This window comes from Lissotriton helveticus, chromosome 1_1, assembly GCF_964261635.1.
Source record: "Lissotriton helveticus chromosome 1_1, aLisHel1.1, whole genome shotgun sequence".
In the NCBI taxonomy this organism is placed as follows: Eukaryota; Metazoa; Chordata; class Amphibia; order Caudata; family Salamandridae; genus Lissotriton; species Lissotriton helveticus.
The window spans coordinates 1,805,056,795-1,805,200,973 of NC_136057.1; positions in this window are offsets into that span (position 1 = coordinate 1,805,056,795).

The following is a 144,179-nucleotide window of genomic DNA, read 5'->3' on the forward strand; positions in this document are numbered from 1 at the left end:
ACACTCGCGATAATTGCGCATTGTCAGTCCTGACTCAAGAACATGGCACGACCAGAAGGCCTGTGGCCTATTTCTCTGCCACTTTGGACCCAGTAGCTGCTGGGTTACCAGGCTGTCTGAAAGCAGTAGCTGCTACCTGTGCAAGTTTGGAACAGAGTGAGTCCATTGTCATGGGACATCCTGTGACCGTGTATGTTTCACATGGAGTGGTAATTCTATTGACCAGAACTAAAACACAGTATCTCACCCCTAGTCGGCTGACTAAATACGAGAGGATTCTTGTGGGTGCAGCAAATGTAAGCATTGTTAGGTGCGGTATTCTGAACCCTGCCACCTTACTCCCCGACCCCTTGGAAATAGAAGGTGGGGATGATGATGAACATGATTGTATTGACCTGACAGAGTTCAGTACTAAACCACGCCCAGACATAAAAGAAACGCCATTGCCTGAACATGATAAAGAACTATTTGTGGATGGTTCCTGTCTAAGACATGAACTAGGAGGCTTGAGTGCTGCTTACGCAGTAGTCTCTTTCACAAAAATTGAAGAAGCAGGTTACTTATATAACATCAAGTCTGCACAAGTAGCCGAATTGATAGCTATGATAAAAGCTTGCAAAATTGGGAAGGACTTACGCATAACAGTGTATACTGACAGTCAGTACTGTTATGGAGTTGTGCATGACTTTGGCCAATTGTGGCTGCAGAGAGAATTCATGACTTCCTCAGGTACTCCCATTCGGAATGCAAAGGTTGTTCATGACCTTTTAGAGGCCATCCAGTTGCCCAAAGAACTGGCAGTGGTAAAATGTGCTGCTCATCAAAGGAGCATGGACAAAGTATCACTGGGAAACGATTATGCTGATCGAGTGGCCCAATGGTGTGCCAAAGATCGGTATATTGTAAATCCAAAACGAGGGGGGCCAGGAACCAGCTGCCAGCTTCAAGTGTTTGAGGAAGTGCCTACGTGGGATGAAGTGAGAGAGTGGCAGGAATCGGCTCCTTGGCAAGAAAGAGAGAAATGGAAGGAGGATGGGTGTAGACCGAGACGTGTGGATGGTGTGATTTTGGGCCCAACTGGTATGCCTGTGTTACCCCGACACTTGCTTGGCACAATGGCAAGATTAATACATGAAGGATCACACATTGGTAGGGATGCCATGATTCTGGTATTTCAACAGACTTGGTACAGTAAGAAGTTCAGGAAGGTAGCAGAGTCCCTCTGCCAGAGGTGCCTGTCATGTCAACAGATGAACCCAGGCAAGAGGACAATGGTTGAACTGAGCAAAATTGGGAGATCAGGGGGTCCCTTCGTAAGGATACAGATTGATTTCATCACCATGCCCCGTTGTGAAGGGAAGCGATATGTCCTTGTCATTGTTTGCATATTTTCAAAATGGGTAGAAGCTTACCCTACTTCCCAAAGTGACGCACTGACAGTAGCGAAGTGTTTACTAAAAGAACTGATACCTAGATTCGGGGTGCCATTCATTATTGAATCAGATAAGGGTGGACATTTCCAGAATGACATACTGGCTGAACTCTGTAAGGCCTTTGGAATAAGGCAGAAACTTCATTGTGCATACCACCCAGAGGCTTCTGGAATAGTGGAACAAGTAAATGGAACTATCAAAAACAGACTAGCAAAGCTGACAGATGCTACTGGCATGACCTGGGTGAAGGCCCTGCCCCTGGTCCTGATGGGACTGAGAAGTGTTCCTGACCGCAAGACAGGCCTAAGTCCCCATGAAATCATTATGGGAAGAGTGATGAGACAAGCATGGGTGCCAGGAAGCAAACTGTTGAGTATTACTGATGATTTGGTGCTTGAATACTGCAGAAGATTGGGTGACCAAGTGCGTTCTATCTCTCGCCAGATTGGAGACGACGGCATCCTCAATCCAACGACTCCTCTCCACAGCTTGGTTCCAGGAGACTGGGTCAAAATAAAGAAGCACACTCGATCTAATTGTCTGGCACCAAGGTGGGGAAAGAAACGCCAAGTAATCCTGGTAACAACAACTGCAGTGAAGGTCGCAGGTGTTCCCCAGTGGATCCACGCTGGACACACCCAGAAGGTATTACCAGACAAAGAATTTGCAGAAGAAGGGCAACCAGCAGAGGACCCTGCAGGAGCCGGTCCAGAAGCAGCTGACAACGAGCAGCCCAGCACCAGTCAGGTTGCAGGAACAGCAGACGTTGGCCCAGGAGTAGTTGACTACGAACTGCCAAGAATCCAGCCTGCTGAAGAGGTCCAGGAAACTGAGCCAGGAGTAGCTGAAGACGAGCTGCCAAGCATATGGCCAGAAGAATGGATACCGATGATTGATCTGACCGAAGATCCTATCAGAACAAGAGAGCGACTTAGTGAAGGTAGAGAGTGGACTAGTCAGGAAAAGCAAGGCACAGGCGAAGAACCTCAGCCGCTTGAGATTCACATCAAAACTGAGGAAGGAGAAGGTCAGACAGGGACAGAGCAGGTGTTCGATACACCACCGCTAACACCTGATGCAGATAAGGGAGAGACTAGAAATAGAGTGATAGTTCGAGCAGAAGAAAATCAAGAGATCGAAGTGCTTGAACAGGATCAGAGAGGGTTAAAAGAACGGGTTCAGGAAACAGAAACAGAAACAGAGACAATCGAAAGCCAAAAACAAATTATTCCTGAACAAGGCCAGATTAGCAACCAGGCAGAAGAATTTGATGCTAGCCCTGGAACTAGCCAGATAGGGGAAGTAGGAGAAGAAAGTGGAGAAGAATTACCACAAGATAAAGAGAACAAGAGAATAAGAAAAGAAAGTGAAGTCCAAGTACCGACTAAGAGACTAAAGAAAAGAAACAACCTTGAGCCTAGGTTTGTAAAAAGATTGAGACTAAGGATAAAGACAGTGGAAGAAAAACGTGCAGAAGCAAGAAGAAGTGCTCGGATAGCAGAGCAAGAAGAAGACTCTTCCAAAAGAAGGAGTGAACGAATAAAAAGACAAAACAAAAAGTACAAGTCTCCTGAATGGACACTGGTTTTGGAAGAACTTGAAGATCTTGATATAACTGACGTGAGCGACGGAGAACCCGTCCCAGAGTACTCAGCTGAAGAAGAAGACGAACCACCGTGAATTTGCACAAAGTAAGCTAATTGTGTAAAGCCAAAAAGAGGGGTTCGAGAAACTCCTTCTGAGCCAAAATGTCTGATTCAACAGTGAATGGTAGACCTAGTTGCAGCCGTTTTAAGACGTGTTGCAAGGTGTGTATATGTAGTGTAGTAGTACTGATAGTTATCTGGATAGGATTAACAATTTTCATTCCCTTTGCTGTAAGTAAAGATACTAACATTGTCCCTACTGAAGTTGTAAATACTGACAATGAGGAGCTAACAACACAGAGTGTAGCACGACATGAAAGAGCTTTGAGACAAACAAAACAGAACTTAGAAGCATCAGATGAGGGAGGACTACATTATCATGGAGTTAAGAACAAGACACACTTAAATGTTTTCGCAAACTTATTAATACACTATGTAGAGACTATGGAAATTGAAGATTGCTATGTCTGCATGAAGCTACCTACTTCTGTGGCTGAAGGCGTGACATACCATCACCTGCCATTGACATATGGAATCTCCTGTAGCATTTTAGCTAGTTTATTTTACAAAAGGGGACCGTTACAGTATTATTATTCTAACAATGACGTGATCTTTTCTGAACTTCCTATACGTGGGAACTTGAATCCTGTACATACCAAAACTGACACCATAAGATATATGGGAGACTACATTCTGACTATAGGTAACATTGACATAGCAGACGCACACAGAGATAACTTGACTTGTTCTTTGCGTGAGCAGGAAAAGATGTTCCTGAACATGGCAGAGAAAAGAAGAATTAAAATTCAAAAGAAGGCTAATGACGAAAGTCAGAAAAAGCCAAAGTGGGCAGAGAACATGGAAGGCACCTCATCTGGTGGAGCGGGTCCTGCTCTGTTGCTGGATTTTGAAAAGAAAGGCAAGCTATGTCTTCACCGCGAGAAGACTAGCTATTATAATAATGTTTTCATTGGTTCCAGTGAATGCGAACATAATTACAAGGTAATTGGAGGTTGGGGTTTCAAAAATGGGTCAGAGCCTGTGTTTCCTGGAATTTATTATATTTGTGGGGACAAGGCTTATTTCAAATTGCCGGATCACTGGTATGGAAGCTGCTACTTTGGCATTGTCTTCCCGAAAATATACCATGTGAATGGGAAAGCTGGAAGCAATGAAGATACTAATGGCTTAGTGCGTAGTAAAAGAGAAAGTATAGGTGAAATTATGGGTAGTATTTTCAGTGCACTGATACCTGGAGTGGGAGTGGTTCTGAACACTCACAGAATTTGCAAATTGTCTACTATAGTAGATGTGCTGTCTACTGAAACAGCTCATGGATTTCTGCTGGTCAACACTGAAATGGTTGCGATCAGATCAATGGTTTTGCAGAATCGACTTGCTCTTGACACCTTATTAGCGAAAGAGGGCGGAGTCTGCCGGATGTTGAAGGCGCAACATTGTTGCACTTATATTCCGGATAAAAGTGTACAGATCAAAAGATATGTGAAAAACATTACTAATTTGGCAAAGGAACTCAAACCACTCGAGGTTGATAGTGCCTGGAAGAGACTGGTAGATGGTCTCTCAAATGTAGGTCATTGGCTTGCTAGCATAGGTAAAAGCTTATTGTTCAAAATTCTGATGCCAATTGGTATTATAGGTCTTATTATACTTTCCATTTTCTTATGCTGTAAATGCCGCAAGCGCACCAAAAAGCACGAGGTAAATGCAAGAGGAGTGAAACGAAGTGTGGATGAGATTGAATTAGAGGAAGTGAATGATCAGATATATAAAAAGGTGAAGACTTCTCACCCTGCTAAAACTGAGAGAGAAAAGTTAGAACGGTTGCTGGAAGAAATAGAACTTTATAAAGTGTGAAAGAAAGTTGGCATCTGGTTCCATTATAATTTGTGATGATAGTAAATATCATCAAAGAGGGGATTGATGAAGCAAAGCTTCGCATATTTTGCGGCTTGCCAAAGTCAAGAACCTCGTTTATGTGTAATAAGGTAACGAACGTATGTTTTACTAACATTTATTTTTGTTTAGGCAAAGTTCCCGAAGCTTGCCTATGTGTATTTCTAATGAATTTAATCCGTGTCCTTTAATATGGCCGCCGCTTGTATTTTAGTTACTGCGCATGCGTCAGCCACACTCACGTGTCCTGACGCGTCTGCAGAAGTGGAGGGAAAGTTATGCGCATGCGTAATTCATAGCTGTGCTTATCATGTGGTACTGCTCGTGCCACTGCTCTTGTGACTGTGTCAATGTAGCTAACATTTAATGCAATAGTTTTATTTCTTGATGATGAGTCAAAAGTACAAATCCTGTGATGTATTTTCATAATGACATTATTTTGTATTAATTTGTTTTCGCTTACTTTTCATGTACCGCGGGGAATGGGGGTCCAAACTGATTGGGAGCCATATTGACGGTCTCTTCTGCGCATGACCAGGGAGCATTGAAAGGTGGCCACTTTGGACAGTGGAACTCAGCCAGCTGGCAGCCACAGTCAAGATGCGCCTGGGAAAGCCACCTCTGCGCTACGAGAACGGCGAATGTTGCTCCTCATGTGTTACAATGTTAATTTTCACTCGTATTTCTGCACAGTTCTCATGAGAACCCCAAACCTGCTAGGCGGTACCCAAGTATGCTAATGAAGGCTTAAAATCTTGTATTGTGATTGGTGTGTTACCCAAATCCTACCTTAGGACCAATCGAAATTGAGGGATTCTGACACTTTGCAACATTGGGGGGTGGTACACTGTCCCCAAACTGTATATCTACCCTGGGTTCACCTAGTGAACCGTCCGACTTGTCTGGTTTAGCTGACCTGTCACTGACCCAACGCACTCAATAGGTGACTGAAGATACAGAGCGCTGCGAAGCACTCTGTCCGAATTTGACCATAGACTGAGGTTCTACTGAGCCTTAAAGTGCTGGCAAGCACTTAGCTGGGAGTTCGCTGACCCAATCGGGGTCTTGATCGATAGCTGCAGAGCGGGTGGAGCGCAGGCGTTGCTTCCGAACTGTGGGTCCCGGTCCTGTCCTGAAGAGGGTCCTGTCCTGAGGGTTTGCTGTCCTGTCCTGAGGGTCCTGTCTTGATTCCTATTCCGAGGGTATCCTGTCCTGTCCTGGGTGTCCATTCTGCACCTGCTGTCCTTTGAGGGGTATCCTTCCTTGAGGGTTTCCTGTCCTTAAACTGACCCGTGGCCAGGGTTTGGTTTCCACACCTTTCTAGGTAAATATTGCTCTGAAAACTCTTTAAATCTTGCACCTTCTAAATTTCTGACTTTTGCTTTAATAAAGTTCATCATTGCATATGTTATATTTTCCATGCCTTTCCGCAACTATTGAAAGTTAATTACATATTTTCCCGTGAGGTTTTGTTCCTATGTCTTCTCACTGGTTAGAAATTATATTTTGCATTGCAGTCTGTAATTTTATGATATGGTCTAGAACTTCATTGCCTAGATTGTTCAAAGGCCCATTCACCTTAAGTGAAGCGTGTTACTCTTTATAGGCCCTCCCATAGTTATTCATGCATAAAATGTCCATGCTTAAACATTTCTGAGATTTTATAGTATTTTCCATCTGCATTTCATATTACATTTGAATGATTACCCTGTCATTATTTCTTTATGCCTATATGATTTACGTTATCTTGGTTATTGATTGCCTTATTTTACTGTACCTCATGCAAGAAAATATTGAATTTAGATAAACATTTTAAAACTTCCAGTTGTCCGTGGTCATTTAAACAGTATTTGAATGTTATTGGTTGGGTTTGTATTTTGCTGCCTTTTCTTTACAGCTAGCTCCCTGATTCATTGTGGTCATTAGGTACCCGCATCGGTGGATGGTAAGTCGGGTGCACTGAAAATTATTAGCAGGGAACACACACACACAACTTGGTGGAGCTCGTGAAGTCACCTGATCGATGTATATGGTGATTTGAAAAGTATATGGGCCCTGAAGCCGGAAACGGCGAAAACTATTGGTCGGGTGGCCTCGCGCGCTCTACCAGTACCATAGGGGTCAAGTTGATAATAGTCATTTGTGCATAATTTTTCATTTTTTGTACCACTGTCCCCTGCCCTTCCTCTTCTGTTGTCCTCCATTGCCTTGCCCTTGTCCTTGTCCTCTTCCTCCTCCTGCTGGTGTAATTTTTGTGTTTTCGTTGTAATTTTTCTTGTCCCTGGTCGTAAGGTCTGACGACGTTCCTGGCATAAAAAACTTATTTCATCTCCTGGAGACGTTTTTTTGTTGGTACGCATTGCGTCGACCCCTCTTAGTTCAGACTCTGATTCGCTTCTTGGTCCAGAACTAAAATCCGAAGCTGTTCAGTCCAATGTTGTTGATTGTGCCTGATTGCGATTTCTTCGGCCATAAGTGCGAGTTTGCGTACCTCAGCCTCCAGCTACTTTGTGCATGCCATCATATTTTCTTGAGAACGTGAATATCTGACCGAGTTCGTAATCAGTCCGGTCTCTTTGGAATTTGTATGCCTCGCGATCAATAATTTTCTCCTCCTCTTTCTTTAATCTGGAATGCATTTCATTCATCAGTTTGGTTTTTTCCTCCGTGGAGCCAATGGATTCTAACTCCTCCTGTAACATGGCTATTTCTTCCAGGAGTTTGGCGTGATCAATCTCAGCGCACTTAATCAAAACTAGTACTTGGCGCCTAGATGCCTCCAGATTAATGTCCGCCCATTCCCGCATCAGGTCTGGGTTCGGATCCTTGTAGCTTGGTGAGGTTAAGATTCGTAGTCCCCTCGGGATCCTATTTACATCGATATACTTTTGAAGGGACTTAGCGTCCCACCATTTACTTTGCTCTTGCCTTAACTTTTTCTCCAGGATTTTTAGTTTATTTTTTAATGTGTCTTTGTTAGTGCCAGTTTGGATGTCTGGTCTCTCTTTTGAGGTGATATTAGATGCCGGGAGGTCATCGGAAAATATAGTGCTTGCCCGAGTCTCCCTCTCCCTCACGCTGTCGGCCGACATGATAATTAAGCAAACAATCACAGTGGAATATAACAGATGCTTGTCATGTCTTCACAAACACACTGATGTCCACAATACCTTTCATCTGTCCGCCTTAGGACACTGGTGTAGCCGGTACTCGGATTCATGAAACTCATCCCGGGTCTCCGCGTAAACTTGCAGACGCGGAGTCCCCGGGGGTTCAACTCCTTTCGTTTCACTTCTCCAGGGCCAAAGGGGTCAATCGCTCATCTTCCTCCCAGAAGTCCAAAACGCCCAGGAAAACCCGGGTAGGATTCCACTTGTTCAGCGCTGACCTGTTGAAAAGTCTGTTGTGGAGAGGGTCCCGTGTTTAGCCGCGTAGAATCAAACGGCCAGATATGTGCCTTAACCTCAGTTCTCAACTCGCAGCAGTTGCATTAGCAGACGCGATGAAAAGCAAAGCACGGACCAAAATTCGGTTCTTCTTTAGGTATTTATTTTGCTTGTCGGCTTCATAACGTTTCGGCTCCCTTGAGCCTTGCTGACATGACAGCGAGATTGTGTGGGGGTGAAAATGTAAAGTGCCGGTGCTACAATCCAATTGGGCCACAATAAATTAACATGGTAAACAGACTGTCAGTACATTCAATTTAAAATACACAGAATCTGTACAATAAAAATAAGCAGTAAAACACTAAAAATAATACTGGTAAAATACCTAGCAATTCATTAATAGTGTTAAAATAATGTCTATATTCACATATAATCAAGGACAAGATTACATAAAATATATCATGATATGTAAAGGTCACTAGCTATAGATATTACCTACTGGCGATAGCCAGTAGGTATATATAGTTAGGACCTAGCTACCATAGGAAATCCGCAACATTCTATTGGGAATAACTTTGGCGCCGGTTGAGGAATTTGCGTGTAATTTCCCAAAAGTTTGGCCAGCTCCGCTGCGCTCCTTCCCTGAAAGTTTTGGGGAGATTCATGAAGAGGGGGCTGAGAAAAAAGGGGGGTCACAAAACGTGTTTTCCCCATGTTAATTTCCCTAGGACGTTCTGACAAGGCTACAGCCCGAACCGCTGAACGGAATTACACCAAACTTGGCAAAATTGTAGGGACTGGTACGCAGAAGTGCCTTTGCTATATTTGGTGAAAATTGTTCCAGTGGTTTTTATGAAAATTAACTTCAAAAACACATATATATCTGGGTGGAGCCTAACCACACATCTCATCGTGAGATCTGATTGGCTGTCAGCACTTCATCCAAGAAGTGTTGGCAGCCATCTTGGGACCAATATACATGATAGCACCTCATTAAAAATCATTGTAATTAATAGAGGGTTTTAGGACTTTAGTTACATTATAAATCATTTGTTGATGGTACCATACTCGTTTTAAGATTTGTGGTGTGTTCTAAGGTGATTTTACCATGTGAAAAAGCCTTCTGCTGGGATATCATGAATCATGTTTGAAAGAAAACTATTATCTCATGCTTTTCCCACAGTGGTTTGGAAGGGGATCTATAAGCTAAACTGAAAGCATATTTTCTGTAAATTCACATTATCTTTCTCAGTCATGTGAGAATGAAGTCTGACATTCTCAGTTAAACATGTACATCCAACAAGGACAGAGACTGTCAGTTGATTCCTTTGTGTTCTACTGCAGCCTCCTAGAGTGTTCTAAAGAACAACTAGAGCGCTAACAGTCCTACTTATTACAAAGGTATGGCACACCTGAAGCCATCTTGATTGGAATAAAGTGGTAACTCTTAAAATATTTAATTTAAAAAGGAACAAAATGAGGGGGTATATTTTGCCATAGAAAGTATGATTAGTGCTGCAGAAAGAAAAATTAGGGCACATTTTGAGTGACTTCCCAAATCCTCTTCTATTTCATTAGAAAATTCTGACATGCAGTCTCCCAAGATGGCCACCAGAGAAAAAAGAGCCCAAATGTAGCCCAAATGTAGCCCAAATATCACGCAGATGTAGCCCAAGTATAGCCCAATGACAGAATGTCCCAGAGTGTTCTAAAGAACAACTAGAGTGCTAACAGTCTTACATATGACAAAAGTATGGCACACCAGAAGCCATCTTGATTGGAATGAAGTGGTAAATCTGAAAACATTTAATTTAAAAAGGAACACAATGAGGGGGTTCATTTTGCCATAGAAAGTATGATTAGCAGCAGAGTTCCCCGGTGAGCAGTAGCTTTACTACAGTGATCTAATGAGCAACTAGAGTGCTAACATTCAGAATTTATGGCAAATGTGTGACACATCTGAATGCCTTCTTGATGGAACCAAAGTAAACAAGCATTGAAAATGCAATAGATCTCGCCCTCGTTTAAGTTAAACCCATTCTGTTAGTAATGAGGTGGCTTTTTAGCTTTGCTTTTATTAGTGTTTTTAAACCTTTCATGTAAATAACATGCATATGTATGCATATATGTATATGTATGCATACATTTATATTTGTATTTATATAGATATGCAGATTATATATGTTTATATATGTATGTATATATATATACAGACATACATAAATGCATATGTATATATGCATATATATATGTGCGTGTAGAGAGAGGTAGTGAGGTAGAGAGGTAGAGGTAGAGAGGTAGAGGTAGAGAGGTAGAGACTAGTAGAGAAAGAAGTAGAGAGAGGTAGAGAGGTAGAGAGAAGAGAGTGAGTAATAGAGTAGAGAGTGCGTAGTAGAGAGTAGTAGAGAGCAGTAGAGAGAGTAGCAGAGAGCGAGTAGTAGAGAGTAGTAGAGTGAATAGTAGAGTGAGTAGTAGAGAATAGTAGAGAGTGAGTAGTAGAGAGTAGTAGAGAGTAAGTAATAGAGTGAGTAGTAGAGAGTGAGTAGAAGAGAGTAGTAAAGAGTAGTAGAGAGTAGTAGAGAGTGAGTAGCAGAGAGAGAGGATAGTAGAGAGTAGTAGAGAGTGAGTAGTAGAGAGTAGTAGAGAGAGAGAGTAGTAGAGAGTAGTAGAGAGTGAGAAGTATAGAATGAATAGTAGAGAGTAGTAAAGAGTGAGTAGTAGAGAGAGAGTAGTAGAGAGTGAGTAGTAGAGAGTAGAGAGTAGTAGAGAGTGAGTAGTACAGAGTAGTAGATAGTGAGTAGTAGGGAGTGAGTAGTAGAGAGAGAGTAGTAGAGAGTAGTAGAGTAGTAGAGAATGAGTAGTAGAGATGGAGTATTAGAGAGTAGTGGAGTAGTAGAGAGTAAGTAGTAGAGAGTAGTGGAGAATATTCCAAAGTTTGGCACAGCACCACTTGCACAATAAGTCCAATAAAAATCATATCACTTAGAGTCCTTATTGAAACGCTGAATATTGGTGTATATTCAAATTCTTTTATTTTCCTTAAGTTTATGTACCAGAGCCAGCTGACGCGTTTCGTTCTGTACAACAGAACTTCTTCAGGGCGTTCTTATTTCCTTCAAGTTATGTCGGTATCCTGTTGTCATAAAACTAGATATTTCTTCCAAATTTTAGACGAGACGTAAGTACATTCTTATTCAAAGTGACTAGGTATCAATTTTAGCCACACAATTCGGGCAGACTTGAGTAATTTATAGCATCCTCAAAGTCAGTCTTTCAAAAATTCCAAAGTATAGGACATGATAATCCAAATCCAAATGTTTCTCAAGAAAAGTAATTTTCAATTTTAATTCACTGAAAAAAACATTGGTTTCAGGCCTTATATAGTTAGGAATTAGCATTTAAAAAACCTTTGAAATTCACTGAAAAAAACCATAGGTTACAGGCCTTATATAGTTAGAAATTAGCATTTAAAAAACCTTTAAAATTCACTCAAAAAACTATAAGTTATAGGGGTGTTATAGTTAGCTGTACATTTCACTCATACAAAACCATTGAAATTGCTCCTATATAGTTAGTTGTACTAACTATATTTTGCGCACCCGCAATCCACTGCTGATGATGTCACATATTACATTTCATGACATGGTCAGTGACATCACTGATGACATCTCAAATGACATCACTGATGACATCACTGATAACATCATCAACGTGACAATCACATACACCTTTTCATACACTAGTAAAAACTTTCATCACTCTTTGTAAAATACAGAGTATCATATTTGAATCCATTGTTACAGCAATACAAGTATCTAAAAACCCACTCAGTGATTCATAGATGTATACACACATCTAATCACTTACCTGTAGATTCACTCATACATGCTGTCAATGAACAATAGAACACTATCAAAAATACTTATACACCTAAATCGACATTACACACCAGCACACATCCTATTCACATATGAAGTCATCCTACTCACTTATGCAAACAATGGATCAAACTTACATATTTACTTAGCTACACACTTATACAAACACAACTTCATCTATTCATTTAGATAGTAAGTCATACTTAGTGAATTATAAAATCATTATTACAAGTATAAAGTTATCCACACAGTCACTCACGCAATCATTGTGTCTTATGTATACTTATTAATATACAACAACTGACACATACACTGCCTTTTATTTTTCTAGTTTGTTCGACATGTACCATTGAGAAATATATTTGCTCATCACCACACCCATAAAGATATTCACTCACCCAAACAACTGTTAGACCATGTAGTTTTAACTTCATATATCTAGTGAATCAACTATTCACACATCTTTGGGCAGACACCCCCCCCCACCGATCCACACACACATTCACTCTCCCATACAAATACTCAGTTAACTAATCAATAACTAATACAGACTTTCACATAGCTAGTAACCAACTGGAGAACCAGTTTACACAACAACTGACAAAGTGATACAGATATTCAAACAGTTTAGTCACTATCCACTATATTTAGTGAGACACTATAAATTGGTCAAGTAAACAGTCAATTACACTGCTACTAAATCCTCCATCCAAATATTTATTTTTATATATCCACTCTTTCTTCAATGCAAATTTCTATATATATAATGCATATTTAAATAACGAAGCAAACCACATTCACTCGCTGATGTCATCAGTGATGTCATTTGAGATGTCATCAGTGATGTCACTGACCATGTCATGAATGATGTAATATGTGACATCATCAGCAGTGGATTGCGGGTGCGCGAAATATAGTTAGTACAACTAACTATATAGGAGCAATTTCAATGGTTTTGTATGAGTGAAATGCACAGCTAACTATAACACCCCTAAAACTTTTAGTTTTTTTGGTGAATTTTAAAGGTTTTTCAAATGCTAATTCCTAACTATATAAGGCCTGAAACCTATGGTTTTTTCAGTGAATTATATATATATATATATATATAATTATTTTGTTATTATTTTTTTCACTAAAAAAACATAGGTTTTAGGGAAAGATAGTTAGTTGGACATTTTACTCATAGAAAACCAGAGATATTCCCCCGTTATTGTTAGTTCAGCTAACTATAACATGCACCCCTGCAATGCACTGATAATTCCCCAACTTAAAATGCACCAGGGTGCACATTTGCAAAGAGGTGAAGGGAGGGGGTGGGGCCTGAGTTGACATGTGTGCATACACGCCCTGTGGTGCATTTTAAGTTGGGGAATTAATTCCTCTTCAATCCTGGGGGCCAACTAGCCCACCAGGTACCACCAGTAAGCGCCACTGCGCTACGTTGCAGTGAGGTGGCCTAGGCCATGCCCCTTTTTACACCACTCTGCCACGCATCTCTGTGGCTCTTACTGGAGGTACATGGTGGGCTAGTTGGACACTAGGGACATGGTGCCTAATGACTAATTTTATTGCGGCGGTCACAATGGTGACAAGGTTAAAAGCAGAGTGTGGATGGTTAAGAACAAATATTACCATCCATTGATGGATCATTTGGTCGACATGTTTCAGCCAAAAATGGCTTTCTTCAGGACTTATTATTATAACACTACTGCAACAGTGAAAAATAGTGAAAATTACGTACCATGCAGAAACAATAAACCTACCATTTGTGGATATACTTAGTGGTAGGATGTGAAGTCATGGTTTATGAAAAACTCCGCTCCTGAAACACAAGTAGTAAATACAGACACACATATCAAATATGAAAACAACATATATGTAATGAGACATATAGCAGCCAAAGAGACATTGCTCAATTTGTGTTAGTTGTGTAATCACTCACCCAAAATTTGCTTCGGAGTGGCCTCACCTCGCCAGGCACTCGCTCACGTAATGAGGCCCCGCTCTAAAGAAATTGGAAAAAAGGAGGAAAATACCATAACATCACATTATGTATGGTATGAATCCATTTCATTATTGAATCTCCTAGTGTTCCAAAATGGGCAGAAAAAACAGAAAAATAGCAGTCCTCGCTAGCCTAGCCAGCCAATGATCAACGATGTTAAAACATTCAACAGTTCAAGTTGTCAACATCAGATATGAACGACATATTCGCACAAGAAATTGACGCCTGGCGTCATAATATTGCAGGTCCATAGGTGTCTACAGTTGATCAGAAAATGACCATAATGTGCGTGACACCTGCTAAGTTTAAACAGAACAGAGTTCTGTAAAAGAAAGAAAAAACTTCAAATAAAGTTACAGGTTTTAGTCACTAACAGTTGAGAAAAAGTTCTCAAGTTGAAGTGTATAGCTGTTGCAATATAAAGTTTAGTTGCTATTCAACATCAAAAGACAAAGGTATAAGCCTCCTCTATGCTGACCTCTACCACACTCACCTGTCCGTCGGTACCTCACACCCCTACTGAGCCGAGGGGAAGGTAACATGATGGACATGGAGGCCAGCATAAATACAGCTCCAGCGGACCCAAGAGGAAACATTAATTAAGTAATAACAACCTACACTTCAACTTGAGAACTTGTAGTACCAAGATGACTTATGAACAAGAAAAAATGACTATGTGTCAAAGGTAACAAAAAACAAAAGTGGATAGACTGCTGCGAAATTGCTCGAGTGCTGTGCTGAAACGCACTCACCTTGGGGAGACTGCTGCTGCTGGGCGCTGGGCTGCTGACGCCGTTTGTGAACCCTGTTGACGGCGCCATCCACCATCTCAGCTGCCAAGGGGAGGAACTACGGTTCCCAGCGTCCCTAGCGGCCGTACACCACCACTTCCTGTCCCGCGCACCAGGAGGTGCTTAAAATCGCGGAGCTCCCTCGGTGGAGCGGGGACTGCTGCGAAATTGCTCGAGTGCTGTGCTGAAACGCACTCACCTTGGGGAGACTGCTGCTGCTGGGCGCTGGGCTGCTGACGCCGTTTGTGAACCCTGTTGACGGCGCCATCCACCATCTCAGCTGCCATGGGGAGGAACTACGGTTCCCAGCGTCCCTAGCGGCCGTACACCACCACTTCCTGTCCCGCGCACCAGGAGGTGCTTAAAATCGCGGAGCTTCCTCCGCGTCGCGGACGGCGCCGGGCGGAGCCCGGGCAGAGGGCGGGCCGTCTGTGGCCGTCAGTGGACTGCAGTGGTCGGGCGGGCCACCCCCCTAACATCTCCCCTCAAAGGTGAGCACTTCACCTCTTTAGGATAACAAAATGGGCGATTGTACGGCTATCGGCAATAATATTGATGTTTCGTCCCAGGGTGTTGATACCTCCGTCTCCCTTATTACATCCTTTGAGACATTGATAGAAACAGCTTTCAATGAGATCGTGGAGACTGAGAGGAGGTTCTCCATGGGTTCACTTACCACCAACAATAAATCGAGTGTAACAAGTAGTACAAGCTGTAAAAATGGAAATATACATATAACTCCTGCAGTTATTGTGGTTAAGCCATCACATCCCTCTGTTAATGTGCCCATTGTTTTGGATGACGAAAATACCGTCACTTACATAGCACCAGACCCTGCCTCTTCAATGCCGGCTGTTGTCATCCCAAAGCCGGTACTGATATCAACACCCCCTGTATCTCCGCTGACTGAAATTGTTCCTACTATTACAATAGCTTCCCAGGATGACGTTATTACCCTGGACAGTATGGAATCTAGTAGCAATAAACAGGGAGGGGAAAAACGCAAAAGAGGCATTACTAGGCAAAGTGCTAATAAAAGGAAACAACCCCGAATCCACAAGAATCAGCCTACACCTCAAAGTTTGTGGAGTAAACAAAAATCTTCGGGGGCACAAACTGTTCTTTCGGAGGATAAAGATTTAGCGGACACGGACAGTATCTCTGCCGCATCCACCATTCACTCGAGTGGGAACTCTAATACTGTATGGACCCAAACAACATTAATGGGAGATAATTATAATCTCTCAAGACAAAATGTGAACCTCATAGAAACCTTAGCGGATACTATTTTTAACCGACTAGAAAAGCAAATGATCAGCCAGTTTAATAATGTTTTTAAAAGACTTAATAGATTAGACAAACTGGTCAAAAATGGGGAAATAAAAAAGAAGGGGTCTGTTATTCTGGACCAGATTAGAGCTGACCGTCTTTTAAAGGAATTGGAATCTGTAAATAGCACATTGTCATTAAAGAAACAGGATACTACTACCTTTTTGGGTGGGGCTATGAGTAACCCTGGAACATTACCCCCGCCTACTGCACCATCTTCAATTCAACCTCGATCCACTAATGGAGGGTCAAATTTGACAAAATCCAATTTACCCACTAAACCTACCTCCACACCTGCCCCTAGAAAACCTACTACCCCCCTTATTAGCAACAACACTGCCTCCAACCGCAATAATGGTCCTATTCAACCTACAACAGCATCAAGACCAACTGTTGCTAATAATGGTGAGGGTATTGGACAACAAGGGAAAAGCAAACCTTTTAAACATCAAGGGCCTGCCTTACATTTGCCTCCGGATGCTTGCCCTTTTGTTTTGGTCCTTGCAGGTGTACCGCCGTTGAGGGAGGACCAGGGGGAATCATGGGTGCAACTGCGAAATAAAAGCATAGACTGGCTGACCAAGCACAAAGGCGTTGGATATGATATCTCAAGAGAGATTCTATCGGCCCGCAGGGTGTCGTGGGTCGGGCCCTTAGCCAAAGACAAGGAAGGTGACTGCATAGTTCTTAATTTTCAAAACCCAGGGACTGTGAGAAACCTCCTCAATAGAAATAGTAACTGTTCTGCCATTTCTACTGTTGTAACTATGTTACCCTTGAGTTATTTTTACAGACAAATGGCAATACAACCTCGGCCTCCTTTCATGCAATTTCAACCATTATCATTGCATTTCCAACCATCACCCATGTATTTTCGGCCACCGCCTATGCAATTCCAACCTGCCCCATTCCCACTTAAGATGTTCAATAGATTTGCACCTTTGTCAGACCTGGAAATGCAAGATTGACCATCTCTGACTAACTCTGTTGCATCATCTTTGTCACCAGTTACCGAACCCCAGGTTGCTCCACAACCCTTGCCTCGGACTGTTGTGAGTCAAAAACCTCTGACTCACAGACAATCGTCCATGGATTCCGAACTATCTCTTGTCAGCTGGAATATAGCAGGACTAAAATCCAAATTGAAAATTAAAGAATGGTTAAATTGGGTTGACAATAACTGTGACATATTGATGTTACAAGAAACTTGGTGTACAACGACACCAACAATGGAGGGTTTTTGTTGTTATAACTTAAAGGCTTCCCCCTCTCATATGGGTCGGCCCAGTGGGGGTTTATCCATCTGGTCCAAAATAAAATCTGGGGTGCAGACCAAATTGATCCCTACACCGGGTAATTGTTTTATGGCTATAAGGTACATTAACAGAATGAAATTGTGTATTATTAATTTTTATAATAATGATTTTGTAACTCGTCCTAATGTTAATTTTACTTCATTGTTTATTTTTATTGATGATATTATGGAAGGGCATAAGTATGGGCCCTTTGATGGCATCTGCATTGGAGGGGATTTTAATGCCCATATGTATCGCAACAGCCCACTATGTAAAAACGGTGAGGAGCTGAAAAACCATCTAGCCTCCCGCGACCTAGTAAATGTAATGGAAAATGCAGGTTCTAAAGTAAATAATATAACAACACCTACTTTTATAGGTCATGGCTGTGCCTCTACGATAGATTACATATTTACATGCCCAACATTAAGCGACATAACTTCAAAAGCAGAAGTCATCTGTTCCGCTTATAGCGACCACTATCCGCTTAGAATATATTTACACAATCCACAGACCATGAAGGTTGCAGCAAAGTTAGAGCTTGGGCCACATAATCTGGCATTATCTACCGATAGATTAAGACTAGTATGGAAAGGGGTGGACAATAGGGACATTCTAGCCAGAGTAATTAAAAAATATCCTGAGACAGTAGAGACTTGCCTGTCACACATGAGTCCTGGTAGTGATGTGGTTGATGCCTTTGGCAACTTATGTGGGGCCATTAAAAGAGAATCCTCCAAACCAGTTAGGCAGAATACAGCTCCTGGTCCCCGTTGGTTTGATTATTCCTGCTCTAAGGCCAATAGGGACCTGAGGGCTGCTTTAAAAATTATCCCAAGGGATGCTCTACTCGTGAGAGAATTAAGATTAAAATACAAAATTGCCCTACGCACTAGATCCGAGGCTATAGTGATTAACCACTGGGAATCTCTCATGCGCACTGCCACACTAAAGGACACAACAGGTTTCTGGAGAGAAGTTAAGTCCCTAAGATCTTTTGGTTCTAGCATTAACCCAATTAACTGTAATATAACAGGTGAGGCGTGGGTAGAGCATTTTTCTCAAATGTATGCCTTATCAGCCACTCCTCTAGACACTGTCCCCCTATCCAATAGCGCTGAACCTCTGACCTTTTCATTAATGGAGGTCGAGGATGCTATAATTGATAGCGCCAGCAATAAAGCCCCCGGCCCGGACGGTCTTTCTATTGACCAGATTAAATCAGAAATACATTTTTGGGCCCCTCTACTATGCAACTTATTTAATAACCTGAGTGACAGCTCAATTCCCGAATCCTGGTCGAACAGTGTCATCGTACCGATTTTTTAAAAAGGTGACAGGTCGGACCCCGCCTGCTACCGCCCGATCTCACTGATCGATAATACGTTAAAGGTCCTTGGAAGGGTAATCTTTAAACGGATAAGGAATTGGGCTGAGGACAACAACGTTCTTCACTGTAGTCAACTGGGATTTAGAAGCCAAGTAGGCACTGTTGAACAATATCTAAATTTAAATTTGATCATGGCCAAATACATCATTGTTAAAAAAATCCCCTCTTTATTTAGGTTTCATGGATCTGAGTTCCGCTTTTGATTTTGTTAATCGTTCTAGGTTGTGGTTAAGCATGGGCGTAAAATCCGCTCCGCTCGCGGATTTTTCGGATTTTCGGCAAATCCGCAATCCGCGAACGCTCGCGAATTTGTCGAAAATCCGTGAATCCGCTCGCGGCGGATTTTTTGCTTGGTTGCGGCGCGCGGCGTGGTGCACGGCGTTCACTTTCCGTCATTTTAGCGTTTGCCGAGTTGTTTTTCTTTGCGAGTGACGCGCCATTTTAGATCTTGCTGCGTGTTCCCGCGGGAGTTTGTCGCCCGCGAATACGTACTCGCGGCTTGCCACCTTGCACAGCACACCTCGCGAGAGTTCGCAATTGCGAACATGTAGTTGCGGCGGAAAGGAACAATCTCGCACTTGCGAAATAGAGATTTTGCAATTTCGCACAAGAAAATCACCAGCAAACAGGATAAACCTTCAGAAAATTATGATTTTTATCAGAATCACTCCTCAGGTTGACATTTGCATGGCCTTTTTTTTTGCAAGGAGTCCATTTTGGGGGGGGGGGGGAGGAAGGAAGTGCCCCACAGTCTCCAACTTCCTGTTCCTGTCCAGCAGGCTCCTCCCAGTGCTTTGTCCATCTCCTGGTCACTTTCATTTGGATCTGGAGCTGGAAGGATTACTTTTTGTGGGTGCTGCTGGATATTTGGATTTGAGGCCTTTTTGACTGTCTTTGGATCACTTTTGGATTAGAAATCAACTTTCACAAGTAAGTTTGTTTGGGGCATTACAGTTGCTGCAAGTACAATTTTGGAACTTTTTCAGAAAATTAAATAAATTATATTGTGGGTAGCCACAGTATCCAGTAGGACCAGGGTTGGTTATGGGTGCATGATACAACTGTTTTGTTGAATTTAAACACCATTGAGGCCATGGATGGGCTGGGATTGTGCAGATTTTATTGTTTTTTGTCGTTTTTTTGGGCCTGCTGGTGTGGCCCTTTGCCCAGGGGTGGTGAGTGTTGCATGGGCCTAGTCTTTCTGTGGGGTGTCTTCTTGAATTTAAACATAATTGAGGCCATGGATGGGCTGGGATTGTGCTTATTTTATTGTTTTTTGTCGTTTTTGGGGGGCTGCTGGTGTGGCCTTTTGCTTGCCCAGGGGTGGTGGTGGTGCATGGACTGAGTGTGCCTGTGGTGTTGTCTCACTCTCTTTGATGTAAACATCATGGATGGCATTGGATTGTGGTGATTTCTGGCTGTTTTTCTGTTTTTTGGGGGTGTACTGTTGATGTGGTCTGGCCATGTGGGTGGTGGTGGTGGCCATCTTGAGTGCTGGCTGGTACAGGCAACATGTGCTTGGGGTGTAAGGGGGCCATTTTGAGGAGAGGCAGTGTCTGAGGCCTGCACTTATTTTGCCTACTTTTCATCCCTTATGCCCAGGGGTAGTGAGTGTTGCATGGGCCTAGTGTTTCTGTGGGGTGTCTTCTTGAATTTAAACATAATTGAGGCCATGGATGGGCTGGGATTGTGCTTATTTTATTGTTTTTTGTCGTTTTTGGGGGGCTGCTGGTGTGGCCTTTTGCTTGCCCAGGGGTGGTGGTGGTGCATGGACTGAGTGTGCCTGTGGTGTTGTCTCACTCTCTTTGATGTAAACATCATGGATGGCATTGGATTGTGGTGATTTCTGGCTGTTTTTCTGTTTTTTGGGGGTGTACTGTTGATGTGGTCTGGCCATGTGGGTGGTGGTGGTGGCCATCTTGAGTGCTGGCTGGTACAGGCAACATGTGCTTGGGGTGTAAGGGGGCCATTTTGAGGAGAGGCAGTGTCTGAGGCCTGCACTTATTTTGCCTACTTTTCATCCCTTATGCCCAGGGGTAGTGAGTGTTGCATGGGCCTAGTGTTTCTGAGGGGTGTCTTCTTGAATTTAAACACCATTGAGGCCATGGATGGGCTGGGATTGTGCAGATTTTATTGTTTTTTGTCGTTTTTTTGGGCCTGCTGGTGTGGCCCTTTGCCCAGGGGTGGTGAGTGTTGCATGGGCCTAGTCTTTCTGTGGGGTGTCTTCTTGAATTTAAACACCATTGAGGCCATGGATGGGCTGGGATTGTGCAGATTTTATTGTTTTTTGTCGTTTTTTTGGGCCTGCTGGTGTGGCCCTTTGCCCAGGGGTGGTGAGTGTTGCATGGGCCTAGTCTTTCTGTGGGGTGTCTTCTTGAATTTAAACACCATTGAGGCCATGGATGGGCTGGGATTGTGCAGATTTTATTGTTTTTTGTCGTTTTTTTGGGCCTGCTGGTGTGGCCCTTTGCCCAGGGGTGGTGAGTGTTGCATGGACTGAGTGTGCCTGTGGTGTTGTCTCACTCTTTTTGATGTAAACATCATGGATGGCATTGGATTGTGGTGATTTCTGGCTGTTTTTCTGTTTTTTGGGGGTGTACTGTTGATGTGGACTGGCCATGTGGGTGGTGGTGGTGGCCATCTTGAGTGCTGGCTGGTACAGGCAACATGTGCTTGGGGTGTAAGGGGGCCATTTTGAGGAGAGGCAGTGTCTGAGGCCTGCACTTATTTTGCCTACTTTTCATCCCTTATGCCCAGGGGTAGTGAGTGTTGCATGGGCCTAGTGTTTCTGTGGGGTGTCTTCTTGAATTTAAACATAATTGAGGCCATGGATGGGCTGGAATTGTGCTTATTTTATTGTTTTTTGTCGTTTTTGGGGGGCTGCTGGTGTGGCCTTTTGCTTGCCCAGGGGTGGTGGTGGTGCATGGACTGAGTGTGCCTGTGGTGTTGTCTCACTCTCTTTGATGTAAACATCATGGATGGCATTGGATTGTGGTGATTTCTGGCTGTTTTTCTGTTTTTTGGGGGTGTACTGTTGATGTGGTCTGGCCATGTGGGTGGTGGTGGTGGCCATCTTGAGTGCTGGCTGGTACAGGCAACATGTGCTTGGGGTGTAAGGGGGCCATTTTGAGGAGAGGCAGTGTCTGAGGCCTGCACCTATTTTGCCTACTTTTCATCCCTTATGCCCAGGGGTAGTGAGTGTTGCATGGGCCTAGTGTTTCTGAGGGGTGTCTTCTTGAATTTAAACACCATTGAGGCCATGGATGGGCTGGGATTGTGCAGATTTTATTGTTTTTTGTCGTTTTTTTGGGCCTGCTGGTGTGGCCCTTTGCCCAGGGGTGGTGAGTGTTGCATGGGCCTAGTCTTTCTGTGGGGTGTCTTCTTGAATTTAAACACCATTGAGGCCATGGATGGGCTGGGATTGTGCAGATTTTATTGTTTTTTGTCGTTTTTGGGGGGCTGCTGGTGTGGCCTTTTGCTTGCCCAGGGGTGGTGGTGGTGCATGGACTGAGTGTGCCTGTGGTGTTGTCTCACTCTCTTTGATGTAAACATCATGGATGGCATTGGATTGTGGTGATTTCTGGCTGTTTTTCTGTTTTTTGGGGGTGTACTGTTGATGTGGACGGGCCATGTGGGTGGTGGTGGTGGCCATCTTGAGTGCTGGCTGGTACAGGCAGCAACATGTGCTTGGGGTGTAAGGGGGCCATTTTGAGGAGAGGCAGTGTCTGAGGCCTGCACTTATTTTGCCTACTTTTCATCCCTTATGCCCAGGGGTAGTGAGTGTTGCATGGGCCTAGTGTTTCTGAGGGGTGTCTTCTTGAATTTAAACACCATTGAGGCCATGGATGGGCTGGGATTGTGCAGATTTTATTGTTTTTTGTCGTTTTTTTGGGCCTGCTGGTGTGGCCCTTTGCCCAGGGGTGGTGAGTGTTGCATGGGCCTAGTCTTTCTGTGGGGTGTCTTCTTGAATTTAAACATAATTGAGGCCATGGATGGGCTGGGATTGTGCTTATTTTATTGTTTTTTGTCGTTTTTGGGGGGCTGCTGGTGTGGCCTTTTGCTTGCCCAGGGGTGGTGGTGGTGCATGGACTGAGTGTGCCTGTGGTGTTGTCTCACTCTCTTTGATGTAAACATCATGGATGGCATTGGATTGTGGTGATTTCTGGCTGTTTTTCTGTTTTTTGGGGGTGTACTGTTGATGTGGACTGGCCATGTGGGTGGTGGTGGTGGCCATCTTGAGTGCTGGCTGGTACAGGCAGCAACATGTGCTTGGGGTGTAAGGGGGCCATTTTGAGGAGAGGCAGTGTCTGAGGCCTGCACTTATTTTGCCTACTTTTCATCCCTTATGCCCAGGGGTAGTGAGTGTTGCATACTTGCATGTCCCTAGTCTTTCTGTGGGGTGTCTTCAATGTAAACATCATGGATGGCATGGGATTGTGCTCATTTTTCTGTGTTTTGTCGATTTTTTGGGGTGTATAACTGAACTGATGTTCCTCTGTCTTCCATTGCTTTTAGGTGCACAAGAAGACTCAATAGAACCACCAGTGCCAGGAAGAAGTCCTGCAGCGGTGTGTGCAGCATAACGTCACGCGACGTCACGTCTGGACACAGAACCCTCTGCAACTCGTGCAACTGCTGCCTGCTGACCTGCTCTGAAGAAGATGGCCCCAAAAAAAGTAACCCGTAGCTCCTCTAGCAAGAAAGGTGCCAGTAAGGAGCAGAAGAAGCAAGTTACCAAGGACACTGGTGTGCCGCCCGCCCCTTTTTTTGTGAGTAAAAAAAAAAGTATGCCTGCAGCAGCTGCAGCGGGATCTGCTGGGGACCAAGCTGGCAGCAGCACCCCCGCTCCATTGGGCTCAGTGCCACCACCACCACCACGCCAACTTTAGTCCAAGCCCTTGAGTGCTGCAGAGGCAGCCAGTATACTTCTTCAATCACCATCGACCAGTGATGTTGGCTCATCGCAAGAAAGCAGCAGCAATGTCCCTCAATCAACACAGGTTGTTGTAGCTCATCTGACGAGTGTTGAACAACCACAGCGGCAACAACAATCACATGTGCAAGTACAAGCCCAAGTACATGTGGAAGGAGAGGCAGCGCAAGGAGATGCGCATGCAGAGGTGCATGGAGGGTCACAACAAGTGCCCACAATAGTTGTTCCTCCCGAAGTAGGGGCACATCAGGAAATCGACAATCAAGGCGAGGTATCATTTGAGGAAGCCACTCCTCCTGATGATCCTTCATTGTCTTCCACAACCCTAGCAAGGAAGAGATCAAGGGTGGTGTCTACATCCTCTTCAAGCACACCTCCTTCTGATGATACGGATCAAACTTGGGAACCAGCACCACAGCCGTCTGAGAGTGAGGCACACCATGATCCAACAAAGGTACTTAAGCGTAAAAGGAAGCTCGTCCAAAGTCTCAGACTTATGGAGTGTGATGAGGCTCAACAAGAAGTGGCGGATACTGCTGCTGATGAAGACTCTGCCAACGACGACCCAGTCATCATAAAGGTCACTGCAGCCCCAGCGGGCATGCAGCAAACAGACATTTTGACCCTAGCCCGAAGAGCTGCTGCGCGTGATGATGATGATGATGATGTTGTCGATGAGGAGGCAGTGGAAACACCACAATCATTGGAGTTAAGTAGTACACCAACTCGTCCCGCTTCCATATTTCTTTCTGGCAAGAAGAGACCTGCGTCAACCTCGACCTTAATTAGTGGCGGTGAAAGTGGAAAACGTACAAAAGTTGGCCAATCCAGATCCTCCACTTCATCTGGCATTAGCTTCATGACCACCACCACCACCAGTATCGCCGCCTCCTCCAGGTCCCACAGACACTTCAAGTCCCCAGTTTGGGACTTCTTTACTGTTTGTCCCAAAAATCCAAGGTTTGCCATTTGTACCCTTTGTAAGCTTGCAGTTAGTCGTGGTAAGCCAGGTAGCAACTATGGTACCGGCGCCCAGAGTGGTCATCTTGACAGAAAGCACGGTGTCCAATGGTTTGCGCACCTAGCTGCGATCAAGAAAGGCCAAAATCAAGGAAACGTTGATGTTTCATCTGATGTTGACGAGCAGGAAGAAGACGTGTCAAACACTTCCCTTACACCCAGTACCCCTCTCAGCAGCACACCCAATGTGAGGCACACTAAGAGTGTTGGAGCGAGTGAGACACCAACGCACAAAAGTTCACCAGCGAGCAAAATTGGGTCAACGAAGTCATTATCAGCCCGTAAATGCTTGGTCCAGGCCAACATTAGAACAATGCTTACTTCAGACGTGCCATATGAACGCAACCACCCACTGACGCGTCTGTATAACACTAAGCTGGCTAAAATGCTAGCTGTGGACCTTCTACCTTTTTCTTTTGTAGAAGCGGTAGGCTTTCTTGAATTAGTTGCAACGCTCTGCCCTAAATGGAAGGTTCCGAGCCGGTTCTATTTTGCCAGAGTTGCGGTTCCAGCACTACATGAAGATGTGCTGCAGGCGATTGGGGCAGCTTTGCAGAAGAGTGCTGTTCACACAATACATCTGACAACAGACATGTGGACCAGTGGCCCAGGCGATGATTACATGTGCATCACTGCACACTGGGTCTCTTTTTCAGGTGTTATAGCAAAGCTAAACGCAGGTGTTGACCCGGACCAAGTTTTCAAAGCTGCTCGGAAACATGCAACACTAGCCATGTTTGCCTTGGAGAAAAGTCACACAGCAGAAAACCTTTTGGAAGAGTTTGACAAAAAGGTGTTGTCAATGCAATCCCCCCTAAAACGCAAGATTGGTTATGTTTCCACGGATAATGGCGCCAATGTAGTTAAGGCCATGTCACAGGGTCACCATGTTAGAGTGCCGTGTTTGGCGCACTGTATCAACCTGGTAGTTCAAAAATTCTTGAGTGATAAAGAGAGTCCAGCGTTCGAGGTAATGGCCACCTGCCGCAAAATGTGCAACCATTTCAGCCATTCTTTTAAGGCCCGGAAGCATCTGCGGAGACTGCTACTTCAACGTGGAATGCCAGTGAAAGCACTCATCCAGGAGGTGGCAACACGTTGGAACTCAACCTTCTACATGCTTGAGCGTCTGCATGAGCAGTATACGGTACTCGATCACTATTTCTTGACAGAGGCTACATCTCAGAAGGAGGACCTGCGGATGAGTAAGGCGCAATGGGCCATAGTTAAAAGCCTGACAGACATGCTTCGTCCTTTTGAGTTCTTCACGCGTGCAGTCAGCCAGGAGGACTGTAATTTGGGAAAAGCTATCCCATTGTTGTGCATACTGGAGCACCAACTGATGGCGGTTTCTTCTGAGTTTGAAAAAGATGAAAAAAAAAAAAACCATTTCATTTTGTCTGAGAAATTATTACATCGCCTACGTGGTGATGAACGTCTTAAAAACATCAACTCAGATCAGCATTACATTTGTGCTACTATTCTGGATCCACGCTACAAAAAGGCGCTGGCAGACAACGCATTCTTTCCTTTCGCTGATGCAGATGTTCAAAAGTACAAACATTGGTTAGCCTGGTCAGCCAAGAGGTTTGAAAAAGAACGGCAGGTTATTGAAGGAGAAGCCAGTACATCAGCATCAGCATCAGCAGGCCATCCGCAGTCACAAGAATCCACTTCTGCACCTGTGGCTGGGGCACAAGTGACCTCTCAGCCGTTAAAGACACCGGCAACTGGATCATCTGCACCACACACAATGACAACACTAACAGTGGCTGGGGAGGAGGATTGGCTAAGTTTGATGGGGTATGGTTCTCTAAAAAATGTCACAGGCACAGCAAAAAGTAAGCAAAGTGGAGGAACAGTTGATGACCTTGAGTCGATGGTGCAGGACTATCTGAATGACTCAACAGTGGTCTTTCTTAATGAGGAGCCATTGCAGTATTGGCATGGCAAAAAACAATTGTGGCCACAGCTCTACAACCTGGCTATAAACTATTTGTCTTGCCCACTCGCAAGTGTGTCTTCTGAACGTGTTTTCAGTGCTGCTGGTGGCATTGTAACTGCCAAACGGAGCCGCCTATCGCCCAAAAATGTGGAGCGGCTGACAATGATCAAGATGAATCAGCACCTCATACCACCAGATTACAAAGTGCGAGAAAGCACGCCACATGAAGACGATGAGGACAGCAACGTAGATGAGGGGATTTTTTCTCTGTTCGGTGCCACTGACCTCATCCAGCCTGAATTCGCAGAGTATGATGACGAAATCTTGTTCTTATTCCCTGACACCGAGCCCTGAAAATGAGACAATCAATCAAGAACTTTCTTTTTCGTCCTTATTCACTTTTATTCCTGTGTGCTTTGTGTCTCTCTTTCTTTGTTTTGCACAGTTAATTTAATTCAAACTTTAATCACCTAATCCCAAAAAGAAGACCATCATCAGAACTGTCTTCACTTGTTTGCTTATTGATTTGAAGGTGCCGCAGTCTACATTCCTCAGGTTCACAAGTTCTGAAGAACATGCTCCTCTATCCTCCTCCTCCAGACTGCGATTTCCCTCCAAGCAGAGTGCTGGATTACGCACAATGAAGAAAGACTCAGCACTTGTGGGGGTGTTGTACTTCTTTGCGGGTGAGTTGACGGTTTTGGGCCCATTGCTGTGAAGCTCTAATAATGGACAAAAGTGTTTTGGACCAAATATGAGGTGAAAATTTCTTGCCGTTTTTGCTGACTTGCTTGCCTTTGAGGTGCTCTTTGGCGGGGTTCCGGGGGTTTGTGTGTAATTTTTGGTGTCTGTCGAAGCACTGCTGCGACAGTCTAATCTTGATTGCATTTGCTTTTCAGGAAATCCGTGGTGGAAAACAGGAGTTATGATGATTGATGATGACCTAGCTGCACAGCGCGTTACTTTGGACCGAAGGCCGAGAGATATTGTAAGTATGAGATTTAGCTTTTTCGCTGTTTGGGGGTGTTGTCGGGTGTTTTTTTGCGGGTGGGTTGGCGCCGGCGGGTCTTGCCTGGGGCATTCCTGGGAAGGTCTAATACCGGATACAAGTGTTTTGGACAAAATCCATAAGGAACAGCCTTTTTTTTGCCATTTCTTCAGACATCTTGCTCAATGTAGCTTTTGGGGGGCTTCCTGCTGTTCGTGGGTGGGTTGCGGCCGGGGTCTCTGTCGAAGCACTGCTGCGACAGTCTAATCTTGATTGCATTTGCTTTTCAGGAAATCCGTGGTGGAAAACAGGAGTTATGATGATTGATGATGACCTAGCTGCACAGCGCGTTACTTTGGACCGAAGGCCGAGAGATATTGTAAGTATGAGATTTAGCTTTTTCGCTGTTTGGGGGTGTTGTCGGGTGTTTTTTTGCGGGTGGGTTGGCGCCGGCGGGTCTTGCCTGGGGCATTCCTGGGAAGGTCTAATACCGGATACAAGTGTTTTGGACAAAATCCATAAGGAACAGCCTTTTTTTTGCCATTTCTTCAGACATCTTGCTCAATGTAGCTTTTGGGGGGCTTCCTGCTAATCGTGGGTGGGTTGCGGCCGGGGTCTCTGTCGAAGCACTGCTGCGACAGTCTAATCTTGATTGCATTTGCTTTTCAGGAAATCCGTGGTGGAAAACAGGAGTTATGATGATTGATGATGATGATGACGACCTAGCTGCACAGCGCCGCGTTTGGACCGAAGGCCGAGAGACATTGTAAGTATGAGATTTAGCTTTTTCGCTGTTTGGTGGTGTTGTGTCGGGTGTTTTTTTGCGGGTGGGTTGGCGGGTCTTGCCTGGGGCATTCCTGGGAAGGTCTAATACCGGCTAGAAGTTAGTTGGACAAAATCCATAAGGAAACACCAGTTTTGGCACTTTGTAAGTTAGGGTTCGTTAGGGTTAGCCCTAGCAGCAGGATTGCATGTGTTTAGGGGGGTTCTATTGCAACGCGGTTCTGTTGTTGTAGAGCACTGTTGGAGCGATGCTGGCTATGGATACTTTTGCTTGCAGGCAAGTGGTTTGAATACAATCCACGGTCTGTATTTGGGTCTACTGTTACTTTCAAAGTACGTTTTGTAACCATTTTTCTGCTAGGCATCATCAAAGTGTGACTTTTTGAACCACACAGCGTACATACCTTTTATTTATTTATCAGTGGTATTGTAATAGCACTTCCTGTTTTCCGTTCAATAATTACAGGCCGGGTTTCAGTCAACATCCGCCAGGCAGGCAGTGGACAGGGTGTCTCTTCTGTCAGTGGTCACCACCACATTGATGGACGAAGCGTCAGCTGGAATGGAGGAGTGCCGCCAATAAGAGGAATTGTTTGCTGCATGCAACTTACTTACCAATTTCAACAGGACAACTCCAACAACATACGCAATACAGATACAGTATCCATTGTTGTCTTTTATTCTATGAGTGTGACTGCATGTGCTTACCTTTACTTTGTAACCAAAGATTGTCTGTAAACTCTGTATCTTCAATTATTGTTTGTCCATGCTCTGCTTTTTTTTTCTTCTCTCAACAAAACCTACCCAAAAAGAAACCCCCATTCCCATCCATTTTACAAACCCTAACCCTCTTCCCCCGGGCTGTGTTGTTTTGCTTGATGTCTGACTAAAATGACATCAATAATTCCACACACTTGCTGGGGAGGATAAGGTGATAGCAGCAACAGGCTGGTGAAGGAATACGAGGATATCTTCTAGACTTACTCAGCTTCAGTACTATATCTTCTAGTAGTAGTAGCCAATGTCAAATAAATTCAACGCAAGTACTAGTTATACTTGCAATACTTTACCATTTGTTAGGCTACATTATGGCACTGTTCTAGTGTACTGTCACCTGCTATTTTCTCGATCGTACCGTAACCGTTGTAATGCTACAGTAAGGAGTACAAACAAGGTTTCGTTTTCTTTTTTTCCATAGGCATGCAACTGCCACTGTGTCACACCACTAGTAACACCGCAATGAGGAAATGTCACCCGCCCAGGAATGACAACGTTAATCCCCATTTCACCTGGAGCCAGCCCTGGGCCTAGCCCTAATTTCTAACACAAATTACAGGTAAGATAAGCGTTTGGTGGGAGGTAGTATAATGGAGTATTATTTCGGAGTAGACAAGAGTTTGACGGTTGTACTACTAAAGTCCTACGACTGTTCAGGAAAACAAAGTTACTGTTACACCCCCGCCCCCCACCCACCAGACTGAAAAGCAGTAAAAAACAGGTATGGTCAGATAAAGTAGTTGAAAAATATATTTATTTATCCCTAACAAAATAATCTCCCTCACCCACCCTAACCCCAACGATTGTCTCTGAAACGTCCCAAAACGATCCCAACTCCCAAATCCCACCCCCCAAAAGTCTATAAAAAAAGGGCAAGGGACACTCCACTACTGGAGGGTGCTGGTGCTGGTGCATGATGCGGCATGGGCATCATACTCCTTGCGGAGGGTGGCAAGCTCGGAGCGGAGGCCCTTAACCAAGGTCTTATACCTCAGGACCTCCTGCTCCAGGTTGGACATGCGGACTCGTAGGCGGTGTTGGCGTTCCTTGCAGCTCCTGTGGGGGGCAGCTGGTGTTTCGGGTGCTTGGCGGTGGCGGTCGGCTTTCTTAGCCCGGCTCGGTCCCGCTGGTTTAGTCACGGAGGAGGATGCAGTCGAAGATGTTGCCCCGCTCGACTGCGTGTCCTCCTCCTCCTCCAGGGCCACCAGCCGCCGATACTCGGCGACTGTGGCCTCCAGCCTCCGTTGCCGGGCCAATCTAGCCTGCTCCCTCCTTGTTGTTGATTTGGAAGAAGGAGCAACTATATGAAGAAAGAAAGACATAGTCTGTAACCAATGCTCCTTATTAATAACACAAAGTGATTGAGCCGAAAGTTGGGTCACAGAGTACAAGTAGCAAATTGAAAGCACAGTACATAACTATTGAGGACAGTATCTATGTAACCCTCCCACTTCTGCATCCTTGCTCTAACAGTAGTGGTAGTTTAATGAACTAATTCTACGACCACTATGGACTTCCATTACAGTCGACTATGACAGTACACCAGTCTTATTCTTCTTCTTCTCTCTTGTTTAGGGAAATGGGTACGTTATCTTATGCAAGCCGGCAGAATGACATGGACACAGCACAGTGAAGTTGCACCCGAGAAAAAAAGTTGCACACCATGATGATGGAGACAGACTTGCGTTACTGTACCGGTCCAGTACATGCAGGTGGTGAAGCTATTACTTTTCTATTACGGGTGGCACTGAGAATACTCTGTTACAAGGGCTACTGCTTAATTAATTTACCTTTCACCCTACAGTGCAAATGAGTACTAGAAAAGGAAACTGAAGAAGCTAACTAATTTGATTATCTATCACTTCACATGGGACGTATTTAATGACAGATGAGATGACTTTAGGTGCTTTGCTTAATATTGAGTGAACACAGTGATACACCCACACATGAATGACGTACTACAAGTAAACTAAAGTTATTAAGAGAGGTACGGAGTGTCCACCGTAATAACCAGATATATGCTGTGAATGCAAACGCAATACAAAGTACTGCTACTATTCATGGAAGTATTGGACACATTTACAATTTCTTTTCCTTGCCTTCCCTGCACTGGGACGGACGTGCGGGTGCGGTGGTACATGCTCTTCAAGGTAACACTTACTTCACCTGGCGACCATCTACTCTCTCTAGATACACATTTGCTATGTAAGAGTCAGAGAATACCATGCTCCAGGCATCCATTCATTCAAAGTATACGCACACATACAGTTTCTGTTTCACCCACCCAGGCTGCTGTCCTTCCACCCATCCTTGCTTCATCATTGACCCAGCCATGCACCATACCATATTCTTTCCTTCCCAGCCACCTCTGGGTCCAAGCAAACACATATCGTTCTTCTTTGCCAGCCATCATACAAGTTCGCGTCCCACTTACTTACACCCTTCTTTCGCTTTTCGTTCATCCCATCCATCACGTTCGTCTAAGAACTTATTGGGATTCTTCTCACCAAAAACTTCACAGCTAAGTCGAAGTACATTTCGAGGAGGCTACTACCTGGTTGATTTGTAATTGTAATACACCCGTGCAGAAAGCACACTATGCAGTCTTCAATCTCAATAAGTAAGGAATATATAGCTTACCTGTTTCCACCACCACCGTTTGATCCCCCACAGGAACGGCCACCAGCTCTTCTACCGCCGCATCCTCCCCAGAGGCCTCCGAGTCCAAGTCCAACACATCAGCCACCTCCGCGCTGGCCCCGTCACCAGATGTTACACCTACAAAGTACATTTAAGAAAGTTAGAATACACCACTCACTACTATATAATATTTGGTCTAGGAGAAATGTTAAAAAAACAGAATACAATGTAATAATTTGTGACTGTCTACTCCATAGTAAAAATGTCCCATTTTCCAGGGAAGGCTGTTGTCTTGCTGCACTTTTATGCACAACTGATGAATGCTTGCTTTTGATTTTTAACACGCACCACTTTTTCTCCTAACAGACAGAAGCTTGACTCCTGAGTCCTAAGAACACGACCAGGATCAAGTTCAAAGTAGGTGAGAGTTCGGCTCGACCACAAGAAATGTGTCCAATTAATCGTCAGCACTAACCACTTTTCCGTTTACAGTTAAATAGTTTTATGACAAAGTAGATTTCAATAAATGTGTTTACTTTTAATAAAGCTTTTACACTTAAATAGACTCTGTGGTTTTTGTTCCTCTAGACTAGAGTGGATGAGCTAAAGGTTTTGGAATTTTTGCAAGCATGAGTGCCTCTGACACTTCTTGACTGTGCTGTGACTCCGTACTACTCTCTTGTCCTGCGTACGATAATCTAGAGATCATTGGGGATCTATAATCGGTGACTTCGGGAGCTGAATGACTCTGCCACACTATCTAGTCAGTAAGGAGACAGTGCATAGAGGTATTGCTGAATATAATGGGAGTCCAATGGAATTGCCAAATGTCCAATCTTAGTTAGCTACACAGACAGACTAATAAGAATAGTCTAGTAATACCACAGGGAGTCATCATATTCGAGGCAGGATAAGAATTTATATCCAGTCTACAAGAAGATCAAAGACGATTTAGAAAAAATCGAATGAGGAACGCTAGGAAAAAATAGGTACTGTTTAGTAAAATGTAAACTTACTGGGGCCAGCAAAGGAGCCCTCGCCTGCCCGATCCTGGCCTGCATCCTCAGCACCCTCCTCCTGTGTCCTCTTGCCCTTGGGGGGAGCTGATGTACAACATGAAAGAAAGAAAAACCATAAAACATGGATGAGATTTTTCAACCAAATCAAACATTTCAAAAGAACAATAACAACATATTTTGGAAAAATAGCAAATAGATAGACAACTATTCCACGGGATCTATCTCATGTGGTATACTACGTTATTCGTATTGCCTGATTTGCGGAACGTTGACTTAGAAAGTTCCTATGTAACTCAATAAACAGACTACTAAAGAGGTTTGCCTAGGCCTGGCACTGCAGGCAGTAGTGCACAACACGTGACAGACAAAGTCCATCCTGCTTGCAGATCAGTGAATACTCAAACTATCAATCCACCCGCCACCACCGCCACTATTTCTTCTGATAGCCATGTGACTGTCTAAAGGAAGGACACTGGACTTCAGTCTGTTGGGGCTGATTTATAAGTCCCTTGCGGAAGTTGCGGCTGATTTTCCTCCATTGTTGCGTGCCTTTTCTGACGCAGCGGCAGAACAAAAGACTCGCCATGGTGTTGGTGCGGCGTATATATTAAAAAAAAAACCACATATGGGCATATGGGCGATGCATCACGTTGTAAAGCCCTGCGCCATCAGGGGGCGTTCCGGCGCAAGGGAGGGCGTACCTGCGCAGGAACGAATCCTAAAAGTGGCTGAGGGAAATCTACAAGATGTCAATCAGTCATTTTTATGACAATGATGCATGACTCAAACCCTGCGCGCTTGAAGCCGACGTACGGCTTGATGCAGCATTGGGGAGATAGGGTACCCCAGAGCATTGCTGGAGCTGCGCCATCGTTGGCACGCAACTCCAGCAATGCGCTGCCTTTACGGCACAGATGCGTAAGGCTTCTGTGACGTTTTGGGCCAATGGGTGGTGGTGGCATGGCACACAATTACTGCCGCATCCCTGCTACTTTGCAGGGATGCGCCGGTAATTGAAAATATGACCCTTACTGTCTAGCATTACGCAGTTCTTTTCTTTACAGTACACTGATACATAATTTCTCAGGCCAATGAAATGCTTCTGAACACAACATACAAAACAAAGAAGCATAGTAGCAAGCAAGGCTACTGAGAAGGAGAGCAGTGCACCTGAAAATGAAATGCATAGAAGATTTTGAAATATAATTTACCTCAATGTAATCGGCAGCATTATTGCTCTTGGTAAAGAACAAAGATTTGCAAATAACAGAGCAGGATAAAACAGAGTAGTAAATGTACTACTACTACTACTCACCAAGCCCGGGGACCTCTACGCCGAGCGCGTCCAGCAAGTCCCGCTCCCGGTCCATGACATCGGTCCAGCGGTGGGTGGCCTGGTTATATGTGCGCCGGACCCCAGAGATCTTGTACATGGCCCGGCACACCTTCTCCCACCGCTGGCGGCGCTCCCGGATGCCATAGCCGGTCGCGATCTTGCCGCCTCCCAGGATCGTCTTGGGGAGGCGGCGCTGGACATGGAAGATCAGTGCCGCCACTTCCTCCGCGCTAAAGATCTCCCTCGGGACCACTTGCTCCCCCCTTAAACGCCCGCACGGGAGCCGGGCACGGGGTGCGGGACCCTTCCCCTTCTCAGGGTGCTTCCCGGCTCCCTTTACCATGGTCTGGGCAGAAATAAACTTAAATGATAAAGAAGAAATAGAATAGTGAAGAAGAAAATAAAAGAGTTTAAAAAAGTAGTTTAAAAGTAACTAAAAGCTGCAGAAAACACAAAAATATAGAGCTAGAAAAATAGAGGGTTAGATAATAAGTAAAATTAGATCAAAAAAACTTCAAACAAGCAAAGGATGGCAGAGATTGAGAGAGGATAGAGAAAGCATGCCCAGAACCATAGCAATGAATGAGAAACAAGATGGCCGCGCCCGTTCACGACCGCGTGGGTAAGTTCGCGCGAGATTTTCCTTGCGAGTACGCGCGAACTTGTACTCGCGAGCAGCACACTTTGCGAGATTACACATAGCGGGCGGAAACGGAATTACGTCACGCCAACAAGATGGCCGCGCCCGTGTACGACCGATAGGGTAACTTGGCAAACGAATAGCTAGAAGCGCCTCGCGAACACGCGCAAGATCACGCGAACATACACGTCGCAACAAAAACAATTTTGTATTCGCACGTATTCGCGGCTTCCGAAATCGATCTCGCACGGATTCGCGCCCCAAATAACGCGCGAAATTGCAAAAAAAACGATTTTAGCTAAAATGAAAGCAATGAGCAGGTGCAAAAGTTCAAACTTAACATTAGTAACATTCAAGGTAGTGCTTCCTGATGGGCCCCTCCAGAGTTTGCAACAATTCTATGACCCTGCTATGACCCAAACAGCAGGCTCATAGAATAGCACCATAACGGTCCTGTAAAAAAAAAATTTCACTGCAACAAAAAGCAAATTACAGATAAGGAAGGAAGCAGGTGCCAGCCAGACTGGAACTTTCAAAATTACTGACACATTAATGAAACACAAATTAATTGATGGCAGTTGAAGAAGGGCAGGTGTGCTAGCTTTTTTCAACCACCATAATCTACAGTAATAAATAAACCTAATAGGTGCCTGTGAGGATGTACTAGAGGGTGGCATGGGTGTCCCAGAGGGTGGCAGTGGTGAAACAGAGGGTGCTGTGAACCTGTGATGATAAACCAGACGTAGAAACAACATAGTCGCGGCCGTTGCAAGCCGAAAAGTAAGTTCGCAATTGCGAACTTGTCCCAAAATCGGCGCGAACACGCGCCAACACAAAAAACGGAAAAATCCGCAAGTCCGCTAGAGTTCGCGGATCTTCGCGGATTGCGAATCCGTAAATACGCAAGTTCGCGGATTGCCAATCCGCAAAATCCGCCCATGCTTAGTTGTGGTCACTTTTGCTTGATTATGGTTTGGGTGACTCACTGGTGTATTTTCTTTCTGATTTACATAGGGACTTAAAAGCGAGAGTACGAATCAATAATGATGGCGATCTATCCAATGATGTTTTTATTAGCAGAGGAGTTAGACAGGGCTGCGTACTCGCCCCACTGCTTTTTATTTTATACATCAACGGGTTGAGTAGCACTTTCAGTAAGATTACTAAGGACGTCCCAATTATAAATGGCTCCCCCATTACTACCTTACTTTATGCGGACGACGCAGTATTAATGGGGCGTACCCCGAATGCTTTACGCATTTTAATTTCTGGGTTTGTTGCCTTTATGTCCGATCTTGGTTTAAATACCAATTTTAAAAAATCTTTTATCATGAATTGCGGACCAAAAAAGTACAATATTACATCAATTAAATCCGGTAACAATATTTTAAAATGCACTAGCACTTTCCCCTACTTAGGGTTGTTATTCTCCAATTCAGGCTCATGGCAGCCACATGTTGCCTATGCGAGAAATAAAATTGGCAAGTCAATCAATTCAATTTTATCTCTCCGACAACCCAAACTGGCTGATGTCGTTACACCCCTGCTCAACATTTATCGTACTCAATGCCAGCCAACTGGGACATATGGAGCGGAGGTGTGGGGTTACTGTAACAGCACGGCTCTCCAGTCGGAGGAAAATAGATTTTGTAGGAGGGTGTTGGGGGGAGTTCCCTGTGCCCCTACATTTATTTGTCACAATGAACTGAGGCTGCCATATATTGCTGATTTTATTAGGTCTAGGCCTGCTCTTTTTTGGATTAAAACATGGCTAAACCCAGCAGCATCCTTAACGCGCAGTATACTATCTGACTGTTTGTTAAGTGATAGATTCTATCACATACCTTGGTTAAATGCAGTCAAGAATAGCCTGCAGGGCGTGGGTCAAGGTACTTTATTTAGTTCCCCAAATTCTATTGTACCCGCTCATAAGCATAGTATTAAACGGGCATTGCTTGACTCATATAAAGAGGAACGAATGAGATTTGAATCTATTAAACCTGGTGTTATTAGATATCTGCGCATTATTGACTCAGACAGTGATAATCTGAATAATTTTTACAGATACTTGACAATACCAATAGGAAAGTGGAATCGGTGCCTTTTATTCAGGTTTCGGGATGGAAGCATAGTTAACTTGCTTAGCTTCCCCCTTGGCTACAACAAAAAACTAGAAGAATTGGATTGTCCCTGCCCTCATGGCGGAAAACAACGTTTATTGCACTATCTATTCTTCTGTGGCCATTACAAATTGTATACTTGTAAATATTTAAGGCCAATTCTTCGCAAATATAATCTTAAAGACTCCAATCTCGCATTAAAATTTTTGCAAATGCTGCACACAGATGAAGTTATTTATATTGTAAGCTGTTTTATAAAAGTCTGTGTGAGATCGAGGGCAAGCATGGAACATGGATAATGGATAACAGTACTAAGTTATTTGATGCATTTTTTGCACTTTATCATTCCGTTGCAAATTGATTACAGATGTAATTGTATACGTGTCTCGATACAAACGATCACTTCGGGAGTATATAAATTGAAATCTGTGATTAAGTACCTTAAAAGATTAATGTTTCTCCCTTTATTATGTATTTTGTACTTTATACTATGTACATCGCACTTTATGATATATATGCTGCCTAAACCCAATTGGATAATCATTTTAAATTTTTTTTTAACATGTTTTTAATCTGTTTTAAATGTATTTTGATTCTGTTTGTACTTTTATGGATATACTAAAAATCCGAATAAAGATCATTTGAATTGAATTGAATACAGTTTCTCTTAGCACCCAGCAGCTCCCCATAAGAGATGCTGTGCACCAAATTTCCTGGATGAGTGCTACTTGCATTGAGGATGCTGTTCCATGCAATACTCTTACGAAACAATGTCATTGTTAATTTGTCATCCTTGACTTCTTGGAGGACATCAAGAAATTCCATAGACTGTTTACTGATATGTTCAGTGAACTGTAAATTCAAACTGTTCACATTCAATTTCTCGACAAGGGCTCTAGCAGAATATATATATACATTTTTTACTTTTTCTACTTTTTTACTTTTTAGAAACACGCACAGTCACTGGATGATGTCATCACTGAAATCATTTGAATTTGAGATCTTATCAGTGATATCATGAGTGATGTCACTGACCATGTTATGAGTGATGTAATATGTGACATTATCAGCAGTACATTGCGGAGGCGCAAGTTATAGTTAGCTTAGCTAACTATAACGGTTGAATTTCACAGGTTTTGTGCAAGTGAAATGTCAGCCTAACTATAATACTTCTGTAACCGGTGACTTTTATTTACCCTGGGCATAATGCTATGCTACGCTAACGGAGCATGCAAAGTTTGTACTAATTCGCACTTCGCACATAGGACAGTTGCAAAACTGCTTAATCACATAGCGTAGCTGCGAAATCAACATCATCCTTAGATGCTATGAAAAAGCAATTTATATGCTGAAAAGCATATAACCAATTCACAAGATTGAACTTTTACAATAAAAAAATTAGGTAATGAGAGAGCTGATGATTTTGGGGTCCCCCCTAACCTAGGGGGAGGACCAAGCAGATGCCTTGAACGGAAAGAGCATAAACAAAAAGCACATTTTGTTGAATTTCAGTGGTGGTCCCATCCTCTTAGGACCAACCCAAGCACAGTTATTGGCAAAAAAACAATCCCAACCAAAGGCCCTGCAAAGCATTATGGGACGAGATTAGCAGTGGGCAGTGAATATTATAGTATCCAATATCAAAATATTTCTACAAAGAGCTGCAGTTCACCTAGTCGTTACTAGATGTCCCTGACGAGTCAAATGCAAAGCATTGAAATTATTCTTACATCAAGCTACAGTTCCACTAGTCGTTACTAGATGTCCCTCACGAGTCAAATGCAAAACCACTGAAACCCTTTCATCAAACATTTTAGAATTATTTTGATATTGGATACTATATACACTGCCACTGCTAATCGCATCCCATAATGCTTTGCAGGGCCTTTGGTTGGAAATGGGTTTTTTCCCAATTACTGTGATTGGGGTGGTCCTAAGAGAATGGGACCACCACTGAAATTCAACAAAATGTGCGTTTTGTTTATGCTCTTTCTGTTCAAGGCATCTGCTTGGGACCACCACCAAATTGTTCAATAAGATGTGCTTTTTTGTTTTCAAGGCATCTGTTTGGTACTCCCCCTAGGTTAGGGAGGATCCCAAAATCATCACCTCTCTCACTACTTGCTAATTCTTCAGTTTCACTTTTGTGAAAGTACTATGTGCACTTCAGCATTTAAAGATAAAGATACTTATTTTGTCATACCTGGCACTGTGCAGGATCCAATGTGCCATTATTTTGCAATTTTTTCACAGTGCAGACAAGTACACAGTGTCATCAGCTACCCTACGCAGACTACATGTACTACGTGAAGTTCACAGTATACTACCTGAAGCTACGTGTAGTGCTGCTACGTAAACTACTCCCAGGCTTAGTTTTTATCTGAATTTCTAATGTTTTTTAAATTATAATTCCTAACTATGTGGTGCCTGAAACCAATGTTTTTTTGCAGTAAATATATATATATATATATATATATATATATTTTTTTTTTTCACTGAAAAAACATATGTTTCAGGCAGGTTATAGTTAGGTAATTATCATTTAAAATACCTTATAAATTCACTGAAAAAAACATAGGTTTCATGCAGGTTATTGTTAGGAATTATCATTTAAAAAACCTTAGAAATTCATTGATAAAAACATAGGTTTCAGGGGTGTTATAGTTAGCTGGACATTTCACTCATACAAACCATTGAAATCCCTCCATTAAAGTTAGTTGTACTATCATTTTTCAAATGATAATTCCTAACTATAACCTGCCTGAAACCTATGGTATAAGGTATACGTTTATTTGCATAGTTAATTAAAACCGTTGCCAAAATGCGAACATTATCAAAAGATAAAAAACACAATTTATATACATTTACAACCCATTCCTTCATAATTATTAATTTTAAAAACTTCTTAAAAATAAAACAGAATGAAATTTCCAATATGCAGCAGCTTTACCAGCAAAATTTATTATTTCAGTCCAGTTGCCGCCTCCGCATTCCACTCTATCCAGCCAAACTTTTTGCCGACCATTAACAAGCACTTCTGACCTTGGCGAACCAATCTTTCTTTTCCGTATACCATGCCCTCAGGTACTGTACTGTCCAATCTCCGCATACTGCAGATGTAGATGTTGATTTCTTTGAGTGGAATTTTCTTGTGTACGCCTCAGAACATTTGCCCATGTCTTCCCCTACAAAAATTCCATAGGTCTCTATTTCAGGCATTTTACTATCGCACAATTTCAGATACTTCACCAGGCTGCAATTCAGTTGTGGATCGTTCGGTGCAAAGCATACCAGTAGAGCTTGCCTCCTGGTACAAATCTCCCACTGATTAAAGTGTCGCCTCAACAGTTGTTTACGTTCTTTAAGCAGTTTTTTACAGGAGCACAGTAAATGCAGCAGATCTTCCAATGCAGAACCGCATAAGCGGCACACAGTGCCCGCTTTCTCTCGTAACCAGGGAGGAAGATGTTGACTGCAGGGTAACAGCCCCAGTCTGTACTTCATGAAAGCAATTTTTATATTCTTCTCATACCCCAGATTGAAATAGGCTTGGGCGGCCGAGTCCGCATATGTCTTTAATGTCATCCAGCATGGGCCCTTTTTGTCAATGTGGCCTTGTCCTCCAATAAGGAAAGATGTTTCACTGTTTTCCACACTAGTTTTTTGAAAATAGTGGTAGTTGTTGATGTTTCCCAGAGTTGACCAAGGCCCAACCCATTTAAACTGCTTTAAAGATATTCCGTAGTAGGTGATTTGGAATGTTGTTTTATCTCCTTCCATAGCTGTTCGTTTAGTGTACCATGTGGAGCTTTTCGCACTTTGTCCCTTGAAATGATAAATGCTCCTTGCCTTGCAACTGTTTGTTTTTGAACACTGAATTCCAGCCAAATTTGTTGCAGGTGAGGTATGTTTGGTCAGCCCAAAGATAATCCTGTATACAGTTGTTACTACGGCGTCAAGTATTTTAGCGTCTCTGCCTTTCTGAGCTTCACTGCCTTAGGTGATTGTTGGCAGCAGTTTTGCCCGAAATACCTCAATGAAATGGAGGATCGATGGCCCCATCAACCTTGAATTTAGTGTTTTTAAAGTGGAAGCCAGTATTAGGCCTTTGCGCCTAATGCTGTTTTTCTGTGATGCGAAGCGACCCCCACTGTCCAACTTCACGCCCAGATATTTATTTATGTATTTATTTGAATGGTTTATAGAGCGCGAACAAGACCTTTGCGGGTATCACAGTGCTTTACAGTAAAAAAAGTGTATAGGCAAAACAGACAGTAAAAATTAGCAGGACCATAAGTATAACATCAGAAGGCTTAATAAAAAGCAAAAGGACATATCTGACATTTAAGGAGGAGCAGGGCCAGAAAGGAGTGCAGCAAGGATAATCAACAGATAGAAGGGAATGTCAGATAAGGTGCAAAACAATATCGGTTGGTTTTGAAGGATGATGGTAATACATTGATGGTAAAAACGACAACAATAAATGGAACAAAGCTGTACAAATAAGAGCCAAGCAATAAATGGGTGGAAAGGAAGAATGGAATAAGGGTTCTCAACAGTCATGTGAGGCAATGTTTATGTAAATTTAGCCATAAGGATGCCTTTTACTTCCAGTTTGAAAGAAGACGAGGAGGGGTTCAGTCTTATTTCTGGTGGTAAGGCCAGTGATGAGTCTTGCTGCCGCGTTGGTGGAGGCTTTTAGAGGAGCTGTAGCGGCTTTGGGGAGACCGCATAAGAAGACGCTTCCATAGTCCAGCCGAGGTAAAACTAGGGCTTGAACCGCTAACTTGAAGTCATTGGGAGGTAGGAAGGGCTTCAGTTTCCTTAGTGTATTGATCTGAAAATGTGCTCCCTTCGTTGCATTACTAATATGCTTCTGCATATTGAGGTTACTGTCCAAAGTTATACCAAGTGATTTTGCCGAATCAACGATGGTTGGTTGAACATCAAGTGCGGTGAGGTGTTTTATCTGGTTGTGCATAGTGTGGACTTTGGAGGGTGGAGCAATAAGGAGGAATTCAGTTTTTAAAGCATTCAGTTTGAGGTGATTCATTGCCAGCCACGTTTTGGTGGTCTTAAGAGTATTTTTGAGTAAACTAATGTCGTCCAAGGTGTTGATTTTGAGGTGGAGTTGAGTGTCGTCTGCATACATGTGGAATTGCACGTTGGATGTTTGTAACAGATCGGTGAGTGGTTCCATGAAGAGGTTGAAGAGTGTAGGAGATAATGAGGAACCTTGTGGGACACCTAGCGTAACAGGAACTGATTTGGACAGTGTCTTGTTGACCTTGAATTTTTGAGTCCGGTTATACAGAAAAGAGGTAAACAAGTCTAGCACTGGTTCTGAAAGACCCATTCTGTGTTTCAACAGATCTGTCAAATGATCGTGTTTGACCATGTCGAATGCTGAGGAAAGGTCTAGTAGGATCAGGAGACATGCTTCGTTATGATCGAGAAGTTGAAGTGCATCATCAATGATGTGTGTCATGGCTGTTTCCGTGCTGTGATTTGCCCGGAAGCCAGATTGGTGTTTATTTAGGAGGTTGAAGTGGTCGATATGTTTTGTTAGTTGGTGATGAACACATTTTTCCAGCAGTTTTGCTAGGGTGGGAATATTGGAGATTGGGCTGTAGTTGTTGAGGTCCGTGGGGTCAGCTGTGGGTTTCTTAAGGATGGGAGACACTTGCCCTACCTTTAGTGAGTCCGGGATGCAGCCTTGTTGAAGTGAACTGTTGATGATCTTGGTCCATATGGGTGGTAGCAAAGGAGTGAGGTCTTTGACCGCATTTGCGGGAAGAGGGTCCGTGAGGTGATTGGAATCCTTCAGGGCACTGAGAAATTTTCCTATAGCTTCTTCAGAGTAGGAGTAAAAGTGTGACCAAGTTGCGTTGTTTTTCAATGTAAGCTTTGATGGGATTTGTTGAGAGGCGTTTGAGGGTAGGTGGGGGGATTTGGTGAGGGGGCCAGAGTGAGAGATTATGTCCTTGAGGAGATCTTTCTTGATGTTCTCCGTCTTTAGGTAAAAGTGGTTAGAGAAGTCATCACAGGATGGTTGTGGGTGAGTTAGTTCAAGTGTCCTTTGTGGTTGCTCCTTAGATTGTGTTTTGATTAATTCAAAATGTTTTTTGGGGTGATTGTTTGCCTGGTCAAGTTGTTGTCTAAAAAAGTCTGCTTTAGTGCATTTGACCTTACGAAAATAAGCATTTCTATTTCTTTTTAGCGTCAGGAGGAGATTGGCGGATGGTACTGATCTCCAGTTGCGTTTGGCAGTTCTGAGAGAACGTCTGTCCTCGTTAAGGAGACCGTTGAACCAGGGTTTAGAGTATTTCGTGGGGACTCTCTTTAGTTGCAGGGGAGCAAATTCGTTAATTATCGAAGTCATCGAGTTTAGGTAGTGGTTGGTGAGGTCAGTTACGTTGGAAGGTGATGATGTGATGGTCAGATAAGTCACAGGGGAGGATCGATTCCAATTGGGAGGCATCAGTCTTAGCAATTATTAAGTCCAAGATGGCGCCCTTAATGTGTGTCGGACTGTTGCACAATTGGATGAGGTCTAAGACGTTGAGGACGTTTTTGAGGCTGTTGACTACTGAGTCCTTAAGGTCGTTCCAGTGGAGGGTAAAGTCACCCAGGAAAATGTGTGTGTTTTGTCGACCGGTGAGCGATGTGATCAGGTCCATGAGGTGTTCTGTGAATAGGAGGCTATCGCCCGGTGGGTGATAGATGATGTTGAGCGTACAGACCGGTTTACCATTGCTGTTGATGTCGAGACTGATGTATTCACAAGAGGAGAGTAACGAGGGTATGGCTGTTTATGGTGATGTTGCTACGGTGTATGCACACAATGCCACCTACAATCTTGCCTCCTAACCTATGTAATCTGATGATGTCATAGTTAGGGGGCACCAAAATGTCGATTAGGGGCGAGGAAGAGTCTGTAAGCCATGTTTCAGTGAGTATGATGTGGTCAAGGTTAGTCGAGATAATGAGGTCGGCTATGTCAGTGGCGTGTTTCGATGCCGATCTACAATTCAGCAGCGAGCATTTGAGAGGGGGGAGACGGAGGAGGAGGTGAGTTCCTGGATGAGTGGGACTTTACAGAGATTATTGGATGAGTCCTCTGTTGTTGTGAGACGAGGGCCTGTGAGGGTTTGCGAGGATAGCGGGTATGGGCATGTGTGTAATAGGAATAGTGGTAATAGAGGGCGGTTAATAGGAGAGCAGGAGAGAGAGGAGATCTGTCTCGGAGAGATGGTTGTTGGTACGCGAAGGGCGGGAGGGTAGGTTACGGGAGGGTACTGATATCCACCTGGGAGCAATGTGTTTAGTGCAGTGTGTGTGTATGGGGGGGCTTGTTAAGAGTGTTGGTTCTTGGTAGCCATGGATGATTCGATAGCATGATTTTAAAAGCGTGAAGGTCTTCTTTGATTAGATGAAGTGTGGACGTAATCTCATCCAGTCTAGTGTCTGCTGGGGTTGTGGCGGGGTGGGGAGATGCGCTTAATATGTGTTCCTGGGATGTCAGTTTGTTAGGTGAGTGTGCTAGTGTGCGTGTGTTCGATTGTGCAGCTGTGTGCGTGTGTGGCAGAGAAAGTGATGTAGATGGTTGGATAGAGGGTTTGCCTTTTCGGTGGGCATGAGTGGGGGGAGAGGAGGGGGGCAAATGTTGTTTAAAGGGTGAACTGGTGTTAGGGAAGTCGAGGGATGGACTGTGTTATGCAGGAGACTGAGCTGTGGTGGATTGGTTGTCATGAGTCAAGTACATGAAAGGTGTGATATTGTGAGTGGGGGAAGGAGGGTGAACAATGATGGTTCCCGTAGTGGGTTCCGCTGTTAATTTAGGTACGTGAGTAGATTGGGATGAGTTGGAGGGGGATAGGTTGAGTTGTATGGAATCAGTGTTTGCCTCTCTGTTAGCTGTATAGGTAGGGGTAGCTGGGGTAGCTGAGGTAGCGGAAGCAGATGAATCAAAGGAATCAGAAGGGGGGAATAGAGAGGGAGAAGGGGTGAAGAGCTAAGGTCCAGTCTATAGTGGTATCCGTGGGATTGTGAGGGGCGGGAGTGGTCTGGGCCATGATGGGTAGGGGGAGCATGAGCTGTGCCGGAGTGGTGCTGCTAGTAGTATAGGTAGGGTTGCACGTCCGGGTAACTGGGGTCAAGGAAGCAGAAGAAACAGGAGAATCAGGAGCCAGAGATGGAGGGGAGGGAGGGAGAGGAGGGTTGGATAGGGCTATATCATCCCTGCTAGTGTTGGAGTGTGTGTAGGTGGGTAGAGGAGCCATTTGCAGTTTGTCCAATTGTTCTTTAATAATATGGCAGATGTTGTCTAGGAGGTTTAAACTACGGTCATTTGCTTGTAAGAGGATGGTGCCGTTGTTATAGATAGTGATTGTTGCTGTACCTTGGAAGAGTTGGGAAGGGTCAATATAAATAGCTAGACCGTGTGCCGATTTTCTAGTGGAGGAGATAGGAAAAGTGGCTAGGAATACTTTCCTCCATTGTGCTCTCCGTTTAATGTGGAAGATGATGTCCATGGTTGAATGTCCGTTGTGTGGTGAGAAGTAGGGATCAGTGAAGAGGGTTTCAGGGTGTGATTTGATGAGGTTGTGTTTGAACCGTTTGGCTGATTTTTTTGAAAGGCCAGTGGGGTAGATGATATTGTGTGTGTTAGAGCCTGTGAGTTCCATGTTAGATGTTGGCGGGTAGGCGAAGGTGAGGAAGCACCAAAGAGACTCGGGGATGCTGGGGGCAGGGGGGTCCTGAGAGAGAGAGAGGGGGAGGAGGAAGGATGGAAGCATAAAGGTCAGAGGCTCATGAGTATGGGGCTCTTAAAAGCAACTGTGATGTGTGGTGTGATGGGTTTGGTCAGGCAGGTGGGTATGGGAGGGGGTAGTAGCAGCTTTGAGGGAGGTAATAGAATTGGAAGTGGTTGGAATTTGGTCTGGGGGTGGGAGACGGTTAGAGCTGGAATCCTACTGGCCTTATGGTGTCTATGTAGTCTATGTAGTCCTATGTCTATTTCCTTGAAGGTCTAGACAACCCCCTGAGGGGAGTGGTGGGAGGAGTGGTCCTATTACAATGTTTAGTAGTTGAAGATAGTAGTCCTTTTACCCTAAACAGTGGTGCAGACCCACGAAGTCCAGGACAAAAGAGGCAAAGACATCGAATAAAAAGGAAATCTGACCTGAAATAGAGAGGTAGAGAGGTAGGTGGTCGATTTTTATGTGAAATGCCCTTGTGTAGTGATCACTCCAATGTGGCCGCTTCCTTTGTAGAGAACCTTCTAGGCATTTTTTTTGTAGTCCTATGCCTATTTTCATGAAAGTTAAAAAAAACATACAACTGAGAGGAATGGTGGAAGGGGTCAGGGTAGTCCTATTACACTGTTTAGTAGCTGCAGGCTATAGTCCTTTTTCCCTTACAGTGGTGCAGATCCCCGATGTTCAGGCACTAAAACAAACAGCCATTTTGCACTAGGTAAATAGGTAAACGTGCCACTAGTCCGGGTGTACACAAACAGTAAGCCATTTTGCCAGGAAACAAAACAACTGCCTCCATAATAGTGCAAATAACAAAGTATAGCTAAGAAATAGGTACAGAAATAAAAACAAAAATGTGTTGTCGACACAGCAAATATCAAAAAGAAAAACAAAGTCAAAGGTTCGAGCCACACGATGAAGCCGGCAAGCAAGAAAAAACAACTTGCCTTTGGTCACATCGATGCTCTCTGCGGGGCTGAATCACAGCTTCAATCCAAGAGCAGACGTTAATCTGAGCCAGGAGCCAGAATGAGCACAAGATGTAGAGGAGTTTGTACAGAGGGTGGAGTTGCGAGAGCGATCATTTGTGTCGGGTCCTCGTTGTCTTCCTCACTCCCCGGGGCTCCCGTCTTGCAGATCAGCCGCCGCCGATCGCCACTAGAGGTGGGGCACCGAGTCAACCAAAGCAGGAAGACGCAGCCTCCCTTAAGCGCCGCCGGGGTGCGAAGGACTCGGCCCCCAGAAGCGAGCAGGCAGGCAATGGCTGGGACACCTCAATGGCTCAATGGCTGCGCCACGACTGGGCCTGGGTTTGCGGAGCCTTACGGCTGCTCCACTGCTGTTGTATGGGGGGGCGAGCCTTTCAGTGGCAGCAGGACACCCCCTCCTCCCGGAAACCATCGGAGTGAGAGTGAGTGACTCCGAGCCCACGGAACGTCTTCGAGGTCCGAGGGGTCCTCGCGACGTTCCGATCAGGAGTCTGCCGTTCTGTCAACCCACAAATGCCGGCCTCCAGTCCGAGGGGCAGGCTGTGATCGCTGCACAGAGATCCCCCCGCCCTGCTCTGAAAGACCGTCCATCATCCTTCCGTTCAGCCCTGCCACTCTCCGGGTATCGCCAACAAGGTGGGCAGTAACAGCCGATGTCCCACACAGGGTCCCACAGGGAGAAAGAAGTGTTACAGCTGGCAGCAGGTCTCCTGCAGGAGGTCGCGCAACGCGCAGTCTGTCCGGATCCACAATGAGGAGTCTTCATGTGACCCAGTCAAGGGTCCACGGGCAGGTAAGAGCCAGTAATAAGATTGTGGTACAGTAATTTGAGCGCTTCGAAAAATATTCACTACTAAGCGATGCTTAAATAAAGCCGGTTGCTTCCAATGTGTCTGTTGCAATCGATGGTAGCTGCTAACAGGGATATTTCCAGATAGGGGATCCCAAGCAGATGGAGCTCAGTCGGAGAGCTCCCACTCGCCGGCCATCTTGGGCTGTATCCTCAATTTTAGTTTCCCCCCCAAAACCAGGCTCCAGTTTGTCTCCTTTTTTTCCTGATTATCATTGTTCTTGTTTTAGCCAAGTTGATTGTTAGGTCATTTGCTTTGGAGAAGTCCAGAATTGCATTTATGAGACGTTGTAGCCCTAATTTTGTTTTACTAATCAGGACTATGTCGTCCGCATACAAGAGGCAGGGTATCAAAATATCTCCTAGTTTTGGGGCATGTGAGTTATAGCTGATCAGGAGTGGTACTAAGTCAGCTGTATATAAGTTGAAGAGAGTCGGTGCTAAGACCCAGCCTTGTTTCAACCCTTTAACCATTGAGATGCGTCTCGACAAAAAAGTTCCGTCACCCAACTTAACCTGCAGCCATGTGTCTGTGTGCAAGTTTATTAGCAAATTTAATAATGGCTGTGGCAGCCCCCAACTGTGCAGCTTGGAACATAGTTTAGTGCGATTGACATGGTCAAATGCAGCCTTATAGTCAATAAAACATACATATAGAGGTGTCCGTGTGTCTTCAGCCTTGTCCATGAGCATTGCCATGCTTAGAATGTTGGTTGTGGTCCTGACTGATTTTACAAATCCAGTTTACTGTTAAGGGATTGCGGATTTGTCTGTGGCCCATGCCTGGAGAACCTCTAATAACGTCCCAGCAAAATATTTTGCCTCATTGTCTAATAAGTCGATAATTTTGTGGGGCCGACTATTCACCAGATTTGAAATTGGGGAAATGATTGTCCCTTTCCAAGAATTTGGCAGGGTGTTTAGTGCCCTAATTTCACTAAACAGTGGTTCCAGTGCTTCTTCCCAGACGGTTGCCTCCTGTTTGTATAAGGCTGGTGGTATTCCATTTGGGCCAGGCACACCTTCCCTTCTCCCCTTGCCTATCTGCCGTTTAAGTGCTGTTGCGTGAGTTTTTTGCAATTCATCAGGTGATAAGCCGCCCCTTCTGTTCCCAAAGTCAATTGTGTTGCATTCTGCCCCGTCCTTGTTGGTTATGTGGCGGTCTAGTTCTTTTGACTAATTTGGTCCTGTTCACTGAGCTCACAGTTTTGTTGGAAGTGGGAACTTAGATATTTGACCCAATCTTCTTCTGCGATGTTAGAGCAGATGCCGTCATGATTATGGTTGATGAATTGATTTATAGTGCACCTATGTTTTTTTCAGTCAATTTCTAAGGTTTTTTAAATGATAATTTCTAATTATAATGTTCATTAAGCATATCTGTTTTTTTCTATCTTTTTTAATTATCATCCCGTTCTCAACGTAGTAAAAACTGCAAATATTACCACTCTTCAATTTATTCCTTCCTCCAAGAAAATCGCCTCAAACCATTACCACAACTAACGTTAATAATATACAATAGAAAAAAACAAAAAAACCACCAATTCCCATACTTTCAACAACAAACCAAATCTACAATGCTATCTAAAAAACAAACGATAGTTCTATTAACCACTAACAAATTAATATCAATATTTAAGTAGTGTAAGGACGTTGACTATGTACTGTGTGAATTACATCCAACTCACATCCTTACCTAAAGACAAATATATAATAGAGGTACTAATTATGCACTTCCAACACCCAACAAAATCACAACACCTAGCGCCACCACCACTATAACCACCCCTCCTGACCCCTCCCCCTCTACTACTTCAGAGGCAGCACAAAACAGGAAAATTAACCTTCCCAAAATAATATATCCCCTCAACAGCACACTAGCTCAATGTTCAGAGATGTAGCAATCAACTATGTATAAGGGAAGGAACTCGCACATCAACAATAATGTTCACAATGCTAACACTACAGGTGATATGCTATACACAACTCACTATACAAACCAAAAACTTTTCAGTGTGTCGAAATACAATAGACGTGTAGTGTACTGCACAGTGGATGCAAACATATTATCTCAGACACTGGTGAATATCTCAGTAATATAGCTGTGTTGTCTCCACCGCCCCTTGAAGCTGAAGCGGAGTGGGCTGGTCCAACATATGCAACTCCAGTGTAAAACTATAAATAATTAGCCTACGCCTTAGGCGTGGTTCACTTCTACAAAGAGAAAAGACTTTGCAATAGCGAAGGTTCTCACCCAGCCACGTGGCTGTCGCCATGACCACTTGCCTCCTCGATACAGGCCAATTGCGAACTCAGCGTCACAGCACCGCAGACTTATGTCTGTATGGACTACTGCCTCTGAGCTACACTGCGGACAGCAGGGTTCACAACCTGAATTCAGCTTTGGATCTACACTTTGGACAGCATTGAAGTTAGCCTAGATGTATGTACGGCAGAGACAATTGTACTCTATGTCCTCAGACTTTGTTAAAATAAGTGACAAAAATTATTCGTCGATATCTGTGCTGACTACTGCCTTCGATCTACAGTGCTGTCAGTAGAGTTTACAACTTGATACCAGTTTTGCATCAGCACTACAAACAACATTGAATTCAGTCTCGATTTATTTAAGGCAGACAATTGCACTCAGTCCTCAGATTTTGTTAAAGTATGTGACAAAAAGCATTCCTCAATGTTTATGTCGACTACTGCCTTAGATCTACACTGCGGACAGCAGGGGTCACAACTTGAATTCAGCTTTGCATCTACACTACGGACAGCATTGAAGTTAGCCTTGATTTATGTAAGGCACAGAGAATTTTGTTAAAAGATGCGACAAAAAACATTCCTCAATATCTCTACTGACTACTGCCTTCAAATGTACACTGAGATCAACAGAGCTTACTACTTGATACCAGTTGCGCATCAGCACTACAGACAACATTGAATTCAGTCTCAATTTATTTAAGGCATTGTACTCTGTCCTCGTGTCCTCAGATTTTATTAAAGTATGTGACAAAAAAGCATTCCTCAATGTCAACTACTTCCTTCGATCTACAATGCGGACAGCAGGGTTCACAACTTGAATTCAGCTTTGCATCTACACTACGGACAGTAGGAAATTCAGCCTTAATTTATTTAAGGCAAACACAATTGTACTGTATTTGTTTAGATTTTGTTAAAATAAGGGACAAAAATAATTCGTCGATATCTTTGCTGACTACTGCTTTCCATCTACAGTGCGGACAGCAGGGTTCACAACTTGAATTCAGATTTGGATGTACACTACGGACAGCATGAAATTCAGTCTTGATTTATTTAAGGCAGAGACAATTGTATCCTATGTCCTCAGATTTTGTTAAACGATGCAACAAAAAAAACATTCCTCAATGTCTGTGCTGACTACTGTCTTCAATCTACATTGTGAGGGCTCACGAATCAGGTGGAATGGCGATTGCACATGACGCATTCCAGTAGGCAAGAGACATTGTACCAGTGCGACCCGCCCAAAACATGATTCATCGCAGGGTGTCCACATGCTGAGTTCTTCAGGTACCACTAACTTACTGTACCACAAGTCATCTCCCTGTGGCCTTATTAAGGTAGAATTCACTAGGCAAAAAACATTGCTCCCAGTGCGGCCTGCCCGGACCATGCATCATCGCAGGTTACGTACATGCTCAGTACCAAAAGTATTACTAACTCGGTGCACCATAATTCATTGCCACGTGGCCCTATTCAAGCAGGATTCAACAGACAAAAACATTAGTCCGAATACGGCCTCCCTGGAACACGCATTATCGCAGGGTACATACAAGCTCAGCGCCAAAGATACTACTAACTCTGTGCACCATAAATCATCGCAAAGAAGAGAGAACAGTTTTATGTCAGCAATGAGGCATACTATCACTTTTAAATAGAATTCATGCAGAATTCAACCAACAAAAGACATTACACCAATTACTGTGCCTTCCATCTCCCTCAACCATGCATCATCGCAGGATACGTACACGGTAAACGCCAAAGGTACTACTAACTCAGTGCAACAAACATCATCGCTACATGGCCTTACTAAGGCAGAATTCACAAAACAAAAAACATTACTATCAGTACAGCCTGCCCGGACCACGCATCATCACAGGCTCCACAGAACCTTGTTGTTTCTGGTGCCACTAACTCAGTGCACCACTTATCATCGCTGGCTGCACACACGCTAAATTACCAATACTCTGCAGCTCTAGTCAACCCCATGTGGCTGGGGCTCTTGCTAACCGATGCCTCTTGCCTACACTGCGGTCATCAGAGCTCACAATTAAATAGACTGATGATTCAATATTTGCAGAGCACAATACCAAACTAAGTATAACACCTATCAAACCTATACAATATTCCTTTAGTAGCCTTCCTTCAAAAACTTCTTTTATATCAGTTCTAGGTTTAGTTGAAAAACAAAATTCATGCTGCAAGTGCAAAGGCACACTCAATGGTTGTCTACACTATGGACAGCACAGGTCACAACTTGAACTATAATGTCCCTGAAACATACATAGTTCGACAATGTATTCCATGCATGTTTCATCTTTTATTTCAATCATAATTACAGATGATGCAGTCTAGTAGGCAACACGCTGAGCACCATACATACCACTAACTCAGTGCTCCATAAATAATCGCCTTATTAAGGCAAAATTCAGTAGCCAAAAGACATTCTTACCAGAGCGGTCTGCTTGCTTCATTGCAGGTTCCATACAAACTGACCCTACCTTAGTGCACCGCAACTCATGAACCCTTTACGATAGAATCTTCTGTGTATTATTTCACATATAGTGCTCCTACCTCTGTACAGCAGAAGTCATAAACCATTTACGATTGAATATATGTGTATGATATCATGATTACTATTCTACTTGTTACCAACAGCAACGTAATTCAATGGAGTCAAGCACACGTGCCTGTACCCACTTAAACTATCTATCTGTGTCTGTGTATTTATTATGTTTGTAAAATGCTGCTCCTGTGCCCCACAACATTATATTGTGCTGTAAACAGCGTATGCAACCATCTTACCTCTTCCAGTAGCAAAAACTTTGATTATATAACTTTCTCTCGCTCATTCTACAAATATGAGAGTACAAACTGGATCAATACAATACTGCAAGGAAAGTGTATAGTAAATTTATAAGTATGTGCTATTACTCTTTTGTTGTTTTTTGTGCATATTTATATAGCGCGAAGTCGACCCAAAACTATATCAGCAAATTACATGAGTACCATATTTACAGTACATTCACATCAGGCACGCGTAAATTACGTCATTTCTCTACAATAACAGGATGTGGACGCGCCTCGAACACTGATTTCCAGCACAAAGTTTGACAGTATACCCGAATGACCACATACGTATATATATATATTAGCTGCCCTTCGTGTGCCAAAAACTGCAACCTAAGGCTTTCACAGCCCTGTAATACTACAGCTACAACACTCCACTGAATGTACAACAAACATTCATATTTGCAGAAATGCATCATGTCCACCATCTTTTATGTGTGCAACTATGGATGAATATAGGGTCAGTGATACCCCGTACCTTCCATGTTGGCCATGTTGTGGGACTATACAGACATAATGACACATTTGCGTTTAAGACCCGGGTGACGGCAGCACTACAACACGGAAACCCGAATCAGTTGATTTCTCATATAGCTCATGACGGAACCATGCCCATAGCTCTGGAGTCATTATTCACAGCCTCGCGCAGCAGTGGCATACGTCAGTCCAGCCCACTCTGCTTACGCTACCAGGAAAACACAACAACGCTTCATGGCCCAGATTTCCATTGTAGTGATTTCTTACTTCCAGGTCTAGTTGTCAGAACGGCACACACACACTCCCTCATGGCTGGTATCCACCCACACCACACCCATCCAGCACATGCGTCATTACACACGTGACCCTAACAATAAAAAAGACGGGCTCATGTGCTCTATGCCATTTTAGAGTTGCTCCTATCATAAGCGCTGTGATGGCCCATCCTTGTGGTTCAGATGCTGCATGTAGGCCCGAACTACCAAACAGGGGGCCCACCACCATGTAAGTGGCCTCTTTGGTCACTGAGTTAGTGGTACTGCAAGGACTGAGCGGGTGAGGAACCTGCTATGATGATGGGTGCATGAGTATGTCCTTTGCCATAGCGATATCAAGACTCAGCACCAAATATGAGACTTCTTGGTGACAGAACAGGACTGGATGATGTATAACGTACCCTATCCTTGAAAAGGTGAGCAGTGAGGCCTGGATGAGCACAGGAGGGAGTAGATGGGGAGCAGCCGACTGGATACAAAAAGGCGACGCAGCGATGCAGGCGTACGCAGTCCTATATAACGTATCTTATTGCATTTGTATTATTGTTCCCATAGCAGGAACGTTTTTATAGTCGGTCAAAAGTCTGTCGCTTGTGATGATTGCAACCACGTCTATCACTGTGCACCACTTGTTTTCACAAGCAGATGGAAAACATTACTACTCTAATAATTCTTCATAAATCGAAGACCATTAAACAAGTTGGAACTGTACAAATAGTTGTATTTTTAATGGGGGAGGGAAGGTGTGTGATAGGGCGATGTTATTCTACTCCACATAAAGATAGTGACAGCTACCAATCATAACATCGTTCTTTTACTATCTTTTAGATGCAGAGATACAGGGTGCACTATGTCCTGGCACGTGGTGGAAGACACACTGGTGACAGAAAGGACTGACTGCTTTTTCCAGGCTGGAGGGCCCACCGCTTGAGACAATTGACATCCTACTAAGAACTCCTGCGTGCATTGCTGAGCCAACACCCGTTCCACGAGCCGAGGAGCGGGACCCTCTATGATGTTTTCATTCCTCCCCTGCCCTGGAAAGCTGAGACCTAACTGCTTCTGTATGATGCCTGGCGGAGCTACCCCGCGAGCTATAGGGGAGATTGACTTTTGGCTCCCTATTTTGACTATCACCTACCCAGCCGGACTTCGGGCAAACGCTTCTGCATCTCTACTAACCTTATCTTCCCCCTCTTCCTTCCCCCTACTCTCTCCCCTCTCCGCTCCTACCCTTTCCAGCTTCTGTCCTCTACCCACACCTGCCCTTGCCCTTTGTCCCCACCCTGTTTTTTCTGCGAACCTCTTCCGCCGCCACTTGACACCAAACTATTTTGTCTGATGTCCGATGGAGCTACTTGGTTTAGCTATAGGGGAGATGGGCCGTGGATTCCCTCCGTGGTCGTCACCTACCCAGTCGGTCCTTAGACAGACTTCCTTTCATCTCTATGGTTGTCTCTTCCCTTATCCTCACTTTCTCACCTCCCCTACCCCCCACTACTTTTTCTCTCCTTTCGCTCCTCTCCTAATGTATTGCTGATTGTTTGATATTATGTTTACTGGCTGATCTTTTTCTGGTATATTGTTGAACCACATTGTTGCACCTCCTTTCGTCTCTCCTATCGGCTCCTCCCGCATCCTCCCTCTATCTATGTCTCTCCTTCTCTCCTCTCTCAATGTACTGAGACTGAACTATTTTGTCTGATGCCCGATGGAGCTACTTGGTTTAGCTATAGGGGAGATGGGCCGTGGATTCCCTCCGTGGTCGTCACCTACCCAGTCGGTCCTTAGACAGACTTCCTTTCGTCTCTATGGTTGTCTCTTCCCTTATCCTCACATTCTCACCTCCCCTACCCACCCACTACTTTTTCTCTCCTTTCTCTCCTCTCCTAATGTATTGCTGATTGTTTGATATTATGTTTACTGGCTGATCTTTTTCTGGTATTTTGTTGAACCACATTGTTGCACCTCCTTTCGTCTCTCCTGTCGGCTCCTCCCGCATCCTCCCTCTATCTATGTCTCTCCTTCTCTCCTCTCTCAATGTACTGAGACTGAGCTATTTTGTCTGATGCCCGATGGAGCTACTTGGTTTAGCTATAGGGGAGATGGGCCGTGGATTCCCTCCTTGGTTGTCACCTACCCAGTCGGTTCTTAGACAGACTTCCTTTCGTCTCTGTGGTTGTGTCTTCCCTTATCCTCACTTTCTCACCTCTCCTACCCCCACTACTATCTCTCTCTTTTCTCTCTTCTCCTAATGTATTGCTGATTGTTTGATATTATGTTTACTTGTCGATCTTTTTCTGGTATATTGTTGAACCACATTGTTGCCCCTCCTTTCTTCTCGCCTGTCGGCTCCTCCCGCATCCTCCCTCTATCTATGTCTCTCCTTCTCTCCTCTCTCAATTTATTTGAGACTGAACTATTTTGTCTGATGTCCGATGGAGCTACTTGGTTTAGCTATAGGGGAGATGGGCAGTGGATTCCCTCCTTGGTCGTCACCTACCCAGTCGGTCTTTTGACAGACTTCTTTTCGTCTCTCCTTATTGTCTCTTTCCTTACCCTCCCTTTCTCACCTCCCCTGCCCCCTCCACTACTTTTCTCTCTCCTTTCTCTTCTCTCCTCTCCTAATTGTATTGCTTATGTTTTGAATGTTTTGTGTAATTGCTGAACTTTTTCTGTTACATTGTTGATTCTCATGTAAAGCGCTCTGATACCTCCGGGTCCAGCCAGCGCTATATAAAACTCTTTAAATAAATAAATAAAGGTGAGCTGCGAATATTATTTTTAGTCGCGCTCTCACTTTCTCTCTCCTTTGTAAAACATGGCACACAATCTTATCTTTCTTTTTATCTAACAGGTTGTGTTTCACAAATTGGCGTTCCCCAACCCCTACAAAACTCAACGTTTGAGGATTCTGTGATGATGCGTGGCCATCGTAACAATGCCTAAGAAGACTGCTTCAACATTTGGTGGACCCTCTTGGAATCAGGCCAATGGCACAAGTTGAGCAAAGAAGCTTGTTTCCGAAGCAACAAGAAATCACCTGTGGGTGGACAGAGAGTGGATAGTGTGCAGCAGCTTGACCGCTTACGAATGTACAATTACCTCCTGGCAGTGAGTGTGGATAGGTTGGAACAGTCTGGGTACGCAAGAAAGGGCACTCACCTCCGGACTCTGGGAGTCAATGGGGTGCAACTGTTGCGCAATAGTCACGGCGTTCCGGTTGTTTCCTTCTTGAAGTTGTGAGATCCCAACTCCCCTGTGAATCAGTCAGCCCAAACAAGGAAGTGGATACTTGGTGGACTTTCTGATCCGCAAGGGAAAGGGGAAGTGGAGAGAGAAACAAATAAGACACTGGATTCCTGCTTTAATGAGTTCCAATAGTTTCTCTTAGTCAAGCGCTCTGGACCCTCTTGATCAACTATCGGCGAAGTGAAGCTTGATCTAATGAAACAACATATAAACAGTTGCTTAAGACTCTACTTAGTATATATATTCATTTGTTATTCCTCATTTCGTCATTGTATACCTCTAGTTTGAAGGTCCATGCTAGGCTTCAACAGTTTCTGTAGGTGATTCAATTGACGTCATTCTATCACCTTAAATGACATAATACAATCGTAAGCTCTGTAAACTTTTCAATATTGAATTGGTTAATTAAGTTAGTTAAGTTAGTTAGAACTCAGAATTAACCCCACACTAAATTTGCACATTCTAAACTGTTAGTGGAGTCCTTGAATGGGATTCTGTAAAACAAATGTCACAAAGAAAGAGAGAACAGCAATATTCCAGAAATAGTTCCAAAGTACTATTAACTTGCAAGTCTTGCCTTTCATTCAGGCCAAAAGTATAAAGAGCACTTTTTCTACTGCGCATGCGTCTGTCTCACTCACGTGACATGACCTACTCTTTGCTTTGGAGGGAATCTTTTGCTTCTGCGCACTAGGACTAAGATGGTTACTCTGTGTTACAGCATGCATGAAGCTTGCATTGCTGCTTTTGCTAAGCTGTTCTTTCTGCTTAACCATAACGCAATAGTTAAATATGAAATAATGGGAATAGAGTAGAGATAAGTGGTATAGAGTGCATTCATTTATTCCGTGTTCTCAAACTGTTTCTTTTCTTTTCTTTCATGTAAATCAAATTGGGGCTGATGCCTGTCGCTGAACTCCATATTGAAAGGAAATGCGTCTGCGCAGAAGAAACACAAACCCTGAAGCAATGACATTGAAACCCAGCCAAGTCATGACTTGCTAGAAGATGTTCCCGGAAAAGTCATTCAACTTCTGACCCCTATGAAGGAAGTTGAACTAAAATATGGACTACATTGTAATCCTTATTGATACATTCACTGCCTGGTGGAATAAAACATACGTGAGAAAAAAATAAAATGATGGACTGGAACGTTAATAGAATATTCAAAATAAAAGTGTCATTTTGGTATGGTGTGATAACCTCTCCTCATTCCTTGTCCAATCAAAATTGGGGTCCTTACACTTGCAACATTAGGGGGGTGGTACACTGACCTGAAAAATAGTATAACTAGGGTAGGCTTAGTTAGTTAATTTGTCTGACTTGTCCGAATAGCTGACCTGTCACTGACCCAATGCACTCAATAGGTGACGAAGAGCAGAGGGCTGCGGAGCACCCTGTCAGAAGATTCGATAACCCAATCGGGGTTCTGGGAGCTGAAGTGCTGGCGAAGCACTTTGGCGGAGAAATCAATAACCCAATCGGAGTTTTGGCTGTTTGCTGCAGAAAGGGAGTAGGGCAGGCGTTGCAACTTAACTGCGGGTGCCAGTCTTAACCTTTGGTGGTCCTGTCCTGATCCAATTTGGCTTTACCTGTCCTGATTCTGACCTGCACTTGCTAGCCTACTGGTGACTGCAACTATTGGGGTTCTGTCCTTCAAACTGACCCGTGGCCAGGGTTAGTTCTACACACCATTTTAGGTAAATATAAAATCCATGTGGGTTTGTCATTGATTTTGTTTCCTCCTTTTACCCTCCCTAATCGCTATATGTTTTAGTGTGTTCATATCATGTTCCTTCCCTTTACCCTTCCCTACTGTTAAATGCTCGTAAACAGGCTATTACAATTTTTGTATAGTTACATGTTGATTCTAATATTCAGAATTGAATGTTTCTTGGTGTTTAATCTTTGGATCATGACATTTAAAAGATTTTAGATAAAGAGTTTAAACCTTTCCCGAGTTCGTGATTATTATATGAGTGCAAATGTTATTTTTTTCCTATTATTCTAACACACTTGATCCCTTAGGACTTTAGGTACCGGTGACGTGGATTGGTAAGTCAAGGCATAGAAAGGAAAAAAATCCTAAATGTATAAAAATACACTGATAGTAGAGCGAAGGTTACCTGCTTAATTTATGAGATTATTGATTATGGGCACAGGTGAGTATTGGTAAAAGACTAGTTGGGTGACCTGCGCGCTCTATCAGTATATTCTTTTGGTAGCAGAGGTAAGGTTAGGGTTTAGTTAAAATAGGTAGTTACAGTTAGATGGTCAATGACAGATATTTTTATATTTTTTGTTTATTATTGATTTATATTGATTTATGTATTAATCGAAATTGTTCGTACCTGTTATATGTTTTGTCTGGAATCCCCCGGGGCAAAATAGCGGGTGGTAAATCGAAGCCATACTGCAGTGAGGTCACTTACCTGTAGGAAATAAGTGCATGGTGTGATATCACCTAGAAAGGGTCACACCGAAGGAGTAGCAGGTTCATCTGAGCTTGATTGATAGCAAAGGGGTTCGCTGGTGAAACTTTGGCCTTAGTACATCCCATAAGGGATAAGTCTGAAGGAGTAGCATGTTCTCTAATGCTTGCGTGAAGGGTAGACGGAAGGAATCTACTCGTAGTATATGAAGAGTAAGCGGAAGGGATTTACTCCTAGTGAATGAAATATATCTTTCCTTTGATTTAGTCACTCAGGTACAGTGGCAAATGTTTTTACGTTGTTAAATAATAAAATTTGCATTAAAAGTGAAAGCAATTAAGTTCTCGTATTACCTTGCAAAGGAGGGAGTCAGTTGCGGAGCTGCGCTGACGTCATTCTGGTATTGGTTGAGACAGCGGGTGTACAGCTGAGGTAATAATTGTAAAGGAGGGGTGAGTACAGGAGCATGAGAACTAGTCTCATGGAGAAGCCATGCAACTATTGGTCGGATTATTTTGAATCCCAAAAATTTGATTAGTCCCTAGAACATAAAAGACGCGCTGGTATTGGAAATAATTTTTGTAAACACATTTGAAAACATCCTAAAGGGTTGCGTTTAAAATATATGTGGCATATAGGTCCGTTCCAAGGAAATAGACCTGATAGAAGATATTTAGGGTTTGCGCGAGAACAGCAAATAAGAGGAAGACCTTATATTATGTACAGAGAAAGGAGGAAAATGTCATTTATTAAAAGAATTAAGAATTATTTCAAGAAAGATAAAACAATTAAAACCAGAGAAGGGATTATTATTCCATCACCAAATACGTCTGAATCATACATGAAGGTGGAAAGGGGCTATTACACTTGTGTGTGGTTAGAAAATTTGATGGAGTACACAAAAGATGATGGTGTTTTAGCATTTCCAGAAAATGGTACATTTAATGGTAGAGTATTGCACAATTTGAGAACTCGTATGAATGAATTAGATCCCAGACCTAGATTAACGCAGTATGAGGCATTGGAGGAATGGGAAACTGAGGCTTATGAGCGAGATAGACCCAGAAGTAATGGTAATTGGAATAGGTTTTATCCCCGCTTTCCAAAAGATACAAGAGATAAATTAATGAAACAATAAAGACAGTCTATGTTAGTGGAAGGATTGTATCCTGTACTAACTTTAGAAGAGTCCACTGGAAGTAAAAAGAATGAGAAAACAAAACATGTAATGACTAGTGGTGAGTCAGATGATGATTATCTGGAGGATGTATTGCTGAAAAATCGACCACCTTATAATGAGGAACCAAGCACAGTTAATCTAAATGCTCCGTTTCTGAAACTACCTCTGATTCCGCAAGTGGTACATGAGACTTCATTAGAAAAAGTGCTACAGGACAGGGAAAGAGAAGCTTTAAATAAACAAAGAAGTGAGTTAATTCAGAAAATTTCCCAATTATATACAAGTCCTGAAGCTCTAACAATTCCGGTAACTATTGGCCCAGTTGTTCCTTTGTACGGAGACAAGCAGCCTAGTCCTAAAACTCCTGTTCTGACTACACCTGTAGTTCTGCCAAGAAAAGAACCCTTAATAGTTGATGATCAGGCGAGTGAATGTAAGTCGGTGATTTCCCTGATGGATTTACCCAGATGAGAGAACCAGTGGGTGACTCGGGCAGGAAAACCACTCCTATAAATCCTAGAGAAGTACAAATGGAGACATCCTCATGTACAAGAAGTGCACAGTGATAACCCCAGAGGAAATAGAGAGATGGTCATGAGAAATAGAAAAACCCAAGTCACAGCCAAAGGTATTGGACATATATAAGTTGAGAGTCGAATTAGAAGAACTGATGGCTGGAAATGTGGGATTGGACTGGTTAAATACACTCAGTGAAGATGAATTACTGTTCATATGTAAAAGTATTACTAGAAATACAAGAGTGTTTCATGAAAAATTAATGGATACGGCAGCTAATATGGGAATTGACATTGGCAAAGCCAAAGTGTTACAAAAACCATATCGAGTTGAGTTTTCTGATAAAGATTTGGAAAATATGAATGTGTCAGGAAGAAAAGTACAAATTAGGGAGCTTTTGACATTATTGCAAAAATGGGGTGACATAGAAAAATGGAAAACTAGATGGGCAAAGAAAAAAGAAGAGGCTCGATCAAAAATTGAATCTGAGTATGTTTTAAAAGAAACGGAGAAGGTACAAAGGATGTGTCCCATGAGAGAAGTACCAGGTGGAAGTTATGTACATGTCCCATGGACCCGACAGGATATTTTGTCATTTACAAATGATTTCCCCAAACTCCAAGAAAAACCTGTAGAATGGTAGAGACAAGTCGAGAAGTTTGTGAAGGTTTCAAAATGTCTTTTGAAATATTTAGATGGATTATTTGACATTGTTGTTCCAGTAGACTTGTGGACAGAATGTAAAATTGCTTTTGATTTGCCTAGTGATGAGTACCCTAGAGACCCAAAGACAGGGGCACCTTCTGATGAAGTTATAAAGAAGTACAACCAGGTAATACTCTACCTCAAAGGGAAGGTGCCCACTAAGGAGACTGATTGGACTATAATAGATAGAACCACTCAGAATAAAGATGAATCTGTGCATGCATATTATGAACAACTGTTACAGGTCTTTAAACAGTACAGCGGTTTGGGCAACATTGATATGAAGGATATGATGCATTTCATCTATCGATTTGTGTCAGGATTAAGGCCAGAAATCTCGCAATCGATTAAAGACCATAAAATTTGCTGGCAGGCCAAGCCAATTGATGAAATCCTTAAATATGCAAAATATTGTGAAGGCGAACTAGACAATAAATAAAAAGAATTAAAGGAGAAAGTAATATGGGCTCAGATAAAATTAGCAGAACAGCAGGAGCTACAGCTAAGTCTACAGTTAAGTCAAATGAATAATAACCAGACTCAAGGTGTTGGTAATGGGGGGAAACCAAGGGGAAAATTCAATAGAGAAGAAGCCAAGAAAAAAATCCCCTGTCATGAGTGCGGTAAGTTGGGGCACTGGAAGGACGAGTGTAAGGCTGTACAAAACAGTAATGTGCAAAATAATGATTTCAATTCACAGACGCAGAATGAGGTGCCACGGAAGCCACTGCAGCAGGTAATACAAAACCAGTTAACCTTTGCACCTATGCCCAAAGGACAACAGAGTGTGGACACCACAAATTGGGAGGGAAGTGAAAGGAGAGACACAGCGACGTCACACTTTCTTTTGAGTGATACATTTTTCAGTGAAGACACCTACTGACGGGGCCTGAGCGGGGAGGATGAGGAGTGCTTACTTGGCGCCTCCTTGCCGCTAGATCAGTTAGGTCCATATATTGAAGCAAAGGTTATAGGAAATGATGTCACTTTTCTATTGGACACTGGTGCTACCCGTTCTACTGTGAGAACATCAGACGTTCCAAGCCTACCCCTCTCAGGAGAAGCGATCCAAGTTGTGGGCGTTTCTAATAAACAAATTAGTACCCCAGTTACAGAACCAATGGAAATTAGAATAGGCAATTTTAAAGAGATAAATAGATTTGTTGTATGTGATTCAAGTCCAGTAAACTTGTTAGGCAGAGACTTGTTGTGCAAAATGAATTGCACCATCTTTTGCACTCCAGGTGGTGCTGAAATTCAAACCCCAGATGAAGACGGAGTTTATAAATTAATGAAACAGGAAACTGAAAATAAAAAGTTAACTATAGAAGACTTACCAGAAGAATTACGACAGACCATAAATCCTAATGTATGGAATTTTACCGGAAAAGATGTAGGACTAATGGCAAATGTTAACAGTAAAGGATGGTGCACTTTACCCAAATACTCGAAAGTACAAAATGAGCCCAGAAATAAAAGCAGGTGTTGCAGCAGAAATAAAACATTTGGTTGAAACAGGCATTTTACAAGAAATAATGAGCAGTCCATGTAATTCGCCCATAATTGGAATAAAGAAACAGAGTGGCAAGTACAGGGTCGCACAAGACTTAATAAAATTGTTGTCCCATGCTGTCCAGTTGTGCCAAATCCTGCAGTAATTCTGTATCAGATACCGTGGGAGGCTAGATGGTTCACCTTAATTGACTTGTGTCACACATTTTTCTCGATTCCATTGCACCCAGATAGCAAATGTATTTTTCTTTTGAATTTGACAGTCATGTGTATGTTATTCCTCAGGGGTATACAGAGAGTCCCTCGATTTTCAATCAGATTTTGAAAAAGTGCCTTGAGTCCTTGGTACCGCCTGGACAGTCAGTCCTGGTCCAGTATATAGACGACCTATTGGTGGCGTCTAAAACTCGAAATGACTGTGTTGTTGATACCATTGCTTTACTGAATCATTTAGGTGAAGGACGACATAAAATGTCGCCTGAAAAATTACAGTTTTGCACCACATCAGTGAAATATCTGGGGCACCAGATACAAAGAGGAGTCAGAAGGGTTACCTCAGAGAGAATCAGAATAATCAGAAACATGAATTTACCCCGAACCCAGAAAGAGATCAGAAAGTTTCTTGCAGTAGTAGGTTACTGCAGGCAATGGATAGTGGGATTTGCAGTCCTAGCAAAGCCATTGATACAAATGATGAAGAAACGAGTAAAGGACCCAGTAGAATGGGATGATGATAGCATGACTGCTTTCTTGAAATTATGAGAATGTCCGTGTACAGCTCCAGCATTAAGGAAGTCTGACTATTCAAAAGATTTTGCAATATTCTGTGACACACAAGATAATTGTGCTTTTTCAGTTTTGACCCAAACTCACGGTCTAATGAGACGTCCTGTGGCATATTTTTCTTCCACACTAGATCCAGTGGCATCTGCATTGCCCGGATGTCTGAAAGCAGTAGCTGCAACCTGCATGAGTCTTGAACAAAGTGAGTCCAATGTCATGGGACATCCAGTAACAGTGTATGTTCCACATGCAATTGTGATCCTGTTAACAAGGACCGAGACCCAGTATCTTACTCCTAGTCGGCTGACTAAGTATGAGCGAAACCTTGTAGGTGCAGGAAATGTAACCATTGCTAAGTGTAATATTTTGAACCCAGCAACATTGCTACCTAATTCACACTTTGCAGAAGTGAAGGAAGAAGTCGAACATGATTGTATCAACTTGACCGAATACAGTACCAAACCACGTCCTGACATAGGAGAAGAGCCATTAATTTATTCCGAATATGAGCTATTTGTAGACGGCTCATGTATGAGCCGCCTTAAGTGCTGCCTATGCAGTGTGCACGTTGTGGGGTCCAATTGAAGCATCCTATTTACCTGGAGTCAAGTCTGCACAAGTAGCCAAATTGATTGCATTGACAAAAGCCTGCAAATTTGAAAAAAATTGGAAAGTAACCATATACACTGATAGCTAGTATGGTTGCGGGGTTGTGCATGACTATGGACAATTATGGATGCAGAGGGAGTTTCTGACTTCTTCAGGTACTCCAATCAAAAACGGTCATTATGTAAAGGCCTTGCTTGAAGCAACCCAACTGCCAAAAGAAGTGACTGTGGTCAAGTGTGCCGCACACAAATCTGGTACTGACAAAGTGACAGCTGGTAACAGATATGCTGACCAGTTAGCCCAACATTGTGCCAAATTTAGAATGGCGGTAAACAAGAAAATTGAAGTAGGCGAAAACAGCTGCCAACTTATGTTGCTTTTTTGATAGTGAGAACGTGGGAGGAAGTGAGAGACTTTCAAAATGAAGCAGAACCTAAAGAAAAGGAAGAATGGAGAAAGATAGGTTGTCATAGAAGGGTTGCAGATGGTGTCATTGTTTACCCCGATGGTAGGCCTGTGACCAGACTGTTTGCTTGCTCCTATGGCTAGGATGTTCCATGGAGATTCCCACTTGGGAAGAGATGCCATGATTAGGTTGTTCAGACAGAGTTGGTTCAATGCGAGATTCAGGAACATAGCAGAGGCACTTTGCCAAAGATGTTTAATATGTCAACAGATGAATCCTGGAAAGAAAACTGTAGTTTTACCAGGGAAGATTGGAAAGGCATTGGGTCCTTTCATGCGATTACAAATTGATTTCATTCAGTTACCCCCTTGTCGAGGACTAAAATACATTCTTGTCATTGTCTGCCTATTTTCAAAATGGGTGGAAGCTTACCCCACACGCAGGAATGATGGCATCACTGTAGCCAAACTCCTACTCAGAGAACTCATACCTAGGTTCGGTTTTCCAGTAACAATTGAATCAGACCGCCTTGCTGAACTTTGTTGGACCCACCTGGATTTGCCTGTTTAAAGCCCACTTCTTGCGGAACCCGCTCCGTGGGTCCCGCTGCGTCAGGAGGGCTGACTGCTGTTTTATCCAAGGGGACATCGAGGGAAGTCTAATTGCCGGGGCTGCGAGCGAGTGCGCGCGCTCTACTGGGACTGCATATCCCAGGAGCGCCCGCCTGCCTGATTAGCCACACCTGGGCCGCTCTCCCCGACCCCTCCCACCCCTTCACCGAGCCTTCATTAACTGTGCTCGCAGAGCTTGCGAGCGGGACGCCTTGCTGAACTTTGTTGGACCCACCTGGATTTGCCTGTTTAAAGCCCACTTCTTGCGGAACCCGCTCCGCGGGTCCCGCTGCGTCAGGAGGGCTGACTGCTGTTTTATCCAAGGGGACATCGAGGGAAGTCTAATTGCCGGGGCTGCGAGCGAGTGCGCGCGCTCTACTGGGACTGCATATCCCAGGAGCGCCCGCCTGCCTGATTAGCCACACCTGGGCCGCTCTCCCCGACCCCTCCCACCCCTTCACCGAGCCTTCATTAACTGTGCTCGCAGAGCTTGCGAGCGGGACGCCTTGCTGAACTTTGTTGGACCCACCTGGATTTGCCTGTTTAAAGCCCACTTCTTGCGGAACCCGCTCCGCGGGTCCCGCTGCGTCAGGAGGGCTGACTGCTGTTTTATCCAAGGGGACATCGAGGGAAGTCTAATTGCCGGGGCTGCGAGCGAGTGCGCGCGCTCTACTGGGACTGCATATCCCAGGAGCGCCCGCCTGCCTGATTAGCCACACCTGGGCCGCTCTCCCCGACCCCTCCCACCACTCCACCTACTTGTGCTATATTATATTAAGCTCCCTGAACCCCCGCTGCGCGGGAGCGCGCGGGAGCGCCGGGAGAAGCCCGGGACAAGGGCGGGACCGTCCAAGGCCGTCACAGGCCGGAGCAGGCCGGGCTGGGCCCACTCTCTTGGTTTTTTCAGACTGTGCAGGTAACTCCTGGAACTATTAATTTGCTATACCTGCTCTGTGAGGCATATCTGACTATTTCTGAGTAAAATCATGCCTTCCCCGGTAAGGGAAAGTACCCCTCAGAAACCGGGAGGAGCGAAAACTGGGACACTTGAAAACTATTTCTCACGGGCAGCAGGGGAGGCTGATAAAGAGGGAAATTTGTCCCGGTTAAGGGCGGAACGGAGACGATCAGTGGACAATTTGAAAAATACCCCCATGGGAGAACAATCTATTACATTTAGGGAGGAGTTAACTCGAATTGAGGATGTCCCACTCCTGCTAAGGGAGTGTGCTAACACTTCACCAGTTGGAATTAGGAGTACAGCTTTAGTTATTAGCGCCAGCCCCGCTAGGGGGACTAATGATTTAATCTCACAACCGTCCACAGTTCATAATGATAGGAACCCCAAATCGAAAGCAGTTAACACACAAGTAATTTTGGGACCCCCTCCTAAAAAGCGTAGGAGAAGGGCAAAGGGAGCACAGGGAAGCAGTAAACCCAAGATTTCACACTTGGACTTTGGTAAATCCTTAAAACACCCCGTATCACTAGTGAAAGTACCGGCAGAGCCACTCCCAAAATCCAACGTTCAGGAGAACTCAGTTCGTGCCCTGACCGAAAATGCAGGAACTAGTATTGTTAATGTCCCCCTCTCTGTCGTGCCGCTGGGAAATGTGGAATTCCTGTTAAGGTCGCTGTTACTCCCAATCAGCGAAAGTATAAAAAAGATTGAGATCAGACTAACCATATTGGAGGCCACATTGGGAAGTCTGAATTCTCGCGCTGGTAGACAGGGAAGTGATCCAGAATCTATTGCCACCTCTGTAGTCCCACAAGGGTCGGCACACAGGGTAGTAAGCCCAGCTCCATCACAAGCCGTAAAGGGGGTAGCCCCTCAACAATCCCTAAACCCAAAACCTGTAACCACCAACCCACTCTGCGCAAATGCACTTAATCCCTCCCTTGTACCAGTAGCTTCGGCACCCCCGGCCGATAATATTATTCCAGACCACCAAATGAAGCCCCCTGCAAGACCCCGTCGTCCAAACTTGCCACCAGAGACTAATGACCTTACTGTGGTCATGGCAGGGGTCCCGCAACTTGATGAAGGAGAAGTTGAGGATTTTTGTGCCCTAAAAACCAGGGTAATCAAGTGGCTAAACAGAAATAGACCCCTCCCGAGACATCTTAATAGCGAAATTATAATGGTAAGAAGGGTCCCATGGGTGGGGAGAACTCAAAAATCCATCCCTGGGGACTGTTTATTGGTGAGTTTTAGGGACAAGGGTACGGTGTCGCATATATGTCAAGGGGAAAACATATCAAGGGAATCTACCATCCAAACCCTCCATGTGTCCTTCTTCTTTCCCATTGCCCCAGGCCCACTTCACCCACTCCCAAATTATGATAGATGGGAGAGGGTTGGGAGAAGGGGGAGTTACCAGGCCTTTCAATATAGGCCACTATTTGGCAGACCAGTACCTCCTCTCCCTACTTATAACCGGTTTAATTGCCTGAACGGCCTAGAGGGGGTGGATTGACAAACAGAGGAGGCCCCTAAGGAGAATATAGAAAAGGGCCCTCAAGTAGTAATATCGGAGGAGCAAAGACATCTGGCTCCGCAAATTCAAACAATTAGGGCGGAGGAACCTATGTTCTTTGAAGACAAGGGTATGGCTGCAGATGGTTTAGTGGGAGGAGGCGGGGGGGTTATGCAAGGGGAGCTGCAGGAGATGGGACCAAGGAGTCAGGGGGGTGTAGCATTGGGTGGAGAGGATGTGAGGATTATTTCTTGGAATGTAGCGGGCTTAGCAGGTATATTTAACAACAAGGAGTGGGTTGATTTTGTCAGGAAATTCAATGTTATTTGCTTACAGGAGACATGGGCTGTGGTGAATAATTACCATCTCCAGGGTTACAAGTGTTTTTTTGTTCCCGCCCGAAAATCCAGTTCTGGGAGAGCAATGGGTGGTTTAGCTGTTTATGTAGATTTATCCCTCCCAGGTACCTGGTCGTCTCTTGATTGGAATTTGTATGGAATACAGGCAGTTCGGTTTTCTGGTAAGGGGTTGAAATTGTCTGTTTTTAATTTTTATAACAGTGAGACATCAAACACCAATTCTTCCCTATTGGCTGAACTTGACCAGAGGTTGGGTCAAGAAATCATATCCCAGAACAAAGGGCCGTCTCATGGCCTGCTTTTGGCAGGAGATTTTAACTGTCACCTCTGTCCGGCACTGATAAAGGCAAATACAGATTGGGCACAATGCCCGATTGAGAAGGGGCCGCATTTTGCACACACACCGACTGGGGTTGCTCTCGGGTTGCTTCGGTTTAAGTACGACCTAGAGCACACCATTAACATGATAGACCCACAGTTGGATGGCACGCTCCCACCAACTTTTAAGGGCAGGGGCTGTGCATCTATTATAGATTACATCTTGGTCTCCAGATCGTTGATCAACAAAATAACCAGTGTAGGGATAGAGTGGAGCGGTTTTAGTGATCATAACCCGCTCACCTTAACGCTCCTTTACAAGGCGGGCACTGGAATTAAATCTCGTTGTTTAATCGAGGAGAGGGCCACTGATCAAGGCAGGAGAATGAAGTGGTCCAAAATTGATGGGGCACAGTTTTACAAAACTTTGGGCGATAAGGGTCTAGTGGCCATTAACGATTGTTTAGATCTGGAAATACAGGGTCCAAGGGTCTTGGAAGCGTTTGTTCACATTGCTAACCTAGTTGATGAATTACTGAGGTCCAGTGCGCCCATACATAACCAGGTAACTCCTCGTTGGTTTGATAGAGATTGCTCTAAGGCATTGAGGGAACTGAAATGCTCCCTCAAGATGAAACCACGGGATTCACAGATTATTAGGGTCAGTAGAGAAAAGTATAAAAAAGAGATCAAAAGGAGGAAACTTGCCCTACAGGCAGAAGCATGGGCAGATCTAAGAGAGGCTGGGGAAAGAAAAGATCTAGCGGGGTTCTGGAGAATCATCAATAAACCGACCTTTTTAGAAAATGATTCTCCAGAGTTAGGGGCTAATATTCTCCCGGAGCAATGGGTAACCCACTTTAGGGGTTTATATAATTACGAGTCAGGCACCCATGTGGAACCACCGGTATCCCTAAGACAGGCCCCACCAGTTACATTCTCTCTCAAGGAGATTATGACAGGGATGGAGGGTCTCACTAAAAATAAAGCCCCGGGCCCGGATGGAATTCCTCCTGACCTGTTCCTTAGTAATATAGATCTATGGGCTCCCTTGATGACCAGGGTCTTAAATACCGCCATTACCTGTGGGCTCCCACCTTCCTGGTCTAAGGCGATCATTGTACCAATTTTTAAGAAGGGCAACAGGGACGACCCGAAGTGTTATCGGCCCATCTCCCTGATTGACGTATCGGCCAAACTTTTGGGAAGGGCAATCCTGAATAGATTGACCGAATGGACAGAAGAGAATAACATTTTCTCGGATACCCAGTATGGGTTCAGGACAGGGAGGTCCACTAGTGACCAGTGCCTGAACCTATACATGCTGACTGCCAAGTATACCTTGGCCAGCGACGAACCCATGTACATGGGATTCATGGATTTGGCAGCAGCATTCGATCACGTCAACAGAGGAAAGTTATGGGATATGATGTCAGGTATGGGGATAGAGAGTGGCCTAATCACCATATTGAGGGAACTGCATAGTGACACCACGGCCAAGGTCAGATTCAACAGGGAGGGAGGACTGTCTGACTCCTTTCCATGTAGGAGTGGAGTCAGACAAGGTTGTATACTTGCCCCTTTTCTGTTTTCTCTTTATATCAACAACCTGGAGCAGTTCCTTCTGGGTTTAAAGGCAGATTGCCCAAGGGTTGGGCTGCGGCATATCCCCGTCCTGCTTTATGCAGATGATGCGGTTTTATTAGCAAGAACACCACGTAGCCTACAAACCCTGATAGAGGGGTTTGTAGAGTTTATGAGTAACCTAGACCTATTTGTCAACCTAGGGAAATCATATGTGCTCCTGGCCGGCAAAAAACCTTCCCCCAAATTTGTTTATACAATTGGTTCCCACAGTTTGGAGCAGGTTAAGACGTTCTCCTACCTTGGGGTAACTTTTGACGGTGCCCTGCAATTTACCCCTTTGGTGGCGGAACGTTGCACTAAAATGATTGCTTCTAATGGGGCGATAGCTGGATACGGCAGGAGGGTGGGCAGATGGAGTCCGGAACAGGTGATGAATTTGTACGGCTCCATAACATGCTCCAAAGTAATTTATGGGGCAGAAGTCTGGGGGTTCGTGAACACAACTAGTATCCAACAGGAAGAAAATAGGTATTTGAAAGTAATCCTGAGGGTGCCACCCAGCACGGCTGGTTTTATAGCCCACAGGGAGCTAGGGAGGCCATATTTGGAAGATTTGGTAAAACTCAGGCCAATAGTGGCCTGGTTAAAAATATGGATAAACCCAGATGCGCATTTAAGCAGAGAAATTCTATTGGACTGCCTAGGTAGGACCCATTCAATGCGCATCCCCTGGCTCAAATACGTGAAAAATACCCTGGAGGAGCTAGGGCTGGGGAATCTCTTCACGAACCCATCCACTATTTTAGCACAGCATAAGAAACAAGTAGGGGAACTATTTTTGGGGCAAGAAACCCAACGGCGAGCTGATGCTGAAGGTGTGAAAAAGACTGTAAGGGCCCATGGTTTGGTAAAAAGCGTGAAGGGTATGGAGCCTTACTTATTTCTTCTACATAACGCACAGGACAGATTTTTAATGTGCCGTCTCAGACTGAATCTGCTCCCCTTCATGTTGGCTGTACCTGCCGGGTTTACTTCATCTATCGAGCAGAAGGGTTCCTGCGGCTGCGACAATCGGTCTCCGCAGGATACCCTTCATTTTGTTTTGCTTTGCCCCTATTTTTCCATGCCTAGGCGTAGATTCCTGGTAAATATTTTAAAAAAGGCCCAACTGGAACACGCCAGGGATGCCCTAGTATTTCTGTTAAAAGCCTCTGACCCATTAACTCTATGTAGCATTCTGAATTTTATCAAAGTCGCAATTCGTTTAAGAAAGACGAGGGGAGATGAATGATAAATTGTGATCTGTATTTATTTGGCCCTTATGTTGGCATTCTTTTTAGTGTATTAATTATGTACAAGGATCCTAATCAGTATTTAATAATGTTTTATTGTTATCTGTGTATATAAATGTGCTTTTATGGTGTTTTTCAATCACCGAATAAAGATTCTTGAAATGAAATGAATCAGACCGAAGAAAACACTTTACTAGTTAAATAATTAGCATAATCTGTGAAGCATTTAATGTTAAACAAAAGCTGCACTGTGCATACCGTCCAGAGGCTTCTGGAGTGGTAGAACAACTGAATGGCACAATCAAGTCAAGATTGGGAAAGATGTATGAATCTACCCGATTGGAGTGGCCAGATGCTTTACCTCTTGTTCTGATGGGACTTAGAAGTATCCCAGACCGGAACACAGGTTTGTGTCCACATGAAATACTAATGGGAAGAGCAATGAGGCAAGCATGGGTGCCAGGAAACAAGCTGATAAATATATCTGATGATTTGGTACTGGAGTACTGCAAAGAACTGGCTGACCAAGTGCATTCTATTTCTCACCAGGTTGGGGAAGACGCTGTCGCCAGACAAGCAACTCCAGCACATGACTTGAACCCAGGTGACTGGGTAGTGCTAAAGAAGCATACTCAAAAGTCTTGCCTTGCACCGAGGTGGGGAAAACCACGTCAAGTGATTTTTGTTACCACCACAGCTGTAAAGTGCGAAGGAGTTCCACACTGGATCCATGCCAGTCATACAAAAATAGTGACTGAACCTGATGAAACTGAAGCTGAAGGTTGTGCAGCTGAGGGGTCTCGAGATATCGATCCTGAAGTAGCTGAAGAGGAACAACCAAGCACCAGTCAAGATGATTGGATTCCAGTAGTTGAGATACCTGCAGAATACGTGAGAACCAGAAGTCAAACTTATCTAGACAGTCAGAGTGATAGTGAGGATGAGATAGGTCTAGAAGAATGTAATCAGATTACAGAAAATCAAGCCAATGGTAAGCCTGAGGAGGATCAGATAAGGGAAAATCAATATACTCAGACATTTCAAATACCTGACGCAGCTCCAGAGTCTCAGGAGGGACAGATCAAAAATAGGGCGGAAGCTCGAGCAGAAGAAAATCAAGAGCTCGCAGAGCTTGACCAGGACCAGGACCAGATAGGAGTAGAAAAATGTGTTCAGGAAGAAGGTGAATCAAATCAAAGTAAAATCCAGCAGATACCTGAACAAGGCCAGATTAGTAACTAGGCAGAAGAAATGGAAATAAGACCTGGACCTAATCAGATAGAGAGGGATACTGAAGACAGCATTGAAATAGATGAGCCACAACTAAATGAAAATAAAAGAGCATTGGAAGAAGACTAGAGCACAGTGCCAGTTAAAAGACTCAGAAAAGGAGACAAGTGGCCTAGGTTTGTCAAAAGACTGAGATTTCGTCTACAGACAATAAATGAAGAACCCGAGCAAGTAAATGAAATAACAATTCAGACTGAACAGTCTGTAATACAACCAAGAAGGAGAAGTCCACGACTGAAAAGGCTAAGTACCAAATTCAGAGGCCCTGAATGGACTTACATTGTCCTTGAACATTTTGAAAACTTAGAAATAAGTGATGAAAGTGATGACGAATTGATTGCTGATCAAACTTACGGAGAAGTGAGACCCACTTGAAAATTTCACAGGGTAAAAGACTGTGTAAAAGCTACAAAGAGGGGTTAAGTCTCCTTGGTCAGAAATGGCTGATCATACTGTTAATGGAAGACCGAAAAGAAACTGTTTAAAAACATGCTGTAGAATATGCACATGTAGTATAGCGATAGTACTCATAGTCTGGTTAGGACTGACAATAGCTATTCCTTACATAATGAGTAGAGACATGAAGAATGATACTAATGGGCAACAAACAATGGATACACCTTGAAGAATAGGTATACACAAGAAAGCACTTAGCATTAAACAACCAAAGGTACATTTAGAAGCATCAGATGAGGAAGGACTACATTATACTAGGATCAGTAATAGAACTCACTTAAATGTATTTGCAAACCTATTAGTACACTATGTAGAAGCTATCGAAATAGAAGATTGTTATGTCTGTATGAAGTTACCTACTTCAGTAGCCGAAGGTGTGACATACCACCATTTACCACTAACATATGGTATTTCATGTAGTATTTTAGTTAGTCTCTTCTATAAGAAAGGACCTCTGCAGAATTATTATTCTAATTCAGAGGTAATATTTTCTGAACTTCCTATACGTAGTAACCGGAATCCTGTACATACTAAGAGTGATGCAACACGTTGTATGGGAGAATACTTTCTAACTATAGGTACAATGGATATAGCTGAAGCACCAAGAGTAATTTAACATGCTTATTACGAGAAAAAGAGAAAATATTTTTGAATATGGCTGAGAAAAGGAGAGAGAATTTCCAAAGAAAGGCAAATGATTAGAATCATAAAATTCCTAAATGGGCTGAAAATATAGGGTTCACCCCAAATGGCAAGACTCATGCTGCTATGTTGCTGGATTTCGAAAAGAAAGGGAAACTCTGTCTCCACAGGAAAATAACTAGTTATTATAACAATATATTCATTGGTTCCAGTGAATGTGAACACACTAATAAGGTTATTGGGGGTTGGGGTTTCAAAGATGGAACTAAACCTGTGTTTCCTGGAATTTATTTTATATGCGGAAACAAGGCGTATTACAAATTTCTAGATCATTGGTATGGGAGCTGTTATTTTGGAATAGTCTTCCCAAAGATATATCATGTAAACAAAATCACTGGAAACAATAAAGAACTAATGGATTAATACGTAGCAAAAGAGCTAGTTTTGGAGAAATAGTAGGTGATATATTTAGTGCATTGATACCTACAGTGGGAGTGCTTCTGAATACACAAAACTTTGCAAATTGTCAGCAGTAGTGCATCGGTTATCAACTGAGTCTGCTGGAGGGTTCTTGATGGTCAATACCGAATTGGTTGCGATCAGATCAAAGGTTTTACAAAATGGACTTGCTCTTGATACATTATTAGCAAAAGAGGGCGAAGTCTGTAGAATGTTGAAATCGCAACATTATTGCACTTACATACCAGACAAAAGTGTAGAAATTAAAAGGTATGCGAGGAATATTACACATTTGAAAAAGAGCTTAAACCACTGGAGGTTGATAGTGCTTGGAAGAGACTTATTGATGGTCTCTCCTCTATAGGTAGCTGGATTACTAATGTAGGAAAATGTTTCGTGGGTAGAATACTGATGCCAGTGGTGGGAGTAGCCCTACTAATTCTAGGGATAGTAGTATGTTGCAAATGTCATAAACACAGAAAGAGATATACAGTAAATGAAAGAGGGAAGAAAAGAAATTGCAATGAGATGGAGCTAAAAGAATTAAATTGCAAAATCTATAAGAAAATGAAAACTTTTAATTTAACTGATGAGAAAAATCCCAGAAGAAAGTGTGAAGAAATTGAGTTGGGTGAAATGTGATAAGTTGGCATCTGTTTCAAGTAATTGGTGATGATATAAAATATAATCAAAGAGGGGATTGATGGAGCAAGGATTTGCATGTAACGCTACTTGCTTGTATTCAGTCCTCTCGACATAACGTTAATATATTAATCAACATGTTTGTCGTATTAATATTGCATTACATGACATCTAAGTAAAGCTTGCATATGTGCTTTTACTAACGATAATCTTCTTGCACTAAAATGGCCGCTGCTACGCAGGATTTTCTACTGCGCATGCATCTTTCTCACTCACGTGACGTGACGTACTCTTTGCTTTGGAGGGAATCTTTTGCTTCTGCGTACTAGGACTAAGATGGCTGATCTGTGTTACAGCATGCATGAAGCTTGCACTGCTGCTTTTGCTGAGCTGTTCGTTCTGCTTAACCATAACGCAATAGTTGAATATAAAATAATGGGAATAGAGTAGAGATAAGTGGTATACAGTGCATTCATTTATTCCATGTTCTCAAACTGTTTCTTTTCTTTTCTTACATGGAAATCAAATTGATGCCTTTCACTAAACTCCATATTGAAAGGAACTGCGTCTGTGCTGAAAAAACATTAACCCTGAAGCAATGACATTGAAACCCAGCCAAGTCATGTCTTGCTAGAAGATGTTCCTGGGAAAGTCAACTTCTGACCCCTATGAAGGAGGCTGAACTAAAATATGGACTACATTGTAATCATTATTATTATTATTTTTTTGCTTTTTTTTTGTCCTCATATATGCCACCAGATGGAAATACTCTAGATGGAAACTCTCAAATCTGCCAACACAATACCTAACTGTGCGCCCTGGAGTATTTTATGCTTAGCTTTCGAGAAGTCTCCCAGAGGTAGGCTTTCTACTAGTCCAACTCCCCTGTTCGATGTCAGTGTACCTTGTCCCGGGGAGGACCAGACCGTAAACCCCTGGCATAATCATTGGACTTTTGTTGTCTAACTTTCTGACCATTTTATCAACGGAGCCGAGATCTTTGCCGCATCCTCTCCTCCACACAGCAGATCTATTTTACTTACAGCCATGATATTTTTTAGGCAGTCTGCAAACCTAGGGGGGGGGGGGTTGGAGATTTCCATTCTCTGCAAATCTCCCTCCTGGCGATGACAATCACATAGAATATAAACTGAGTGATACTGTCTCTGATGTCATATTCCTCTAACAAACCCATAAGAATCAGTCTAGGACTACCAGTGACTGGTCTAGACAGTACCTCCTCTAGAAAAGTGCAGACCAATATCCAGTAGTTTTTAATTTCTGTACAATCTGCAAAAATGTGTAGGTCATCTGCCGCTGGATATTTACATCTAGGACAAAAGTGTAGTACTCCCGATATTTTTGACAGTTTTGAGGGAGTCCAATAGACCCTGTATGCCGTGTAAAGATGATTTCTTCTGAGATTGGCAGGTTTTATTGTTTTTTGAGATATTATGAATGAGTCTATCCAAACCTCCAGTTGTTTTTCCGTACCATCTCCCATTATGTCCCCCCAAAGTTTCGAGATTTCTTCCTCCTGTCTGTCCTTTGCCCCTATTAATATATTATACCATGCAGAAACCTCACCCTTCCATCCTTCTTGTCTATTGGCTAATTCTAGGAATTCAAATCCCTCTATTTCTGGCTCCCAATTTTGACTTCCCCACCAAGATGATAATTGATAATATTTGAACCTTGTGAGGGATCTTCCTGTCATGTTAGATATGGATGCCCAATCTAGGAGTTCTAGATTAACCTGCAGATTTCCCCATCTAAGAAAACCTGCTTCTCTCAAGGGGAAAGAGAGACGATCTAATAGACATTCCGGTGTTCCGGGGGAGTCCCAGATTGGTGCCAGAGAGTTATAGTAAAGAATTTTCCAGATTTTACAAACTGCTTGCCACAGTTTAAGGGCTGTTAGTAGGATTTTTTTAGGCTGACTTTTTTGTAAAAAGACCCTTAGGGAGGTCGGATAGCAATGCTTGAAACAAACGACCATGTGATGACGAATCTAGCTTGTTAGCCAGGAGTCTAAAGTTTTTTAACTGAAATGCGTAACAGTAAAAAAGCAGATCTGGGAGGGCATGGCCACCTAGTTTTTAACCCCCTCCTCAACTTTCTCCAAGCAATTCTTGGTGACTTGGTGGCCCAAATAAATGAGCCAATCTTTCCCTGAAGGCTTGAGATGTCTTTATTTTGAAATGTCAGTGGAATAGTATTGAATAGGAAAGTCACTTTGGGCAATACTACCATTTTAATTAAATTGACTCTACCATATATACTGAGAGGTAGATCAGTCCATCTTTGAAGGAGTTTAGTAATCTCTTTAACCACCATCTGCCAACGTGTTTTGGGTATGTCTAGCAGTGTTTGAGTGATATAGATACCTGGGTACCTGATCTTTGTTTTTATATCTGGTATGGGGACAGGATTATTCCATCTCATTATGTCTGTTTTGTTCTTATTGATGCTATATCCTGAGACTGCTCCATATTCCTCTGCTAATTTGAATAGCTTCGGAATAGCCTCTAATGGATTGATGGTATATAGCAACAAATCATCAGCATACAATGCAGTCTTTAACTCCAGCCCACCCATTTTAAAGGGGATAACTATTGGATCTGATCGTAACACTGCCACAAAAGGCTCGATATATAAATCAAAAAGGAGAGGAGACAGGGGACAACCCTGCCTCGTCCCTCTTGATATCTCAATCCAGTCCGTCAGGCACCCATTAATTAAAACTTTTGCTCGTGGGTTCCCATATAGGTTTTTGACAGCCTGAATAAAGGGTGATGGAAAGCCAAACCTTGTTAGGGTGTCCCAAAGAAACACCCAATTAACTTGATCAAAAGCCTTCTCGGCATCTATTGCCACGATGGTAAGTGGCAGTCCCTTTTCTTCCGCGAAATCAATTGCTCCAATGACCTAAAAGGTCAACTCATTTAGTTGTCGCCCTGGAATAAAACCCCTTTGGTCAGGATGGATAATAATTTTAATGACTTTGGATAGTATCTCAGCCAGAATCCCCGAAAATATTTTAAGGTCAGAATTTAAAAGAGAGATAGGTCTATATGACTCTATTTTCATTGGGTCTTTGTTAGGTTTGGCTATTAGAGTGATATTTGCCTCAAACCAAGAGGGTGGAATACCCGCTCCTTGCTGATAGATATTGTTGAAGAGGGACAACAGGTATGGAAGAATCTCTTCCTCATTATCTTTGTAGATCTCCGTTGGTAGGCCATCTGGGCCTGGGGCTTTATTCCTGCTCATCTTTTTCAACTGTATTCTAATTTCCCCCTCAGTGATGTCCCCCGACAGGGTCTTTTTATCTTCCTCATTCAATTGAGGTAATACCCTTTGGTTCCACCACTTCTCCAAATCTTCTGTTCCAACCTTAATGTTTTCCCGGTATAAATCTTCCATGAAACCCCTGGCTTCATCCCTGATCTCTTCATCTTTAGTCAGCTGATCTCCCGAGGTTCTTTGGGACAGGGTATTGATATTATTTCTGGTCCTGTCAGATCTGGCCTTCCACGCTAAAAGTGCCCCACACTTCTCTCCATATTCGAAGTTTTTTAATTTACTAGTCTCCCATCTGTCATGGATCAGTTTATCAGCTTTAGCTTTAAGACTCAGCTGCAGCTCTAGAAGCTCCTTTTCTAATTCTGGAATCCTCTCTCTTTCCTCTAAAGCTGCACACTGAAGTTCCTGCTCTTTCTTCTTAATAGAGTCCAAATCTTTAATTTCTCTATCTTTTATCTCTTTTCTTTTTTGTCTCATATGGTGTCCCAATAAACCTCTAAGAAAGGCCTTGAATGACTCCCAAACAGTTTGTTCTGTAGCTGAACCCATGTTGAATAGGAAGTACTCTGTTATGCTGCTCTTGATTTTAACTCCAATATTATCATCTAGAAGGATAGTTCTATCTAGGGTCCACCTTCGTTCAGTGGCTATATTTTTAAAATTAATGCTTAGTTGTACCACTGAATGATCTGTAAGGCCCACTGGGATATGGATGACAGAATTTAGAACTGGCTCGAAGGAATGATCTACCAAAAATAAATCAATTCTCGAGAATTGTTTGTATTTTTTACTGTAAAAGGAATATTCTCTTAGGTTACCATTCTTAGTTCTCCAGGCATCTAGCAAGTTATATTCTTTCATTATGTTCTTGAGAACTGAAAGAGACCTTTTGGGCGAGATATATTTTGCTCTGGAGGTACGGTCTAATTGAGTGTCTAAAATGAGATTAAAGTCCCCCCCAAGAATGAGAGGTGCTTTGCTGAGAATTAAAGCCCTCTCAAGTTTACGAAGAAAGATTTCATTATCCTCACTTGGGCCGTAAAACACTGCAAATGTATATGGTAAACTAGCAATCAAGAGCTCTACTACCAACCACCTCCCTGACTGGTCCGTATCCCAGCTCTGTACTTTAATTCCCTTGTTTGCCCTAGTGATTATTGCAACTCCTCCAGATATTCCCTTTTGCCTGGATCATAAAATGTCCTGAACCCAACACCTTTTCTCAAAGACCTTCTTACACTCTTTTTCCTCAAGATGGGTCTCCTACAGTAGATATATACTAGCCTCTAGATTCTTTAAAAAATCACATACCCTCTGTTGTTTCCTAAAGCTTCCTATTCCATTGAGATTCCAAGAAATGATCTTACTACTTGTGTAAGGATTTACCGCCATAACCAGATATTACCCTCCCAGCTTATCTCCAGGGAAAAAGCATTGTCTGAATGTCTATATATGTTTTTATATGTTTGTATTTGTCTATGCATGTATATATTTGAGTTTCTGTGGTCAAATGAGGACTTTTTTCTTTTTTCCCCCTTACCCCCCCCCACTCCCTCCCCCGAGGAACCCTCCCTTCATCTTGGGCGTTGTCTTGCCCCTGTGAAGCGCTCCGTCTTTCAGCACCCGATCTATCCTATCCCTTACCCCTTTGACTATTATCAGTGTGAATTAGTGATTTTTTCCCCCTTTTAATTTCTCTCTTTCCCCTTCCTTCTCCTTTCTTCCTTTTTCCCCCCTTTCTTTTCCTACTTTTCTTTTTTTAAGTGTAGTGTGCAAAACCCCCCTTTTTATATTTTTTCGTTTTTTAATTAATGTAGTTGATCTATGCCTCGGATTACTAAATTAATTAATTTTAATTAATTTTTTACCATGTAGGCCTGATCGATAGATACAAGTAGAAGTTAGGTTTAAGTATGCTCAGTATTTGAAGCTAGATACTTCCAACAAAACCTACTCCCTCATATTCCGTAACAGTTCATCTGCCTCTTCTGAATCAGACCAAGGAAAACACTTTACTAGTTAAATAATTAGCATAATCTGTGAAGCATTTAATGTTAAACAAAAGCTGCACTGTGCATACCGTCCAGAGGCTTCTGGAGTGGTAGAACAACTGAATGGCACAATCAAGTCAAGATTGGGAAAGATGTATGAATCTACCCGATTGGAGTGGCCAGATGCTTTACCTCTTGTTCTGATGGGACTTAGAAGTATCCCAGACCGGAACACAGGTTTGTGTCCACATGAAATACTAATGGAAAGAGCAATGAGGCAAGCGTGGGTGCCAGGAAACAAGCTGATAAATATATCTGATGATTTGGTACTGGAGTACTGCAAAGAACTGGCTGACCAAGTGCATTCTATTTCTCACCAGGTTGGGGAAGACGCTGTCGCCAGACAAGCAACTCCAGCACATGACTTGAACCCAGGTGACTGGGTAGTGCTAAAGAAGCATACTCAAAAGTCTTGCCTTGCACCGAGGTGGGGAAAACCACGTCAAGTGATTTTTGTTACCACCACAGCTGTAAAGTGCGAAGGAGTTCCACACTGGATCCATGCCAGTCATACAAAAATAGTGACTGAACCTGATGAAACTGAAGCTGAAGGTTGTGCAGCTGAGGGGTCTCGAGATATCGATCCTGAAGTAGCTGAAGAGGAACAACCAAGCACCAGTCAAGATGATTGGATTCCAGTAGTTGAGATACCTGCAGAATACGTGAGAACCAGAAGTCAAACTTATCTAGACAGTCAGAGTGATAGTGAGGATGAGATAGGTCTAGAAGAATGTAGTCAGATTACAGAAAATAAAGCCAATGGTAAGCCTGAGGAGGATCAGTTAAGGGAAAATTAATATACTCAGACATTTCAAATACCTGACGCAGCTCCAGAGTCTCAGGAGGGACAGATCAAAAATAGGGCGGAAGCTCGAGCAGAAGAAAATCAAGAGCTCGCAGAGCTTGACCAGGACCAGATAGGAGTAGAAAAATGTGTTCAGGAAGAAGGTGAATCAAATCAAAGTAAAATCCAGCAGATACCTGAACAAGGCCAGATTAGTAACTAGGCAGAAGAAATGGAAATAAGACCTGGACCTAATCAGATAGAGAGGGATACTGAAGACAGCATTGAAATAGATGAGCCACAACTAAATGAAAATAAAAGAGCATTGGAAGAAGACTAGAGCACAGTGCCAGTTAAAAGACTCAGAAAAGGAGACAAGTGGCCTAGGTTTGTCAAAAGACTGAGATTTCGTCTACAGACAATAAATGAAGAACCCGAGCAAGTAAATGAAATAACAATTCAGACTGAACAGTCTGTAATACAACCAAGAAGGAGAAGTCCACGACTGAAAAGGCTAAGTACCAAATTCAGAGGCCCTGAATGGACTTACATTGTCCTTGAACATTTTGAAAACTTAGAAATAAGTGATGAAAGTGATGACGAATTGATTGCTGATCAAACTTACGGAGAAGTGAGACCCACTTGAAAATTTCACAGGGTAAAAGACTGTGTAAAAGCTACAAAGAGGGGTTAAGTCTCCTTGGTCAGAAATGGCTGATCATACTGTTAATGGAAGACCGAAAAGAAACTGTTTAAAAACATGCTGTAGAATATGCACATGTAGTATAGCGATAGTACTCATAGTCTGGTTAGGACTGACAATAGCTATTCCTTACATAATGAGTAGAGACATGAAGAATGATACTAATGGGCAACAAACAATGGATACACCTAGAAGAATAGGTATACACAAGAAAGCACTTATCATTAAACAACCAAAGGTAGATTTAGAAGCATCAGATGAGGAAGGACTACATTATACTAGGATCAGTAATAGAACTCACTTAAATGTATTTGCAAACCTATTAGTACACTATGTAGAAGCTATCGAAATAGAAGATTGTTATGTCTGTATGAAGTTACCTACTTCAGTAGCCGAAGGTGTGACATACCACCATTTACCACTAACATATGGTATTTCATGTAGTATTTTAGTTAGTCTCTTCTATAAGAAAGGACCTCTGCAGAATTATTATTCTAATTCAGAGGTAATATTTTCTGAACTTCCTATACGTAGTAACCGGAATCCTGTGCATACTAAGAGTGATGCAACACGTTGTATGGGAGAATACTTTCTAACTATAGGTACAATGGATATAGCTGAAGCACACAAGAGTAATTTAACATGCTTATTACGAGAAAAAGAGAAAATATTTTTGAATATGGCTGAGAAAAGGAGAGAGAATTTCCAAAGAAAGGCAAATGATTAGAATCATAAAATTCCTAAATGGGCTGAAAATATAGGGTTCACCCCAAATGGCAAGACTCATGCTGCTATGTTGCTGGATTTCGAAAAGAAAGGGAAACTCTGTCTCCACAGGGAAATAACTAGTTATTATAACAATATATTCATTGGTTCCAGTGAATGTGAACACACTTATAAGGTTATTGGGGGTTGGGGTTTCAAAGATGGAACTAAACCTGTGTTTCCTGGAATTTATTTTATATGCGGAAACAAGGCGTATTACAAATTTCTAGATCATTGGTATGGGAGCTGTTATTTTGGAATAGTCTTCCCAAAGATATATCATGTAAACAAAATCACTGGAAACAATAAAGAACTAATGGATTAATACGTAGCAAAAGAGCTAGTTTTGGAGAAATAGTAGGTGATATATTTAGTGCATTGATACCTACAGTGGGAGTGCTTCTGAATACACAAAACTTTGCAAATTGTCAGCAGTAGTGCATCGGTTATCAACTGAGTCTGCTGGAGGGTTCTTGATGGTCAATACCGAATTGGTTGCGATCAGATCAAAGGTTTTACAAAATGGACTTGCTCTTGATACATTATTAGCAAAAGAGGGCGAAGTCTGTAGAATGTTGAAATCGCAACATTATTGCACTTACATACCAGACAAAAGTGTAGAAATTAAAAGGTATGCGAGGAATATTACACATTTGAAAAAGAGCTTAAACCACTGGAGGTTGATAGTGCTTGGAAGAGACTTATTGATGGTCTCTCCTCTATAGGTAGCTGGATTACTAATGTAGGAAAATGTTTCGTGGGTAGAATACTGATGCCAGTGGTGGGAGTAGCCCTACTAATTCTAGGGATAGTAGTATGTTGCAAATGTCATAAACACAGAAAGAGATATACAGTAAATGAAAGAGGGAAGAAAAGAAATTGCAATGAGATGGAGCTAAAAGAATTAAATTGCAAAATCTATAAGAAAATGAAAACTTTTAATTTAACTGATGAGAAAAATCCCAGAAGAAAGTGTGAAGAAATTGAGTTGGGTGAAATGTGATAAGTTGGCATCTGTTTCAAGATTGGTGATGATATAAAATATAATCAAAGAGGGGATTGATGGAGCAAGGATTTGCATGTAACGCTACTTGCTTGTATTCAGTCCTCTCGACATAACGTTAATATATTAATCAACATGTTTGTCGTATTAATATTGCATTACATGACATCTAAGTAAAGCTTGCATATGTGCTTTTACTAACGATAATCTTCTTGCACTAAAATGGCCGCTGCTACGCAGGATTTTCTACTGCGCATGCATCTTTCTCACTCACGTGACGTGACGTACTCTTTGCTTTGGAGGGAATCTTTTGCTTCTGCGTACTAGGACTAAGATGGCTGATCTGTGTTACAGCATGCATGAAGCTTGCACTGCTGCTTTTGCTGAGCTGTTCGTTCTGCTTAGCCATAACGCAATAGTTGAATATAAAATAATGGGAATAGAGTAGAGATAAGTGGTATACAGTGCATTCATTTATTCCATGTTCTCAAACTGTTTCTTTTCTTTTCTTACATGTAAATCAAATTGATGCCTGTCACTAAACTCCATATTGAAAGGAACTGCGTCTGTGCTGAAAAAACATTAACCCTGAAGCAATGACATTGAAACCCAGCCAAGTCATGTCTTGCTAGAAGATGTTCCTGGGAAAGTCAACTTCTGACCCCTATGAAGGAGGCTGAACTAAAATATGGACTACATTGTAATCATTATTATTATTATTTTTTTGCTTTTTTTTTGTCCTCATATATGCCACCAGATGGAAATACTCTAGATGGAAACTCTCAAATCTGCCAACACAATACCTAACTGTGCGCCCTGGAGTATTTTATGCTTAGCTTTCGAGAAGTCTCCCAGAGGTAGGCTTTCTACTAGTCCAACTCCCCTGTTCGATGTCAGTGTACCTTGTCCCGGGGAGGACCAGACCGCAAACCCCTGGCATAATCATTGGACTTTTGTTGTCTAACTTTCCGACCATTTTATCAACGGAGCCGAGATCTTTGCTGCATCCTCTCCTCCACACAGCAGATCTATTTTACTTACAGCCATGATATTTTTTAGGCAGTCTGCAAACCTAGGGGGGGGGGGTTGGAGATTTCCATTCTCTGCAAATCTCCCTCCTGGCGATGACAATCACATAGAATATAAATTGAGTGATACTGTCTCTGATGTCATATTCCTCTAACAAACCCATAAGAATCAGTCTAGGACTACCAGTGACTGGTCTAGACAGTACCTCCTCTAGAAAAGTGCAGACCAATATCCAGTAGTTTTTAATTTCTGTACAATCTGCAAAAATGTGTAGGTCATCTGCCGCTGGATATTTACATCTAGGACAAAAGTGTAGTACTCCCGATATTTTTGACAGTTTTGAGGGAGTCCAATAGACCCTGTATGCCGTGTAAAGATGATTTCTTCTGAGATTGGCAGGTTTTATTGTTTTTTGAGATATTATGAATGAGTCTATCCAAACCTCCAGTTGTTTTTCCGTACCATCTCCCATTATGTCCCCCCAAAGTTTCGAGATTTCTTCCTCCTGTCTGTCCTTTGCCCCTATTAATATATTATACCATGCAGAAACCTCACCCTTCCATCCTTCTTGTCTATTGGCTAATTCTAGGAATTCAAATCCCTCTATTTCTGGCTCCCAATTTTGACTTCCCCACCAAGATGATAATTGATAATATTTGAACCTTGTGAGGGATCTTCCTGTCATGTTAGATATGGATGCCCAATCTAGGAGTTCTAGATTAACCTGCAGATTTCCCCATCTAAGAAAACCTGCTTCTCTCAAGGGGAAAGAGAGACGATCTAATAGACATTCCGGTGTTCCGGGGGAGTCCCAGATTGGTGCCAGAGAGTTATAGTAAAGAATTTTCCAGATTTTACAAACTGCTTGCCACAGTTTAAGGGCTGTTAGTAGGATTTTTTTAGGCTGACTTTTTTGTAAAAAGACCCTTAGGGAGGTCGGATAGCAATGCTTGAAACAAACGACCATGTGATGACGAATCTAGCTTGTTAGCCAGGAGTCTAAAGTTTTTTAACTGAAATGCGTAACAGTAAAAAAGCAGATCTGGGAGGGCATGGCCACCTAGTTTTTAACCCCCTCCTCAACTTTCTCCAAGCAATTCTTGGTGACTTGGTGGCCCAAAATAATGAGCCAATCTTTCCCTGAAGGCTTGAGATGTCTTTATTTTGAAATGTCAGTGGAATAGTATTGAATAGGAAAGTCACTTTGGGCAATACTACCATTTTAATTAAATTGACTCTACCATATATACTAAGAGGTAGATCAGTCCATCTTTGAAGGAGTTTAGTAATCTCTTTAACCACCATCTGCCAACGTGTTTTGGGTATGTCTAGCAGTGTTTGAGTGATATAGATACCTGGGTACTTGATCTTTGTTTTTATATCTGGTATGGGGACAGGATTATTCCAACTCATTATGTCTGTTTTGTTCTTATTGATGCTATATCCTGAGACTGCTCCATATTCCTCTGCTAATTTGAATAGCTTCGGAATAGCCTCTAATGGATTGATGGTATATAGCACCAAATCATCAGCATACAATGCAGTCTTTAACTCCAGCCCACCCATTTTAAAGGGGATAACTATTGGATCTGATCGTAACACTGCCACAAAAGGCTCGATATATAAATCAAAAAGGAGAGGAGACAGGGGACAACCCTGCCTCGTCCCTCTTGATATCTCAATCCAGTCCGTCAGGCACCCATTAATTAAAACTTTTGCTCGTGGGTTCCCATATAGGTTTTTGACAGCCTGAATAAAGGGTGATGGAAAGCCAAACCTTGTTAGGGTGTCCCAAAGAAACACCCAATTAACTTGATCAAAAGCCTTCTCGGCATCTATTGCCACGATGGTAAGTGGCAGTCCCTTTTCTTCCGCGAAATCAATTGCTCCAATGACCTAAAAGGTCAACTCATTTAGTTGTCGCCCTGGAATAAAACCCCTTTGGTCAGGATGGATAATAATTTTAATGACTTTGGATAGTATCTCAGCCAGAATCCCCGAAAATATTTTAAGGTCAGAATTTAAAAGAGAGATAGGTCTATATGACTCTATTTTCATTGGGTCTTTGTTAGGTTTGGCTATTAGAGTGATATTTGCCTCAAACCAAGAGGGTGGAATACCCGCTCCTTGCTGATAGATATTGTTGAAGAGGGACAACAGGTATGGAAGAATCTCTTCCTCATTATCTTTGTAGATCTCCGTTGGTAGGCCATCTGGGCCTGGGGCTTTATTCCTGCTCATCTTTTTCAACTGTATTCTAATTTCCCCCTCAGTGATGTCCCCCGACAGGGTCTTTTTATCTTCCTCATTCAATTGGGGTAATACCCTTTGGTTCCACCACTTCTCCAAATCTTCTGTTCCAACCTTAATGTTTTCCCGGTATAAATCTTCCATGAAACCCCTGGCTTCATCCCTGATCTCTTCATCTTTAGTCAGCTGATCTCCCGAGGTTCTTTGGGACAGGGTATTGATATTATTTCTGGTCCTGTCAGATCTGGCCTTCCACGCTAAAAGTGCCCCACACTTCTCTCCATATTCGAAGTTTTTTAATTTACTAGTCTCCCATCTGTCATGGATCAGTTTATCAGCTTTAGCTTTAAGACTCAGCTGCAGCTCTAGAAGCTCCTTTTCTAATTCTGGAATCCTCTCTCTTTCCTCTAAAGCTGCACACTGAAGTTCCTGCTCTTTCTTCTTAATAGAGTCCAAATCTTTAATTTCTCTATCTTTTATCTCTTTTCTTTTTTGTCTCATATGGTGTCCCAATAAACCTCTAAGAAAGGCCTTGAATGACTCCCAAACAGTTTGTTCTGTAGCTGAACCCATGTTGAATAGGAAGTACTCTGTTATGCTGCTCTTGATTTTAACTCCAATATTATCATCTAGAAGGATAGTTCTATCTAGGGTCCACCTTCGTTCAGTGGCTATATTTTTAAAATTAATGCTTAGTTGTACCACTGAATGATCTGTAAGGCCCACTGGGATATGGATGACAGAATTTAGAACTGGCTCGAAGGAATGATCTACCAAAAATAAATCAATTCTCGAGAATTGTTTGTATTTTTTACTGTAAAAGGAATATTCTCTTAGGTTACCATTCTTAGTTCTCCAGGCATCTAGCAAGTTATATTCTTTCATTATGTTCTTGAGAACTGAAAGAGACCTTTTGGGCGAGATATATTTTGCTCTGGAGGTACGGTCTAATTGAGTGTCTAAAATGAGATTAAAGTCCCCCCCAAGAATGAGAGGTGCTTTGCTGAGAATTAAAGCCCTCTCAAGTTTACGAAGAAAGATTTCATTATCCTCACTTGGGCCGTAAAACACTGCAAATGTATATGGTAAACTAGCAATCAAGAGCTCTACTACCAACCACCTTCCTGACTGGTCCGTATCCCAGCTCTGTACTTTAATTCCCTTGTTTGCCCTAGTGATTATTGCAACTCCTCCAGATATTCCCTTTTGCCTGGATCATAAAATGTCCTGAACCCAACACCTTTTCTCAAAGACCTTCTTACACTCTTTTTCCTCAAGATGGGTCTCCTACAGTAGATATATACTAGCCTCTAGATTCTTTAAAAAATCACATACCCTCTGTTGTTTCATAAAGCTTCCTATTCCATTGAGATTCCAAGAAATGATCTTACTACTTGTGTAAGGATTTACCGCCATAACCAGATATTACCCTCCCAGCTTATCTCCAGGGAAAAAGCATTGTCTGAATGTCTATATATGTTTTTATATGTTTGTATTTGTCTGTGCATGTATATATTTGAGTTTCTGTGGTCAAATGAGGACTTTTTTCTTTTTTCCCCCTTACCCCCCCCACTCCCTCCCCCGAGGAACCCTCCCTTCATCTTGGGCGTTGTCTTGCCCCTGTGAAGCGCTCCGTCTTTCAGCACCTGATCTATCCTATCCCTTACCCCTTTGACTATTATCAGTGTGAATTAGTGATTTTTTTCCCCCTTTTCATTTCTCTCTTTCCCCTTCCTTCTCCTTTCTTCCTTTTTCCCCCCTTTCTTTCCCTACTTTTCTCTTTTTTTTTTTTTTTTTTAAGTGTAGTGTGCAAAACCCCCCTTTTTATATTTTTTCATTTTTTAATCAATGTAGTTGATCTATGCCTCGGATTACTAAATTAATTAAATTTTTTACCATGTAGGCCTGATCGATAGATACAAGTAGAAGTTAGGTTTAAGTATGCTCAGTATTTGAAGCTAGATACTTCCAACAAAACCTACTCCCTCATATTCCGTAACAGTTCATCTGCCTCTTCTGGCTGGTTGCAGGTATACATTTTATTATTCCACATAACTTTAAGCAAGGCTGGAAACTTCATCTGTACTTTCGCTCCCAATGATCTAAGTTCCGGCATTCTTGAACCCAATTCCCATTGTCTATGAGCCGTTCTTCCTCCTATGTCTGACCTAATTTGGTATGGGTTAGCCCGATAATGAAGAGAGGCACTTGCTAAAGCTCTACTGAGTATCAGCTCTTTAACATTGTAGGTCTGGAAATAGACCAAAGTTTTCCTGGGCCCCTTACGATCTTGGTGTAGTCTGAAAGGGTCTCTGTGTACTCTCTGTATCTCTGCTTCTAGGTCTATATCTAAGCGATCTTTCAAAACCCCCTCTCTGAGGAGTCTACAAACAAAGGCTTTAATGTCTCCTACCTCTTCCCCCTCTGGTATCTTTAGAATGCGGAGATTATTCCGTCTTGAGTGAGTCTCCAACCTTTCCATGTCCATCATTAAAGCCTTATTTTGTTTCTTTAAGGCACTGAGGTCCTCACTGTTTTCTGCCGTGGTAACTGAGAAGGTAGAGACCTTTTTTTCCAGAGTGACCGTCCGGGCCGCTATCCTTTACAATCTAGTTTCCAAAAGATCGAACCTATCATGTAGTCTTTTTTGATTTGCCTCGGAGATTTCGAATTTCTCCAGCAAGTCACTCCTCAGTGAGTGAAATAAGAGCCCAATCTTATCGAGCTCCTGGGGAGGAGTAGAAAACTGACCAGTATCCTTTTCTGATCTAACACTGGTTTTAGAAGCTGGGGCAATTGCGTTGTTAAGGGTATCCGTGATCTCCGTGTGACTACACACTGCGACCTCTAATGTCTGTATACTCGTAGAGTCTTAATGGGATAGAGGACTATCAGACAGACTATTAGTGTTGCTGCAACTATTTAGAGTACCAATGTCTGGGTTAACTGGGCCCTCTAGATCCTCTAACACCTTCTCGGCTTGTGTTTCAGCTAGAAGGGAATACCTGTTATCCAGGGCCAAAGCAGATAAAGAGGGAGGCTGAGTAATCTGAATAGACTGCTGGACCTCTTCCATATATGCTCCCTCTTTCAAGGAATTCATTTTCTCAACCACTTTAAAATAAATTAAGAGAGGGAGTATTTTTTTGTGTTGAAATCTGCTGAGGGAGCTTACTACTTATACTCCTCTTGGAGCCCCACTTCCTCTTACTTTTGTGTGGTATAAGAGGTGAGCGTCTCACCTTCTCGCCCAATTCAGCTGAATCTAAAACCCCCTGCTGCTTTAATTCTTGTTTTGATCTCAACTGGTATCTGTTTTTTACTACCTCTCCACGACTTTTAACTTGCTTACTACTGGCCCGATCTTTCCCCTTAAGCTCTGAAACTCCTGTAACCGACTCCGTCTCTCATGTCCTGCGGCAGCCCCTCCTCGTCCTCCCGGCATGCGTTCACTCTGACCATCTCCCTGGGTCCATGGGTCCTAGCGCCGACCTCCGTTCTCCGCCGCCGCCTAAACTCCGCTCGTTCGTTTAGCTCGAAAAGGAGAAAGAAAACCTTGTTTCTATTGAGAAATTACCTGCGATTAATTTGCCACCCATTCTCACCGTAGAATCTCTGTGGGGATATCGAAATTGTTTCTCCTAATGTGCTCAGGCGGAGAGCTCCGCGACAACCGCTAGCATGCCGCCGCCATGTTCCTCCCAGAATGGCCACCGGAAACCTTTTCCATTGTAATCATTATTGATACATTCACTGCCGGGTGGAATAAAACATACGTTAGAAAAAAATTAAATGATGAGCGGGAACGTTAATAGAATATTCAGAAGAAAAGTGTCATTTTGGTATGGTGTGATGACCTCTCCTCATTCCTTGCCCATTCAAAATTGGGGATCCTTACACTTGCAACATTGGGGGGTGGTTCACTGACCTGAAAAATAGTATAACTAGGGTAGGCTTAGTTAGTTCATTTGTCCGACTTGTCCGAATAGCTGGCCTGTCACTGACCCAATGCACTCAAAAGGTGACCAAGAGCAGAGGGCTGCGGAGCACTCTGTCAGAAGGTTTTATAACCCAATCAGGGTTCTGGGAGCTGAAGTGCTGGCGAAGCACTTTGTCGGAGAAATCGATAACCCAATCGGGGTTTTGGCTGTTTGCTGCAGAAAGGGAGTAGTGCAGGCATTGCAACTTAACTGTGGGTGCCAGTCTTAACCTTTGGTGGTCCTGTCCTGATCCAATTTGGCTTTACCTGTCTGATTCTGACATGCACCTGCTAGCCTACTGGCGACTGCAACTTTCGGGGTTCTGTCCTTCAAACTGACCCGTGGCCAGGGTTAGTTCTTCACACCATTTTAGGTAAATATAAAATCCATGTGGGTTTGTCATTGATTTTGTTTCCTCCTTTTACCCTCCCTAATTACTATATGTTTTAGTGTGTTCATATCATGTTTCTTCTCTTTACCCTTACCTACTGTTAAATAAAAATCTGTTTGGATCGCGGGATTTGCGGATTTTGGGCAATTTTCGTGGTCCGCGAATCCCGCGAATTTGCCCAAAAATCCGTACATTCTCAAGCTTGTGGACTTTTTTGCTTGGTCGCCCTTGAAAAATACAATATAGTGCGCACAGCGTTGACTTACCGTGATTCCGAGTCCGCCGAGTTGTTTTTGTCCCGGTTTGCGTGTGCTGCGCCATTTTGGATCTTGCTGCGTGATCGAGCGAGAGTTTTCTGACCGCAATTACCTCATCGCGGTCCGCCATCTTGCACAACGAGAGTTTGACAACGCGAGTACGTCATAAGGGCCCGCGATCACGCATCGCAGGAGTGAACAATGCCGAACACGTAGATGCGGCGCGCAGCTGACTTACGGCGGGAGATTTGAACAGCTCGCTTTCCCGAACTTGCAAAAATTGCAATTCTGCACAAGAAATCCACCGCAGGCAGCATAAACCTTTTGAAAATCATGATTTTTATCAGAATAACTCCTCAGATTGAGATTTGGCTGCACTTTTTTGTGCAGGGAGTCCATTTCTGGGGGGGGGGAGGAAGGAAGTGCCCAGAGTCTCCAACTTCCTGTTCCTGTCCAGCAGGCTCCTCCCAGTGCTTTGTCCATCTCCTGGTCACTTTTCATTTGGATCTGGAGCTGGAAGGATTACTTTTTGTGGCTGCTGCTGGATATTTTTATTTGAGGACTTTTTGGACTTTGGAGTTTTTGGATCCCTTTTGGATTTGAGATTTTACAAGTAAGTTGGTGTTGTTTGTTTGGGGCATTGCAGTTGCTGCAACTACAATTTTAAAACTTTTTCACAACTTTAAAAAAAATATATTGTGGGTAGCCACAGTATCCAGTAGGCCCAGGGTTAGTCATGGGTGCATGATACAACTGTTTCTGTGAGTTTTGTTGAACCTAAATCTCATTTATGTAACTGAATTTTAGCTCACTATATGTGGAATTTTTTGTTTTTATTTTGGGTGCCTGTAAAGCCACACTAGCCAGTAGGCCCAGGAGTAGTGAGTGGTGCATGGACCAAGTCTTTCTGTGCTGTGTCTTGAATTTAAACATCATTGAGGGCATGGTTGGCATTGGATTGTGGTGTTTTTTGTGTGTTTTTCGACTTTTTGGGGTGTTGTTGGGGCCTGGCCTTGTGGGTGAGGGCCATTTTGAGGCCTGGTCCAGGCAGGGCCTGGCCATGTGGCTGGGGATCAAGGGGCCATTTTAAAGCCAGGCAGTGTGCTCAGGCCTGCACCCAGTTTGCCTTGCTTTCATCCATTAGGCCCAGGGATACTCAGTGGTGCATGGACCAAGTCTTTCTGTGGGGTGTCTTGAATTTAAACATCATTGAGGGCATGGATGGCATTGGATTGTGGTGATTTTTGTGTTTTTCAACTTTTTAAGGTTGTGTTGGGGCCTGGCCACGTGGGTGGGAGCCATTTTGAGGCCTGGTCCAGGCAATGCCTGGCCAGGTGGCTGGGGGTCAAGGGGCCATTTTGAAGCCAGGCAGTGTGCTCAGGCCTGCACCCAGTTTTCCTTGCTTTCATCCATTATGCCCAGGGGTAGTGAGTGGTGCATGGACCAAGGCTTTGTGTGGGGCCTCTTGAATGTAAACATCATTGAAGGCATGGATGGCATTGGATTGTGGTGATTTTTCTGTGTTTTTCGACTTTGTGGGGTGTTGTTGGGGCCTGGCCATGTGGATGGGGGCCATTTTGAGGCCCGGTCCAGGCAGGGCCTGGCCATGTGGCTGGAGGACAGGGGGCCATTTTGAAGCCAGGCAGTATGTTCTGTGCCATAGGCCTGCACCCAGCTTGCCCTGCTTTCACCCATTATGCCCAGGGGTAGTAAGTGGTTCATGGACCAAGGCTTTGTGTGGGGCCTCTTGAATTTAAACATCATTGAGGGCATGGATGGCATTGGATTGTGGTGATTTTTTTGTGTTTTTTGACTTTTTGGGATATTTAACTGATGTTCCTCTGGCTTCCTTTTCTTTTAGGTACACAAGAGAACCACCAGTGCCAGGAAGAAGTCCTGTAGCTATATGTGCAGCACAACGTCACATGACGTCGTGTGGCCACAGACAAGACAACTCTTCAACTCGTGCAACTGCGGCCTGCTGTTCTGACATCTGAAGAAGATGGGCCCAAAGATAGGTGGCCGTAGCACCTCAGCCAAAAAAATTTACCACTGCCAGTAAGAAGGAGCAGAAGAAGCAAGTGGCACCACCTACCAAGGAGACTGGTGGGCCCACCGACACCTTTTTTGGGAGAAAAAAAACTACACCTACAGCAGCAGCGGTGTACGCCGGTGACCAAGCTGGAAGCAACACCTCCGCTTTATTGGGCTCAGTGCCACCAGGCCGAGTTAGGTCCAAGACCATGAGTTCTGCTGAGGCAGCCACTTTAGTTTCTCAATCACCATCGACCAGTGATGTTGGCTCCTCACAAGAAAGTACCATCCAATCAACGCCAGGTGTAACTCAGATGACGAGTGTTCAACAACCACAGCCGCAACGACAACCACAGGTGCAACTAGCACAAGTACATTCGCAAGGAGAGGCGCAAGTAAATGCGCAAAAAGAGGCGCAAGTACATGCGCAAGGAGAGGCGCAAGTACATGTGCAAGGAGAGGCGCAAGTAGAGGCGCATGGAGAGGTGCAACTAGAGGTTCATGAAGCGGCACAACTGCCTACAACGCTTGTTCATCCAGAAGTAGGGGCACATCAGGAAATTGAGATTGAAGCGGAGGTAGCATCCGAGGAAGCCATTCCTCCTGATGATGATCCATTGTCTTCCAGATCCCCAGCAAGAATAAGGTCAAGGAGGGCTACTACTACTACAAGTTCTTCTTCAAGCCCCCTCCATTCTGATGACCTTGATGTTGATTGGAACCCAGCAATGCAGTCTGAGATTGAGGCACACCATGAGCCGACAAAGGTAGCTAAGCCTAAAAGGTTCCCACAAGGCTTCGACTTATGGGTGATGATGACGAACAAGAAGTGGTGTCTTCTGCTGCTGATGAACAGTCTGACGATGACCCAGTCATCACAGTCGTCACTCCAGCCCCAGCGGGCATGCAACAGACAGACATTTTCACCCTATCCCAAATTGCTGCTGAGCGGGATGTGGGCAGCGTGGCACTGGTACCACCACCAACGCAGTTAACTACTACACCAACACGACCTACAGCTTCCATATTTTCTAGTCAGAAGGGACCTCCATCCAGCTCGACCTCCATTACCTCAAGTAGTGGAGCTGTGTGTGCACACAACAGAGTCAAATTCAACCACACCCATCCTCCACTTCATCTGGCATTGAAAGTAGAACCTCCAACACCAGCAGACATCTCCAGTCCCCAGTTTGGGACTTCTTTAGTGTTAGCAAAAAGGCGGAAAACATGGTTGTTTGTTCGATTTGTAAAACTGTAGTTAGTCGGGGTGAGCTTGGTACCAACTATGGTACCGGAGCCCAGAGAGGTCATCTCCAAAAACACCACACTATCCGGTGGGAGGCGCACCTAAGGAAGATCCGGCAAGCCAAAAGTAGAACTGATCCAAATGTATCCATTCACATTGCATCTGATGATGACAAGGGGCTGATCGTGCAGGGGGGAAGTCAAGAACCGACTGACATTTTTTCTGGTACACCCAGTACCCCTGACAGCAGCACTGCAGTGGTAGCGCCCACACCCTCTATCCCTGCAACATGTATGAGGCACACTAAGAGTCTGGGAGAGACACCAATGCGAAAAAGTACATCAATGAGCGTAACTGGTTTGAAGAAGTCTGCATCATCATCATCACGTAAAACGGTCCAGACCACCATTAACAGAATGTTTTGGTCGGATGCGCCATTTGAACGCAACCACCCAACGGCACATCTGTATAACGCAAAGCTGGCTAAAATGCTAGCGCTGGACCTTCTCCCTTTTTCTTTCGTGGAAGGGGTGGGTTTTCTAGAATTTTTGGAAACAGTTTGCCCTACATGGAAGGTTTCTAGCTGGTCCTATTTTGCAAAGGTTACTGTTCCAGCACTACATCAAGATGTGCTGAAGGTGATTGGCGCAGTTATTCTGAAGAGTGCTGTTCATACTATCCACCTGACAACAGTCATGTGGACCAGTTGCCAAGCCCTTGATTACATGTGCATCCCTGCACACTGGGTCTCTTTTGCAGGGGTTACAGAGAAGGTATCTGCAGTGTTGACACGGACACAGTTTTTCAAGCTACTCGGAAACATGCAACATTAGCCATGTTTGCCATGGAGAAATCTAACACTGCACCTAACCTTTTGGAGGAGTTTGACAGGAAGGTCTATGAATGGCTGCATCCAAGAAATCGCATAGTTGGTTATGTTTCCACGGATAATGGCAGTAATATAGTTAAGGCCATGCAAGATGGTAACTACTTCAGAGTGCCGTGTTTGGCACACAGTATTAACATTGTGGTGCAAGATTTCTTGAAAAAAGAAAACACAGTCAGCAAGTTACTGACCACCTGCCGAAGAATCTACACACATTTCAGCCATTCTTTTAAGGCCCGGAAGCAGCTGAGGAGCATTCAACATGAACGTAGACTGCCAGTCAAAGGACTCATCCAGGAGGAGGCAACACGTTGGAACTCAACCTTTTACATGCTTGAGCGTCTGTCTGAGCAGTGGGGGGTAATCAATGAGTATGTCTTTGCAATGTGTTTTACTATGAAAGACATGAGGCTAGAGTTGGAGGAATGGAAGCTAGTTGCAAGCCTGACAGACACGCTTCGTCCTTTTGAGGTCTTTACGCGTGAAGTCAGCAGGGAGGACTGTTCTTTGGGCAAAGCTATCCCATTGTTGGTCATGCTAGAGCACCAACTGAAGGCGGTGACTTTAACGTTGCGAGATGATGCTGAAAAGCAAGACGCATATCAGTTGGCGGAGAGGTTATTATGCCGCCTAGTTGATAATGAAAGGCTTAAAAACATTCATACAGAACAACATTACATTTGTGCCACTATTCTGGATCCACGGTACAAAAAGGCAGTGGCCAGCAAAGCATTCATTCCTTTTGATGAAGCAGATGTTTCAAAGTACAAACATTGGCTAGCTGTGTCAGCCACTCGGTTTGAAAAAGAGCGGCAGAAAAGTCGAGGAGCCGGCAGAAGTACAACTGAATCAGCATGCCATCCAGCATCAAGTTCCACTTCTGAATCTGTGGCCAAAGGGAGTCACTTTCCCTCACAGCCGTTAACGACACCAGCAACCGTATCATCATCCTTACCTGCACCAGGCCCCGCCATAATATTGTCTGAAGCGGATTGGCTAACTCATCAAGGGTTTGCTCGTTCCAGTGATGCAAAGGCCACAGATGGTACGCAAAGTGGAGCAACCTTGGAGAACCTTGAGTCGATGGTGCAGGCCTATCTGGATAACCCAACAGAGGTCTTTTTTATCATAACCCATTGCTGTATTGGTATAGGAAAAGGCCTCTATGGCGACTGATCACCAACCTGGCTCTAAATTAGTTGTCTTGCCCACTCGCAAGCGTGTCTTCTGAACGCGTTTTCAGTGCTGCTGGTGTCATTGTAACTTCAAAACGGACCCGCCTCTCGCCCAAAAATATGGAAAGGTTAACACTGATCAAGATGAATCAGCACTTCATACCACCAGATTACAAAATACGTGAATGCACGCAGGAAGAAGAGGACACCGACTTAGGTGACGGAAGTTCTTCTCTGTTAGCTGACCTACTCCCGTCTCAATTCATAGAGTTTGAGGACGAGCTCTACTTCCCTGACACCGAGGCCTGAAAATTACTTCCTTTTTTTGTCCTTATTCACTTTTATTCCTGTGTGTCTTTCTTTGTTTTGCAACTTTTACCACAACAAAACTCTAATCACCAAATCACAACAAGTCGATCAGCAGCACTGTCTTCATCTTATTTTCCTTATTGATTTGAAGGTGCCGCAGTCTGCATTCCTGAGGTTCACAAGTTCACAGCTCTATCATGCCCCTCTATCCTCCTCCTCCAGACTCCCCTATCCATTTCCCTCAAGGTAGATGGATGGATTACGCAGAATAAATAAACTTTGTCTTCGTAGACGAGTCCCCTCAGGTGGGACTGAAATTACTGACTGACTACATGCTTGCTGATTGCTGACAGAGGTACTGCTGAAATTGACAGGAGAGGCTGCCCTGTGGGCCCTCACTTTCCGAAGAAGATGCGGACAAAAAGTAGAACAGGTAATGAATAATGAGAAGGTGGCATGCAGTGGACAGCAATGGCTGTCTGGCTCTGATGAAACCAATTGCTGTTTTTTTGTGTGCATGAAATGAATCATATGTCTTGTCTTAGTTATTATTTCTTTTACATAGTAATTGTAACTCATGTCTACTACTCTGATTTTTTTTCCTTGTTTAATTCAAATTGTACTTCAACTTCAGGGGCCACTATGTTGCATTTTCCAATATGTGTAGACTCACTTGCCAATATACCATGATGATTGATTAAATAATATATCTTTTTTCTTTACAGTCAATCACTGAGATGGATGGATTATCAGCGTCGGTTTACGGAAGAACTATGGCCAATTCGTGAGTGGCAAGCAGATAAACCAATCTACAACAACTACTACAGCAGAACTACATGTCTGTCTATTTGTGGTATGTAGTGGTCAAGGGCAAGGCAGTGCACTGTTGTTGTTATGCCAGGCAGAGTCCACTCCACTCCAGACAGCAGTTCATGTAAAATTGGGGCTATGTGGCTTGCTGCATACAATTAGATATGCTTTGTCTGTCTGTGACAAAGAGCCTAGGTATGCTACATCATGTTGCTTCACTCAGTGGTTCCTGCCTTGACCGTCTGCATGACCCTGCCTCAAGCTTGGGCCAAACATCTGTTATGTTAGCAAAATTTGCTGTTTTTCGGTTTTTCGCAAATCTCGCGAAATTACCGAAAATTCGCAAATTCTTGAGCAGAACAGATTTTTGGCCCATGCTGGCGGCAGGGCCATGCAGACGGTCAAGGCAGGCACCACTGAGTGAAGCATCCTGATGTAGCATACCTAGGCTCTTTGACACAGACAGACAAAGCATATCTAGGGTTTAGGGTTCAGTGCGATTTACTAGGGTTTTTGGGTTTAAGTTGGTAGGGTTCCCGCGGAGTCTAGGGCTCAGGGCCCGATGCAGGCTCGTTCATAATGATGTTGGCAAGGTTTTAGGGGGGTTTGGCGTTCTTTGGTCCAGAATTGGCAGAATTTTGGCCTTTTTTGGTGTTTTGCGGGCGCATGTGTTTGGGTGAAAAGTGAAAACTAGTTGTAGACCTTCTTCTTCTTATTCACAGAGCGCAGTGGTTCGATTTTGGTCTCCCTTGCTGAGATTCCTGGGAATCACTAGAAAAAGTGTCCAGGTAAGTTTCAAGAGGATCGAAGTAGTGGAAGTGCTGAAAACAGCAATTTTTTGTGAACGGCTCAATTTGCCTTGTTTTGGATATACCAGTAGTGCATGTTTTTTAGGGGCCGTTTGGGGGTGTTCTAGATTTGTGGTGGTGGGTTTATGGGTCTGGGAGCACTGATGGAAGGGTCTAATTTTGATTGCAAGTGGTTTGAAGAAAATCCATGGTGGAAAAGGGGGGTTTGGGCCTAGTTGCCGACAGCGTTTTGGCACAATTTAAACTGGGGCCTAGCAGTATTGCATGTTTTTGGGGGGGCTGTTTGGGGGGGGTTCTAGGTTTTTGGGGGTGGGTTTAGGGGTCTGGGAGCACTGCTGGGAAGGTCTAATTTTGATTGCAAGAGGTTTCAAGAAAATCCATGCTGGAAAAGGGGAGTTAGGGCCTAGCTGCAGAGCGCGTTTTGAGTGATTTTGACTGGTAGGCCTCAAATTTTCTAAGTGTGGGATTTTCCATTTTTGCTTTTGGCCTGTTTGGGGGTGTTCTACTTTTTTGCGGCTGAGTTAAGGGGTCTGGGGGCAATGCTGGGAAGGTCTAATATCGGATTCAAGTGGTTTGGAGAAAATCCATGGTGGAAAAGTGGGGTTTGAGCCTAGCCCTAGTTGCAGAGAGTGTTTTGCCACAGTTGAAAGTTAGGCCTAGTAGTAGTATCGCATGTTTTTGGGGGGCTGCTTGGGGGGTTCTAGATGTTTGGGGGTGGGTTGAGGGGTCTGGGAGCACTGCTGGGAAGGTCTAATTTTGTTCTAAAATCTCAGTTTACACTTTACACCTAGCTTGAGGAAAAAGATCCGCTATTTTCGCCCACACAAGTCACTTATCCTTGAAAATGAGACTCAGAGTACGCACTTTCGAAATGATGCTTGCATGTATTGTAATACTGTTGACTCTGAAACTGAAAGTGTTATTTTTGCACTACACACCGTATCTTATATTTTTTTCTCCGTTGTGTTTTAATATCACTTCCTGTTTTTCCATCAACAATTACAGGCCGGCTTTTACCCTGTGCAATGTCAAAAAGGATGAACTCAGGCTTACAATTAGTGACCCGCAATTCAGCATCCGCCAGGCAGGCAGTGGACAAGGTGTCTTCTGGTCCCCAACATTGATCGACGGAGCTTCATAAGGAATGGAGGAGTAACGCGAAAAAGAGGAATGGCTACAACTTCCCAAATTCAACAGGACAACTACAACAACATACAGTTACAGTATCCATCTTCATTTCTACTTATCTTTTAAGTAATGTTATTACTGTTAACTTCTATGAGTGTGAGTCGGTGCATTTGTTTGCTCTCTGCTTCAAATCATCCCTCCAGCCATCGTATACTTTTGTCTTTGCTATTTTTTAAACTAATTTAATGTACTAAGTGGTTCTTCTCTCTGAGGGCAGATAGGCAAGTGAAATTGTGTAATTACTGCAGCCCTGTACTGGCACATTGTTTCTTCATAGTTAGTACATTGTAGAAAGTACTACTTACTTTTCAGTAACCTATCCATTTAGCAAACAACTTCATGCATGCAGTAGTGCATGCACTTCCTTTATGTCCCTTAAAATATTTATGGATAGCTTGATATCCAAAGATTTGTTTATCTTCATTTGTTATTTTTCCGTGCTGTGTTTTTTTCCTCTCTCCACAAAACTTTCCCCACAAACCCCATTCTCATCCAAGTTTCAAACCCTAACCCACTTCCGTCAGGTTGTGTGGTTTTAATTGAGGTGTGAGTAAATTACAACAATAATTCCACACACTTGCTGGGGAGGATAAGGTGCAAGCAACCTCCTCAAATCAATTTTAAGGCAGCTAGATGAATCCTAGGATATTGTAATTCTGGTTAAGAAAACAACAATGAGTATTTTAAAGTAAATTCTGAATTTCATGCCCACCATCGATTGGATTCATCGTCAACATCATCCTCCTACATGTCAAGAAGATTTGTTGTTACGCTGCTGTGTCACTGTTCTTGTTGTAGCCATAATCATCCATGCAATTCTTTTTCCCCATACTTATCTTCAGCATTGCTTAGGCTACTGTTCCTTCTAATACTCCTCTCAGGCCACTCAATGTCTCATTTTTTTACTTTGTTTTTCATATGCTGCTACTGCTAGTGTGGTACCACTCCTACTAACACCACAACAATGGAATTTCGGTCCGGGATGGCGTAATCGCCATTTGCCATGCAGCCAGCGCTGTGCCTAGCTCTATTCTCAAACATGAATCACAGGTAAGATAAGCATTTTGGGGAGGTAGAATAATGGGCTAGGACTCGGAGGAGAGACTGACAGCAGTACCAGTAAAGTACTAGAAGGCCAATTGAATTCACTAACTCTGTTAGTGGCACTTTTGAACATTTTTGGATGTTTTAGATAATTTATGCTGGTAAGTTTGATGAAACCAAACGTGCTGTAACCCCCGCCCACCACCCCACAAAATAAGATCAACGCATACACTATGTTGAAGTATGTAAAAAGAATAATGATATATTTCCCTAACAAAAATAAACTAGTCCCACCCCTCGCTAACCCAAACACATGTCCATTTCAAATAGTCCACTAGTCCCAAATAATCCCCAACTCCCGATTCCCACCCCCCCAAAAGTCTTTAAAAAAGGGGCAAGGGACACAGTTACTTCCTGCGGTGTTTAGACAGGCAGTCCCGCTTCTCCTTGCGGAGGTCCCAGAGCTGTTTTTCAAGGTCGCCACCTTGCGCTCCAGGTAGTCCACTCTTAGGCTTAGGCAGCGCATGCGTGCCTTACAGGCTCTGGGGGGGCCAGCTGCTGATGTTCTTGCAGCTGAGCGGCGGCGGGGGGCTGTCCGAGCAAGGTGCCGTGCTGGAGGCTGCTGGCTGCTGGAAACAGGGGCAGTGCTGGAGAAGGTTGTTGACGCCCCCTCCTCCTATTCCCGAGCCCACAGCCGGCAATATTCCACCCGAATGGCCTCCAGCTTCGGGGCCCTGGCCCGGACAGCCATCTCCCTTCTGGTGAGCTTTTTGGGAGCATCTATATGAAGAAAGAAAGAAAAATAATGTAACCAATACTCTTTAACAATAACACAAAATAATTGAACAGAAAGTTGTCTCACAGTAACACTAGCAATTTGCAAGCGAGGTATAACATTTTGGCATGTATCTTTCCGCCGTCTTTGTAGGCCTGTAACAGTGGAAGTTTCAGGAATTCTACAACCAGGCAGCACTATGGACTCAATACATAGTCAGAGACTCAGAGAATACACCAGTATTCTTATTTTTTTCTCTAGTTTTGCTAAATAAATTACTTGTACGTGAACTTGTGGTAGCCGGCATAATGCCAGCTCAGTCAGCTTGCACCCAAGAAAAAGAGACACAAGCCATGATGACGCAGACTTGTATGCATTACTTTAAGCAGTACATGCAGGTGGGGATAGGGAAGCTCTTACTTTTGTATAGGGGTGGCACTGGCCATACTCGGTTATATCAAGGGCTACTGCTCAATGTAATTTATATTTCGCACTGCCCCCCCTGGGCCAAAGGAAAATTAAGATTATTCATTTCTGATCATTTAATCAACCGATCTCATGATCTCTTTGCTTATCTGATGGATGACTTTAAGTGCTTTGTTGTGATAGATTGAGTGAACAACAGCGATAGTCCATCCCTGATTAATACAGCCAAAGAAAATTATGAACATAGGGAGTGAGTGTGGTAACCATAATTGCCGGAGGAAGAGACTTGACTTGATATAATTGTCAACTATACAATACATACACAATATATGCTGTGCTTGCAAAGTAAACTACTGTACTGTTACTTTAGGCAAGGGAGAGTTTCTGAACAATCACAACTTGTAGTATTTGGATTTCCTCTGCTTTGCTACTCTGGCACGGACATGCTGTTCGAACAAAGCAACACTCTTCATGCACTGAGCGTCTGCACCTCCGCTATGTATGAGAAAGAAGATACCGTCCAGGCCTCCAAAGTAAACGTCTATCATTCTTCTTAATGTCTCAACTGTAACAACTTTACGTTTTCTCAACAACCAAATAACACCCTTTTCATTTTATTTGGTAAACCACCATCTTGACTTGCATTTGAGTTTCACCAAAATGATATATTGCAATGCACAACACACATGAATTTTCTGATTGACCCACACAGGCAGTCATTTTTTCTTTCTCCTCCAACCATCCTTGCTTCAAACAGCCATGCATCTGATTCCTTCCTATCAGCCACCTCTGTCTGCATTCAGAAACACGTATCATTCTTTAGTCATAAATGGTACTACTCGTTTGTCCTTCCATTGACCCTAAGTTCTTTCCTTTTTCGTTCATCACATACATCAAGTTCATCTGATATGACTTGGCTTCACGATAAAAGTTTCCCAGCTGATTTAAATTCAAATAGAAGGGGCCATTGCTTACTCGAGAACTACCGCCGCTAATGCAATTGCTAAGTCAAGGGTGACTGTCTTCTCCGTGATTGGCTAAAAAAATGTAGTTCTAAATCAGTAACTGTTCTTAACAGTACAGTGTACTTGTAGTAGTGTACTGTCCACTGTACAGTACATCATACACTCCTTTGCGAGCCTACTCTAAAATGTCAATAAGTAAGGAGTATAATAATAACTTACCACCGTCCGCCACTGCTGAGCCATCCCCCTCAGCTCCTCCTGGTGGCGCCGCCGCATACGCCGCTTGAGTGGACCCCTCCGCGCTGCTGGCCCCGGCACTGGAGAAGGCAAGTGCTGCATCCGATGTTGTGACGCCTAGAAAACACATGTCATATTTTTAGATGCCATACACCACCCCCTACTTCGTCTCGTAATGGAAGAGAAAATGTTAAACAATTTTTAATTATTGGGACTGAAAAGAAGTCACGGTTTTGGGGAGGGTGTTAACTTATATGCTTAGCCATAACATGCAACTCTTTTTGGCACAACTGATGAATGCTTGCTATTTAACGTGCAACATTTTTATAATTACAGACAGAACCAACTACTCCTCATCACCACCAGGAGGACTTGAAGTTCCAAAAAGGTGAGGGCTCCCGAGTCCCGCACAGTTACTTCTGACTGAGGTATGTGGAAAGTCGAACTGCACCTATCATCAACAATGTCCTATTTCTCTTGTCCATACTTCTGTATGTGCAGAATAGTCCCTGAAACACAAGCGGTATGGTATGTGCTACTATCAAATCAAAAAGCCAACAACAAGCTTATTCTTGGTGGACATTGACATTTTGTTGTTGGAAATTGTCAAAGCACTAACATTAAGAAGACTGGAATAGACAGCAAGGGCAACCCAGAGGACTGCACTGAGTGCCTCTAGAGCTATTGCTGGATCAGAGTTTTGTTTAACACCGTTTGCCGGGCAAGCTTAGCTACCTACACATACCGACTCAGATATAATAGTAAATAGTAGTAACACAGAGAGTGATGGTAGAGAGGCAAGATAAGAAAGTAGAAACAGTCTACAAGAAGATCAAAGACTATTTTGTAAAACAATAGAATTAGGACACAGTTTGGAATGAATAGGAGCTGTAAAAGTTAGGGAAGTATAATTATATTAACAACAGAACAACTTACTGGGGCCAGCAGAAAAGCCTGCAGAGGACCGTTCCTGCCCACTGTGTTCCGCCGGAGGCTAGGATGTTGCTGCCTTGCCCCTGGGAGGTGCTGATGATCATGAAATAAACACAAACATGGATGATTGTTTTTTGGAAATAGTTGATTTCTTTGACCACAATCTAAAATTATCTCGGGGAAACAAATTAGCAACAATTGCACCACATGTATTGACCTATCTGATCTGGCCAACTGGGAGTATACTAGTACAGTATTGCTGGATTCGCAGACCGTCTACTTGGAAAGTTATGTAAATCACTAACTAAACCAACAACAAAAAGGTTCTACTACGACTGCCAGCACTCAGCAGCACGCGACGTGACAGACACAGTCCGTCATCATGATTGCTGAGCACTAAAAAATGTCCTACTACTAATAACAAGTCATAATATACTCAACCTATCAATCCATCACTATCTCTTCTTCTTAGTGGCAGCCGGAGTACAGAGGAAGGACTAGACTTGAGTCTCTCTAGCATTACGCAGTTCTGTAAAGTACTACACTCATACATATTCAGGCCAAATGAGCACAAAGTTGCAAACAAGTAAGCATAGTAGCAACGCCACTGAGGAGGCGAGCACCTGCAATCACAGAAGCTATTTAAACACTATTTTACCTGCATTGTAATCGAATAGGCAGCATTCTTGCTCTTTGGGAAAAACATATATTAGCAATATAACACAGAGCAGAACAATACAAAGCAGTTATTAAATAGCTACTCACCAAGGCCAGGGATCTCCACACCTAGCAGGTGGAGCAGGTCCTGCTCCCGGTCGAGGACGTCGGCCCACCGGTGCGTCACTTGGTCATAGGTGCGCCGGACCCCGACTCCCTCCGCATGGCCCGGCACACCTTATCCCAATGCTGGCGACGCTCCCGGAGGCCATACACTTGACCAGGCCTGCCCCCTGCTGCCACGGTCTTAGGGAGGTGGCGCAGAACAAAAAATATAAGGGCAGCCACCTCCACCGCGGTAAAAAACCTCCCTGGCCACTACATCCACTCCCCTCAATCGCCCGCAAGGGAGCCGGCTACAGGGTGCGGGACCCTTTCCCTTTGACTTGCCGGCTCCCTTTGCCATGGTCCTGGGCGAAAGAAGAAAAGAATAGGGGGAAAAAAATAATAAAAGAGAGAGCTAAACAAAAAAAGTAGTTATTAAAGTAACAAAAAGTTGAAAAAAACACAAAATATAGATCTAGACAAATAGAGAGATAGATAATGAGCAAAAAAGAGAAAAATAAAGTTCAAAGAAACAAAGGATTGCAAAGATTAAAAGAGGATAGAAAGGCCAGGCCCAGAACCATAGCAATGAATGAAAAACAAGATGGCCACACCCATTGAGGACCGCGTGGGTAAGTTTGCGCGATACTTCCCCCGCAAGCACGCAAAAAACACATGCGAACTCGTAATAGCGTGCCGCACACAACGCAAGATTGTCAATAGCGCCCGGAAATGGAAATACGCAATGCGCACAAGATGGCCGCGCCCATGTACGACCGCATGGGTATAACCTCGCGGTCGGTGCGCTGCAAGCTGCCTGCGACTACGCAAAAAACCCTGCGAACACGGGAAAAAAATCCGCAAATTCGCACGAATTTGCGGATTATGCGGATCGCAAATTCGATTTTGCGCGAATTCGCAGACCGCGAATTCCCAAATTTCATCCATACTTACTGTTAAATGCTCGTAAAAAGCTTAATACCATTTTTGCATGTTGATTCTTATATTCAGAATTGAATGTCTCTTGGTGTTTAATCTTTGGATCATGACATTTAAAAGATTTTAGATAAAGAGTTTAAACCTTTCCCGAGTTTGTGGTTATTATATGAGTGCAAATCTTATTTTTTTCCTATTATTCTAACACCCTTGATCCCTTAGGACTTTAGGTACCGGTGACGTGGATTGGTAAGTCAAGGTATAGAAAGGATAAAAGTCCTAAATGTATAAAAATACACTGATAGTAGAGGGAAGGTTACCTGCTTAATTTGTGAGATTATTGATTATGGGCCCAGGTGAAAATTGGTAAAAGACTAGTCGGGTGACCTGCACGCTCTATCAAGGTAAGGTCAAAAATTGTGGGGTGGTGAAGTGAGAACAATGACTCACACCGCCATACAACTAGATCAACATGTTTCTGCCCATCTCAAAAAGCCTACATCCGTCTGGGGCATTCTTCAGGGCAAGTGATCCCTAACTCAATAGGCCTATTCGTCTATGTTATTTGGTAAGAAAGAAGATTAGTGAAAGGCTCCTAAAGTACTCAGGTGAGCCCCACCTGAGAGCACACAGTGAAAAGGATCTATTCCCACACAAAGTAGATAAAACAACATTTAGTTGACATATACAATACATTAGAAAAAGCAGGTGTAAAAATACAAGGGACACTGCACTGCAAGAAATACAGCACAGGTGGGTAAAAACATGAAGGAATGTAGGCACATGCCGCATGCGTTAGAGTGACAGAGAGCATAGTCATACTGGAAAATCCAAAGTCTGTCAAAACACATATGATATTTTAGCCTAACCTGCAGGGGATACCAGCTTCTTGTACAGAGAGGGGGACAGTGTTGTTTATAGTCACACACTAGTGGAATCAGGATTAAAAGGGAAAGCATATTCGGCAAGAATCAGTATAATTCCTCCTTGTCTTGAATCCGTAAACCAATCAGACACAAGAGGGAGTGGACATATCAAATGTAAATACAAGAGATAGATTCTAAAAACACAGAAAAACTAAGTTGATTGCTTCACTGTTGCTTCCATTGACTAATAATCATGTTGACTGTCTGGGCTTGACTGTAGTCAGAACGGCAATCTCAGTGTTGCGCAAGTCCACCCCATACATGGAAAAGACTGGCCGCATGAACAGCACAGATATGCCATGCATGTCGTTGTGAATACAGGTTTTTGCCTTTTGAAATGACTCACACTGGCAAACACACCAGACAACATCTAATCTGAACTCCATTGTCCGCAATGATCCACAATTTTGTTTTCATTATTATCAGGCATACAGGGGCACCGAGTCCCGAAATCTAGTGCCAATGCATACAAGGCCCCCAGTGAAACGGAAAAGTCGGGAGAAGTTGACTCGAAAGGCAGATACCAGTGAGGAAAGAACGCCAATGGCCCAAGCACTTATGCAGGCAGGAATGGTGGCTGCCAGTGCGGAAAGACACCCCGATGTCCTATAGTGTGGAGAGGTTGCCTATGATGAAGCATGACACAATTTGTTTGTAAGTCTTCCTCTTCCACAAAGATGGCTTTCACCTTCTCCCTAGCACTCATATAGGTGTTCTGTGACTATCCTTTTTGAGCGTTTTGGCTATAGCATATTTAGTTTTTTAGGCAAGAGCACCAATCATGCACCCCACCTGTAGCTGCTGTACTGTCTTGTGTTTACAGCCACTTAATTCTGTCATGTTGAATCTTGGCTCTTGGGAGCATCTTAATGGCTATGATGAAGCATGACACAATTTGTTTGTAAGTCTTCCACTTCCACAAAGTTGGCTTTCCCCTTCTCCCTAGCACTCATATAGGTGATCTGTGACTATCCTTTTTGAGTGTTTTGGCTATAGCATATTTAGTTTTTTAGGTAAGAGCACCAATCATGCACCCCACCTGTAGCTGCTGTACTGTCTTGTGTTTACAGCCACTTAATTCTGTCATGTTGAATCTTGGCCCTTGGGAGCATCTTAATGGCTAGGATAGGTGAGTAGTGTCTCTGACCCCCTCTGATATGTGGGTCACCAGCGAAGAAGTCCTCCTTCTTTTTAGGGTTAGTTCAGGGCTCTCCTGAGGGTGGATTCTTAGATTTGCCCGAAAACAACTTCTAGATCCGACTGCCTGTCATCTGACGACTGTCCAAAAACTCTTCTGTTGGTAAACACTGTAACTCTGCTGTTCTTCAAGCGAGGACCTACGCAAAGACTGCTCTGGTGGGAGGATTGCTGCTGCATCTTTGTCCCTGTACTTTTGCAAGTTGTGCAACTCTGTGGAGATGCATCCTCCAAGTCACCAAGGAGTCAGCCTGCATCCCAGCCAAAAGAAATCTCCCTTGGAGCATCCGCAGGTACTTCTACATCGATGACCAGTTTGCTGATCCTATTTACCACAAACATCCCCCAGTTCTGCAACACAGTGGTGGTTTGTTGGCTCTCCAGAGGCCTGACAAGTCTTCCTTGCAACTTGGGTGACTGTAATCTCTCTTCAGCCAAAGTGAACTGCCTCCATGTGCACCGCATCTGATTGTCATTACCAAGGCTTATTTGCTCTTGACACAAAAGATTCTCAAGCGTCAAGAAGCCACAGCCTCCAGAACTGCACAGTTCCAAGAAAGGCATTCTGCCTGCATCCTCTGCATCATGGACCTTCATCTCATTTGTGCTGTTGAGGCTTACTTGTGATTTCCTGTGCCTGCTGCCACAGGGCCCTTGAGGGAGCTCCATCGGTTCCTGCTTGCTCTCCTGTGTGTTGAGGGCTCGCTCTGACTTACCCTTACTGGGTTAGTCCTACAGACTTTGCTGATCTGCAACACAACATATTCTTCCCATTGTTTGCACTTGCCAAGGCTTGTAGATGGACCTGCTGGCCAGTGCTGGATGGCTCCGGTGCTCCTGCATCATGATCTGAGCTGCACAGCTGTTGCTTCATTCTCACTGTGCTACAGCAAGTACCTAAAATCTGGGCTGGTATTGTGCTCCTGTGCCTCCTATTCACCTCAGGGTTCGTTTGGACTCTGTCCCCTCTGCGTTCAGGTCCTGTTCATCTGGATACCTTATCCTGGTTTCACCAGCCTCGTCCACGAGACACTGTAGCTGCTGATCCTCCACGAACCTCCATTGCGTCTACAGGTTTTTCCGACTCCATTTAACCCATTTTCATCTTGGCTCCATGGTGTAGATATCCTGGTTCCTGGGGTATCCGCGGTTGAGGTGGCTCTCCAACCTTCCTTGATCCCATTGGTGCCTTCAGGGTTCTTGGGGAAGGGTCCTAGAACTGTACAATTTCAACCGCAACGTATCTGGTGTTGTGCTATGGACGTTTGACTCTGTGTAACCACTCGGCACCCAGGTGCTGTGAGGTCCCTGTCTACTCAGCTTGGGTGGTTCTGTATTTCCTCTGGGGTCCTCAATACTTGGGTACTAGTCCCATGTTGGTACTCTCCTCACATTCCACTATTTTAGCATATGGTGTTGCTCCCACAGTTGGGACCTATGTGTTTTCCTATGCTACTTAACTTTGTCCAAAGTAATTCTTAGTTGTAATGTATATCTCCTTGTAGGAGATATACCAAGTTAGTGCCTCATGTGTACTAATATATACAAAGTATTTTTATACCCAACAGGTGTGGCCTTTCTTGTGGAAAAGCTTACTGCCTGACTATAATGGTACATGCACTTGCTTTACACCCCTCCTGAACAAGCCTTAGCAGCTCTCCACAGCCAGTCCTTGAATGCTCTGGATTTCAGGAACCTAAAGACAATTACTAAGGGTTGCCTGTATTCAGTGCACAGTGCCTCACCATAGGTGGACACTATATACTGAGCCAGCCTCCTACAGGGTCTGCCAACCTTTGTTCTTGTGCAGCGTGAATCCGTCTGGGTGGGGTCACCTTTCATTCGCTGATGTTTGGTACAAAATGTTACTTGGGTAAGAATTCTTTAGAAAAAACAAAAGACAAGAGGCATTAGGCAAAACAGGAACAGTTTGTTTAATTAAACAGTTCCGCTGGGAGAAGAGTTACAGGCACAAGGTCTGACGAATGTGTCAATTTACATTTGGTTTGTGCCCAAAATACAACAGCTAGTAAAAGTTGCTGCCATACCATATAAAGGAAAGAATGTTGGTTGCTGCCGTTGGAGTAATAAATAATGGTCAAATGGTTACCACAGGTGGCTCTCAACCTTGCGTATGGCCAGTGGTGAATGTGTTCAGATGTTCGGCATGGGGAGCGCATGGTCACTATGTGTGCTAGATCCTGATTGGCTATGTGCTCATAACTCATGTGGCATCTGACTTTATGATGTTTTTAGAAGCACATGTACCCCCTTTGGCCATGTGTGCTTTATTGAAGCAATCTAATCTGATCATTGTAATATTGCTGCGCCTACCTGTGGGATTCATCAAGAGTTTCCTGCCCAAGTGTTTGCCTGCCAGCTGCCTACCTTCCCACCTGTGACCCATAAATCAGTAATCCTGGGTCTGGATCACAGAGCCTGCCTGACTACATACCTGTGTGACGAGATAGATGTTGAGTTCAGAACGGGCAATTCTATCAATGAAAAGAGAGTTTATTTCTATAGATGAACTCATCGATTTCCATATTAACAATACAATGGTAAACCCACTCATACACGCCTATGCATGTTTCATTATTAAAGCTGGGACACCATAGCACCAACAATGGTAGCTTGTCTTATGTTATCCCAATGTGATGCCTTGCAAGATTGTTCCCATGGATCATAGCAATATATGTGTGTCTTAGCCTAATGAAAGTAATCTCTGAGTCAACTGACTTGTGTTCTCTCACCAGAGCGCATGGCAAATCCATCTTCGTGGTCTAGCGTTCTTGACCATACCAATTACCATTTTGATTGTTTTTGCTAGCATAATTGCTTATGTAAGGTTAGCACCCTATCTTCACCTGTCTGTGGGTGCTATTATTAAGGACTCTTTTGTGCTAGAATGGATTGAATTCATCATACAACGGTCAAAACAGTTATATTTGTTAGGGTTCCACCTAACTGCGGTTCTGTTACCTCACTATTTAAGTGGAGAGCTGTTATTTGTAGTGCCTCCATTATCGTTGTGAATTTTCAGTTTCCTAACAGTAAAAAAGATGGCAAGAGGACTGTAGTAACTGTCAGGGTGGGGTATTATCTGCGTATTCCAAATTGCTGCCCAGGCTTCAATATTTATTAAAATGTTATCAATAAGGGATACATTCTTAATTTATCTAAAATTCATGGTTAGCATTAAGGTGTCTCATCTCGCAAGTCAGCATCAAAGACCTGAAACATTCCCTTAGCTGCCTATTCACTTTAGTATAATTAATTGCAGCTTTGGGTACTCTGTAGGAGAGAGCTTTTTCTGGGATTGCACTCCTTTGATTATGATTGCCCATCATTGCCCAAAGAGATCATAAAATACCCACACAGAAGAATATTCTATGCTGTATTATTTCTCTGCCGTCAGATCTAACTGTTAGCACTAATTCCTCAAGGGAAACTGGGATAGTCTGCCCTTTGACTTTACTCCCAAGCGGAACATGTGCATTCAATATGTCAATGAGACCCACAAGGGCACAATACACTACCAGTTGAATATATTTTATAATAGTAGGCATTCTTGGTACAGTGAGAAATTCCACAGATTTTAGCAGTTTTAAAGACACCAAGATGGCTAAACCATCAGATGGACGGCCACATTTCTGTTTACTAGCTAGAATGTAATAGGTGGTATAGGCATCCATACTAACTTCAGCAGTTGCCTATGTCAGCAGGAAACAGCAGGTGCCATTTTGTCTAATAAATGTTATCCATTCTAAATCAACTATTTTGGAGGAAAAGACAAATGTATTTCAAATGACAATACTCAAAATACTTGACTCACCCCGCACCCACTGACCTCTCCTATCTGTCAATCCCTGCTATGATGTGACTATGGTAATCGTCCATGCAAAAATCTCTCCTTCCTTCCTGTGACATTGTCATTCTCGATATATTTACTAGAGCTGCTGGTACCAAGCTAACTATTTTCCTGAAGGACTATAATCATTTTGTTAATCATTTTCTCTCCATCTGGACAAATCATAAACCACCCTCTTACCTCTTTTTTTCAAACTACTTGTTGTTTTGCATCATATCTACTTGTTATGGTAAAATACAGCAGGCTGTTGGGTGAGATACCCTCTATGAGCGTCTGGATACAGTGGCGTGAAAAAATAGTTTTCTAATTGTCATCTCTGATACACCACAATGGAGATATGTGGCCAATAAATCAGGCAGCCCAATGCTCCCAGTTGATTATCTTACCAAGTCGACCGGCTTTCACCCACCAGTAGTAGTATGGACAGAAACAGCACGTTTGAACCAGAGTTCAGGTTCACAATGGGCTTTCTCCTTTAGTCTTAGCCCTGTCTCCTCACTGCACCACACTATAGCCTCCTTCCCAGTCCTCTTACTTGGGTCATGTCAACGTCCTCCTCTTCACACTCAGGAGGAGAGGGCAAGATGCAAGGGACAATTGCACTCATGGTAAGAAGCAAGATGCTCTGGCAGGGACTCTAAACCGGCCGAGAACAACAAGGTCCACTCTGTTTGAGGGGAAAAGTTTGTGGTCCAGGGGCACTGGACCAAGGCAGCTTAATTTGAGGGGGTGTTTCTACAAAATATGCAAAGATACACATGTAAACAATAGTAGTTGAATCAGTTTTGTTTGTACCTTATTGCTAGGAAACCACTTCCAACATGAAGTGAAAAAGAAACACTTTAAAATTCAATAATGAGCCTGGAAGTCTTAGCAAAGACTTGGCATTTAAAGACACATTTCTGGAGTGAAGAACAAACTCATGCAATGCAATGTAAATATATTTTAGATCAATGGAAATGCAGAGAAGAGAGAAAGAGACAGTTGTGAAATACACTAAGCAATTATAGCCTCATCCAAGGCTCCTAGATAGATGACTGAGGAAAGCCACGCATTTCATTTCAGTGAGGTAGTTCGACGAATGGACTGTGGGCAGATGTTTTATAGTGATTTAATGGAGAACAGTTAGACCACAAGTTCATTTTTTGACATCTCATATACGTCAATGGTACGTCAATGATATGCAAATCCTGTCTCTGTTTAGATCATTTCAGTTTCAGTTTCAAATGCTTTTATTCGGTTAGCAAAGCACAACCATACAAGCAATCATAAAATCCATAAACATCATCATTATTTCAACTCCTCATCAATAATACTTTTTTGCCAAGTAAATTTGTACACACTTTTGATAAATATTATCGTGCAATTTTACAAAAAAAATGCCTTGTGCAATCTAAACCACAAAAATGTTCAATGTCACTATACGGTATTACAATATGTGCAAATCACGCGATAAAGTGTCCTGTGCACTCTAGACTACGTAATGTGCAAATATTGCTATACAGTACCTTCGATAGATGGTTTGCATTTCATGCAGATATCCTAAAGTGAAAAGCGATCTGGAATGTACAACTTTCTGCAGTAAAGTGCTATATGCCAACAATTTTATATTTCATAAAAGTAAAGTGTCAAGTGCATTAAAATTGGAATGTTTGTTTGATTGCATTAATAACATTCCATATATATAATAAATACAGTCCCCTTGTAAAATGCTAAAAAGGCTCATAAAGTGCTATCATACTATAAAATTACTAGAGCCAACAGAAGGAGAGCTCATAATACTATAGATTTCCTGGCAGCTATACATTTGAGGATATAAATTGCTACATAGAAACAGATATCTGTACTTTCCAATGAACACATTAACTTCATTGCAGTTGTAGTGGATCGAATGTTATACTTTAAAAGGAGAGGCTTCAGATAAAACGTCCTTAAAAATAAATAAAATTTGCAAAATAGTAAAAAGTGACAGCAACTTTGTTTGGACATATTATCACATGGACATTTAGAAGTGAAACTTTTTTTCATAATGGGAAAAGCCACAAGATGATGAACTATCCCTTACCTAAGACGTATCAAAACAAAACGATGTGAACGTCTTGTCACTCCTCCCAAGTAAGCCTGAAAACCAGTTCTAAGGTCCAGTTGCTGGTAAAACACTAAAGTCGATTGTTCTCCAATTAATTTACTACGGGCCTCCTTTTTATAAGCCAGAAAAGTTCCTTTTAACTCCTTTTTTGATATCTGTGATACATATTCTGGCTCCACATAAATATTACAATTAAATAGACGGCTAAACCAATGGTAAATATAACTTAACCAGGGAATGCGGGAACAATGGTCCAACTTTATACAATCATTAATTATAGACTGAGTAAATACTGTTTCATTATTGGACCAAATAGAACGCCATAGAAGTAGAGGGCGAAGGGCGGCTAAATCTAAAATATAGTTAATGCCAACTTCCTGATGTATTAATTCAGTGGAGGCTGAAGATAGAACGCTCAACAGCCGTTTAAGAAAATTATTTTCATCTTGCTGGAGTGATTTATCACAACAATGGCCCCATACTCCAGCCCCATACAAGGCGGATGAAACACACCTAGCATTGTATGTGGCTATCATGTCTTTTAGCCTACGAGCCCCAAGTTTTGTAGCAAATCTAAAGATACTATTAGTGTTCCTGCTCATCTTGTAGCGTACGTTCTCATGTTCACCTAACCATTTCCCGTTCCCAGCAAATGTTATGCCTAAGTAGCAGAATGACTTAACCATTTGTACTTTAGTATTATCCAAATGATACGACCTTTTTAGGTTATCTTTCTTACCACATGACATAACAAATGTTTTGGATTTATTAATTAAAAGTTTTCTATCATTAATAAACTCTATAAAATTATCAATGAACCGCTGAAGGCCTATAGGAGTACGTGAAAGTAAAACAGCATTGTCAGCATATAACAAAATTGGTCAACCTTCCTGTCTATCATTGGGGCATCTGCACGTATCTGATTTAAAATCATATCAATTTGATTAATAAATAGTGAGAATAAAAGAGGGGCCAAGACGCAACCCTGCCGTATGCCCCGCCTTACATCAAAGAAGGGAGTGCGTTCACCAGTAGGCCCATATCGTACACTGCTAGATAGTCTCTCATATAATCTTGCCAAAAAATATACAATCTCTCTTGGAGCCCCAGATTCGAGCAGTGTGGACCACAAAAGTGAGTGGTCCACAAAGTCGAAAGCACTGCTCATCTGCAAAGCATAAAAACAAATTGCTCCCCTTCACTGATGTGTATTTGTTAATGAGCAGGTCATGGTTAACACATTGTTCTAAGGTTCCTAGGCCCTTTCTAAATCCGTATTGTACTGGAGACAGGATCTTATTATCTGAGGCCCAGGTTTCCAACCTTTTTAATAGAATCCTGCTAATAACCTTTATAGATGAATCTAGCAGGGATATTGGGCGATAATTACATGCTTCAGAACGGGATCCTTTTTTAAAGAGGGGAATAATTAATGATTGACCCCAGAACATGGGGAAGTCACCCATTGCTGCAACATTAAAAATCCTTGCTCAAATCGGGCCCACAGATCCATTTCATTTTTATGTAGATCTACCGGAACCCCATTGGGGCCTGGTGCTTTACCCCCTTGCTATTAGCTAGCCCCTCATGTACTTCTTCTACACTAGTAAGCAGGGGTAATGTAGGCCATGTAAAATCATATTTTGGTGATAAAGTTAAGACCTCCCTATCTGGGTTTAAAATATTAGAAAAGTGTTCGATCCATGCATTACAGTTTACATATGAAGTCAATTCAGCGGTACAGTCATTTTGTAAAAAGGGACTGTTTACAATTTCCCAAAACAGTTTACTATTGTTTGTGTCTGCTGCCAAACTTAATTTTTCCCATGCTTCCGCTTGGAGCTCCCTTTTCCGTGACTCAATAACTAGCTTGTAGGTGAGGCGTAGACCATGAATATGTACTGGATTACGGGGTTTGGTACCTAAGGCGGATTTCAGATTACGTAGGGCCTGGGTGCACTTTTTATCAAACCATCCTGCATTTACCTGTTTGGTACTTTTAATGCTCCTAGTTAGTATACTTGTAATTGCTTTATTTATCTCGGAGAAAACATTAAGCAATATATGTGGGCAGTGGTCAATTTCTTTCCAACATTTAGTTACCATCTCTCTTTGGATCTTCACAGGGTCCACTCCATCCCATTTAATCCTCATGCCATTAGGTCTTATTGGGATGATGTTAGAAATACACTCATCAGTGTTATGTGGTTTGTTTCCCCAATATAACAATGAAATGGAGATACTATTGTGATTGCTTACCACCTGTTCAGAGAGACATAAATTTGAGTAGACACTATTGCATGAGATTAGGATATGGTCAATATTGCTATCGGCATTCCTGCCTGTGAAGGTTGGGCATTTAATATTGCCCCTTCTCATGGAGCAGTTAAGTAGTTCTATATCAAATTTTGCCATTATCGTATTTAAGCCTAAACCATAGTCACAATGGGGGAAGTGTAGGTAATCAGCATTGTTATCGTTAGCGATACAGTGACCCTTCATAAAACCGCATGTCTTGCCAGTGGGCACACTTGAATATTGAAGTCACCAGCCCATACAATAATGGCCAATTTGCTGGAAAGTGCCAATACCCTATCAATCTCCTTTTCTAGGGCCTGTAGTATAGTCCCCCTACTACTGTTAAAAATGTTAATATAATAGTTAATTAGAACAAGATCTTTACCCCTATGAAACTCTATCCTCATCACCTGGCTATGGGTATCTATTGAGGGGCAATTTTAAATTTTACACCCAGTTAGTTAATTTGACACAAGTAGCAGGAAGCCACCCTTAGCTCTTCCCGCTGAGGAAGTAACCGCACTTAGCCAATGCGAAGTGTAACCCTCCATGAAAATCGATTCTTTGCACCAGGTTTCCTGCAGGCAAATTATATCATAGCCTGAGGAAATAAAATCCTTCCAGAAAGGTGTGTCTAGCTTCTTACTAAGACCTGGAATATTCCAGGTAACGAGGGTATATCCTTCATGGGGGGTGGCATTGGTCACTGTACTTCGTGTAATAATGTGGTCCTCATTGTCAATGGCAATGGGGCAGTCAACTCCTCAACTAGCGTTAAACCAACAATAGATACCTCCCCATGGGGTGTATCATTTAATTCGTTATTCTCAGCATTGACTATTCCTATTCCTGTATCATCCTGCCTGCAATCTTGCAATTGTTGGAGAGGGGACACTGATCTTTTGTTGTTTCCTTATCGGGTGTCCTATTCCGGGACCCTTGAGGGTTATATTTCAAAGTTATACCCTCACTCACTAAATGTCAGTTATTATCCTCCAAGGGACTTGATGCCTGAAATCTATTATGTAGTGAAACTGTGAAGCGGGAGGGTGGTATAGGTGGCAGCAACATTTTGTTGGGATTACGATAGTATACATTTGAATAAAGATTTGGGCTATAAACATTGTTTCTCTCCATCATGTGTCTATAGAAATAGCCCAAAGCCAAAAGGGTTGTATTATAGTCCCAGCATGAAGGAGGGGGGCACTTAATAAGGTGCTCTGTGCCCGTATAAGGGACCTAAAATTGATAATTATGCAATCACCTTCAATCCTTTTAGTAAGGGGACCAATCCACCCCACCCTTTGGGTTAATAGTATCTGATCTGCTCCTACTATTGGGAAACCATAGTTTTTAGACAGCCAGTACAGTGTTTTATTTTTAAGTGTGTCATGTGTTTCTGACTGGTCTTCCCGTAGTTTTGGTACATTTGTGAGGACTGCTACATAAGCCCCGCATTCAGGTGGTAAATTGATAAACGCCGGGGTCTTGTTTCCACAAGATGTCATAGGGTCCACTGGTCCTACAGTATGGAAGTCCTCTACAAGTAACTTTTTTATCCCTATTTTAGGATCTTCTCTTGGATTCTGTGTATTATTTGACATCGTCGCTGGTAGAGTGCCTAGGTAACGTAGTGGTTTCCTTAGGTTTCGTTCTATGATCTGAGCAATTAGCAGATGTCTTTCCTGTACCATATTCATTGATCATATTAGGTACTAATGAGGTCCCACAGCCATTAGTGTCCAAGTTAATCGGGTCACTAATCATGGTTGTGTAGCAAATACCCTTGGGTTGCCTAATTGGTCTCTCATGCTACATTTGTCAAGGTGGCCACTTAACTTGTGTACTTCCCTGGCTAGGTTATCAACCTTCTCATGTAATGGCCTAATTAGCTCAGTTATTTTCCGGAAAATGGCTTCAACATTCAATATACCGCGTGCATCATCAGGGCCTAATTTTCTACTTGGAATTACCAAACCCCCCCCCCCCCGTGTGGTAACTTTTTTTCCCTTTATGGCCTTTAAATTACGCTGACCTGTTGTTTTCTTTCTATAACTTTTAGTTTTTATTGGAGAGGCAGGAGAGGGGGCCAGGGTTAGATAATGCAGGTGTGACTAAGATATGTGAATGCTCTACGTCAGTATAAGTTACATCATCTATTACGCCTATGATATCAGAAGGGGTGGTAACAATTTTTGAAGTATTCAATCTGTCATTGCTAGTTAAAAGGGGCTCTTCACTGGGACTAGCCTGGTCTCCAAACATAATACTGGACATCCCAGATAGGCGTCTTTCCGTGCGATTAATTTCTTCACACAAAACACTGACTGCTTTAGTCAAATAAGTGTCTATAGTGGAACGGGTTTTCTCCAGCAGGGGTTTTGCTCGTCGTCTCGCCGTACTTGGGGGGTAAATATACCTCAGTTCTCAGAGTCTTCTTCCACAATAAATAAAATTCATACTTAATATGCCAGATAACCTAACTTGAAATCCAAATGTTAGAGGGGTGGCCCAGCCCGGACTCCTCCGGCCACGGACGGCCTAAGACGGTCCCGCCCTTGTCCCGGGCTTCTCCCGGTGTTGCCCGCGCGCGTCCCGCGGCGTGGGAGCACTGCCTTTCTTTTCAGCGCCATCGGGCGCGGAAGTGGGCGTGGGCGTGGTCGCAGGGAGACCTGGGAGCTGTAGTCTCCTCCCTCGGCGGCCGTGCTGTTGGAACAGGCAGTGGCGGCAGGGGAGACCAACAGCAAATGGCCCCGTATTCAGGCACTAGGTCAGGTCAGGTAAGTAGAGATCCGGCGATAGAGTGCCCCAACAGACTGTTGCTCAAAGCCCCTCTATTTAGATATTGTTCATCAAAATTGTTTAGTATCATTTCTCAAAATCCTTAAATAAAAGCAGAAGATTTACAAATGTTATTGGCACGCAGCTGTCCTAAGTTTCGATAAGGCAAGCTGGCGAAAACAATTACAATAAATTGAGAAATTTAGAAAATGTGAAAGAAGCCGGTTGTCCCATGTTTTCCTCTTGCCCTATTAAGTTCCTATGTTCTTGTAGTTTCTGTGGGTAAGCACAGGACATGAGAGGGGATTTTTGGCCTGTTCTTGACCAAGAGTTGATTGGTACGAGGGAGTGAGGACAGGAATGAGGGAAGCTGTGCCTCGCTGAGGAGATGGCTTGTGAGTGAAACACTTTGGGGCCTAGCAAGAATAAGAACAGCTGGGAAAGTTTGGTCAACTTAACAGATTTCTATATGCTAGCTGGTGGGGCCTTATCTGGGCCTCATGCCTCAGGTGTGGGCAGAATGGGCCTGGGGTACTTTATCATAAAATAGACCCTGCTTCAACTCACAGTGCCCCAAAATGCCACAGAAGCAGGTGTCACTCACTGCACTGCACTGCACATTGCATGGACACCACACTAATTCGGCTGTCTATGTCTACTAGTGCCAGCTTCTCATCAGCTTCTCATCAGGCACCCTAACACCCCAGCTGCTTCCTATTCTCTGCAAGTCAAGCACATCTTTAAAAAGGACGGTCAACATGTTTCTACCATTTTGCCCTCAACAGAGGTGTACTGGCATTCTTCAGGACCTAGCTATTTTTCTCCACAGGTTGACTAACAGTAGATCCATGTTGGATTTGACGTCGAGCCACTGCCCGGTGTTCATACCTCCTCCTTAAGCGGTAACACTTATTCACAGGTCCTGAAGAATGCCAGTACACCTCTGTTGAGGGTAAAATGGCAGCAATATGTTGAACTTCCTTTTTGACACAATGATGCAGGATTAACTGATTCCTTTTGTTTCCTTTTTTAATCCCGACCCAGGTGTGCACTAATAAAGTTTCTTGCACTCTGTAGTCAGTTATAATCACCATCACTTGAACGCACTGCTTACCTCACCACGTGTTACCTCACCCTAGGAAATCATCATCTCTCTACAAAAACATCCCCTGAGCTCCTCCCTCACAATGAGGGGGTTGAAGCCTGTGCTGTGATCAGCTCTCGCTGTTCGAGGAGATGCTCAAAGCATGTCATCTGTGGTGGGTGAGGGAATTCGTTCTTAAAAAGTAATGCCACCCTTTAGCTAGGTCTTTAGCTTTGTGTTCCCCTCCTCTTTTCTTTTCTCTTGCTCTGAGACTCAGGTGTTTTGTTTTGTGAAAGTTATTGTTAGGTTGGGAGTTGACACCAGCAGGTCTATAAATCTCCACTGGCTCTCAAGTTGTGATGGAGAACAGAAGGTGTTTCACCATCAAAGTTGGTAGAAAAGATTGTGGGATGAAAATGGGGTGTGAAACAACGCACATGGAAAGAAGGGCAGTGAGAATTGGTCCAATAACCGAGCAACTATCCAAATAATTTTGTTAAATATTACAAACCTTACAAAATGTAAGCGGTCAAACATAATGTTGTGATCTTGGAGGACGGTCATTTGTGGAGCATGGATAGACTGGTTCCTTGTCCCACGAAGTTGGTATTGTTGGGGTCTGTCACTCCAGACATGGAAAAATGTGTTAACACTTTCAGTAGACATGGAGTAGGAAATGTATGCTGACTACGTGGAAAAAAGACTGTAAAATGCATTATTCATCATGCATCGCGTCTAACAGTCACGTACCAAATGCAAAATCCTTTGTTCATTAGCTGTTGCTTCTTTTGTACCGTTGGCAAATGAGATGCGTTGTAATGTCATACATTCTATCAGCTCACGTGTGCATATTGTGCTTCATTTTTATTGCAGATTTATATATCACGAACTCCTCCCGAAGATATTGGGGCGCTTTAGATGAGCACCAGTTACTGTTTACACAAGGAAACATTATATATTTTGCCAGGCAGGGGGTTTAAGCGATTTGCCCAGAATCACAGGATGCGGAGTCGACCCGAGGCTCGAACCCTGGTTTCTTAGCTCCAAAGTCGGCGCACACACCCTATTCCACCTTTGGATCCTTCCTTTTGTGTACTGTTGGCAAGGAGTTCAGGTTAGAATGATGGGTGAGAGGCCCGACAAGGCGAAGGGTGTGACTGTGTAATTCTAGCTGGAAATGAGTTGTCATTTGGAATATTTTTCTTCATACTTACGCCCTTGTCTCTTCATCTTTCAATAAAAGGATATTGAACAAACACTCTCTGCACTGTCCTTTTCTGAGGCCCACCATATAAACTGCATCAATGCTCTACCTCTATCCATTCTATTTGTGGATTTTATACTGCCCACCAAAATTTTTCAGACCTGCATCACAGCGCCAACCAGACAATCGTCAACAAAATAAATAAAAAAACATCAAATCCCTTTTTCACATGTGCTCTGATCCCTTCTGCCAAGCCTTCTCAGTCACCCTAGATCAGAGGCTGCCCACGAGAACGCTACTTCTGAAACTCAGCCACCATTTACTACCCACCCACCCATGCGGAATGCACTTCTGCTGATCTCAGAGCGCATCCGTTTTCAGTTTCAGCCTGTACCTCTCCGACGGGCCCTGGGTACCTCACCAGCCTCTGTGCACTTTTTTGCAGCTTTTGCAGACTATCGCTATGGCATGGCGTCTGTGCAGAATGTTTGCAGTTTACACTAACCCACCGACCCCATCAGGACCCCTTTGCACGTCTGGGCCCTAATTACAGCATGTGTACAAGGCCAAACGGATTATTTCACGAGGTCCCTCTGCGTAAAAGACAGCTATGGCTGGGGGAGGAACATATATTCAACCCGACAGAGACCATTCACTGATGCTGCGCCTTAATCACGGGCACGTGGGTGGGTGCGGTCTGTCCGTACTTTGCCACGTCCGACACACGCCGAGACCCCTGTGTAATGGGCGTCCATGTCCAACTGGGCGGTCGCCATGTTCTGTGTACTCCGCCCAAGCACATAATGTTCTACCCAGGGCCTGTATGCAAACGGCAGCCCTGTGCCGTTGATGGCAGGGGCGGTCGGTATGTATTTTACTGGTTTCAATTTAAACTAATTTCCTAAATAGAGAGGGAGTCAACCCTCTAGAAGGATCACAAACAATGAAAATATGAACAGGTAGCGCTGCCAATTTTAAAGTTGTCCGGGTGGGTGGACTGAAGGCGGATGCAAGACCCTTCTGTGAGGTGTGTATAAAATATGGACACTGCGGGGGCGAGCAAGAATAACCGCAGAGAGGGCACCCAACCGGCCGCACGGAAGGAGTCTGTCTCAAACTCCTAAATTTAGAACAGCCAATAAGGGAGCGGGATGATCTTGAGGTGCCTCCTGCTGGGGGCCGTGCTCCTGAAGGGTGAGTACTCACAGAGCCCTCTCTCTGAACAGACTGGACGTGGGATCTTCACTGCTGTCAGCGTCTCCCTAATTATAATATATTAGTTCATAACCCAGGGGCGGCTCTATGATTGTCAGAACCTTATGATGCAGAGCTTGAAGACGAGGGGGGTGAGGGAGGGGGAGGGGGGAGAGCGTCGATGGACAGGGAAGTGTGGTGGGGGGGGGAGTTCTGGTTGTCAGAATCTGAAAATGCAAAACTTTACGACTACAACATGCGTCTGGTCGTGTGAAGCAGCATAAATGTTTCTGCTGCTGCACAGGGCTACTTTACAGCTTTATATGCTTAAAAAACGTTGGCAGATTCTTACTTTGCAAAGCATTGAGTTTTCAAAATACGATACAATAAGCCCAGGATCATAATTCAGTGTTCAGTATATACATGCTGGTTATTTGTGCATCAAATTATAACAACAGGAGAGAGAGGGAAATTAAGGAGTCACTCTTGGTCCCCCTAATAAATATAAAAAAACAATGGAAGAGTGAGGCCAAACAATGGACAGGAAAGGAAAGCCAACATGAGGAAACACTCTTGTTTGAAAAGAACCCTCACTCATCAACCTAGTTGGTGACATGCTTCATCATTGGGTCCCCACCAGAGAGGCCGAGTGCCTCTCTCACCAGAGAGGCCGAGTGCCTCTCTGGTGTGCTACATATTATTACACAGAACAAGGGAACCCAAAAGTAGCAATAGGTCTGGGACCTTTGGGAGTATAATGTTTTAAAAGACAATGGTCCCAAACATTAGCAACAAAGTAACAATCAAAATAAATATAGAGCGAAATTGAAATCTATATTTTGAACTGTCTAGCCGTACACACTTTAATAGTATAAATATTTGTTTTCAACAATAGAAGAAGATAACAATACCCAAGCGGGACCCAGCCTGTGTCCTACTATCACATATAACAGTGTTGACACTGTACACTTGATGATCTTTTGACATTACACTGAATAGATCACGCAAAGTGTAGTTTTCATTGTCTGTTTAACTTTAAAAGCACTTACAGACTGCCCTTTTTTCTGTTTGCCTCATTTGTATGTTATGTGTGATAGTAGGACACAGGCTGTGTCCCGCTTGGGTATTCTTATCTTCTTCTTTTGTTGAAAACAAATATTTATACTATTAAAGTGTGTCCGGCTGGACAGTTCAAAATATAGATTTCAATTTCGCTCTATATTTATTTTGATTGTTACTTTGTTGCTAATGTTTGGGACCATTGTCTTGTAAAACATCTCTGGTGTGCTACGGCGCCTGGTTACAGCGGAGCTGTTTTTTTTGTGTGGTACGTGTGTGTGATTGTGAAAATAGTGAGTTTAAAAGATGCCTTGGTTTATTTAATAGTGGAAAACTAGGCAACAGTAAAAACAAGTGAGTTGATTGTGATCTATCTGGCTAAATTGACCAGACGCATACAAATTGTCATAGTGTGCTACAAGTGGTCAACATGATTCTGCTTCAAAGTGCTATTTGCAAAGCTTTCATCAGGACCAACCCACCACGCAGTATTCGCACGCTAAGGTGCACCCTAACCTGTGGGGGATATATCGAACATACTCACGGTTTATCTGATCCATACTTCAGGATTTCCGAAAGCCATTTAGGATCTGTAAAAACAATCAGACATGAAAACAAACACAACCATTTGCAGAGAGTATTTCATTGCTCGTGTGTTTGAGCAACTTCATTATCTTGGTGCCTCATGCTGTTGTCGTTGTGCTCTCCATAATGTGGTACATACAGCTAAAAACCTCATCTATCAGCAGACTCTATGTCATTGGCAAGAACAAACAGCAGCAAAGGTGCACCACAAAACATAAAACAGTAAGTGCAAACGATGTTTAAGCAAAATAAGGAGATATTCCTCAGAGATGTTGGAGTTCTTCTTTGAATCTTTATTTTCAAGAGGCAATAAAACACATACAGCCGACGCGTTTCGTCCCAAACTGGGACTTCTTCAGGGCTTTAAATCAGTTGGACGTCGCATATGGGGAAGAACATGTGAGGAAGTGGGGTCCAGGGGTCACCTTCCCGGCTAATGTAATCCTGTTCTATAGTTGTTCTTTCAGAGGTTGATTATACAAGACGAGATCTTGATATAAGTTTGTTAACGGTTAACAGAGGAAGAAGTGTCAATGGAGTTCTTGGGTGGTATGGAGATTCATGTCACCTTGCTCACAATAATTGCTCAGTCCGTATGTACCCGAACACGACGTCGCTACGGGTGTGTCATCAGGTCGAGGGCTGTGGATGGGTGCCGGCCGTTTTATCAAGAACGGCCTACTGGGACACAGTGCCCACTCCCTCTTCCATTGGACTAACAGGACCTTCAGTCCAACACCAGTTCTATTTTTGACTCAGCATACGGACTGAGCAATTATTGTGAGCAAGGTGACATGAATCTCCATACCACCCAAGAACTCCATTGACACTTCTTCCTCTGTTAACCGTTAACAAACTTATATCAAGATCTCGTCTTGTATAATCAACCTCTGAAAGAACAACTATAGAACAGGATTACATTAGCCGGGAAGGTGACCCCTGGACCCCACTTCCTCACATGTTCTTCCCCATATGCGACGTCCAACTGATTTAAAGCCCTGAAGAAGTCCCAGTTTGGGACGAAACGCGTCGGCTGTATGTGTTTTATTGCCTCTTGAAAATAAAGATTCAAAGAAGAACTCCAACATCTCTGAGGAATATCTCCTTATTTTGCTTAAACATCGTTTGCACTTACTGTTTTATGTTTTGTGGTGCACCTTTGCTGCTGTTTGTTCTGAATCAAAATTCCCTAGGGAATAGGCACGGTGATGATGGGTGCCATTCAGTGTGCACACAACCCCCTTGATTAAACTTAAGGGTTAAGATACCTCACGGGGGAAAGTTAGTCAGGTGCTTACTCTAGGCAGGGTCCATCATTTTTTCAGTTTTTTTCTATGTCATTGGCAACTAAACACTAACACAACCTGCCAAACAGGTGCATGCTAAGTGTGCTCATTCACCGTATGCATGAATAAGACAGTGGTGCGCTTCTTGATCATTCACGCTAATTGCTGGTATTGCTGGGATTTTTTAGTTAAGAGAAAGAACTTGACTCTACTGTCAGTTCGCGAGAGTAGTGGAAACTCATGTTCACAGTATGGTGGCAATTGTGTATGCAAGCATTATAGCATGATTTCAAACATGGAAAATCAAGGGCTTACGTGAAGTAAAAGTAGACTTCACAACATGGGTCCTGGTGGGGGCGCTTGAACTCAAGTCAACCCCTGTAAATAACGAAAGAAAAGTGAGTACGAAGTGCACTCCCTCAGGAGAATGAAGCGGCCACTTCAATGGGACCCATGCTACTTACTTCCCTCAAGGTACTCACCCGCTCGGCACCTACTGGTTAACCTCCGTGGACCCGAATGTTAACCCAGGATCCGCATCGCTTGGTAAATATACCAGAAGACAATTCAGTTTAGTGGGGTGTGGGCGTGTGATGCACAAGGTCAAGTGATGGTGAAGCAGACGGGAACTAGACTGCTCACCTCACTGACTGTATCTGGATAATAACAGCAAAGTTATACGCGCAAGTGCTTATCAGGAGCGTGAATTGTTGTGTCAAGTCAGCGGTAATGTATGTGAAACTAAACCGCTAACCTCACTTTTCTCATCTGTTTTGCAAACAAAACTTCATGACCAAAGGGTAGTAAGCACACATTATTGTCCCAGCGACTTCTCATTAGTTGTCTGACAAAACTCAAGGGCGTTGATGGACAGGGAAGGGGGTGGGGAAGTTCAGGTTGTCAGAACCTTAAAATGCAGAACTCTACAACTGCAACATGCTTCTGGTCATGTGAAGCAGCATAAATGTTTCTGCTGCTGCACAGGGCCACTTTACTTCTTTATATGTTTAAAAAATGTTGGCAGATTTTTACTTTGCAAAGCATTGAGTTTTAGAAAATACGATACAATAAGCCCAGAATCGTAATTCAGTGTTCAGGATATACATGCTGATTATTTGTGTATCAAAGCAGCTAATAAACTCTGCTGACTTCATACATCTCCCTAGGTCTGAACGTATCCTATGTCGATGGTGTAAATTATTAAAATCAACGATAAAAGAGAGCCTGTGGGGGTACACGCCCCTCTGAAACATTTGTTTTTCAGTTCTGAATGACCTTGGAAGGTCCAGCATATTCTATGGGTGGGCCTGACCCCTCCCCCCCTCAATCATCATGCTTCCGCAGAGTATTCCAACTGCCAAACCCGACATCTCATGCCCAAATCCGAAAGGAATTGTCTCTCTATCTTCCCAGCATTGGATCATGAGTGCAAGATTCATCGTTTACAGCCTAAAAACGAAACTAGCCTGCTCCAACACTTTAAAGAGCTGTATATGGTCATTGTTCAGCAATCCTGCCACATCATGGAGCAAATATTTGACCTTTTGTCTGGAAACTTTAAAGGCTAACAATATATGGTCAATTTCGCTGCCCATAGAGGCAAAATCCAAACTTTTAACCAAACAAGCAAACATTCTTTCCTACGACCACGTTGCACAACTAGTATTAAAGCTCCTTCATGGCAGCTGGGCCTCTAAACTCTACGCCCCAAAAATATTACCGCTTTATCTTTCATCGCCTATGAAACCTTATGTAAAACATCAATTAATGAGACTACGTTTTGGCCTAATCCCACTGATGGCATACAAGTTCGGCCAAGGATATAAGAAGGCCGCCTCCACCAAATGCCGCTTCTGCAACCAGGAGGAGGAAAACCTGATTCACATTTGTGCATTTGCAGATGCTTACTAGCCCAAAGAACTTTTTGGTTTCGCCCGATTTGGATCTTTCTTAACATCAGGACATGCCAAGAAGCATTGGAAGCATGTATGAGGGGCGACTCACCTCAGATGGCAACGCGCTTTGTAAAATTTATATCTGAAATTAAACTTTTGCTACCGCCAGATGATCAAGAACGAACTCTAATTCCTGAAAATTGATTCTTTTTATCCTGCGTGTCTACTGTCTCCTTATCAGAATTGATCAGTGTCTCTTTCTAACTTCTCGTACTGAATTTGGGTGTTATTTGTGATTTAACCATTGTATACTATCTATTTATGTACTGTTTTTCGACATCAGAAGAAAGTAATTAAGTGGAGGTCTGCTGGATAGGGGCCTTTCGTGATTCACATTATACTTGAGATAACAGGTTTCATCGTATATATGTTTGAACTAAGGCAGTGAGTGGCGTTCACACCGAATGTAACTTTATGTAGCGTCCATTGAGTGACAATGATAACCTGTTGCTTTAAACACTCACGTTACTTGTACGTAACTCCGCCCATTATACACGTGGTTATATGCATCACACAAGCCGCCGGCAAAAGTAATGGCGGAATGCCCTAGAACTTTCAAGCAAAGCACTAGAGTTCCAACTAATGGTAAGTGGCATTTTTGAATATACAGGGTAAACCTTTTAAAAAAACGCCGGCATCGAGAGCGTTACACAGCAGTCAATTTCTAGCACCCGTGGTGAATATACTTTCTGTTTAATTACAAGTAACCACAATACGCTGAGATCAACTGCATAGAATGCGATAGACGCTACATGGGGGCTTGTTTCCCCCTTCACTGCGTTTTTATAACACGCGATATAAAACACTGTCTATGCAATGACGTAAATTACCATCAGCAAAGCGCTGCTACATGATTGTAGATTGGTATGCAAAGCTTCGTATATCAAGTTGTTTAGAACGTACACGTAATTGATGTTTACAACCTTCCGCATGAAAGTATCCACAGGTTTAGCTTCAGGGAAAATGAACATTTGAATGATGATTTCATGTAACTTGAGCAATGTTTGATTTGCATATTGATTTTCCATGTTTAATATAGGGCATTAATAATTTGGTAAAAGATTTACGTGATGCTGCATATAGGAATTAGCTATGAATGTTATATTATACTGTCACATTTTTACAAGTAATAGTGGATAAACTGTCTTATACATTAGTTTAGTAGTTGTTTTATTATTTGTTTAAGCCTCGCATCTAATGATGAATGGTATACTATTAGGGAGTGATATGCTTAGTAGCGATATATATTATTTATTGACAGATCTACCCCTGATAAAGGCAAATAGCCGAAATGCATTGGGATTGAGTTAATGGATGTACATAATTGAGAACTCATTTTGGATCTTATATTGTGGAAGAACAATGAATTGATGATTAAAATCAAATAATTTCAATGAAATGCATTACTGAAGAAACTGGATTATAGACTTTATTGTACATAAGACTTGGCAGTGTTGAGCTGCATACTAAGCCTGTGCCCAAGGGGACACCCACACAGCAGTGTTGGTGCAACATATAGTTCTTTCTAACTTTTAACCATGACTGTGTAAATTGCAATGATTTTAATTAATTGTGGAAATACATTTTATCTATCTATCTGACTCGTCCCTCCTGTTCATACATGGTGATATATCCACTAACTGAGCCAGGAAAGGGGTTTAATCACTGGTGAAGGGGGAGGCACTGATTTACAGCTCGTACAGTTACTCCGAAGCAGGTTCCATTTCCACTGAAGTCTTGAAGCCACCCAGGGTTGCCATACATACATGCCCAGGTTCAGGTTCACTGGTGGTTGAACGTCGTACAAACACCTAAACGGTATCTTTGGTCATCATGGCTTTTCCACAAAAAAATATGCACTTCCATATCTGCACCAACCCTTTGAATAAAATCTTTGGGAGTGGTAGACCTTTCCTTTACAAGCAGTGACAACACCAACAGCGCCCATTTATTTTATTTTTTTTTGCTTTACAGTGAAAGGGTGACACGAGTATGAAGATGCGTTGTGTGTCACATTCTGTTGGGTTGTCTATATGAAAAAAGACACCTTAAGTTGCTGGTAGTCTCTATAATGAGGGCAGCCCATTAAGCACCCTGGCCAGAACATCATGTAGCCCATCTCAGGAGGTATAGAGTATGCAGGGTAGCTTTAGGGCAGTGCGACCCGTACGGCCGCACTGGGCGCTTACCTGGACTGGGCGCTGACCTCAGAGGAGGGCTGTGTCCGGTAATAACTTATGATTGGAGAGATGAGGGGCATTTTTTCCCAGTGGTAGTGAGGCCATCCGAGGAGGCGTCATGGGGTGTGGAGGTGCCAAAAATGATTGTCGCACCAGGTGCCACCAACGCTAATGCCGGCCCTGAGCCGACAGATAGAGAATCCGTTAGAAACCTCCTCTTCACAGAAGAGCTTGTATACTTTGAATGGGACCCTTGGAGAATTGCTCAGCATTGCTGTGATACCTTAAACTAACAGTTTTCTGTAGAGTTAAAAGAGGTTTAATAGGCCACGAAACTCACTTTTATCAGGGTCGTCATACTTTAATTAGGACACAATGGATACATCTTAGAAGGGCTATTACATTGATAAAGGGCAATGAGGGCATTTTTCAGCACGGCTTCTCAGAGTGCCTGAACTTCATCACAGCAGTGGTCTACTTTTAAAAGGACAGTTTCATCTCTTACTAACATGGCTCCAATGATTAGATAGGGCAGTGGTTGAATGCTTCCACAGGACTGCTATAGTTTTATTACCAAATATATCATCAAAAAGTACCTCAAGACCATCAATCTAATCTTTCCTACCTTTAAGAAAACGACATTTTGTTTCTCCAAACGTCGATGGATTGACTTGTTCTTACTTAAGAAATTCTTCATTGGTGTACACTAAACTATATAAAGCCAAAAGAAATGCTCTTGAAAATGATCTTAAAATAAAAGAGAATAGACAAGGAGTCCTATTTCTCAATTCATTGCTTTTTTAAACAGAACACTCATTGTACATGTAATTGTTTACACACCTTTGAAAAGGTATACATTTGTGACCACATTAATACCAAAACATATGCAGGCAAAAAAAATACATCACATTGATCATTGAACATTCAAGAAGGATTAATCATGAAACATATAAGGAGAAACAAACAAATGTACATGTCTGGTGTCCTACACTGGCATATTGCTGGGGCAAATCACAATTTGAACCCTCCTGCTTGCAGTCAAAAGCGGTACTGCTCGTCTCTATTTTGAAAAGTGGTCAGAGCATAGGTTACAGTACAGATGAGATCATCATATTATTTCAAGGAGGTTGTTCGATGGAGTACGGCAACCATGCGCGTCTTACCTGGAGATACTGGAGTAATTGGTCATTATAGAATTTTTCCTCAGAAGACATGAAGGAGTTAATGACTGTACTAGTGGTCACATTTCCCCATATGGAGATTTGTTACTTATTTTTGGTACCAGTCAATTCCTCGGAGAGTCTCTCTTCAGAATTCAAATACTCTTTGAGTGGCTAATGGATCCCAAAAGGAAGGCACCCTCCAGATAAGAAATGTACTAGGGGGCACATGCCTCAATACAAATTGCAGTCGCAAAGGGGCATATTCGCAGAATCAGCCCAATTGCGATCACAATTTTTGTATTTGGGATGCATCTACCAAAATGCAAAAATTGCTATTTGAGTTATCACTGAATTTGCAATTACTTAAATTGTTATTGCATTTAGGGAATCGCAAATCGCAAGTCCCTAAATGCAATGCAACAAAAAAAATAGCGATATTGCATTTAAGAAATGCAAATTACCATCAACTTAAAGTTGATGGTAATTTGCGAAACTTTGAAAAATGCACAAAAGCGCATTTTTCAAAGTGCTATGTTTCACACATATATGCCCTTGGGGCATGTGTGTGTGCAACATGTTTATAAATTGCAATTTCAGGGGTGCATCAGGGTTTCCTTTTGGCACCCTTGAAATTGTATGCACAATTTGATAGTACCTATTTGGTACTCGCAAATTGCGCATGCAATTCCTTATTTGTGATACACAATTTGCGAGTCGCAAATAAGAAATGTGTAAGAATTGCAATTTGTTTTGCGATCCCTATATGCATGAGGAATTCGATTCCTAAATTGTGATTTCTTAAAAATCGCAATTTAGGAATCAAAATTCCTAACTTTGATGCATGTGGCCCTAGGTGTTTTCCCTCCACTGTCCGTTTCTTGTGATTCTAAAGTAGATTTGATGATCGGGTGTCAAACCGCCAATTATTTATCACTGCTAGGTGTGTTGCACGACAATGAGCTGCAAAGTCTGCCATACTGATTCCTCCATCAAGGGTGAACTTGCAGCACTAGACTGTACCGATAGAATGGACTTTACCCATCAAATAAAAGGATATAATTATTGAGGTTAACATTGTAAAAAACTGTTCAAAGAACAAGTTACTTACCTTTGGTAACATCACATTTGGTAGAGACTATATTTAGCCCCAGATTTCTTGCCTTTTGATTTTCCCCAGGATTCAGACTGGATCCAATTTTTTGTGAGCAGTACCCCAGCGCACTTGTAGGTGGTGTTGATCTACTCCATCATCGCCGTTGTCTTTGCTAGAAGTCGTGTCACAGTACCTATATAGGAGCCACCCAGGCGTGCTGATGTCAGTCAGTTACTTTTTACGACTTTCCAAGTTAGAACTGTAGAGCCATAAACATGCTGACCACTGGTGTGTCAAATCTAGGGCCCAGAAACAGATCATTCTCATACCTAGAAATCAGTTCACAGAGCGGGAAAGATGGGTTGGTCAGTAAGGAATTTGCGGCTAGATATAGTTTCTACCAGGTAAAGAGTTACCAAAGGTAAGAACTTTGTTCTTCTGATAGAGACTTCTTTCCAGAGATTTTTTGCCTTTTGAATAGATAACCAAACAATACCGTCCCTGGAAGAGGGTCTTTGAACTAATTTGGAATGAGAAAATCCTGAAGGACTGAACGGACAAAGTGCCCATCCCTACGGATCTGAGTGTCCAGACAGTAATGTTTGGTGAACATGTGCAGGAAGCAGTGGGGGCTCCTCCGCTAAGGCGCTCCTCCGCTAAGGCGGAGGAGCGTAGCCTCACTGCTACGCAGTAGGAAACATAAAATGATAGTAACTCCCATTATTATCATTTTACTTTCCTTCTGCTGCTGCAGCTTTCTGGGCGGGGCTGCTCCGAGGACAGAGAAGCATGGAGGAGTGATTTTCCCACTTCTAAGTGCACATGACTGTTTGTTCTCTCCTCTCAGGCTGCGCAGAAAGTCATGCGCACTTCACAGATTTTCCATGCAGGATGCATTACAGCCTGCATGGAGAACATGTTGAGGCCCCCATTCCCTGGCTGAGCTCCAATCCAGGGCACTCAGACCAATAACAACACTGCATTGCAACCTCGTGAATGGCTATCAGGAGCCTGGGGGCCGGATGCTTCTTGCTGCTTCCTGGATCCTATATCAGGGTAGGAAAGCAAGAAGAGGACAGAGGAGAGGTGTCGGCCGGCCGACTGTCACAGGTAAGTGGGTTTGAAAAAAAGGTTTTTTTGCCTTCCCATCCCCCATCATCCTGCCCCCATCCCACTACCTGAGTCATGTAGCAGCCGCTACCGGCAGGAAGACTCATGATACTGTCTGGCAGATGTACATGACAAAGAACTCAGTGAGCTAATGCAATGGTCACAGCTTTATTTCCGGTGAAACGACTTCTCAAACCTTCAGGCAGTTGCTTCTGGGCCATTGGTTAGCGGATTGTGATGTAGAGCTCGACCCATTTGGAAATTATCCGCTTTTGCACTAGCCATAATTTTTTCACACCAGCATGCCCCACCAAGAGTTGAGCGTCGACCAGGAACTCTTGTGTGCAGTCAAGGCAGAATGACAATGCTCTTTTTGGATCCAGACAGTGGAGTCGTTTCTCTTCTTTAGAGGGATGTGGAGTAGCAAAAAAGGTAGGCATGGTGATAATTTGGAATGACCACTGTTGATAGAAATCAGACCCTAGTGTGAATCACCACTTCGTCAGGGTAGACTGAGAGGTAAAGTGGCTTAGATGATAAGGTCTCACTCTCACTCACTCTACGCGCATATGTAATCGCCACATGGAAGGCTATTTTTTAGTGTAAGAATCTTGAGGGGACAATTGTTTAGAGGCTCGAAAGGAGCACACATCAAAAAAGTCAAAACTAAAATCAGGTCCCACTAAGGCATGATGAATGGGGAAGGAGGAAAGAGATGAGTTAGACCTTTGAGGAACCTATGTACAATAGAGGACTTGAACAAAGATCAGGATCAAAGTTGATCAGGCAACCACAGGAATGCAGAAATGTCAGATAGATAGCCCTTAAGAGTGCCAGAGCAGAACCCTGCTGGGTAAGAGAAAAGCTGAAAAGCAGAATTTCAGATAGAGGGCAGAAAGGGGATCAATTGATTTTTCTGCACACCATGCTACAGATTGTTTTTAATGGCAGACGCACATTGTCATGGTGGAGGGATGTCTGGCTGCCAAGATGACATTACAGACTAAAGGAGGAAGGTCAAAAGCTGTCAACAAATCTGTCAATCTTAATGATAGAAGGCGAAGAGTGGACAGGTTTGGACGGAGAATCCTCACCTGCTGCTGCAACAGAAGATCTTCCCAAAGGGGCTGCCTGATTAGAGAAACAATAGTCATGCTCCAAAGCTCAGAATACCTTACTCTCTGTGCTCAGTCAAGAGCCACTCGGATGAATTGGGCGCGGTCGTTCTTGATCGTCTTGAGAACTCTGGGCACGAGTGGAATGGACGGAATAGTGTATAGGAGGCCTGAGCTCCATTGAAAATAAAAGGAATCTCTAAGCAAGAGCCACCTTAGAAACTCTAGGGCGCAAAACCACTGACTTGCACGTTCTTGGTTGAGGTTAACAGATCTATCCAAGGCTCTCCCCACTGCCACCACCAGGCGGAGACCCCATTTGTGATCCACTGGGAATCTTCAGCTCAGTTTATCTGCTCTAGTGTTCAGGGAACCCTACAGGGGTTCAGCCACAAGGGATATGCCCTGCTCTTCTAGCCACATATAGAGATGCAAAGCCTCATGACAAAGGATATACAACCCCACCCTGAATGGTTTGTTGCAGAACCACATGGTGTTGTCTGTGAACACTTGTACCGTGCTGTACCCTAATGGAGGTTAGAAAGGCCTTCAATGCCAGTTGAATTGTATGGAGATCCAGCAGTTTGATATGGAGTCAGAATTCTGCCAGAGAGAAGAGGACACTGATGTTCACCTCTCCAAAATTGCTGCACCATCCGAGGAATTACACATCAGTCACTACTGTGAGATATGGTTGGGGAAGGTAGAAGGTTCTGCCTCTGACCCAATTGCTGCTTGTTTGCCATCACTGCAGATCGTTCACAGTTCCCTGGGAGATCTGGACCATGTTGGAGCGATTCCCTTGATTTTGCACCAACTTGAACTTCTGGTCCCACTGCAGAGCCCACGTGTGTGATCTTGCAGGTTTCACCAGAAGGATGCAGGAGACCATGAGGTCTGGCAGCCTCAGAATAAGTCTAATCGAACCCAGGATAGAGGCTGAAATATCAGCAAAAGAGCCTTTATATCTGGGACTGGCCACTTGGGAGGATACGCCTAAAACTGCACTGTGTCCAGAACAGCTCTGATAAATGGGAGCATCTGAGATGGAGTCAGGTGTGGCTTCAGCATTTTGATAGTGAACCCCAGTGAGTGCAGAAGGTTTGCAGTAGTCTGGAGATGGGAGACGACAGCTTGGGACGAGCCTGCCTCCAGCAGCCATTTATGGAGGTAGGGGAAGATTGATAACCCTGACCTCTGCAGATGAGGTGAAACAACCGACATCACCTTGGTGATCACTGGAGGGGTGCTGATCAGACCGAAAGGAAGCACCATGAACTGGAAGTGCTCATGTCCTTCTCTAAACAGCAGCTAACACCAGTAGGCAGCAGGACAGGAATATGAAAATAGGCATCCAGCAATTCCAACGCTACCATCCAGCATCCTCTCTCCAGGGCGCACAAGACCTGAGCTAACATGAGCATTTTGATATTCTCTTCTTTGAGGAAGAGATTGAGAATAGGACAAAGGCCCCTGTCCTATTTGAGAACCAGAAAGTAGCGGAATAAGAACCACAGCCTACTTCTAGCACTGGAACTATCTCTATGGCTCCCATGGCAAAGAGAGCCCTGACTTCCTCATGGAGAACAGACTGATGGTCCTCCGTCAGCTGATCGGGAAATGGTTGCATGGAGGGGGGTTAGTCTCAAAGCTGCTAGATAGTCCTGTCCAGCAATCTGCAAAACACACCTATCCTATGTTGTGGGCTGCCAGTGGGTCAGATGATGGTTAATCATGTCACTAACTGGTAGCCCATGGTGGTAAAGGGGCATATTAGGTTTGGGAGGCTGGTTTAGTGTGACGTACACTTACTTAAGTGAAGCACCCTGCACTAATCCAGACAACACTTATGGTGATTTTAGTGGTCGTAGACAACCATAGAAAGCTCTCTAAGTCGTAACTGTGGAGAGCAGCCTTCAGGCTTAGTCATGAAGATTGTAAAGCAGCTTATTTTGCCAGTGCATAATCTCATGGTGTAGGATAGGTGAAAAGAACCACTTAGTGTAGTTATAAAAATATGTATTTATTATTAACACTCACTAACTCATTGCAAAATCTCTTACCAAGAGATATAACCACAATACACACAATACTTTAATAATAGAACATGTAAGTAGCACAAATACACAGTGGTCTCCAGGGGGAGACCAAACCATATCTTAAAATAGTGGAATGCGAACCACGACCTAAGTCAAAAATGGCCAAGAAGTCGTAGAATAGCTGAGTGGGAACACGATCGAGTTCTCAATTCAAGTCAATGGGTAAGTCATGGTCGTAATTTTAATGAAGGACCCTTCCCAGAGAACTCTGAAGAATCCCTGTGGAAGTTGGAAGGTTGGAGAATCACCCCACCCATGGATACCACAGGAACCAGAATACCTACACAAGGGAAGCTGGGTGCATAGGTGTGAAGTGTGATAGACTAAAATGGGGGACTTTAGAAAAGATGCCGCTGGCGAAGAAGGTGAAAGTATCCAATGGAACCCAAAGGTGGATTCAAGATGAGAGGTACCTGCAAGCAGAGGGGAGAGAATCCATGCCACTCAAGAGTGACCAGGAGGCATGGAAGACAAATGCCCACTGATGTCGGGGGCATGAAAGATGACAGTGCCCTTCGAAGTTGCAGTTGTGCAGACCAGACAATGATGAGGAAGACCAAAGCTGTTCATGAGCTGTTTCACGTCTGATGTCAAGAGCCAATGGGTCAGTTACTGGCAGGGGCACCAACAAGCCTTGGCAACAGGCAACCAATGTAGTCATCAAAAAAGGTGCAGTGTCGGGACCAGCAAGATCCAGTGACTTACCGAGCCAAAGAAGACCCTTGGGAGGACACACAGGCCAGAGGCACTGGAGTCGCAAGAGGACCTCGAGCAGCTCAGCAAAGGATGAAGGCCCACGGTGCTAAGGCAAAATTCTTAGCTGCAAGAGATGCTTGAGTCTGGAGCTTCTTGGAGCCTGAAGATCCCTGGAGGAGAGAGTCAACAAGCCTTGTCTATGGCAAGTCAATGCAGTGCACAGGGGTAAGACGAGGGATTCTGACTTCAAACTTGCTGTGAAGACAGGGTAGGCTTATAGGGAGTTGCAGAACTATGACCTGTGTTGCTGCACCTTTCAGATTCCATAGGAGCTCAGGAACAGCAGATTGGTCAGCTTCTTTGCAGTACCTGCAGATGCAGGGGAGTGATGTGTGGATTCCAAGGGACATTCCTACGGGTGTTTAGGATGTCCACTGGCCTTGTAAAGAACCTGAACAGAGCACAGGCAAAAACTTTGCAGAAGACTGGCAGGACAAAGAGACCAAGAGCAGCAGGAGTCTTCCCAATTTCAATCTCGGGTTTCCAACGCAAAGTCCATAGTGCCCAGACGGTTGAAGTTGGAGTGGTTTCCGATCTGAATCTTGTCCCACCAAGAATCTTAACAGTCATCCACTTATAAGCCCTTTAGTACCCTAAGGAAAGCCTTGGGATTATTCAGGGGTCCCTCTCAAAGGAGAGGCTGGACAGTGGGGAGGATACTCCCAGATCTTTTGTCCATTTTCTTGCCAGAGCGAAGTCAATGTCTCCCTGAACTGGTTTCAAATGGAGTATTCAAGGAGGGCACAACATACGCCCGTGTAAGCACTCTAGTGGCGATGGCAAGCTCCCCCACAAGGTCCCAATACACATAGTCCTGTCTGGGAGATGGTCTCCTGTGACAGGAAACCTATTGTCCAGCCTTTCCCTGCTCGAACTTGGCTCGGCAGCATGAGGGCAAAATCGTGTCTCTGGTCAGTAACAGCCATAGTTTGCTGTCGGGGTCTAGAAGAAGGGTACCAGGAGCACTGAGGGCCTCCCAGAGGAGGTTTAGAGTGCATGAAATAATACCTACAACACCGTTTATGGTGTTGGAGTATGATTCCAATATGTTTGATACTAAACACAACAGGGTTCATTACAGCCAGTTTTGAGATAGCCATTGCGTACTGATGCTTTGCCACTCTATATATGGTGATGCCTGATGTAATTACAACCTGAAAGGATGGACTCTGAGGGGTGTATAGGTGTCCTGATCCTGCAGGGGCACACTCACATGTATAACCATGCACCCTACCTTTAGGATTGAAAGGTGCTCAAAGTGACCTTGTGGCTCCCTCAGCACAGGACACGCGTGGGCTAAGCCTGGCCAAAGGGCAGGCAAGTCTTTGCCTGTCAGAGCCCGGAAGAGGCTGGGTTGGGCAACCCCTCTGACATCTGGACTTCTGAACCCTTGCACAGGTGAACATTTGGTAGTTTTATAGTGTGTACAGACAGCCCTGTAGTAAAGATCCAGTTACTGCAGCCAAAGAGTATCAAGGATACTGGCCATTGTACATTTGTGCAATCCCTGCAGGCCACCAGACAGTTGTTCTACACATATTATTCCAAATTGTATTTTTCGGGGCCAGTATGGGAAAGAGAAAAACATGTGAACGAAGCATGGGTGACGGTCATAAAAAGAAGGAAAAAGGAAAGGCCAAGGTATGACTAATGACCCTGGGGGTGGAGTAATAGCTATAATAGGTATTTTACTATCTGAATGTGAGGGCCTTCTGGATACCGCACTCTCTGACATGGTGCTCAGGAATAGTATACAGCAGGCCCGAGTAGTTACTCATGTTAAAGGCACATACCAGATACGAAGTACCGAAAATATTATTACTACCCAACATATAACATACTTACAAATAACTCATATACCAATTACCAATAATTAGTCAGTCGGCAGTGTAGAAGGTCCAATCGTTTATTATAACAAACAAACTCTGCCAGAGGAGCTCCTTGCGACCTAACCCCACGAAGTCCGCCAAGAAGACTGCTGGCACATTATCAGCAACCCACATATATACTGTTACAATTCGAAAACCGTTACCTAAGATGTAAAAATACAAGCTGGTACAGGTTGGTGCAAAGGAAAGACCTTATATGGAACACAATCCCTCCTCAGTATAGTTCAGCTCATTATAACAAGGTCGAGAGGGTGACTCCCTTCTGCTAACTTCGTTGGAGCCCATACAGCATTTCCCGGGAATGTGCTTGCCTATGCTACCCCCACCTATAACCTTGACAGGCCTATCGTGCAGAAGCAGCCGATCGCTACAGTTGTATTATTTCACAGGGGAACATGTCTCAGAGAGACGAAAAAGAGGGGGGGGTTGTGTCAATGCTGGCAGCAAACTAGGCCACAAAATGGCGCTGGTCTAGCCAAGCAGTATATACGTGTTAATAGACAAACCGCGTTATGGGAATACACGGTCATACTTAAGCGATTATGTGTGCAGGAACTAATATTGGATAACCATATTAGTAAGACAGCAACACCACGCTAATTACAAATGACTATTATACGTTTAACTGGGCCCAGATCAAATTTTGGTTCCTCAAACCCTCCTTTTAGCGTGATGTAGCTAACTAACGGGAAGTACTAATCCTCGAAGATATCCTCATCAATGGCCATGAGCTCACTGATCTCCTGTTGGAGCATCTGAGTTTTAGAGGGCATGGACGATGGGGTGAGCATAGTTGTCACCCTCGTGGCACAATACGAGCAGCAAGCCGGCCCGCATTGCATGCAAAGGCAACAAGTGAAAAGGATACCAGCTGCTCCAGCAACTATCATCAAAATCTTCCAACCCCAAGTTGACAATAGTCCCCAGAACCAACTAGAGAGTGACCAAGACCCATTTTCGGTATGCATTTCGGCTGCGATGCGATGCAACTTCTGGATGGCCAGGTGGACTGTGGGGGGGGGAGTCAGGGATGTACACACAACAAGAGCTGCTGATCACTTGACAGGCCCCTCCCCGATCAGCCAAGATGCGTCAAGAACCATCCGGTTCTGGAGCGAAACAAGTCTTGTAGCCTGAAGCTCTACTGTGATATTGGTCATGATATCTGTAGTAATATTGATGACATTCTCCACTATTTGGGACAATCGCCTTATCTCCCTACTGTTAAAGATCGGTCCCCAGAAATGGACCAACCCCTTCGTGAAGTCTGTAAATTGTTGCAGGGATGTGTCAGTCTGATCTACTTCGGTCATATCGAGCTGTCTACGTTGTCTATGGGAAACTGGTGTTGCACCCTGTAGTCTATGCGTTCTGTGGTAATCATATGGGGCTATATAGACTGGGGGGTACAAGAAAGAGAGATAGCACTGCCCCGCCCATCCCCTTGGCAACCAAGTATAAGCGTTTTCTCCACAAACGAAATACACATTCGGGGGTGTCAGCAATGGGGGACTGCTAAATATCTTCATTCTGTAAGTGTAGTTGCAAATACTATTCCCAACCTGTACATGTCCCATACCCTGTACACAGAAGTCAGAAGAAGTATTTAAAATAAGAACAGGCATAATACGTTCACTGGTGACGTTCCTGGCAACAAAATGCTGAAAGTACTGGGAATGGTTAAAATTAGCAAAGTCATACAGTTCGTCCTTCAGCCAGGTGTTGTTCTCATTAGCAGTGTACAAATTCATACAGGCCCCTGGATCTAGGGATCCCTCACCCCCAGTACCAGCTGGGTCAAATCCCTGGTGAGTTTCAATGTAAGCTAGGATCATATCATAATCCTTCTCTGTGTATTGCTTAGGATGTTCGACATAATGATTGTACATAGCAGAAAACATTTGAATCCAGGCCTCACAGCTGCCTAAATACGACAAGGGCAGGGAAAGAAATAAATCGTGCTTGTGCATAACTGATGGCAAAAGGCCACAAACCCAACAATCGGTCATATTGGTAGTGCTATGGCTTTGATGGAGCATTTCTACGAATACATTCTTTGCATAAGTCTGGCGGTGTCTTTCTTTATGTGGTGCTAGAGTGAACATCAAATGCTCAGGTGGGGCAACAGTTGAAGGGATCATAGCTTGCATGGGGTACATATACTCTAAATACACAAAAATACCCATAAAGATGGCTAATATAACAGTTATTACCAACACAAATGCTATCTTTACACGCATGGTCCAAGTGGAAAACATTGGCTCATAAAATGGCAAATAGCGTGGTGCAATAGGACGTTCTTCTTCTAATATAATGCGGCCAAAGGGGTACATTCCTAGCTACAAGTCCAAACCTAAACTCGGGCACAGCAGTCCGTCCTGCCAGAGGGTTCTTCTCCCTGTGTCCATCAGAGTCTCACAGGCAGACTCCTATCGTTCATCTCAGAAAAACAAGAAATGATCTCTCAATGGGGTCAGACGTACAACCTGGCCTTTCTTCAGATGCAAGTCTTTCTTTCTGAACAGAGGGCAATAACAAAGTTCCAGCTCTCAACGGGTTCAGTCCAGTGTCTCGCTCAGTACCTCAGACATAGAAAATCTAGCAAACCCTTTCTACTCAAGTCTTTCCTTATCTCCTGACAGTACTGTCTGAGGCACCGTGATGTTTTCGAGGCCGCAGGTTGTATCGCTCATGACCCGGTGTTTCCTGATCAGCAAACAACAATGAAGATTCTCCTTCTGCATGGGAGCTGGTACTCAGTGGGAGATCAAAAACTGGATTGGGGCCACCTGCAACTTTCAAAAAGACCGACTCATTTGATCTTGTTACTCCTTCTTCTTGCCTTTGCTCTGTCTCGCAGGCGTCGGAAAAAGGAACAAATGCAGTGGCTCTCTCGGCTTCCTGGGTCAAAATTCCACCGGATTGTAGCTGATCAAAAGGAAGCGGAAATGGCAGTTTCTTCAGGTGGGACACATGGACCCAGTGCTTCCTCCCGTCCACCTTCACTGCCGTCCGCGTCGCGAGCAAGATTTGGTGTGGCTCTGACCATCTCGGAGCCAAACTGGTATCTCGCTCGTACTTCTTGATGAGCACCCACTGGCCGGGCTCCAATCGGTGTCTGGGGCTCTCTGGCGGAGGCTGCAGTACAGCTGCTACCTGCTGATGAATAGAACGGAGGTCTTTAGTCAACGTGTACAGGTAATCAATCAACATAGGGTATTCAATATCAGAAAAAGATCATCGTCTGGGTACCCCCAATATGTTTGCTGGTCGCCCAAAAATGATCTCAGAGGGGGAGAGGCCGGAACGGGAATGATGGGTAACTCTCAGTGACATAAGAGCCAGGGGTAGGGTATCGGGCCATTCAGACCAGTGCTTTCTTGGATTTTTGCCATTTTAAGCTTTAAAATGCCATTATATATTCTACCAACCCTGCCGACTGGGGGTGTCTAGCTGCATGGAATTTCAGTTGTATCTGTAAGCCATTACAAATGTGTTTAACAAGGGCCCCATGGAAATGCCCCCCATTGTCCGAGCAGATCAAACGAGGCAGCCCAAATCGAGGGATGAACTCCTTGATAAGGGCCTTTGCTGTGGCTAGGGCTGTATTTTCTTTAGTCGGATAGGCCTCGACCCATTTGCTGAAGGCACAAACCACCACTAATACATATTTCAGGTTGTTGACGCGCTCCATGTGAATATAATCCATTTGGAGTACTTCAAACGGCAGTGTTGGGGGTGCAAAACTTCCACTCAGAACATTCTCTGCTTTTCCCGGATTATGTTGCAAGCAAATCATACAATATTGGACTAGACGGACAGCCGTCTTTTGTATATTGAGATTATTCCATACTGGGTTTAACAAGGCGCAAATTCCTTTAGCCCCCACGTGAGCTGGGCCATGAGCCATAGTCACGACAGCCTGTACCAGAGCATTCGGCAGTAGCCATCTTCGCTTTTCCGTTAAATCAACCCAACAATCTTTTTCATCCAGTATCCCCACTTCCTGGTCCCACCATTCTAATTCAGCCGGGGTAGTTTTTTTTTTGCAATTCTTTCACACTCTCTATGGTGTTGTCAAACAAATCAGATTCATTCACCCATCTTGCAGAGGACGTTACAAACATAGTAGACATCATGGACTGAGCTGTCTGTTTAGCATTCTGATCTGCATAAGCGTTCCCCTTTCCTACTTCTTCCACTACTGCCTTGTGAGCGCTACATTTTATGATGGCTAGCTTCTTGGGCAAAGTCAGAGCATCTAATAGTCGCAACTAAGTATGGGCGAAATTTGCGAATTCGCGTTCCGTGAATTCGCGCGAAATCGAATTTGCAATCCCCCAAATCCGTGAATTCGTGCGAATTTGCAGATTTTTGTTTTTTTGCGTGTTCGCGGGGCTTTTTGCGTGTTCGCGGGCCGCTTGCAAGCCGAAGTTACCCATGCGGTCGTGTATGGGCACAGCACCCTCTGGTCCACCACTGCCACCCTCTGGTTCATCACTGCCACCCTCTGGTTCACCACTGCCACCCTCTGGTTCACAAATGCCACCCTCTGGTTCACCCCTGCCACCCTCTGGTTCACCACTGCCCCCCTCTGGTTCAGCACTGCTACTCTCTGGTTCACCCCTGCCACCCTCTGGTTCAGCACTGTCACCCTCTGGTTCACAAATGCCACCCTCTGGTTCACGACTGCCACCCTCTGGTTCATCACAGCACCTCTGGTTCACCACTGCCACCCTCTGGTTAACCACTTTCACCCTCTGGTTCAGCACTTCCACCCTCTGGTTCACCACTGCCACCCTCTGGTTTACCCCTGCCACCCTCTGGTTCACCACTGCCACCCTCTGGTTCATCACAGCACCCTCTGGTTCACCCCTGCCACCCTCTGGTTCAGCACTGTCACCCTCTGGTTCACCACTGCCAACCT